Source organism: Dermacentor variabilis, chromosome 5 (assembly GCF_050947875.1).
Source record: "Dermacentor variabilis isolate Ectoservices chromosome 5, ASM5094787v1, whole genome shotgun sequence".
Taxonomy (NCBI): Eukaryota; Metazoa; Arthropoda; class Arachnida; order Ixodida; family Ixodidae; genus Dermacentor; species Dermacentor variabilis.
The window spans coordinates 160,593,412-160,737,590 of NC_134572.1; the positions used below are offsets into that span (position 1 = coordinate 160,593,412).

The 144,179-nt window shown below is 47.6% G+C and overlaps 2 protein-coding genes and 1 non-coding gene across 3 annotated transcripts; all 3 read left to right on the forward strand.

The window, feature by feature from the left end:
- The first annotated feature begins 4,674 nt into the window (after positions 1-4,674).
- On the forward strand, positions 4,675-64,731 carry LOC142583286 (protein maelstrom homolog). Its single transcript, XM_075693694.1, has 14 exons — positions 4,675-4,913; positions 5,262-5,372; positions 5,881-5,974; positions 6,129-6,272; positions 6,364-6,405; positions 13,427-13,615; positions 16,640-16,778; positions 22,073-22,135; positions 24,394-24,511; positions 26,970-27,113; positions 37,303-37,348; positions 39,848-39,997; positions 58,490-58,732; positions 64,524-64,731. Exons 1-13 carry the CDS (start codon positions 4,791-4,793, stop codon positions 58,705-58,707), a joined length of 1,581 nt encoding a protein of 526 aa, XP_075549809.1. The 5' UTR covers positions 4,675-4,790; the 3' UTR covers positions 58,708-58,732; positions 64,524-64,731.
- An 18,957-nt stretch (positions 64,732-83,688) lies between these two features.
- LOC142583686 (protein unc-13 homolog 4B-like) lies at positions 83,689-86,339 on the forward strand. Its single transcript, XM_075694173.1, has one exon. The coding sequence runs from the start codon at positions 83,689-83,691 to the stop codon at positions 86,305-86,307; it is 2,619 nt and encodes an 872-aa protein (XP_075550288.1). The 3' UTR covers positions 86,308-86,339.
- Positions 86,340-102,908: 16,569 nt separating this feature from the next.
- On the forward strand, positions 102,909-102,981 carry TRNAS-UGA (transfer RNA serine (anticodon UGA)). Its single transcript has one exon. It is a non-coding gene; the product is annotated as a tRNA-Ser (tRNA).
- The last annotated feature ends 41,198 nt before the right edge of the window (positions 102,982-144,179 follow it).

Sequence of the window (144,179 nt, forward strand, 5' to 3'; positions counted from 1 at the left end):
GGAGCCGTGGTGTACCACTCCGCAACAGAGACTGCGCTAAAGATTCTCGACCCAATTCACAACCTCGGTATACGACTGGCAATAGGCGCCTTTAGAACGAGCCCTGTTGAAAGTCTCTATGTTGAATCCAACGAATCGTCTTTACATCTACGCAGAACATTCCTAAGTTTGTCACACTACACTAAGGTAAAATCAGACACCGAACATCCATGCCATTCCATCGTTAGCGACCTCTGTGCTGCCAGACTTTACCGTAACCTTATTAGAACTCCTTTGAGCCTGCGCTTGGAAGCAATGGCAGAAAAAACAGACATACACTTCCCAGAAAATATTCTAATGCCTCCCACTCGCCTTCCACCGCCTTGGGAATGGCAGACCATGGAGTGCGATATCTCTTCTGTTGCAATAACGAAACGTGCACCTGAGGCACACATACTATCACACTTCCTCGAACTCCAAGCGAAGTACTGCTGTGCCGAGTTTTATACAAATGCTTCCAAGTCATCTGCTGGTGTCGCGTATGCAGCTCTTGGGCCATTCTTTTGCACCTCCGGGGCTCTAAATCCCAACACAAGTATTTTCACAGCTGAAGCGTACGCGATACTCTCAGCTGTAAAACATATCAGCCAAAGAAATCTCAGTAAGGCCATCATTTTCACGGATTCATTAAGCGTAATAAGGGCCTTAATGAGTTTTCGAAAACACAAGAACCCTGTTTTTAATGAACTATACACACAACTATGCCTAGCCTTAATGTACAACCAAAACATCGTCCTATGTTGGGTACCTGGCCATAGGGGCATAAAAGGTAATCTAGCTGCTGACGAAAGAGCAACGTCAGTCGCCTTTAATGAAACGGATGTGAATAGACCCAAAGCAGCAACAGAACTTAAGCCCTTCTTACGCCATAAACTAAGGAAGTACTGGCAGGATCAATGGGATAATGCAGTATTGAATAAGCTACACGTTATCAAACCAAAATTAGGTGTAATATGGGACTATTCGCACGCACCCGAATGAATTCCGATTTTTCGGGTGCGCATGCCATGTCCGCCGCCCTCGCGTATTCCACGACTGCGTCTATGGCCTTTTGAAGGGTTTCTTGCTTGTCCCCGTAGGATCCCTGGTGAGCCCAGAACGTGATATCATCGGCATATATCGCACAACCGAGATTCGGGTGTTTATCTAGCTCCAGGGGTAGCTTTCTCATCCCTACATTGAATAGCAGTGGAGAGAGTATAGCTCCCTGAGGGGTACCTCTGTCGGGACAGTTGAAGGTGTCGGACCTCGTGGAGCCTAATCCGATTGTGGCCGTGCGGTGGCTGAGGAACGAGTGCACGTAGTTATAAATTCGCGTTCCGCAGTTCACCGCTTCCAGTCCCTCCAGAATAGCGTGGTGGGAGATGCTGTCGAAGGCCTTTTTGATGTCCAATGCCAGTACAAATTTATCTTCCGACCCTCTGTTCGGGTGCAGGACCTCGTGCTTTAGTAGTAGAAAAACGTCCTGCGCTGACACGTGGGGTCGGAAACCGAACATGTTGGAGGGGAACATGTTGTTTAGCTCTATGTGGTTCGAGAGCCGGACCTGCACAACCTTTTCAAAGAGTTTCCCCGCGCACGACGTTAGGGAGATGGGTCGAAGGTTGATGTTACGAGGCTTACCTGGTTTTGGAATAAGAATAATTCTTGCTTCCTTCCATTCTTTTGGAAGGACGCCGTCCTCTGTCCAGACCGTGTCACTAAAGAATTTGGTCAAGCTCTTTAGCGTGTCGTCACTTAGATTGCGAATCATTGCGTTCATGACCTGATCTACCCCTTGGGTCGTGTTTTTCTTGAAGGAGTGTGCCGCTGCGTAAACCTCTTCAAAGGTTATGGGGGTGTCCAGTTCCGGTTGGTCCTGACCTTCGTAAACGGGTTTGGTGAATTGCCCGGTCGGTACAGTTCCTACGTATATCTCTTTAATTTTGTCTATCATGTCAGCTTCCAGACCTTCAAACTCGTTTTCAAGCAGCTTGATTGTGCGATTCGCGACTGTTTTTGTTCCTCCCGGGTCAATCATACTTCGAAGAATGCGCCATGTTTTCTTTGTAGTCAACGTGCCCCGAAGCGAGTCGCTGAACTGACGCCAATTGCTGTCGCTTAACTTTTGTGCGTATGCGTTAGCTTCCTGCGCTAGCTGAGCTATCCGTATCCTGAGTTTACGATTAAGCTTCTGCCTTTTCCACCTTTTTGTGAGGCCTCTCCGGGCTTCCCAGAGATGCAAGAGGTGACGATCCACGGCTGGAGCCTCCGTTGTGGTTTCAATTGTTTTTGTGACCCTAGAGTGAATAACTCGGATCTGCTCGGCCCATTCTCCTACGTCTGTTATGCTGCCGATTGTTTTCTGTTTTTCACAAAATTTGGTCCAGTTGGATAGCCTTGCCTTGCCAATAGCTCTTCGAATCCTGGCTGCATTAACCGATATGCTTAAGATATAGTGATCGCTTCCTAGGTTTTCACCTAGGTTCGTCCATCGCGTCTCACTTTCGTTGTTGGTGAACGTGAGGTCGGGGGAAGTGTCCTGGGACACGCTGTTCCCAATTCGCGTTGGGAGATCCGGTTGAGTTAGCTGGAAAAGTCTGTAGCGCTCTACAACGTCTGCTAACAATATGCCCTTGGGATTGACTCTACTGTAGCCCCAGTTTGAGTGTTGTGCGTTAAAGTCGCCTAACAATATTAATTTGTCCCTACCTTGAGCGAGTCGCACCGCGGTGGCCACCACGTTTTCAAAATCCGCCTGTTTTTCTCTGGGAGAACTATAAACATTGACAATAATTGTTTTAGGTTTGCCCCTTTTCTGCGGCCAAATCGTGATTATCTGGTGCTGAATAGGTTCCCGAAAAAAATAATTTACGCTAATCGCGACATCCTTCTTGGCAAAGGTGGCTACTTGAGGGTAGTCAGGGTGAGCATAAAGCTCGTACCCTTTGAGTTTTTTATTTTGTTTCCCTATTTCCTGAATACAGATAACGTCGGGAGGGGTTGGCGCCGATTCTATGTAGTGCGTGAAATTTGCCAATTTAGTGCGTAGCGTGCAACAATTCCATTGCCAGATTTCATTGTGTCCGGTCTTTGTGTTGTTTGCCATATTATCCATGGATATTACTGTCGCTATCAGTGTGCTCTATAGCTTTCGGTGTCCTGGTAGGAGCTCCCGGACTTTGACTGACCCTGTTTCGGGGGACGGCTGCGGCTTTTGTTTGCACATCCTCTACCATTCGTTTGAGTTTGTGTAGCTCTGCGAACATTAGTTGCATGTTTTGTGCTAACTGTTCCAGCGTTAACGAATGAGGAGAGGAAAGTTTAGCCGCTTTGCTACGGACATCGACCCACGCTGCCTTGAGTGCAATGAAGAGTGTTGCTCGTTAGCACACATGCTCTGGCAATGTTCTGCATTACAAAACGCATGTTTTAATAAATAAGAAGACTGGGAAGAGGCCCTTAAAAGCGGCGATCCCCAGGATCAACTAAGGGCTGTGCAGCTGTGCAAAGGGCCCGCGAACGAGCAGAGGACCATGGTCTTCGGCCCCAACGTGGGAGTGGCCCGCAACTACGACCTATTAGCTCCTTAGGACCTCAATAAAGTTTGTTGACTGACTGACTGATTGGAGGAAAGTAGTTCCTTTCAAAACATATACAGTCAGGTTCTGAAGAGCTTTGACACCTTTTCATAAAAGCCCATCCTCTACAGCAAGATTAGCTGTTGCAGCAAGCAGGTGGTAATCATAATTTTTGCCAAATATTTGAGCTTCAAGCACGAGTGTGTAATGCTAGACCACTCTCTCCATTTTTGCTGAAGCTATGACTCTAAAAGAAATGATAGTACTGCTACTTTAACATATATTGGCCTTCCGTCATGTCGTGGTGCAACCAGCCTGGGGTGCACCCGAAAGGAAGATTGTGAATTTATGCACGATCCCTGTTGTGCTACAGGGATCGAAATGTCATAGTGTCAAAAAGTCCCATATACACTTTTTCCACATTATAAACATAGATTTTCTTTCCATCTTTTCCGGATGCATGACATATTGACCTGACCCGTATGAATAAAGTTACTCAGCAAATTTTTGAGCGATAGTGGTCTCTTTGTGAATGAAGCCTCGTACCGAGGCGGCCATGCTACAATGAACAAGCCGTATACCGCACTTTCTCCATATTCAGTGCGCTTCTGCTTTATTCTTGGGCAATAAAATATCAAAATCCGTGCATATAACGCCCACTTGACCGGGGATGCCAGCACGACGACACAAGGCGACGACCGAGTACGTTCTGATCGGAACCATTGAGCATGTTTAAATAAGTTGCAGTAGCTTTCAGCCCAAAACGGACGAGGCAAGCTCAGCGATACAGGTATAAGTGTTTTTTTTTAAACATCCAAACATGCAAATGGCAGAGAATGGGCTGAACCCATGGGCTGAACCATTTGGCTGTACAGCTCCTGAGCTCCAATAGGTGATGGATGCGTCTGGATGAATAAGACCCTATGCGGGGAGATGCACGAAGGAAGAAAGGAACGCCTCCTTTCTACATGCGCAAACAAAATGAAGAACATACTAATTTCCTCTTTATGGCGAGGAGACAACTGCGGTCACCGCGGCCGGCACAAGGGCCAGGGCAGCTTCTAGTTTCTGGCATCATCATCATCACCACGCCGAAATGACAATCGCAATTGCCGCTATCATTTGGCGAGTTTTCAAGCGTGCTGTGGTGTGTACTGTGGCTCGCGGTTCACGCGCAGGTGACACCACGCGATGGCTCCAAAAAAGAAAGGACCGTTCTTCTTCCTCATGCGAGAGCTTCAGAACGAGCGCAAGGAACGCAACCTGCCGTGCTCTCTGGACGCCGTCCGAGAAGAAGCAGGAGAGAAGTGGAAGGTATGCCGGCACCCGAGGTCCCATCGTTTAGTCGCTAATTTACAGTTTCGTTCGGTTATTTCGACCTTATTCGTTATTCGAAGGTCTGGAGAGCAGTTTTAACCCGCACAACGGCGCTGCGGTAACGTCATGTCGTTTGCGCGGGCACCCGCCGCGTTCTTGTGTGTCTCGGCCGGTGTCTGCCGGTTTCGATACGTGAACGCAGCAGTCATGCGTTGCCGCACTTTCTGCTACCCGCGCGGATGAAGTTGGATGCTGTGAAGCGTCGTACTGCATTGCCATTCATTGTTGTCGTTCTGTTTTACGAGTTCAAAAGAAAAAAAAAGAAAAACTGGCGTTACTTTGCAGACGCTCTCAGAAGAGCAAAAAGCCGTGTACGAAGCCATGGCGAACGACTTCAAAGAGCGCGGAAAAGGAGGATTACACAATAAATTCACTTCAGATGGTCGCAGCATCGCCGTGAGTAAACATCAATACAGTGCTTGTTGTTCTGTTACAGTGTTGTGCTTTACGCAAGGAGTTTGTTAACGCGTTGGACACAGTCACCTGAGCTAAGTATTTTTTTTAAATAATCATTGGAACCTTTGTTCGCGAACCCGGGGTTCGGGGCTTTTCTTGTTCCTGTCTGAATTTCTCTTTTATTTTCTTCGGCGTCGCGCTAGTGATTTCAGCGTGCAAATACATTTGTGCGAGACTTAACGTAAGCGGTTGTTGACGAAATGAAGTATATGAGGGTAGCCACATGGACTTGTTGGTCTGGCATGTACTTTGCAACAGCGCAGACATAACAGGGATGTAGAATGGCACATCAGACGAACACATAGCGCTATGTTTGTCTAATGTGCCATTCTATGTCCCTGTCGTTATGCCTGCATCATAACCAGGTAGAAGGTGCTGACGAAAACTATGCTCGCTCGTTCTGGCGCCTTTGTCATTTGAGTTCACAAAGCATGTGCACCGTTTTCAGAGTGTATTGAAAGAAGAAGATGAGAGAATACAGCTCCGTCGGGACATGATAAGTAGTATTCATCGTTACGTTGACGATATTGGCACAGTTGACGGTACGCATACTTTTGACATTAGTCGTAGTCACTGTGAATGCAGTGTCAAGTAACAGCATGCTCGTCGTCGTTGTGTTGTTTCACCTGATTGTGATATCTCAACTCACCCCCCCCCCCCCCCTATGACATTCCTCATTTTTTTTTTCACATCTAGAGATCAAAAGGTGGCCATTTTATATATTGTCCTTCAATATACTCTGCGAGGCGAATGGCATCTACTACCCACTAGAGATTGGACTTATAGAGTACTCAATTGAACAAGGTTTTATAAGAGCCTACCACAAATTCATTGACCCAGGTATGAGCTTGCTTCTTTTAATATTTTTTTTTTAATTGGAAGCTTTGTGCATTGTAGCTTCTGATATTAATTTCCAGTAACTTGTTCTCAGGTCCAATACCTCTTGGATTTGCAAGTGCTGCAAAAGACCACAGTAAGTTGCGCTATTGTTTACGTTAGCTTTGAGCAGTGACTTGTTCCCTAGCAATGTGTATATTGGTTATACTAGGACTCAAGCTTGCGATTTACTTAGTCTGGTTTGTACAGTCACCATCTGTATGAAAAATGGAATGTGCAATCACATGGCCAATAGCCTGGTTGGCCACATGTTGTGTGGTGCTGCGGCAAGATGGGAAAACAAAATAAGAAGGGCACCGTTCCTTTTTCTGCTTGCATACCCGTCATGAGCATTTCTTTGAAATGCTCATGAAGGGTACGCACTCCTGCCTATTGTGCCATGCCTGCGAACGTGAACAGTTCTATGTGAATTTGATGTGGACTTGCTGCATCTGACGTAGCTTCGGAAGCATTGGAAGTTAAACCGCGAGTCTGATGGGCAGCGTGATTGCCCTAACAGATTCTTCCATTATTCTCCACTCACAAGCAATATCAACACAGAAAGTGGGAAGGGCTTTCAGACTGACTCCAACCAAATAACTGAATTTTATTAGCCCGATGTTTTGGAGCCCATTCGCCTCCTTCCTCAGGGAGTAGTTCTTCGGGGGGTGGCGGTCTGCAGCTTTTAAAGGTTCTTTTGTAAAGAAAGGGAGGGGAGAACAGAAGGTCGCAGACGGGAAGGTGGGGAGAAACAAAAGGGGAGGGGAGGATTGACGGCTGCCGTGGCGCTGGGGGGGCGGTGGATGAGCTGACCGGCGCTGGGGAAGCTTGGCCCTCGAGAGTGCTGCTGATGGGAGGTGAGGGGGTGGGGGAGGTTACAGGGCCGTGCCGACGTTTTTGTGTTGGTGAACCGAGCGGGAGTCTACCTGGCTGGGCATCCTTTTCTTCTTTTCGTCATGTTGCCAAGGCCATGGACATACACCGAGGGTAGGTTGCCCTTCAAGCGGTTTAAGTTACCCCCCGAAGCCACCCCCCGAAAAACAACCCCCACAAGAAGGAGCTGAATGGGCTCCGAAACGTCGGGCTAATGCATTTCAGTTATTTGGTTGGAGCCAGTCTGAAAGCCCTAATCAATTTCCCTACCAGACAGGCAATTCTGTTGAAATGTTTAGCTTGAAGAAAGAGGGAAGCGTGCTAGAAGAGGTGCAGACTAACAGGAATGACTCGCTGGCTCCTTTTGTTTTTCGCATGTCACCACAGCACTGTGTGACATGCAGCTGGCTGGGCTAGTTCCTATGCGCTTACACGCTCATTCATAGGGATAACAATATTACTTCATAAAGTTGCCCCGCAGGTACCTTGACTTTCGTCAAGCTCGTAATCTAATGCTTATCTCACCAGAAAAAAAAAAGGCAGTATTTCGTGGAAATAACTTATTTCACAATTAAGGCATTCTTGTTATACTTAAAGGTACACTAAAGCAAAAAATAATTGAACTTTTACACGATAAAAAAAAGGCCACTGGTATAACAAAAAAACTGAAGGCCAATGGTGACATTGCCTTGTAGTTCCCCACACCTGGCAATTGCAATGTCACTGATTTTGACGGTGCCTGTTTGGACTTTTTTATTTGGTAACTAGGGGCTACGTTGTGTTCTAAAGAAAGCCAAAGGCAACTTGACAAGTTTCAAGAACATTTACCCAGCCACAATGGTCCAAATATGAAATAACACTTAGAAATTTGTGATGTCACAGTGACGTACTGGTGCTAGGTTTTTGGTGGAGAATAAAAGGTGTAGGTTTGGCTTTCTTATTATGTTCTAGTAACAAATTAAGTAAAAGCTTAAGAGCATAAGAAAACACACATACATGTGCTTACATACAAACACCGAAGAAAGGACACTGCTTTTCACTTGTGAAAGGGTTGGTGTGAAAAGCAGGGTTCTGTCCTGGGTTCCTGTGTGTGTGTGTATGAAAGTGTATTTTCTTGCATTCTTATGCCAAGATGTGTTGCCAACTAGCCCAGCTACAAGTTATCCTAGTAACCACTGTTTACTGTGAAATTAAATTAGAACAGGCTTTTGGAAGAATACTTCAGTCTGAAATGATCTATTACTTTGAGTACGACTCTTTATGCAGTCATAGTGGAGCAATGCTACAAAAACAAGGATGAGGGAGGAACATAAGGATGAAGGCCGACTGCCAACAATAGATGGATGGAAACAACTTTATTTTGAATCTGGCAAATTTGACGACCCGGGCTCAGGTCTCCCATGAGGGGACTTCGAGGCCTTGCCTCGTCACCGCCTCTCGGGCTTGCTGGACAGCCCACTCTTGTGTCTTGAGGTTGGAGCTGCGCAGAGCGGCGGCCCACTTCAACACAAGAGCCTCCGGAGCTACTGCCATTGTAGCTGATGTAACCCGACACTCCCACAACATGTGTGACAGCGTCGCTCTAGTTTCCTGACATAATTTGCAAAGAGTAGTCGGGTATTGCGCGGGGAAAATGTGCTGCAATCGCACCGTACTGGGGAATGTTTGTGTTTGCAATTGTCGCCAGATGACTGTCTGGCGACGCTTCAGCATGGGGTGAGGTGGGGGCAGCAACCGCCTGCCTAGCTGGTAGTGCTTGGTGATGTCATTGTACCTGACCAGGCGTTCTCGCGTGTTTTGAGCCAGGAGTTCCGAACTCGAAGAGGTGGTCTCTGATTCTGCGCGGCGGGTCAGTTCTCGCGCAGAGGGGTGTGCTACCTCGTTCAAGTTAATGAGGCCCTCATCGGTGGGGGTGGCGACGTGCGCTGGAAACCATATGATCGCGGTGTTATCGAAGTGCTGTCGACCAGCTTTCCTTAGAATCTGGAGAGCTTCGGAGGAAATGCGCCCCCGCGCGTAGTTGCGAACTGCGGATTGTGAGTCGCTAACCTCTCAGAGGGGGTCGGTAAGCGCAAGCACAATCACTACCTCTTCTGCTGTTTTGGGGTATTCCGTTGCGACACTACACGCGTGCGTAAGCCGGGAGCTAACGTCTACGACTACCACCGTGAACCGGTGTTCTCGTGTGTATTCTGCGGCGTCTACAAAGTGTGTAGTCCTCTTTCCACCCAAGGAGCGCAGCAGGGCCTTGGCACGGGCCTGGCGTCGGCCCCGATTAAATTCGGGGTGCATGTTTCGAGGTATAGGGGCGACAATCAGCATGTCGCTGAGGTCAGGTGGAATGACCTGTTTCTGACAGTGTTGGACGTGGTAGTTGAAGCAGAGTTTCTGCAGGATGTACCGGCCCGTGGCTGTCAGAGACATATGTTCGAGTTAAGAGGTTCTTTGCTCATCCATGATTTCCTCAAGCGTGTTGTATACCCCCAGCTGTAGCAGACGAGCAGTGCTTGTGGACTCCGGTAGGCCAAGGGCGATCTTGTAAATCTTGCGTATAAGGGTGTTGATTTTCTCCCTTTCAGTGACATTCCAGTTGTGGAAGGCAGCCACATAAGTGATGTGACTGATTGCGAAAGAGTGTATGAGGCGCATGACACTGTCCTCCTTCATGCCCGTGTGCTTGTTTGTAATGCGTTTGATCAGGCGGGTAGCCGCTGTAACCTTGCCTTCGATTTTGCGAATAGCTTCTATATTTGACCAGTTGGCTGTTATATGCATGCCTAGGATGCATATCTTCGGGACTCTGGGAATGCAGGAGCTGTCTTGTGTATAGAGGATTATGTCGTCACATTGGCGTGATTAGCCTGTAGGCTTGGGCTGGCGGCGCAGGTGGTAGACGAGCAGCTCCGATTTCAGTGGAAATAGTCGGGAGACCTGTGTCTTGGAGGTAGGTTTCGACTGCAGAGACCGCTGCTTGTAAGGTGCATTCTATCTGACCGTAACTGCCCTTGTTGACCCACAGGGTGATGTCATCTGCATACAAGGTGTGATGGAGGCCATCGATCTCGTCGAGGTAGGCCGGGAGACCCAGCATCACTAGGTTGAAAAGGAGCGGGGATATGACCGATCCATGAGGAGTGCCGGTGCTTCCTAGTGTATGTTTGTCGGATGTCCTGCTGCCGACCGCGAGGGTGACTGTGTGGCGCGACAGGAAGTCTCTGACGTAGTTGTAGCTTCGCTCACCCAAGTTGAGCTTGTTTATGCGGCTCAGGATTGCTGCATGTGCTACATTGTCAAATGCCTTTCCAGATCTAGGCCGAGGATGGCCCGGTTGCCACTAGTTGGGTCACTGATAATCTGGTGGTAGAGCTGGAGCATGACGTCTTGAGTGGAGAGGTGTGACCGGAAGCCCACCATAGAGGGTGGGTAGGCTCCAGTGTCCTCGAGGTGGTGGTTGATGCGGGAGAGGAACGCGGGCTCCATCACCTTGCCAACGCAGGATGTGAGGGAAATGGGCCGCAAGTGATCGAGGCTGGACGGCTTGCCTGGCTTCGGTATCAGGACTGCTTTAGAGTGTTTCCACGCCCCTGGGATGCGACCCGCTCGGCAGCATTTGTTGATGTATGCCGTAAGAGCGGTTATCGAGGCATCATAGAGGTTTCTTAGAGTCTTGTTTGTAACCTTGTTGGGACCAGATGCTGATTTGCCATTAAGGTCGTGGAGAGCTGCGCGGATCTCTGACTCGTGAAATTCTTCGAGTGTCACATTTGTCTCTCCAGTGTAATCTCCGTGTTGAACATCGGGCCGTTGAGGGAAGTACTTGGCTAGCAGGCGTGTCACGAGCTGGTGATCACTCGTGGTAGCCTGTTCCTTGTGCAAAAGGCATTGCAGGTTTGCTTGCTGAGCAGACTTGCTCTGCGTTTCCCCCAAGAGGTAACGAAGGAGACGCCACGTGCTGCCATTGTGGAGCTGCCTATCGACTGCGTTGCAGATGTCATACCACTGTTGGCGGCTTAAGGTCCGGCAATGTTCTTCTAGCTGGCAATTGATATGTGCGATCTTCTTACGAAGCTTTCGGTTGTGCCTTTGCTTTTTCCATCTTGCGTTTAGTGACGTCTTGGCTTCCCAGAGGTGGGCTAGTCGGCTGTCGATCTTGTCAACCTGGACTTCGGGTGCGAGCATCTGTGTCGCCTTGTTCATGTCGTCGTTGAGCGTCTCCATCCATGCCTCGATGTCATCGATGTACTCCTCACCTCTCTGTTCAACTCGGTGCTTTCGGAATTTGTCCCAGTCCGTCCATTTGAATAGCTTAGGAAAAGGGGGTGTACCCGCCTGAGGAATTCGTGTTTCTATGATCATGTGTTCACTACCGAGATCTTCAAAGGTATTGCACCAAATTGCTTAAGGGATGTTACGGACCGCCGTCAGGTCTGGTGTCGTGTCCCATGCCGTAGAGGTGCCCATGCGGGTCGGCGCCGTGGCATCGGTAATAAGAGTTAATTTGGCATCATGTAGGTCCTGCCACAGGCGTCGACCTTTGGCGGTAGTGTAGCCATAGCCCCAGGCCTCGTTCGGGGCGTTAAAATCTCCCCCCACCAGAAACGGGTTTGCGCCCGCCAAGGCAAGCGCCCCTCGGAACAGAGAGAGGAAACGAGCCCGTGAGTGAGCCGGATTACTATATACGTTGAGGAGAAATACACTGTGGTTGCGTGTTCTATTGGGAAGGAGCTCTACAAACATGTTTTCCGCATGTGTGCCGCTTACGCTGTGTTGCACTACTATCCCTTTCCGAATTAAAATTGCAAGTCCGCGATCAACAGGAATCGGCGAGGCATGCGCAGTGTAACCTGGAAGCTTTGGTACGGTACCTACTGTTTCTTGTATCATTATGATGTGGGGTTTGGGTTGTGCATGTCGGACGTATTGTTGCAGCAGTGGTTGCTTCTTAGTGAAGCCCCGAAAGTTCCACTGCCACACCACGAGCTCGTTAGTGAGGCTGGCCATCGTGGTGCTGTACTTGTGCGTTACCTGAAATAGGGCTAGGGTGAATGACTGTAGGGCCCATGGTGGGCATCATTTCCATGCCTGGGCGAAGGCCTATGTGAGTCTCGATTTTGTCTATATGGGTTTCAACCCTGTCCGGGTTTGAATTTCTGAAGGCAGCTTCCTCATTTCTTCTTGTTCTTTCCACCAGTCATTTATCATGACATGTGCTTTGCGTCAATCACTTACTGCTGATTCGAGGTTCTCGAGCTGTTGAGACTTGGAACTGGCCGCCGCGCGTTTCTTTGTGGGCCGCGCCGCACTGTCGTTACCGTTCATGACGGGAGTCGGGACTAAAGCAGGTTTAGGTATAGATGTCTGCGCCATCGACTGTTTAATCTCTCGAATTTCTTGGGTTAATTGTAGCATGACCGTGCTTAACTGCGTTTTCGCGCTGCATTTCTTCTAATGCCACATCCCTGGGGTCCCTCTTATTATTGGGTTCTGAGGCAGTAGCTCCCTGAGCCTTGCGTCTCAGCGAGCCCTTAACCGCATCTGCCCAGCTCACCTTGTCAGGTAGGTCCGAATCTTGCTGGCCGGCTTGCTTCGGACGCCGAGAGCTCGAACGGCCACGGCTCGGCCCGGGGGTTTTGCTGCGCGCCCGGCTACGAAACCTGCTCTGCCGGCGGGATGGAGGCCCCGCAGCCGAGCGAGAGCGGTCCCGGTCTCGAGAGCGGGAGCGGGAGGCAGGTGGGAAATGTTCGTCGTAGTTCTGTTGCTGTAGCTCGAGGGTGGCCTCCGCCGCTGCCCTCTGTCGGTCTCCGCGTCGTTTCTTAACAAGATAGGGGGTCTTGAATCGAGCCTTGCAGGTCTTGTCCGCAGTGGGATGCCAACAAAAGCTTTATGGTGCGCAAATATGCAGTCAGTGCTCATCCTTTTGTTGTTCTTTCGTCCCGTGTTTTTCTAGCGCTGTTTCACTAGGAAGGTATCATACCAACTAGCTCACTCGCAGACCTTATTAATTTCTTTGTACAGGTTCGTCATGGTAGAAATGGCAGAAAAGAAAGACTACACGATGTGGCAGGTGCCCTCACGACAGGTCTCGTGTGTCGTCTTATTTTGTGCCATTTCTGCCAAGAGGGATCTAGCGCTTCTCTTTAGGGACCATTGAATTGACAAAGACTATAGGCTGCTAGTGAAGTTGTTCGCTAGATTTCTGCTAATTATTGCCTGACGATACATTTCTTTTTCTCTTTTGTGATTAGGCGAAAGCACGCATGGCATCCCCATCACAGGTTTTGAAGAAGGCACGACTGACTACAGGGGCGTTGTCCGTGGCCTGATGGCGTATCTTCGGCTTCCCGTTGAGGATGCGATCCTTCCACCACTCTTCTGCATGCAAGACCACATCCCACAGGCCTCTGGCTGCATGCGGTGGCTCGAAGAACATGCAAGTGAGTTGTTTGTAGTTCGCCTGCTCATTATCATAAAAACACACGCATAGCTTGGACCCGCACATATTCCAAGGCATAAATTGGGGATAGCAAAAATGAAAAAAAAAAAAATTTTTGCTTCTGCATATAGTCAGAGTAAAACAGTTACTGAAAGCACTTATTGTCATCACATTTCTCTCTTCAGTCCTTGTCGTCTGTTGCTTTTCATTCCGAGAGTCCCTTGTCGGAGATATCCTCCCATAAAAGCGTGTCTTTAGTGTCATCAAGTGTGTTTAATATCGTACATTTCTAGAATGCGAGACGAATGAGCTCCTCGGGAATGCAGGCCCAAGCATCAGCAACTGGCCACGTGCAGTCAAGCGGACTTTATCTCGAAAGCGATCTGCTCTGGGGGCGCATTCTAGGTGGTCCGACGGCTCTTAGTTTTGCGTGTGCTGTGTTCTCGCTGCTCAGTTTGCGTCGACGCGACAGACAGCAGGAAGGTGGCTTCGCTCGCTGCTGCTGCCACACTTCCTCACACCGGCATTTTGACAGCGAGTGTCCACGGTCATCGAGTATGATGTGCTCAGGCCTGTTTGTGCGTGCTGACACGATGCTTGTTAATTTAGTAAGTGAGCCAATGTTTACTTAGTTTTATGGCCGACAAAACTACTATCCTTTCTTCGTATGGATGTCTACTAATTTGCTATTGCAATTGATGCTTCACCTTTCAGGCGAAACTGCAGCTTTTTCTCTTGCCATCTAGAATATCAGCTACCTCCAATTGCCCTCTAATCCACATTGCTGTCTCCCTGCCTCCTAACATTGCCCTTAATATTTTTCGTTCCATCGCCCCTTGCAAGATCCTTAGCTACTACTTGTGAAGCTCCTTAGGTAACCTCCAAGATCCTGCTGCATGTGCTAATACTCGTAGAATGCAATGATTGTACATTCTGCTTTTCGAGAATAGCGGTAAGCTGCCGGTCATGGACCTGGTAATGCCTACTGTATGTGCACCAATTTATTTTTATTGTTTCATAAATTTTATGCTCAAATCAGTGTCCCCTGTGACTAATTGGCCACGATTAACGTTCCCTTACACTGTTCTCGAATTCTCATTGTCGTTCCAGGCTGTTGGACATTACCTATGTTTCCTGCATATTAATCTTCAGTCCTACTTATATGCTTTGTTTTCCAAAATCCTCAGTAATTTGTTGCCAGTCACCTCCATCACTGATGAACAGGACAGTGTCATCTCCAAACCAAAGGTCGTTGAGATATTTGCCTTTGTACCTCCCTCCTCTTGTTCTTCTCAGGCTAATGGCTTGAATACTTCTTCAAAGCACACAGTGAATAACATTAGAGCGATTGCACCTCCTTGTCAGACACCTTTCTTGATCAATATTTTGCCACTTTTCCTGTGAAGAATAAGGTAGCTGTGGAATCTTTATAGGTATTTACCACATTGCTTGCCTGTACTTCTTATACTTCCTGACTCCGCACTTTCTCCATGACTGCTTGTACCTCTACTGAACCAACACACTTCAGTAATCTGTGTAAGCCGTAGGCAGTAGAACTTCATTGACCTGCGATCGTACGATGTGTTTTTCAGCCGCCAGATCCCGTGCGAGCAAGAAAAGGCGTGAGGCACGCATGATTGAGAGCAGTAGGTGCCAGTCACGGCAGCTTCTCTGCAGTGCTCATCCTCCCATGTCACATGAAAATGCCGGCATGCACACAGTTGCTTCAAGTCGCGTGCACGGCCATCACCGTCAACCCTATATTGTGATAAGCATGTTTATCCACTGTTTCACAGCATGTGGCATAGAGCCGTTGGAAGCGCACTGCACACTTTTAACAACAGATTAAATGCACTTCTGTTCCCAGCTGCAGAAGCTGTCAAGTGAGCGTCATGTTTTGCTCTGGTGGCATCATATTCTGGCTCGATGTCGTTTTGGTTTCTCCCGTGGCTCTCTTGAAACACAATGCAATACGAAGACAACAAAGTGCGTCTCAGGCTGCCACAACTGGCACGATGCTTTGCGTTACGTTGATGTAACTACAGTTCGCTGTGCCAGATTTCTTAGTGACCTTGGGTTGTACGTTTACCTAGTTAGTATGTCTTTTTTTTTCTCTTCATTTTGCAAAAATTACGAACGAGATTATACTGTATATAGTTGGTTGTACTCTTTCAATCTCTCAATTACCCGAATGATGACGTGGTGTGGTCCATTGTTAAATACTCCTTTTAGAAGCCAGTCTGTTTATTGGGTTGGATGTAGTGTTGCCGTGGTTGTATTGGAAATCATTTTTGTTAATACTTTGTGCAATACCGAAAGCAAGCCACTGGGTTTATAATTCAATTCATTAACATCTCCCCTTTTATGTATTAGTATGGTGGTGGCATTCTTCCAACCATCTGGTACACTTGAAGTTCTGGGCCATTGCAATAAAGGGTTTCCAGCTTTCTGAGTATGGTATCACCTGCACCTTTGATCCTACCATCTTTGTTACTACCAAATATGTGGGCACTGTCATAAATATATGGCAGGATGCTTACTTTTAGTAAAGCACTCTAATGTGATGGGCAGAGGCATGCAAGTGGCAACCGTATTCCATCTCGCCAGGAGGCACTGTAGTGAATCACAGGTGCTCAAAGTTAATGTCTAAGCCTTCTCTACGGTGTCTCACACTGCTGATGTGTTGCTCTGGAATGTTAAGCTCGATCAGTTAGTCAATCAATCAGTCAGTCAGTCAATTTTCTTGCCTTGTGCATGCTATGTCACAAAGTCATCATCTAAAACTATCATCCCACAAGTCCCCTTTTCTTGTTTGATGTTGCACGGGCTGATATGACAATGGCAAGCCTTTTCCTCTGCGATCGATAATAACTCCTTGCACAGATTTTAATCATGCTACAATGACTTAATTCCGTGCTTTTGTATTTTGCTAAATAAGTGTTGTTGAAACACTGACAGTTGTGAGTAGATTCATACTAGTTTCAGTTGGTGCTGTAAATGGCACTGTTTATTTGTCTTTACAAAGGTTTCACCATGGACTTTCCAATCTGGGACATCCTGCCGCTTCTGCGCAAGCTGCGAAATGTGGTTGGAGAGGAGATCTCACATGCCGAAGCTGAGAACATCCTCAATTCAGCCTTGTTCGACTACGAGCTGAAGTCTCTGTAAGTATCCTCCCTCCTCACATTGTATTGCACATTGCCATTGATCCTCTTCAAAATTAACTCTGTAAAGTGGGACCTTTTTTGTTTCGGTCTTATTCGCGGCGACCAACATGGCGATCTGCTGCGTTTGCCACCAGCACGTCTGTTCCATGTGTGGCTGCAGCTTAAAGCACAACGCTGTCTCATCAGCGTTAAAAGTATTCCTTGGCGAGTAGCTGTCATGGAGGGTGCAGTAGCTTGCAGGGTGCTACTTTTGCATGTTGTGCATGTGTCCACGTCCTTCGCCTTGCTATATAATGTGTGGAAGACAGTCTGTGTTGTTACCTAAAATAGTGGAGCCAGCCCTCGGAGGTGATGATGTATTGGGTGTCTGAGCGCTGGGCAAAAGCGACTGCCTTTGTCATGATTAAGGGGCGCCTCAGAGTGATGTTTTGACTACTAATTTCTTTCACCCATATACTTTGTTTACTTGCATTATGATCGCACTCGCGTAATGATCGCACCCCTGAATTTTGTACATTGCAACATATTGCAATCGCAACCATTCAAGCACGTAACTTCCGAGAGTTCAATCACACCCTTAATCAAAGAAGGTGAAACTTAGTGATGATGTCATCATCGTTAGAAAATGCGAAAAAGTTACCGTATTTACTTGCATAAGGATCACACTCGCGTAGCGATCGCACCCCTGAATTTTGTTGTCAAAATTAGTTTTTTTTTTCTTTCCCACGTAATGATTGCATCCTGAACTTGCCACAGCGATGTGTCCTGTGCCAAGTCTAGCTAAGGATGATCGCGCTTACCATCTGTCGAATGTTACGCGAATGACTCAAGAATACCATGTGGTCTGCACGCACCAAACAGATTCTTAAGTAGATGTCTGATTTCATTCCTTTTATCATTTCCTGCACTTCCATGAAAAAAAAAAAAGCTGTAACCAAGCTTGCCTTGTCTTTGTTATTATTAGGCTTTATAATGGTTGTGGTCAACAACAACAAAAAGGCTCGTTTCGATTGCTCTCATCTGCACTCGTGGGCACACAACAAATCGCGAGTGGCAACGATAGTAGCCACGTTTACACTGATACGTTAGAAGTGTACCCTATTCATATGCTGACGCTTGTAACACAGCCAAGATATTTGCCCACCCTTAGCAGAAATGTGCCGTATTGGAATAGTAGCGAAGACAAATGCCGTCGTTTCGCTAGCATGCTCGCCATGTGTTTCTATGTCACTGGCAGCTAAGCGTGCCCATCTCTGTTTTTGTCCCCTCAAAGTGGACATGGCTTCATTATTACCGCAAACTTGCCGATATTAACGATATTATTCATTACTGATACGGAACAAACTATATCAATGCACATAATGTACTCACGAAAAGAACAAAAAATTTGTTCGCCTTGCTCCGCCGGCCGCCTTTTTTTTTTGTTTTGGTGTCCCACACTGTTACAGCGGCAGTGTTGTCCTCCTGTTGTCATCCCGCAGCAAATGTGGGATGAAAAAAAGAAAAAAAATTCTTTTCACAGAAAATTTAACCCACGTGATGACCGACCCTTGAATTTGCGTTGAATTTTTTGACAGAAAAGTGGGATAATTATGCAAGTAAATATGGTAATCACAGTGCTCTGAGGTTGTGGGCAGTACTTGGCTGTGCGTAGCCTTTTTTTGGCTGCTGGGAATCTCTTCAGCTTCCTAAACATCTTCGAGGACCTTCATGGTGTGGATGTACGTAGAAAGCGGGCTCCGCAGCATGCCATACTTTGCGATCTTGAAGTTGCTGGCCATCTTTTCGTCGACTTCTTTCAGAATTTCAGCTTTCTCCTTGACAGTCTTGGGGCAGCGCCTGCCTCGCGAAGACATCCTGCAGCTTTGATGCAAGCTAAGAGAATTGGCATGCGGAAACTTTACCTACCAACACCAGCAGCACAGAGTTTCAGTGCACAAAAGAATCAGTTCGTGCAGGTCTCAGCTGCTCTATTGCCGATGTTGATGCCCATTGTGCTTTCTTCTTTAGATTGGGTTGCCATGCGGTGAGTGCAGCTAGCCAAATGCCCCAATGAGAATAATGCTTCTACAATAATAAAGCTTGTAGTGAAGGTTTAAAACGACAACTCTTGGCGGCACGAGGTTTCGAATTATCAGTGGAGGTGCCAATTATTTAACGAAATAACGAGTTCTATTACCCATAAACTCCTAGGAACTGTGTACCGGACCGCAGCGACTAGTTGAAATTTCAAATTAACGAGTGCTGAATTAACGAGCTGCCACTGTACTAACACACCTGCTAACCCTCCCGATTCGCCTGCAAGACTCCAGATCTTTTACTGAACTTTCCAATTGTACGATCACTGTCTTATATCTCCCGAAAAGTGGTCTCTGTTCGTGCAATAATTGTGAAACTGGCACCGCTGAATCTACAGCCGCATCGTAATCAGCAGCATCACCAACAGTCGCACCAGCACCATCGGTATCATCGACTAAGCAGCCGACTACGGTGCCTAGTAAGCCGACCAAAGCCAGAGCCAATGTAGCTGTTGCATTTCGTGCCTGAATTCCTCCATGGTGCATTGTTACTGCTGTTTGTGTGTATGATTAGTGTTGGCTAGGCCGTGTGTGCGGTGCACCATGCAAAGTTAGAAACCTCGTGTGCTTGATGCCATGGAGCTATCTAAGCCCAAGAAAAGGTGTTTGCAGAAGTTTTTGCGATCTTACACTTCTGAATTTCCGTGCTTTATGACATCAAGAAAAGAACATTTTGCATTTTGTACAACGCGTGGATGCAACGTCAGCGTGCCTCAGGGTGGCAAAAGTGACTTCAAACTGCATGTTTCTACGGCGAAGAACCAAAGCTATGTTCGCACCTCTGAGCAGCAAGACAACATAGTGAACTTTCTCCGGAACAACTGTGACGACAGTGTCATACGTGGGGAGTGTTTGTTTATGAGATTCCTCTCCGAACACAACCTACCCCTTATTATCACCGAACATGTTGGGCCTCTTCTACAGAAAATGTTTCGAAAATGCGACAAGGCGAAGCGTTATGGATGTGGACGCAACTCCGAAACGCAACTCTGAAGGATGCGAAGGTGGCCAACCTGAAATTTATTTCACAGGCATCGCTCTCGAGTCTTCGTTTCTTTATTCAGAGTTTCCCTCAGCTGCTGCCCTGAGAGTCCAATGAATCTGCTGAAGACGCTTTAGCTGCTCTTGAAGCTGAGTTTGCCACTCTACAGGCATTCAGTCTTCCAGAGGGCATTCTGAATGAAGAAAGGTGGGATGTGCAGTGGTCTATAGTCGGAAAAATGAAAAACACTGATGGAAAACATGTTTCACCGAGTTGCTAATGTGATGCTGGATTTAATCGTGATACCACATAGCTGCACAGTGTGTGAGACTATTTGTAGCATGCGCGAAAAACTAGGACTGCATTCCGCTCATTGATGTGCAACACAACCCTCCAACACCTGCTGCTAGTGAAGGGTCGTCAGTCTGGGCCATGTTTTGAGTAAAGCTACTCCGACAAATTTTGGAAGTAAGCAAAGTCTGCTACTGAAAGGTCCCTGCGAAAGGACTCAACGAACATTGCCTGAAAGTTTGAACGAAACACCCCCCACCCCCCCGGTCCCACCGGAAGTTGAAACATTCAGTGCACTCCCCCCCCCCCCCCTCCCCCGTTGGCGCGAATAAAAAGTCTCCCTATTTTTGATCTCGCCAGGTTGGCAGCCATGCTGTAGCCATGTCAGTACAGGGGCGGATCTAGGAAGGAGAGGTGAGGGGGCAGGGACAGTTTACGGGTTGATTTCTGCTCGCATGCCGCAAACCGCCTTCACGAGGGTGAATGAAAATTGCTCAGTGTGGACGCTGTGAGCCCAGAAATCGTACACTTATGAATCCTGCATGCTTCAACTACCACATGGATCTCTGGCACAGACTACTGGAGTACACATGTGGCGTGTGAGGGCTTTGTTTAATCTGAAATGCACTGTGAAATTCCTTCTCCAAATTATGGAAGTGAATGGGGAGAAATGGGATGGGGTTAGATTCTTTCTAAGCACTCACGGAGCCCTAAGGTGCTGTTTGTGGAACCCAGTTTGATAACCCAAGGTCTGGATAGTTGTGTCGTCACAGGTGATGATGACACAGATGATGAAAAGTACCTGTGGTGTGTGCAATCGAGTAAAGTCTAGGATGCAGCATCAACATTCCACCACAGCACATGGTGTTAAATCTTCGTCTCTGTGTTTAGGCCATTGGGCCCAATACTGTCAGCGCTGAAGTACTGTGTCTGTGGGGAGACCTTGGGCGGGGGGGGGGGGGTATTCTGCAAGTGTGTCGACCTAGTGGACATGTCCATTTTGTCTGCTGCTGAAGTTCTGATTGGCTGGCCTGGGGTACAGGTCAGAAGGAGACAGGTGCCCCCAGACAATCAGCACTTCATCAGCAGACGAAATGTGCAGGCGCCGACAAAAGTGGTAGACTCACGCAGTGGGAGCTGGAGAAACGGCAAACTGCATCGCAACACCATCTATCTACAGGCAGCATCTGGGATCGAGACAGCCAATGGGTGCCCTTTATTATCTGCAGGCATGTCGCTTGACTCGTGTCAATGTAGATGGCGGCGCGATGCAGTATGCCGCTGCTCCGGCTCCCGCTGTGTGGAGTATACCACTTTTGTCGGGGCCTGTACATGTCCACTAGCTGGACACAAAATGCCCCTCACGGTCTCCCCTCTGTATTCACTAGGGGCTTTGGGCAGACATAAAAATTATGTATGCTACTCACCCCTGCCCGTATAGGGCTGTGTTCATGTCATATTGCAAATTTTGAAGTTCGTAGTTTGGTAGGTACAGCCGAACCTAGATATATGGAACCCACATATAACAAATGATTGTCTATAGCGAACAGCAATAAAATCCTCTTGAAATTTTCATATAATTTTTTTTTATATATTGAATTACCTATATATTGAACCTTCTTGTGATCCACTTCAGATTCGATATATCCATGTTCCTCTATATATATTAAACAAAGATTGAGGCAACTGACTTGTTTACCTATGTGGGAAGTGTGATGAAATCAGTAGGTCGACTTGGGAAATGTTTGAATCAATGAGTACAGATTGGGCGTCATCGATTATCTGACCCTGACAGTCCTGGCTTTCCCGAAACGGTGCTTTCAGGCAACGAGTGCTACGTACACTGTGTCTAGCAGTCTTGGCGCAACAAGTTGAATAGGTCCCTTGATGCATGGTACGTGCTCCTTGTGATTTCTTCTTCCTTTCTTTTCATCACCCAGCTGCCCTTACCACCTGGACATCGACAACAAGAACTGTGCCTTGGGAGAGTGTAGAAGGCTTGGGTAAGTCCAGCCGAGTGTCTAACCATACAGTCACAAGTGCATGCCTGGTGCTGTTGAATTAATAGCTGCGCAAGATTGAGTTCCGTGACATAAAAGTGTGCATAATTTTTGTGTTGATTCCATGCTACGTATTGACTTGCACAGCAAGCCGCCAGTGGAACATCCAAGTCCGCAGATGGCCCTTTGTTTTCCTGTCAGGTGCATCTCGCTTGTGATTCTTTCACATGGACCTGATCAATATTCCTTTTTCCACTGATGTTACCATGTATGCTTACAAGAAATATTCGATATAATAAAGGTACCCTCTTTACTAGGAAATAGGCTGAACACAATTACATGTCGACCCCTACATGTTGAGCTTGCCGAGAAACAAAATTTATAATCTGAATATAGGTTGACCCATATCAGAAAGACAAGCTTTGAACCTAACATACATGACTACAACTCGAATAAAGAAGGTTAACTGAGGGGCCTGATTTTTATTAGTCATATCATAAGAAGCCAACACTGACACCAAGGACAACATAGGGGAAATTACTTGGGCTTAATAAATGAAATAAAGAAACGATAAATTAATGGATATGAAAGTGGATGAAAAAGCAACTTGCCGCAGGTGGGGAACGATCCCACAACTTTCGCATTTCGCGTGCGATGCTCTACCAATTGAGCTACCGCGGTGCCATTTCCCCATCCACTTTCTTGGGTATTTATGCTTCCTAGTAGAACCCTGGGAATGTTAGCCAGCGCCACCACTCAGAGACCTTGGCAGTGGATGTTGAACATCCTTTCTGCCGCAGGCGTCATGAGAACGTGATCTTAAGAGTAAGGATCAACGGTGAATATCTCGACAACCTTTGTTTTGCAGATGAAATTGTCCTGTTCAGCAACACTGGGGATTAAGTGCAACAAATGATTGAGAACCTTAACTCAAAAAGTGCAAGAGTGGGGTTGAAGATGAATATGTGGAAGACAAAGGTAATGTTCAATTGCCTGGCAAGGAAACAAGAATTCACGATTGCCAGTCAGCCTCTAGGGTCTGTGAAGGAGTATGTTGGCATACTTCCAGCTTTCTGGTATACTTGAACTCGAGAGGCATTGCGTATATAGGGCCGCAAGCTTATCAAGCATAATGTCTCTGCCATCTTTCATTAAATCCACTGCTATTCCATCTTCTCCTGCCGCTATTCCCGGGGACATGTCTTGCAAGGCCCTTCCAACTCCATTGCTGGTTATGGCAATGTGCTTTTGCGAGGCTTTTATTGGGTTCCAAAATTGTGTTGCAGTGGGCCTTTGATTCTTTCCAAGTATGGTGGTTATTAGCACAAACAACCACCATTTCATTAACATTTTTTTCCCTCCCCTATGGTCTCGTTGCTCTAAATTCTAGGCTCTGTAGTCATCCTGCAGGTGAAATCTCAATGTAATAAATCTCAAGGTACCAACTGCCGTGGTGGCTTAGTGGCTATGGTGTTGTGATGCTAAGGACGAGTTTGTGGGGTCACCGTGGCGGCCACGTTTCCAGGGAGGTGAACTGCAGCAACGCCTGTGTGTCATGCATTGGGTGCACGTTAAAGAACTCCAGGTCATCAAAATTAATCTGAAGTCTCTCAATATGGCATGCGTCATAATCAGATCCTCATTCTTGCACGGGATTAGTGGTGACTGCAGTGTTTCGAGGCCTCATTGCAAAAGCGGTTTACAAGTTCATTGTTGTGAGGTGCCCAGAAAAAAGGATTAAATTTGTTTGGTGTTCTGAAATTCATAGTATTGAAACATTTTTACATTAAGGTAATGGGCTTCTGTTGGGGGATTTTTCGAACCATTGTTATTCTGGAAAAGTTGTTTATGAAATTCGTAGTTATGAGATTTCACTGTAGTCACTCTGTGTAACTTTTCTTTGCTAGGTTCATGAGAGCCATGGATCTCCTTAGCACCTGGACACTTCAGTGGTCTGGACATGCCAAAGAATGATTACGAAGGGCTTTACAAATCTGTTTGAGGAAAGATAAAGAACTGCTCAACAGAGTTCTATTGGGGGGAACGTGGATCATCCCACTATGACAGTCAGGCTAGTTGTTCGCTCTTCGAAAACTACTTGAAAAGTATTTAATGTGCAATTTGCTTCTTGTACTATTGATTAATATTTGATTTAGCCTCTAAAATGAGTACTCACACACCCTTTTAATGAATACTCGCACATCCTTGGAGGAACAGCTACGTTCGCACCATCAACATTGATCCCTCTTGTGGTTTTGCAGGTACAAAATGTCGAATGCCCTGCTCAACGCATACCGGATCGAGCGCTGCATCGACTACCAGCATCTCCCACCGAGGTTCGACCCATCGCTCAACTTCGAAGTCTCCCAGATGAACCTGGTGGGTGACTTCACTGATTGTTGAGCTGGTGGTATAGAAGCTGATGATGAATACATTGAGTTGCATACTAGCAATGTTCAACAAGAATATGAATGCGACAAAGCCAAGAAAAGCATTGGAGGACATTGACTGTTCTTTTAATTGAAATGTAAGCATTTGTATTGCAATTTTTCGAAGTGGAAATGTAAACTGCTTTTAATTTACATGTAAGAACAGGGAAATCAGGTGGTTTCTTAATTTTCATTTATACATTTCTGTGGGACTGCGTCCAAATTTCAACATAAACTGCTTTTTAATAAAAGTGTACAAAAAAAATAAGTTTTTAATTGAAATGTATGCACTTCAATTAAGTTATATCATAAAAATGCACAGGTAGTACCCCTATGCTTTGCTTGGCTTTATTGAAGTCTGTTGACTTCAAAGGTGGCTAGTAACAGAAAATCGGGGCCTCCTCATTTCTTCTTGTTCTTTTTGTTCGTATGAACTGTGTTGTTGTTTTACATTTTCTGCTAGATCTAGAGCACTCTTGCCTTGTGTAGCAGCAAACATCCATATTCAGCAAGGAGTGAATTTTGAATGCTGTTTTTCTTAGTAGACTAAAATCTTTAGCAGATCACAGTGCATGTCGGATAATGTTTCCTTGCATAAATCTACATAATTTATGCCAACACCTTTGGGAAGGCATTGCTAGTTTTCGTTAAATGTTTAACTTTTTTGGCATTTTAAAGGAGTACTGACATGATGTTTATTTTTTTACTTTCAATCTTTTTTTATGCTTCACGAAGGTGCTCAACCCATAACGTTCCCAGACTTGTAAACATTCTTTGTACATTTTTAAGGAAATAAGGATCGATGTGCACTGAGCACAATTAGAAGCACTCACGTTATGGATGAATTGTTAAGGTTCCACAGGATTCCAGTAGTAACGCACAATGCGTATGGATATCTAGAGCTGGAAACGATACTCGAGTGAAAATCTGTTTGACCATACCCTCTGAAGTCTTCTGTTGGTGAAAGAATGTCAGCGAGATGATTGCTTCGAATAAGTTTAGTGCTGAAAAGTTCCTGTAGCAGGCAAAAATGAGCAACAGCAATGCAAGTTATGAGGTCAGTGTGATCTCCAAACAGTATGTTGCCTGTCAATGTCTGCTGTCCCACGTGTGGATTAACGGTGGATTAACATTAATAAAGCACATATGTATCCCTCAAAAGACGTCTGTGAAAGCTTGGGCAATGTTAAACAAGTGCCATACCACTTCCGCCCCTTTCCTGGTGTCCTCTCTGGATGATTTGATTGGCAGATATGTACAGTAGAACCTCATTGATGTGATCCCATTTTGTACGATTTTGCGGCGGCAAAAATTCTGGACCGAGAACACAAAAACATACCAATACAGTTACGCTTCTTGTTTGCCGGGTAATACATTCCGGGAAAACACGATATTTCTGTGCCAACGTGCTGAAAGGTTGCAGGATATGGTTTCCAGCCGCTGAATCCCTCGGAAGCAAGAAAAGCTGCGAGGCACGCACAATCCGGAGCAGTAGGTGAACGCAACAGCAGCTTCCTCGCAGTACTCGCCAGCCCGTGCCCCTTGAAAATGCCGCTACGCGTTCGGTTTCCTGTTCCGGTACTATCAAATATCCTTAATGGTCCTTGCACATCGCCACTTGCAGCTATCTATCGCTGCCAACGCATTGTGATAAGCATCTTCACCTATAACTGTCTCACTGTGAGTGTGACGTAGTAGGAAGCATATACACACGTTTAATAGGCGATGACCCAAACGCGCTCGGTTTGCTCGGGCCCTGCGACCTCAACACGCGTCAGCATCTTGTGCCACAACAATTCTCGCCGAGTGGGCACGTAAGAACTTCCCGTCAAAAGGCTCCACCCAAAGAAGCTTCTGACCTAGGCTCACTTCGAGGAGTGCGAATGTAAGCTTGCCAAAGCCACAGAAAGAGTGTGCGTCTTGAGCAGCTTGGACCCTGCGAGATCGGGGAGTGTTGGCGTCTCATGCTGCAACAATTCGCGCACCGCTTTGCATTACGTATATGTCAACTACAGTTGAGTGTGCCAAATTTTTTTAGTGACCTCGGATCGTTCGTTTTCCCAGTTAGTAAATGTTTTTTCTTGCTTTTTATTCCTAAATGTATGAATGAAGTTCTGCTGTATTAGTCATTGAGATATTCCTTAGCAAATTTTCAGTGGACTGTGGTTTAGCAGATTATAAGCACTTTATTTGGAGCGTAGCAAAGTAAATGAGCAGGTGATTAGTAGGTTAAATCAAGTTCATTGTCGTCGTAAAAGGCAAAAGGTTTGAAAGAAGAAAGAAAAATGGAGAGAGTGTGGTCATTTCGTTTGACATACCCATTTGCTCATGTGGTTTGGTCAAGGGGTTGACTCGAGTATTTTGTTAATACTGTGGGACCGTTCTGCCCCTATGCTCTCTCGACTCAGAGGCCAGCTCGCATGGGCGTGTCGCGGCGGCCCCCTGGGGCCAGCGGAGACCATGGCTCATCGTATTACCAGCGGTCAAGCGCTCCGGCACCACCCTTGCCAAGGGAGGCAAGGCGGGTCGAGGACTACTACGCCGAACAAAGGGTATAAAGGCTCTTCCGTAGTTTTGCGGAAACTGTGCTATTGCTACGTGCAGGGACACTGCAGACAGGGTGTCGAACCCAACTGGGACTGAATAGAAAAATTGGAGCTAAACCATTATTTTCAGCCAAACAGAGACCCAGCTACAGTGGCTAGGCGTGCGGTTGGCGCTTTGCTGGTTCCTGGTGACAAGCGTGGCATCGCAGTCGGAGGCCCGTAGCAAGCGGCACGTGTTGTTGTGCTGCTGTGGCTATATTACAGTACAGATGCACCGTATTTATCACTGTATTTAAAACTGAAAACTGTCTTCGTGGTGATGCTGCAGACAGTTAAAGATTACTGAATGCAGCGGAGCGCTGTCACTTGTGAAGAGAACGTGCTTGCCTCGTCCTTTGCTTTCCGGTTCGAGAGGCAAAAATATAGAGCTCTTAACGCAGCTTTTGTTCTGTAAACATGGTAAAATGGAGTCTACGAAGAGCAGCACAAATTCTGCACATGACGAAATAGCCCTTCATCAGTTCTTGTAAAGGGAGAGCTGGAGTTGAAATTTGTTCGAATCGGTATATAGGTGCTGTGTGCGAATGTAATTTGCGCAGGGGATACAGTGCAGTCCACTTATAACGATGCCACATATAACGATATATCGGTTATAACGATGCGTCGACATGAGAGTGTCATCTTATGCATTAGGTCTATGGGGAAAAAAAAACATTTATAACGATAGGTTATTCACCGCATATCGACTATAATGATCAAAATTTTGCCGTCTGGACGGCGTTTTCCGTGCCAAATAATCGTAACATTTGCGTTGCTTAGTTCCCTGAAACGAACGATGTCGAGACGAGGCGATGTTTACCTCCGTAAGTTCGTGTTTGCCGCCATTACCGCGCAGCGCGTCCCGCCCCGCCTGCGCACCGGAGGATAGCTGAGTATGCGCAGCGCGCCACAAGATGGCGCTAGCTGCTTCATGTGCATCGGCCACAGTCGCTCCGAAAGAGAAAGAAAATAAAAGTGACAAGCAAAGCGGCGCGGTGGCGCCAGTCCCGCGTCTCTCTCTCGCAATAGCAGGCTGATACCACTGAAGCAGCGTGTGCAACCAACGGTTAAACCCAGTTCGAAGATGGCGCCGACAAAGCGCAAAGCTGTGTCGCTTGACACGAAGATGGATATTTTGCAGGACTCTCGATGCAGCTTCGAGGTGAGCGCCCTTGTGAAGAAGTATGAGCTTGCCCAGTTAACGATATCAACCATCTTGAAAACGGGGAGCACCGCGATAGTGAAGGCAGGAGCTATCAGCGGCCATGCCGATCAGCGGAAAAGGGTTAGAGACCCTTTGTATGCCGATGTTGAAGAGGTGCTTTACCAGTGGTTCATCAACAATTGCTTCAAAAAGTCGGGCTTTGTGCGCAAGGACGAACTTCCGCAACCCACTGAGACCAACACCCGAGACCAACACGGTGGAAGCCGCTGACATAACCGAGCTCTGGGAACTCGTTCCTACTGGTGACACAGGTGATGCGTCGAAAAAAGAGTTTTTGACTGCAGACAGTGCTGCCTCATTCTGCGATGAGGTCACCGACGAGGTGATCACCGAAGATGTGCTCTCTCGACAGACGGCAAAGTTGTGCGACGGTGGCGACGGCAGCAGCGACAGTGACAACGAGCTTGACAGTTGCTCCTTGACCCTGACCTCGATGTCCACGCAAAGTGCACTGTCATCGATCGACCCCTTAATTGATTTTATGCATGCTAAAGGATTGCCGCCAGTGTTCGCGCAGCAGCTGGAATCCATGCACACCGTGGTTGTGAAGCTGAAGCTGCCGCAAAAGCAAGTGCAGATTTCGGACTATTTCGGCGCGCCTAACCCTTGACACGGTCATTGGCGCTAGAAATAAAGTTTGTTTTTCACGGCCTACTTTCTACATTTATTCTTTAGAGCAAGTAGTGAATTCGAAGCTGCCAAGGTATGTTCCGTGTTTTTTTTTTAAATTGCAGTCCAGATATAGCGATCATCGGTTATAACGATCATATTTTTCGTCTTTCTCGATATATTATGAGTGGACTGCACTGTATTCGTATTCCGCGAAATGCGTAATGAAAATGACTTGATTTGAAGTAATGTAAAATACAATTGAATAAATATTGATGTTCGCAGAACTAAACTCCCTGGCTTTGCTTTTTTGCCTGTATGGTGCTGTTATAAATGAGATGTGTGGTAGTTTTGTGTTGAGCTGTACAAGTTTGCAAATAAGTCAACAACCTTTTTTACCAATAGAAATGTGCTTTTTTTCTAAAAGGAAATATGTTTCTTTGTTTGGTGATTTATGAATAACCGTATCATCTATGATGAGGGTAGCAGCTTGTAGCATATGCAAAATAATAGTTCGGACTCTTGATGGCTGTTTACGTATATATAAATGTAATAGGTAGGGGTGTGCGAATGTTCGAGAAGTTTGAATATTATAGAATATATTTTTAATCTTCGTATTTGGTTCGGAAAATATATATTCGAATCAAATCGAATATATCGCTGGCTGTGCGGGAGCAGACACTGTTGTTAGCATTTTTTTTCTATCTAATCTAAGAATACTGGGGCAATTTCATGCTGCTAGCAAAACTTTTCCTGTAAAGTACACTTGGCCACTAAGCGTCTGAAGTCTGCGGGAAAGCGAGTCTCTCACTACTAAGGGGCACAAGTTTGTGGAAAGCGAGGGTACGTTTTTCTTTTTTTGCAGCGCTGTCCCCAATTCTGAGCTTACTGCTTGACAGCAAGTGCGATGAGTGACAATGGGCACAGAGTCAAATGCCTCCAATTTTATGGGCATTTTATGCGGTATAATAAGGCACAGTCTGGAGAGGACTGCTACTGCGAATTACTAAAATTTCCAAGCTAACATGAGCCAAATACACAATGCTTTAGTATATAATGGGTTAGTGGTCTAGATGTTTAACTTTGACAATGTAATTGCAATGTTTCAAAATAATAAATTAACCCAACTTGCTGATATATGCACGTGCATATCATTATGCACTATTTGATTCAATATTCGAAGCCAACTATTCGTATTCGATTCGTATTAGAAAATTGTGATATTAGCACACTGCTAAAAATGGGCTAATTCTGAGGTCACACGTGTAATGAGCAACGCCAAGCATTTGGACCACCTATAGCCTGAACGGAAACGTAACACTGCATCACAGCACTCTGAATACATGTAGCATAGTGTAGGGTGCTTTTTCTTTTCTGGAGTTCACAGGTTAGCCAAGTTCTTGCTCATCACAGTGAAGTGCAGGGGAGCCATTAGCTTGACAATGCTGTTCATATGTTCGATTTTGTGCTGCTCACAAGTGACCAGTCCAGAACGCTTGGACTGGAAAAAGGAAGAAAAATCTGCCAGCTACATTGTATGCTGCAGTCGTTTCCTTGTGAACTGTGGACGCTGCACTTGAAGGTTAATTTTATTCTGCTAGGTGACTGTTGATATCTGTCGTTGCACTCACAAAACGTCTCCAAGCTTCTCGCACAAAATTAATTGGTTGACTGCCTTTGAACGGGTTCACTTCCTTGCTTGTGTACAATACTCGTTCTTCACTTGTTCAACATGCGTCATTTTCATTAGCATCTTATCAATTGCTTGAAGCGTGTGCAAGCTTGGCTCACTGTCTCTTCAGGAAATGCTTTGGCGACCAGCATCCCATCGAAGTCGTGCTCCTTCTTTGTGTGGGAGTTTTCTTCTGCTGCAGTGTTGATCACCATCGAAGGAACAGTGCCATTCATTAGGCGCCGATGCATCCTTGGAATCTGCATTGAAATGCTACTCTAAGTGGCGCTCACACACGGGTAATACAGTTGTAAGGTTCTGCTGGCATGCGAAGCGCAAGCTCGTGTTTCTCGGCAAGTTCTGGTTCTCTTGGCATCAAAGTCGGTGATGTTTTAGCCCGTGACTCTCATGTTTCTCAGCAAGTTCTGGTCCTCTTGGCATCAAAGTCTGTGATGTTTTAGCCCGCAACTCGCATGTTAGTAGCCGAACTTGCGATTCGATGCAAAGTACGTGATGCCCCTCCGGCTAGTTCTCTTCTGTGCTGGAACACTTTCACTGCTGCAAAGCTTCGTACTCATAAACATCACCCAAAGTATTTGCTTTGCTCCCCTAGCTGCTGTGCCGTTGCGCTGCTAAACACGAGGTCACGGAATCGAATCCCGGCTGCCGTGGCCACATTTCGAGGGCAGGCAAAATGCAATGCCCATGTCCTGTTTATTGGGCGCACGTTAAAGATCCCCTGGTGGTCAAAATTAATTCAGAGTTTCCCGCTACGGCGTGCCTCACAATCAAACTGCAGTTTTGTCACATAAAACCCCAGAAATAAATTGCTTAAGCGAAGTAAATTACAGGAACTCTGAGAACTATCGGGACTGCGAGGGCGGTGCACCAGGCCGTCAGCATGTTAACAGACAATATAAATGACTGCTTTTGAAAATTACTCATTGCAGTAGGATAGCATAGGATAGCTCTAATTTACAGAGTAATTCAGCGGCCAGACCGAGTGCTTCCATCTTCTTCTTGTTGATGGTGACTCACGTCTTGCAGGGTTGGCACCCCTATTCTAGGGCACCACTGAGTGTGGCTGCTCATCAGGCATGGTGTGCCAGCCCCCGTTGGAGGCATGGGTTGTCGCTGGAGAGCACACTCTCCCACTGCTCTGCACTCAGATTTTCTATATTGTGGAATGATTTGTTTTTGCTGCATTCCCACGTGATATGATAAAGGGTGGGCTTTGTGCCACACCATGGGCATATGTCCGTGTATTGGTTTGATAACATTTTGCTTAGTATATGTAGATTTGGGAAGGTACCTGTTTGCAGCTTCCGCCAGCAAACTGCCTCTTGTTGATTAAGCATGTTATGGGGTGGGGATTGACTGTAATTCCTCTATGATAATTTAGCATTTCGGAGTACGTCGGAATCACCGTCATGAAGTCCTTGGGGTCTCCATTTAGGTCCGCTCAGTTAGTATGCTCGTGAGCGGTCCTATCGGCCGTCTCGTTGCCCTCAATTTCAGTGTCTCCCAGTATCCAGAAAATGTTGTGTCTAACTCGTCTTTCGTGTTGGCCAGCATGGAGGAAGATTTGGAGCGCCTTTTGGCCAATTCTGCCAATGATGTAGTTACGGCATGCTTCCTTAGAATCTGTTAATGTTAAGGGATTTGTTTGCACGGTAACCCTCCGCGGCCGCTAGAGCAACAGCCATTTCTTCTCCCTCAGTTACCGTACAGTCTCGTGCCGACGTGCAAGTGATCTTATAGTCCGAGCCAATTACTGTCGCGACAAGTTTTTGCTCTGTTCCTCGTTTCCGAGGATACACCACGGCGTCTGTTTATACCGTGTTCGTCTCGGCTGCTAGATATTTCTCTACATATTTTGCCCTAGCATTACGCCTGGCTGCGTGTAGGTTTGGGTCCATGTTTCTTGGCAAGGACCCTACCCTGATGGTGCTGCGGTACTCATATGGTAGGTTTGCCGTTCTCTGTTCTTCCCTTTCTATTTCTTGATGTCCCAGCCTTTTTAGAAGCTTCCTGCCCGTGGTAGTCTGCTGGAGTCTGAGTATCTGTGACCCTAATTGTGCTACTTTGAGCTCCTTGAACGTATTATGGAGTCCGAGGGTTAACAGCTTCTCTGTCGAGGTGTTGGCCGGCAGATGAAGAGCTGTTTTGTAGGCTTTCCTTACGATGGCGTCGGCCTGGTCCCTCTCGCCTTTGTTTGTGTTGTAATAGGGGAGGGAGTGCGTGATTTGGCAGATTACGAGGCTCCTAACCAGCTTGACCGTGTCTCCCTCCCGCATGCCGCTTCTTTTTTGTGGTACACGAGTGATCATGCACGCCACCTGTGTTGTCGCTTGCTTGAGTAGGTTTATAGTGTGTGTGCAGCATTGGTTACTTTGCACCCACATTCCCAGAATTCTGACGCCTTCTTTTTCTGGTAATTTCTGTCCTTCAAGGGTGAGTGACGTTGAGTTCCTCTTCTGAGCGCCTTCCTCGTCTGACTCTCAGGAGCTCGGACTTCTCCGTCAAGCAGGCGAGGCCTCTTTCCCTGACGCATTCTTCCACACATGTTGCTGCGGTTTGTAGACGTTCTTCTTTTTGGATGAGCGAGCCTTGGTTGGTCCAGACGGTGATATCGTCGGCATAGATGGCATGTCGTATGCCTTCGATCCTTTTTAGCTTCTGGGCTAATCCAATCATTGCGATGTTGAAGAGGATCGGTGAGATTACGGATCCCTGTGAGGTTCCTTTGTTCGGTGTGTGGAACTTGTTGGTCCGTAGGTCTCCTAATCCCACCGTGGCTGTTCTGTTTGATAGGAACGCTGTCATGTAGCTGTGGATTCTTTGTCCACTGTTGAGGTCGTCCAGTCCCTTGAGGATGGCCGCGTGGCTAACGTTGTAAAATGCTCCTTTGACATCTAGTGCCATTATTATGTTTTCTCCGTTGTAGGAAATGTTGTTTAGTACCTCCTCCTTGATTTGTAATAGGCAGTCTTGAGTTGATAGTTTGGTGCGGAATCCAAACATGCTGTGGGGGCACAGATCTTCATCTTCCATATGTGGTTGTAGCCTCCTTGTCACGATTCGCTCGTAGAACTTGCCAAGGCATGAAGTGAGTGATATCAGTCGTAGGTTTTCAACTTGTAGCTTCTTCCCTGGCTTGGGAATCATTACCACTTCCGCATGTTTCCATTCTTCTGGCAATGTCCCCACTTCCCGATGTGTATTGAGGAAGTCTGTCAACTGTGTGACCGCTTCATCACTTAGGTTGCGGATTAGTGTGTTTTTAATTTTGTCTGCGCCTGCCGCCATGTTCCGGGTCGATGCCTTGATTGCTGCGAAGACTACCTCCCTGGTGATGGGTCTGTCCAGGTTAGGGTTCTCTTCGCTGCGGTATCTCTCCATATGCGCCTCGGGTTTATCTTGCCCGTAGCACTTCATGCGGACTTTCTCTAGGAATTCTTCATCTGTTCCTTCGAATTGGTAAACCAATCTTTGGATGGCTTTGTTGCTTTTCGACTTGGTTTTGGTTGGGTCCATCAGAGCCTTGAGGATACGCCAGTTCTTTGCGGTGCTAAGGGTTCCATCTAGCGAGTCGCTAAACCATTGCCAGCTCTGCCTTGCCAGTTGGGCCACATATTCCTCTGCCTCCTTGGTAACCTCTGCAATCTTTCTCTTTAGCTTCCTGTTTAGTCGATGCTTCTTCCACCTTTTGGGCAGCCCGCGTCTTGCCTCCCGTAGCCTGACGAGCTGCAAGTCCACCTCCGGTGTTCGCTCTGTTCTTTCCACCTCTTGGGTGCATTGCTGTTGTATGTCCTTTAGTTGCTTGCACCTATGTTCTATGGAGGTTATCCCCCTCTCCATTTGCTTGCATTCCTTGCGGAAGGCGTTCCAATCTGTTATTCTGGCTGCTCCTATCTTGCGCTTGATGTTTTCTGCTGACATTTGCGTTCTTATTATGTAATCGTCGCTACCCAGATTCTCCAGCAGGTTCTCCCGCATGGCTTGCGTCGCTCCTCTGACGTACGTCAGGTCTGGGCATGTATCGGGGCTAGCACTGTTGCCTAGGCGCGTCGTTTGATTTTTATCCGTTAGAAGGGTGCAATTTGTGGTATCTGCTGCATCGCTAACTTGCACTCCCTTCTTGTTGTCTTTTTGGTACCCCCAGCTCTGCCCGCGGGCATTGAAGTCGCCCACGATGAGCAGGGTGTTGGATTTAACTAGTTTGCTAGCCCCTATGAAAAGTTTTTGAAAGTCCCCATCCCTTTGTCGTGGTGGACTATATAGATTTATAATAAACATTCTTTTCTCCTTCCTCTTTTTCTTTGGAATTATCTCTGTCACGATGTGTTCTATCCGTGTGCCCGGGATTTCATAGTGTGCTATGGCGACTAGTTTTTTTGCTAATTAAGGTGCGTCCTTTTTCCTGGCACGTGTATCCCTTGAGCGTCAGCACGGTGATCGTCTCCTGCAGCGTGAGTATATCAGGAGAGTTTTGCTGTGAATTTATGAAATGGTGCAGCAGGCCTTGTTTGTTACGATAGCCTCTGCAGTTCCACTGCCAGATATCTAACGTGTTGTGTCTAGCTATGATGGTTTGTCTGATTGGTGCTGTACTTTGGTTTTCGGTACCGAATCTTTTTTCATGGTAGAGTTTGTCTCTGGCCTCATTTGTTATCTTTTGCGTGTTTTGATGTAATTGCGAAAAGTTTGATCTTGCATCGGAACTTTCTGTTGCCGTAAGTTAATTTGTCCTGCATTTTTTTGCATAAAGAACTGCATTTGTTTTTAGGGTGTTTCCTTTTCTGGTTGCTGTGGCTGCTGCTCCATTACTGGCGGGGTCTGCTGTCACGGCGGGCTACCTGTCCTCTGCTCTCGCATCTCCCTGATTAATTCTTTAATGTGTTCCTCGAGTTGCTCTGATCTTTTCATGTGCTGCTCTAATTCGCGCCTCAGAGTCTTATTTTCTTCCCTTAGTAGTTTGAGTTCATTGCTTTTGTCATTTTTGTTATCATAGTGCGGAAGCAGCGACTTGGGAGGGCCTGCTCCCCGGCTCACCTTGACTCCGCCCTTCTTCTGATGTTGTGGCTGCTGTTGTTGCTGCCCCTTGGCAGCAGGTGGCCCCAGTGGTGGGAAGAAGCTGTCCCTAGACTGGCCAATTATTTTATATATAACAGGCATGCAATAACAACAGACTCAGTCGCAGACAATGTGCACTTTTACTCGTTTAATGTTTTACTGTTTAATGTTTTACTCGTTTAATGCTCTTCTTGATGAGTGCATCGATCTTGTTCTCCTCCGACCGCGACCAATTTAGCACAGAAGCCACGTAGTTGATATGGCTCGCGTGCATGATATTGAGCTGCGATTGTCGGCTCACCCTCGCAAGTCAGTCGTCGGCCCGTGTTGACATGGCAAAGGTACATTTTATATGCCCGATTTTGACAAAAGTTGCGTCTAATTTCGTCTGCTGTAGCCGATAGTCCGTTGTAGCGTGGTCCGCTAAAATTGAACTTCATTGCATTAATAAAATAGGTAGAACAAACTAAGGCTGAAGTAACGGTCTGTTATATCCGAAAATCTGTTGTACACGGGCCCGTTGTAATGAACGTAGACTGGATCTGTTGTTCTGATGCAGCTATCCAAAGCCAAATTCTAGGTTTGCAATTAGCAGAATAAATGGTACGAGGCTATCAGATTTAATTCATTTCAGTAAAAAATTAAAAATAATGTTTTGAAACCCTTACTTAATCTGAATCTGCACTGAATAATTAAAATCCTGATTGTTTTTACCAGCTTTTGTGAATTTTTAACCTGTGCCTAAATGGTGAAGCTTGGAGGGACAGTAAAGAAAAGAAAAAATAGGATGAATTTGTGATGTTATACTAATGTACCAAAGCTGAAATCTCTGCATGAAATTGTAAAAGCGTGCCTATTTTCCAGACTTTAAGTTGCATCTTTTCTTTCCCCAAACATTTTCATTGGTGTATCTTATGCAACAGTGTGCCGTGTATTTATATAAAACCATGCATGTTGGCACGACCAAATTGAGCACTTATTTTCCGAGCAAGCCCAATGCAGAGGCAGTGGCTGCAACGAGCCTAAAACGTCTTGTAAAAGTTATTCAGGTGCCGACAATGGTGACCCAGCGGCATAGTTGAACTTCTTGACTGTATCAGAGGCTGAAGCCTACAAGTGAAATGCACGGTTTATTTATTTATTTTTTTTTTTAGCTCTAAGGGAAGGGAGTTGGTTGAAGATGATTTTTCTGCTAGGGTTCGCAGCTCGTAAAAAATTCATTTACGGATATTTAGTGCGCTAAGCGGGTACGTGCGGGATTTTGTGAATGAGTGTATGAGCATTCACAATCACATTTCGTCTTGCTTTAAGTAACACTTATTTCTACAAAAATCTTCTAAACAAAGGCATCACTAATAGTCTAGAACATATGTGAACTTCGACCATTTTCTCATATAATTATCAACTTCTTGCTGCAAAGTCAATGAAAATGTTTTGGAAAAATAAACTACAAGTTTAACTTGATCTGGTGTTTGGCTTCAGTGTCCCTCTGTAACGCCTAAGGCAGGCCGACTGGCTTTGCCTTCTTTCACGGAGGTTGTCTTCACAGCTTGGTTATCTTTGCCTTTACTCAGGGCCCAAGAGTGATTCCATCTCCACAGCCTGGTCCTTTCAAGGCCGGTGAGTTTTCGCTTTGATGAAAGGTGTGCTTGCAGCAGCAAGCCCATAGCTAAATGCATGTTGGGACAGGGTGCTGGGAGGCCAAACTTGCGAATTTTTTTTTTTTTAAAGCAGAGGTTTCAGTTCTCATTCAACTATGTAGAGAGAAAACAATTGTTAAAGGACGTTGGTATGTTGTGTGCATCCCGAAGGTATAATGACAGTACAAGAGCACATTTTCTTTTTGTATGATGACTGGAATGCTCAAATCTACAAACTGAATTAATGGCACGAATGTATCCATGCTGTGATCTTGTGCTTATGCAGCAAAAAGAATGCACGAATGATGGCAACAACAAGTGGAGGTAACAACAATTGTAGTACTCCCACTTCTAATTTGACAGCAGACCTGCATACAAGAGTAATTTACATTTATAGGTAATGCAGCCCTATTACAGGCGGCTTCTGTTAGTTCGACTCCATTTAATTCGATTTCTCGCATGGTTCAATCCAAGCCGAAGGTTCTGGCCGGCACCCTTGCATTTCTATGGGCCCAAACTTTCTTTATCTCGATCCTAAACTTGACCTTGCCGGATAATTCAAACCTGACGAGTCGACACAAGCGCCTGACCCCAATAGCAACCTCTTTTAGTCACAGCATCTGTCTTGGCGAAGTTTAGGAAACAGTGTTGTATGAACACCTGTAATAAAAAGTCTCCAGTCGAAAACGCCTATTTTTCGGCCTGACCTAGGAAGGTTTTCGAGCAATAGCCGTAGCTCACTATGCCTAATTCTGGTATTTAATTTTAATTTTAATTGTGCTATAAATTTGAAAGGGGTCATTGCTTGTCGCAAAATATAAAGTTAAGACAAAAAAGAAGACAGTGAAGCGCCACTTCACTTGTGCTTCACTGTCTTCGTTTTTCTGTTCCTTTTCACGAAGTCTATTTTGCGCCATAATCAAGTATACCTAGGAAATCCAAGCACGAACTTGCTCAAGAAGTTCTTTTAAAATGAAGACATCAGTTTATTCTACCACCACTGTTTTGTGCGAAAGACAAACTGTAGCCGATGTCTGCGTCATCAGTGGCCAATTCATCTGGGCCATTCAGTCACAGGGCATCCTGGTCATGAGAATGAAATTTACAAAAGAATAAGAATAGGTTAGAGCACATACTGCGAACATTACCACGTGTTTACCGACAGCTTACCACTGTCTACGATCATTGCATTCTACTGGTACTATCATATGATATGGAGGTTAACAAAGAGGCTTGAGAAGTTGTATAAGGACTGTGTAATGAATGATTGGACGAATTATGTTAAGCATAACCTCAAGACACAGGAAGACGGCAGTGTGGATTTGAGCCCAATATAGATTAGCCAGTGTTCTAGTTGACGCCTGCTGTAGTGGTTGAGCAGGCTATATGTGTAGGGCAGACAGCCAGTGGACCATTGGAGTTACACAATGGGTTCCGAGTCAAGTGCAATTGAGGATGGTAGAGAACTAGGTGGTGTGATAAAATTAGGAAATTTGCAGGCATGTAGGAAAATCGAATAATTCCTACTTGTTCTCTGTCCTCAGCAGGTGTGTGCATTAGTTAATTTTCACCAGAATCGTTCATTTCGGATGTATTTGGCCATAGACTGGCTAATTCGGACAACTCTGCGAGCGCGGAGCACCGCAGCTGTGTGATGCAGTAGCGCAGAAATGGCGCCATCGTCCTACAGAAACAAAGCGGCAGAGTTTGCAGAACCCTTTTCATCAGCGGAAACGGTACAGGAACAACAGCGGCAGAATGCAGTGTGCCTATTTGGCCATGACCTTTAACCTTTGCTTACAGTCATACATGACACCGTGTCAGCCGCGTGCTTTCTGAGCTGCATAGTTACCATCCATGATTGTGTTGATAGCGACCACGGTCTCATCCGCAGTGGTTACGGCAAGTAGCAGTTTCCTTTCGACTCAATGCAATGCGTGCACAATGTCACAAGCACGGCAGTAGCCGTCGAGGATGTTGAGCTATTCTGCCGTGGGGTACATGCTGGCATCAAACCAGCTGGCTGCATTGCCGTGCACAAACGGTTTGTTATCTCACTGGTGAAAAAATTGGGATGTGCATGCGGTAATGAAGAGGTGGGTCAGGCGCTGCAGCTGCACTGTGAAGGAAGTCTCAAGGCCTTCGCCTCTACAAGCGCCATTCAGTCCTGAGATGGCAATTGCAGCTTCCACGCTGCTTTTGCGCAAACTAAAGCAGGATTTGCTGGTTTATTGAGCAAATAAGATCATGTTGATGTAGTAAGCATTTGTTTACTGTTTTCTTGATGCATTCAATTATTCGACTTCGCTAATTTGACCAAATGGTCAAATGATAGTCCCATGAAATTCGAATTAATGAGGAAGTAACGAGTAAGTGCAGATGGAGGCCTTCATCCTGCAGTGGACATAAAGTAGGCTGGTGATGATGAGTGTGCATATGGACGGACAGGCTAAACTGAGTTTGCTGTCGAAATGTGCAGGTGGGGCGTGTGCATCCGTAGATTCCTTGGTGGATGAGTTCCCATCCTTAGGAGACTCCATGCTGGGTCGCAAGCCCCCTGGCTACTTCGGGTATTCCAGCAGCACGACGTCTTACTCGGAGTTGAGTGACACGGCCAGCGTCACATCGGGTGAGTGGTGGGACAGCATCTTTAGTGACGTGAAACAAGAGCTCGGCACTATAAAACCACCGAGGAAGGAAGTACTAAGAGCTTTATTAAAAAAAATTTCCAATGCATAATGGAAAGCAAGACAGTTCGAATGTTGGACAAGTGTACCTTCTGTCCTGTAGCTTTATATTGTATTGTTGTACTCCCTATTTTCCAGCCGAGCACTGGAAATTTCTTAAGTTAAAATTCCAACTAGCTGAACTTTTTGTCCAGTTTGCTCCCATTAATTCAACCTGCATTAATTCAACCTTTCAATCAAACTCAGCTTCAAGTCCTTGGCTAAAAACCATGCACTGTTGTGTAAAGAAAACTCGTAAAGTTTGAACTTGATAGCATGTTACTTTGGGTAATTCCATCCCCACTGGCACTTCATCATGTGCCACAGTGCTTACTGAAAGCTTGAAATCAAAAGAAATTCAGCAGACATTCGTACTGCTTCCTTCAGCATGAAGCTGTTTGTTGCCTACAAGCAAAATCGACACAACATACAGGCAACAAACAAAAATATTTTGATGCGAAAGTGTCAAATGGCCCATTGAGTGAACAAGCCTCGTGTCTCATCTGTAGCAGCAAAATGCCACCAAAGCTCCCATTGCCACTGGGTGCAATGCCACGGCACAAGCGCGCCTTGACGGAGCAGAGCTGGTGAAATGGAACACCTTCTGCCTCGTTGGCGAACCAGGTGTTGAGTTAGTGGATAGTGCTGCGCCGTCTTGGTGCCAAACCATCGAGCTGCGCCAAAACATTTGCTTCGAATGAAGTTGGCAAATTTGGTGGGATTTGGTGGTGTTCAGTGACAACCACACAGCCTTGAGTTATCTAAAGCTAAAACCAAGCTAAAGCAATCTGTTTGAGCGTCGGCATCTTTGGAGTGTGGGTCTGTTTGGTGGCGCATTGAAACATGGCTGCAGGGAAAGGAAAACCCTTTGTACTATCAATGCATTATGAATGTTTTACGGAAGTCTTGCGTGTTTGATAATACAGTTGATCCCGGGTATATCGAACCCAGGTATATCAAATTATTGCCTATATCGAACAGTTGAAAAATCCCCTTGGGAAACCCATGTAAAAGTATAGTGCTATTGTTCGCGTATATAGAACTCCCGTGCACCGCCATATCAATGCATCAAACTCCGCGCTGAGCTGCGCCCTGCAAGTGCACTTCTCCCACCATACCTCACCCCTGCAAGTGCGCTTCTCGTCATGAAGCTCTCGTGATGCTCCTGCGATCTCACGCGCGCTGCCCCGCACTCTGAGAAAGGGGCGTGTGGGTAAAAGACACGTGACGAGGAGCACTTGGAGTGCGATTGGGTGTGAAAGGGAAGTGGGAGGGAGAAACCACGCTGACCACACGCGCCTGTTTCCTGTGTTTTGGTTGGCTGACACCGCTGGCGCAGTGAGACGAACGAGGTCAGTGCAGCTTGGGCTTGTGGTAGTGCGGAGACCCAGAGCAGTGCGTCTTTCGATTCGCTTTGTTCCTTTTATTCACGAGGCCAGCGTGAAGGCTCGAGACTCGTGTGGTGCAGTGCGTTTTTCTTTCCGCTTTTGGCACGTGTTGCGGAGCCATGGCCGCGAAAAAACGCAAGAATTTTGATTTTTCAACAAAGGCGGACATCATTCGACGGGTGGAGGCTGGCGAGAAAAAGCCGTCGGTTGCCGCGGCGTTCGGAATTCCTCGCAACATCCTGAGTACAATCCTTAACCCTTTCGGCCCTGGTGTCCTAAATATAGGACACATAGCAAAACACGCGACATGAGGCTAGAAACCAACCAAAACTACCGAAACAAGAACCGAAACAGAACTTGGGACATCGCTGTTGACATGGGCATCAATGCCGATGTTGTTGTGGCCTTTGCAACGACTGGAGACGACGACGAAAATGGCGGACGGCGCGTGCGACGGCAGTGAAGGTAAGCGAGATTTTGCGATTGGTTTACTCAACGACTAATTTGCATGCTGCCCCTGAGAATTATATACGTTCTTTTTAAGACCTTCGAGATGCTAAAATCATAGAGCAGCTTCTACATTGGGCTGTATGTCGGTCACAAGAGGCCACGAATGTCGTGTCCTATATAAAGGACACCAGGGCTCAAGGGTTAGCGATCAGCGGGAGGTTTCACTGCGGGGCGTTCGGTGTTTACTTTTACGGGAGCAATAATTTCGCGTTGTTTTTTATGTAGGTGCGACAATACCTACTGCGTTGTTCTACTCGGCAAGGAGATTGCCTCGCTCAAGAAGGCCACGTCTCGAAGATCCGGATATTATCTTTGCTGCACTGGGCAACGGCGATATATCGGACATCGACGATGACGAAGAAGAGGTAGACGAAGCAGGTGAGCTAGACGATGCAGTGGACGGCGACTGGGACAACCAGCAGGAGCTATCTGACTCGTCGGACGAGGAAGAGCCGGATAAAGAGAGCGCTCGAGAGTACGGCTCCTGGTGCAGGAAACCATTTGAAAAGCCAGCTGCTGAATTCAAGCCGGTAGCTGACGAGTACGAAAGCTATCGCGATCCTCTTCTCACGCCTTACGAGTATTTTTCAAAGTATGTGCCCAAAAGCGTGTTTATTGAGTTAGCCGACAAGACCAACACATACTCAGTTTTCCAAGATGGAAAATCAGTGCTGACAAATGAAGAAGAAATCAGAAAACTTATTGCACTTCATTTGACAATGGGTGTTCTGCGCTATCCGCGGCTGCGCATGTATTGGAAGCCTTCAATGAAAACAGAACTTTTGGCATCTGTAAACATGTGCAGGAATCGCTTTGAAAAGCTCAGGAACTGTCTTCATATTGTAGATGTAAATGGAGATCACAACAATAATGACCGCTTGTGGAAAGTGAGGCCACTTCTGAATTCATTTCAAGAAAGATGCCATAATCTTCCTTTGGAGGAGCGCCTATGCATTGATGAACAGATCATTCCGTTCAAAGGGAAGCTTGATATCAAGCAATACATAAAAGGCAAGCCAAACCCCTGGGGCGTCAAAGTGTTCATGTTGTGTGGTGCGTCGGGAATAATTTATGATTTTCTCGTTTACCAAGGCTCCACAACAGAACTTAGCTCAGAAATCAAGAAAACGTTCGGAGTAACAGGCGCCTTTGTTCTCCATTTAGCATCCAGGATACCTGATGGCATCGGGCACAAGTTGTTTTTTGATAACTATTTCACCTCCCTGCCTGTGCTCCGTGTGCTGCTTGAGAAAACAATTTATGCTGCTGGCACTATTCGCCAGAACAGAACTGAAAAATGCCCTTTGAAGACGGAAAAACAACTGAAAAAAGAAGGAAGAGGGTCATCAGACTACCTCGTGAGCAGCGACGGAAAAATTGTGATCACACGATGGATGGACAATCGAGCAGTAAACCTGGCATCGAATTTTGTTGGCGTTGATGATCTAGGCGATGTGACAAGGTGGAGCAAAGCAGACGGGGCTTTCATAAATGTGAAACGCCCAGCAGTTGTGCAGCAGTACAACGAAAGCATGGGGGGACTAGACAAGACGGATTTTTTGGTGTCCCTCTACAGGACCTCAATTCGATCGAAGAAATGGACACTGCGTGTAATAACGCACTTTTTCAATTTGTGCGTCACAAACTCGTGGTTCGAATACAGGCGCCATGCCGAGCACCAAAAAATCAAGATGAAGGATCAAATGAATTTACTAGAGTTCACTCTGAATGTAATAGAGAGCTTGGCAAAAGCTTGCTCTGCCGGGTTGCCACGGAAGCGCGGACGGCCATTTTCCTCTCCACTTCAGCCGCTGAAGAGGCCGAACTTGATTGAAGTGAGGCCAATCCAAGACATTCGGTACGACCAAACTGGTCACTGGCCTTCAGTAGAGGAAGAGCAGCAGCGATGCAAGCTTGAAGGATGTAAAGGCAAGCCCAAGGTGAAGTGCCAAAAGTGCAATGTGCACCTTTGCTTATCTGCAGCAAAGAACTGCTTTCGAGCCTTCCATACGCAATAGCCTAAGCCTTTGCTAGAAAAAGCTCCAAACAACTGTTTCTGTCTGAAAATAAACTTCAGATTGCAACTTTGTGTTTTGATTTCTGACAACCTCCAAGCCCTGATGTCCTATATATAGGACATAATCCAATCTCGAACACCAATGAGTCCAAAAGGTAATATTTGATTGTAACATGCTTTTTGTTGGGTAATTAGAGTACTTAAGGCAAAAAAAAAATTTCCCGCGCCATAAAAATAACTCAGGGCTGAAAGGGTTAAGGAAAAAGCCGATGTTAAGCTGAAGGTAGTGCAGTCCAGTCGCCCTGGAGCATGTCGTGTGCGCGTCCCAACCTTCAGTCAGCGCTGACGACGGCGTGCAAGCTGTAGTGGATCGCGCTGGTGCGGAGATTGTGGCTGACATCATGGGTGACGAAGACGCACACTTGAGCAGCGGCGAAGGTTCTGACGAAGAGAACCAACCACCATGCACTGCAGCTAAACTTGCATCAGCTTTCAGCATCATTTGCCGCTGTTGTGGCACAATGGAAGGAGCTGGCCTTTCTCATTTGGACACTGTCAGCAAGCTTGAGGTCAGCTTAATGAACTTGATGGTGCAGAAGAAAGAGCAAGCAAAGGTTGCAGATTATTTTCTTCCGAAATAAAGTGCTCTGGTCATCGTGCTGTGTTTTTGTTTTTTTACACACCTTGGAGGCACAGATCGGTAAGTTCCTGTTTGTCACGACATCGGAAAACTGCCTTGAGATGTGTGCAGTTGTTAGAGAAGCTTTTGACATGCATATTTTATATTTCGAATTATCGATATATCGAACTATATTTCGCGATCCCCTTCGAGTTCGATATATCCGGGATCGACTGTATACGGACCAGCTAAAGATGATTTGAACTGGCGCTCTTTTTTAGGGCGGTTGGGAAGGAAAGCTCCACTCTTAGCTGAATGAGTAAGTTGTACAGTCTATCAGTGTATGTTTTAGGGCTCATTGGGCTCAATTGTTGTTGGTAAACCTGCATTGATTAGTGGTGAACACCATGCGTGTAACGATAACGTGTATTTCACTTGTGCACGACGTCCCGTTACCGGAACGGTAGTGCAGTAGTGCTGTTTGCTTTCGTGAAACTTCTTGACCAGAAATATCCAATGGCAACTGTAATCATCACTCAGATTTTGGCTTCGGGTCCTCTACAGTCCGCACAAGCTTGCCACACAGACTCGGACTTCTGCGGTTGCAAAATGCAAACCAAGGATGTAAAGTTAGGTTTTAGTTTACTGCTACGGCTGGATGGAGTTCGTAAAGGGTCGGACATACGTGAATGACAGAAATTGCGTTGGTGGTAACGATATTCACGACACAACTTGCTCAGGTCGAGCCAGAAAATTTTAAGAAATCATTGTTTGGCATTCAGAATATATCAGTCGCATTTTCACATTTACTTTATAGGGCAGCCCTAATAATTGAGCTTGTGGAAAATATTAGTTGTCGACGTTGGTCAGAAAGCCATTGAACACATTTTTTTCCCCTTCATTCCTTTCATAGTGTTTGTGAACAAACTACGTAGCATGTATGCTACTACTTCACGTGTTGATCCCAGTGCCACAGGTGGTTCTGATGATTCGAGATAGCTGGCTGGGCGCCTTTGTACACGTGTACAGCCAATATCTGGAATTTCAGTGCTGTTCACAAATATATGCAGTGTTCGCAATTGCGATGACCTTTCCTGTGCCGCCAATACAACATCAGCCGACATTATTGTCCTAACGGAAACATGGCTGAATGATTCTGTTAGAAGCATGGAAATCCTCCCTACCCAAAAGCAGTACTGCATATTTCGCTGTGATAGCACAGTTGCACATGGTGGCGGTGTTCTGGTCGCTGTCTCTGATCATCTTGATAGCCTTCACATTGATATTCCTACGACACTAGAGTTTTTATGTGTGCAGATCACGACTGAATACCAAAAACTTCTATTGTGTGCATGCTACCGTTCGCCCTCTACTGTGATTGGTTTCTCCAGCAACCTTTATGACGCGCTAAGCGCTGTGTGCACCAAATTTCCGAATCTTGTAGTTTTTTTATTTGGTGATATTAATTTCCCTAGTATTGGCTGGTCTAGCGTTTCGTATACCACTATAAACTCTTCGTCAGAATCCTCTAATTTTGTAAATCTTTGTTCCGACTTTTGTTTAACTCGGGTAATAACGTAGCCTACGAGGGTCACATCCTCAACATCCAATGTGCAGTGGAATCTCGATGATACAAATCTCACGGGGCCACGAAAAATATTCGTATTAGCCGAAATTCGTATCATCCGAACAATTAAAACTAGCTAAATTAAAGAGTCAGAGGTGAACTCACTCAGGCACACGTACGTAAAAAGCATTTATTTCTTGAAGAAAAAGTCTCTAACGTCCTTCTGCTTTGTCAGGTCACTTAGCAGACTTTGTCCAAATCCATAAAAACGCGTGCACATGTCGCTGTTTTCATCCGCGGCCATAGCACGCCTCAGAACTTCGAGCGCTTGCAGCGTTTCAGCCGCCGGTGGTGGTCCTTTGCCGTCGCCCACGTCTAACACAAAGAACGCGGCCCAAAGCACAGCAGCTACTCGGTCCGATGGCACGCGGAAAAAGAGGAAAAGCACAGAAGCAACAAAAGCGCCACCGCTTCAAACTCTTCGCGCCCAGTCGTGGCCTCCGCGCTGTCCAGCGCCGTGTCCGCGCCTCCGAACCAAAAGAGAAAGGGAGAAATCGCGTGACTGCGCGCTGTTCTCTTTCGCGGCCGTCAGTGGGGTTCATGCTCGCAGTCGCGTCCGTCCGTGCGCTGGAATCGTGCCGACTGTGGCCTCTCCTCCGCGCAGCGGCGCAACCTCGTCCCTTCCTTAGCAACCGGCATGCCGGTCGGGGGCGCAGCTTCGCATAGCAACCGTGACGTCACACAGTAGCGGTAGAACAAGTGTGCGCGATTCGGCGGTGGCAGCTGCACTGCCGCTCCTTCGCCAGACGTCTTGTTGCAGTCGAGTGGATGTGACGCACGGCTCCGAAGCGGCCCAGGGTTTGCGCGCCAAGCAGTTCGGGGAAGCGGCAGCGTACGCCGGATTTCCCCAACACCAAACGCCAGAAGAACAAGGAGCGAATGCGCATGCGACGACTGAACATGTCACCAGATGCGAAAGCAAGGGAGGCAGAACGGAAACGCCAACAGCGACTGATTAGATCGCCGGGTATCAAAGGCAGGGAAGCAGAAAGAAAGCGGCAGCAGCGACAGGCGATATCGCCGAACACCAAAGCGAGTGAATTAGTGCGCAGACGGCAGCAGCGACTGGCCATTTCACCGAACAGCAAAGCCACGGAAGCCGAGCGCAGACGGCAGCAGCGCCTAGCGGCAGAAGCGACAGGCGATATCGCCGAACACCAAAGCGAGTGAATTAGTGCGCAGACGGCAGCAGCGACTGGCCATTTCACCGAACAGCAAAGCCACGGAAGCCGAGCGCAGACGGCAGCAGCGCCTGGCTTTCGCCAAGCACACTTTAGAATTTCCAAAGTGTCTTCGGTAATTTTCGTATCAACCGATGCGGGTTGAAAATTTATTTGTAACAACCGTTCTCTAGCACATTGCAAAGTAATGGGGCTCGGCAGGGACCACAGAAAAATTTGTATTATCCAGAAATTTGTATTAGCCGTGATCGTATCATCGAGATTTCACTGTATTAGACTTGTTGCTAAGAACGGTCCCTGATGCTGTATTCAATATTACCCATTTATCAGGTACAGTATAAGCGATCATTCTTTATTATGTGTCATGTTGAACTTCCCTGCTCGAACGTCGCATAACAATATAAAAGTAATATATGATTATGCTAAAGGAAATTACACTGCAATCAATAAAACACTTGAAGACTTCCTTGACGAATTTCTGGCAAACTTCAACGAAAGATCCATAAATACCAATTGGCAACTTTTCAAAAATAAGCTTTGCGAATTGGTCGACTTGTATGTTCCTCGAAAAAAGCTTTGAACTAATTGCGACTATCCATGGCACAACCACTGATTAAAATGTCTGGCAAACAAAAAAAGGAGGCTTTTACACAAAGCCAAGTCATCTGGAAAGCGTGAGCACTGGTCAGCACTCCGAAAAACTGTTAACAGTTACAAGAAGTCTTTAAAGGAATCGAAGCACTACTACTTTGATGTGATGTTGCCAATGCTTCTAACGAGCAATCTAAAAAAAATTTTGTAGTAGTGTCAATAAACGAGAGTAGTCACCTATATCCCTCGTTTACCCTCAGTCAAACCCTATTTCAAGCACTGACGTCACTGAGATCCTTAACGAGACCTTTAGTGCAGCTTTTTCAAGTACCGTAACTGACATTACTGATGTTGGAGACTATGCATGTAACATAAGCTTTCCAATGGACCCTGTCAGGTTTAGTTATGACGGAATTATCAACATAATTAACAATTTGAAAATCTCTTCTTGCGGGCCTGATAATATTAACACCAAAGTCCTGAAGAATACTAAAGTGTACTCTGCAATTTTTTTACTGAAGATATGTGAGCAATCTCTTGAAACAGGAGATATACCGCACAAATGTAAACTCACTAAAGTGATTCTACTCCATAAATCTGGCAACAGGCATTCACCCTTCAATTATCATCCCATATCATTAACTTCCATTTCCTGTAAAATCATGGAGCATATAATATTTTCTAAATTATCTGGTTTTCTTGAATAATTTTCGTTTTTCACACCTGCACAACATGGTTTCAGGAAACATTTTTCCTGTGAAACACAGTTATCTTTCAGCAATGAAATTTATTCCATTCTTGATCAAGGTTCAGAGGTCGACGTCGTCATCTTAGATTTTTGCAGGGCTCTTGATAAAGTGTCCCATAGTCTGCTGTTGTCCCGTAGTCTGCTCATCTTCATATCAACCCGAATGTTCTAGCATGGATTCATTGTTTTTTATCTAATCGCTTGCAGTTTGTCCACGTTAACGGTCATTAGTCATCTTCAATGCCGGTTACGTCTGGGGTACCACAAGGATCGGTACTCAGACCCTTGTTATTCCTTGTGTACATTAATGATCTGCCTAACAATATAAGATCTTCTATCAAGTCTCCGCAGATGATCGCACACTATACCGTGAAATTAAAAACACTAATGACGTCGACTTATTGCAAGCAGATCTTAACTGCGTTACTGACTGGTGTACGAAATGGAAAATGGTTTTAAGTGCATCAAAATGCAAATCCATGTGCTTTTCACGTCAAGGCATCTCGCCACTGGCCTCTTACAGCATCAACAATGCTTCGTTAGCCCTGGTTACCTCGTGTAAATACCGTATTTACCCGAATGTAACGCGACCCCAATTGTAACGCGAGGGTCGACTTTGTGAACGCGCAAGATCAAAGACGCAAAAACGCGAATTTAACACGAGGAACCGAAACTATAGAACACGAATGTAACGCAGGAAACAAACTATGGGAAAAGTCAAGAGCAGCTTTATTGAAGTACCTGCAAACTATGCCTTATCTTCATCCTCGCCACTGATGTCGCCATCGCTGTCGTCATCACAGCTGGACTCCTCTTTGTGACTAGTTGTTTCCCACAACAGATCGTCCTCACTTCCGTCGAGGGCATTTGAAATAGAACATTTCTTAAATGCGCGGTGGACTGTTTCATGAGGCAGCCCGTACCAAGCAGCTGAAACCCACTGGGCAACAGTAGATGCACTCTGGCGTTTGTCTCCCTGCAGGTGTTGAGGTAGATCCACATTCAATCCAGTCCCAATACAGCTGTCGCAAGCGATCCTTGAACGGCTTGTTCAAGCAAACATCCAAGGGCTGAAGAATGGACGTCATTCCATCCGGTATAACAACCAAATGCGTTCGGTCACGCTGAAGCTTTTCTTTCACACCGGGTGTGAGGTGACCTCGAAAAGAATCCAGCACCAATATTGATTCTGGATGCAGCAATGCACCTGGCCTTCGGTCCCAAACGCTGGAAATCCAATCTATGACGAGTCCCGAGTCCATCCAGCCTTTTTCGTGGCAGCGTACGACAACATTGTTCGGAAATTTTTCTTTCGGTATAGTCTTCCGGCGAAAAATTATGAAGGGAGGGAGCTTGCGACCATCAGCCAAACATGCGAGCATAACTGTTATCCGATTCTTCTCGTTTCCAGTGCTTCTAATCCGAACTTCGTGTTCACCAGACTTGTGCACTGTCCTAACCATTGGCATATCAAGGTACACAGGGGTTTGGTCGGCATTCCCGATGTGTCCAAGTGGCATGTTGGTAGAGCGGCGGAGATCAATGACATACCGCTGAAATGCGAGAAGTTTCGATTCGAAGTCCTCGGGTAGTTTCTGACATATCGAGGTAGTGCGTTGAAGGGAAAAACTGGCCCTTCGCATGAACTTCTGTATCCAGCTGCGCGATGCCTTGAATTGGTTTGGCGCCAAACCCGCGTCTCGCGCAAGTTCACGTGCTTTGCACTGAAGCATTTCAATGCTCACACCAAGAAGCCGGGAGCGTTGTTCACCAACAAAGTCCGCAAGACGACGCTCCAAATCCGGGAAGCGGCCTTTCTTGGGTCCACGGAAACCTTTTCTTTGACTGTTGCAATTGAACAACTCCTGGCGATGCTTCCTCCATCCCCTTATCGTCGATTCGTTGATGTCCAGGCTTCTTGCGGCCGCTGAGTTACCGACTTTTTCGGCGAGTAGAATAGCGTTGCGCTTGAAGCCAGCAGTATACTGAGCGCAAGAGCACGCCATTTTGGATGTAGGCACATTAAGCAAGCAGGAACACACCAACGCGTCGAAGCACAGACCATGCGGCTATGCACTGCCTGAGGAGTCGGTGGCGTAGGTTACGGGGTACTATCGTGGAAACAAGTGCCCAGGACGCGCCGCCAGTGGCCCAAACGGACTGCTACGTCACTAGAATAAAAAAAAGGCGCGTCCATTTCGCGCTCCACTCGTTCGACACTCACGAGCGCGTTAGGTGACTCGTTGCTGGCGCGCTCTCGTTGGTGTCGTCTGCTCTGCCTTTTTCGCGTTTGCACCACGTTTGCACCGCATTCGCGACTCGCCCTGACCGTGGTTCGCGTATTGGTTCACCGCTGAATTTGGAGCGCGCGACTTTGAAGGAGCAGGTGAATCGACACGCACGTAAATGCGGCACATTAAGCGAGCTTAATAATGAATGTTTGGTGCCTTTCTTAACATTTTTATACCTAGTATTCGAATGTAACGCGGGGGGTGACTTTTCACTTCTGTTTATGGTAAAAAAACTCGCGTTGCATTCGGGTAAATACGGTACCTCGGTGTACATCTGACATCAAATTCATCCTGGAACCAGCATATCACCTACATTACTGGAAACGCGAACCACATGCTCGGTTATGTAAAAAGAAACTTTTCTAATGCACCCATTTCAGTCAGACTCCTTCTTCATAAAACACTGGTTCGTTCAAAGCATGACTACACCGCGTCGATATGGGACCTTCAAGCTAAGTCACTTACCGTATTTACTCGCATAATGATCGCACTTTTTGGTCAGAAAAAACTGACGCAAATTCAGGGGTGCGATCATTACGGGGGTTAAATTTCCCGCGAAAAAATTTTTTTTTCGTCCCGCGTTTGCTGCGGGATGCGGGTGCGGGACACCAAAACAAAAATGGCGGCCGGCGGAGCAAGCTGAATGCGCCGAACGCGATTTTTTTTCTTCTCGTGAGTACATTACGTGCATCGAAACAGTTTCTTCCGTATCAGTAATGAATAATATCGTTAATATCGGCAAGTTTGCGGCAATAACATAGCCATGTCCACTTTGAGGGGGCAGAAACAGATGGGCGCGCTTAGCTGCCAGTGACATAGAAACACATGGGCGGGCATGCTGCGAAAACTGCGGCATCTGTCTTCACTATTATCCTAATACCGCACGTCTGCGCTAAGAGTGGGTGAATATCTTAGGTGTGTTACAAACATTGGCGTATGAATAAGGTACACTTTTGACGTATCAGTGTAAACGTGGCTACTATCATTGCTGCTCGCGATTTGTTGTATGCCCATGAGTGCAGATGAGAAGAATCGAAAGGCACCTTTTTTTGTTGTTGTTGACGACAAAATTCAGGGGTGCGATCATTACGCGAGTGCGATCATTATGCGAGTAAATACGGTATATCTGTGTTGGAAGCTGTTCAGAACCATGCCGCTCGTTTTATCCTCCACAACTATGACGGCACATCAAGTGTCACGCTAATGAAAAACACTTTGTCACTACCATTACTTTCACTGCGCATAAAAATTTCACGACTCCGTCTTTCTTTTAAGATCTGCAATCTGAATCCTGTTTTGAGAAACACTTTGCTCCTTCCACCCACCTATGTTTCATCGCGCATTGATCGTCCACGCAAAGTGGGCATTCCACGTTGTCGCACTACCGCTCGCTTAAATTCTTTCATTCCAACTACATCATCAGAGTGGACTCACTTGCCAGCAGATGTGGCACTCGCTGACGATCTCGAGCATTTTAAGGAAAAGTGTCTGCATTTCTTGTTGATGACATGTGTGCCCTTCGTTTCGTGGTCCCTCATGAACTCTTGTGTTGCTGAATTCTAGTTTGCCTTGTTAGTTTTTGTTTTCTTTTCTCGTTTTTTTTAGCTTTCCATGGATGTGCACAATTGCTGAAATCTGTAAAACTGAGTGCAGTGAGCTATATGTCATGCTGTGAACCATGAATGTATTTCCATTTCTTATTATCTGTGTTATTGTATGTCTTGTTCCACTCCTATCAATAATGCCCGCAGGGCCATGAGGGTATTTGAAATAAATAAATAAATAAATGTTGTTTTTTGCTCTCATGAAGTTATGTGGAATACTGGCAAATGTGCAATGACCAACAAAATAACTTCGCATTTATTCTGTGGTACTCTGCTATGCCAACTGAACGTTGCCAAAAATTAAAAAAGTAACCGAGGGTATTATGGTAACGGCATTCACTGAACATTTATGGGTGTTGTTCATGGTTGTCACAGTCAGTATTTCTTGTTCGTTGTGCACATATACATATTCTTACCTAATCGACAAAATGTCAATGAAAAATTTGCGGAGGACGTTGAAACATGAGCGATCAGTGGGTTCAAAGCAACCTAGGATTCTCATTAATATATGCTTGTCCAGTAAGTGAGGTAACTATTGTTAGCTAATTAACCTTAATATTAGTTGTTGGTGCACAATAAAAAAATCTCTTGATTAGCAATAACAAAAGCCTATCAACATACAGTGGGTGCTGTTTGCATTAATCCCTTTGTTATCTTCTTCTTTCTTGGCCACATTTAGTCGGCACGTCCGGTATGTAACTTAATAGTGATTTCCGAGGGACGTATGTAGGTTTTCTTTCTTGGGTGCGTGACATTTTTTTCCTCTACTGAACTTTCCTCCACCTTGCGGGCTTCCGCAGAACTGATTTGCCGTACCCTAGTAGTGTTCTGCAAAGTCAAATAGAATGCATCTTGTCTTGCTTTTTCTGTGTTTCATTCATGCATGCCTACCCGCCATGGTTGCTCAGTGGCTATGGTGTTAGGCTGCTGAGCACGAGGTCGCGGGATCGAATCCCGGCCACGGCGGCCGCATTTCGATGGGGGCGAAATGCGAAAACACCCGTGTACTTAGATTTAGGTGCACGTTAAAGAACCCCAGGTGGTCAAAATTTCCGGAGTCCCCCACTACGGCGTGCCTCATAATCAGAAAGTGGTTTTGGCACGTAAAACCCCATATATTATTATTATTATTCATGCATGCCTTACCTAGCATGCCCCAAAATGCGTATCTTCTGCTCCAAAATGAGCAATTCCTGCTGCAAACCTGCTCCAACGTGTCACATTTGCTGCTCTCCAAGCTGCTCCAAAACTCCCTCGGTCGCTTTCATCCCTGGCACAGAGCATTGGTATGACCACCACATCTCCCTCACTCTCGGAAGTCTGTGTTATCCGCACGTTCCTTGCTTGTCAAGCTCTCACCTGTGTGCTAACTGCACCTCGGTAAGGCGAAATCGTAATGAGCCAAGTATCTCAATGCACTCGCCTGCCCGCGAGGAGTTCATAACTCGAAGGACCGCTCAGCAGCATTCAGTTGGGCAATAATGCTTTCGCATTCACAACTCATAAGAACTGCTTAGGTGTCCTTAGATTTTCATGTTGAGTTTCAGTATTGAGTACTAAGTTACTGGAGAAATGTCTTTCGCCAACACTTCCTGCAACGGCCATGTTACGATGGCGGCAGGCAAACATAGTGAGTTTTTTCGAACTCCCCAAGTGCTGCGAAAATATCAGAAAAATCGGGCAGTCTTAAATAAGAAAAAAAAACGAATGTATCCCTTTTACTGGCCTAAGGGCTTTCTAAAACGCCACAGGCACATCCAAAATAGCCCTAAAGGCATACCAGAACACTTATTGGGGGCATCGGTGCTCGTGCTGTGATAGGAGATGGCGGATACACACGTGTATAACTGAGGAATACATACCGTGACTGTTACAATTGCCCCCTTCCCACTCATGGTATGCTTCACCGCAGTACTTTGCATATGCTTCACCATTTAACACTTCTGTATTGAGGTGAAGCTGACTTTCGGAAATCAGCATTATGCAACGCGCCATGCTTTCGTGCTTCGAAGCCATTGGCGAGGATTACAAAGGCGGAGTCGACATTGCTAACAGTGGCGAATTGTTTAAATGAAAAACACGGCACCAAACAGCAGGAAGCTGGGTAGTGGCCTAGCATTGCCGCAGGGGTGGCTACAGCTGCCAGCAGATCTGCGTACGAGAGCGCCGGTTCGAGGTGGCGAGATAATCAAAATGGTAGCGGTGGTGGCTTCGATTAATGCTGTTTTGGACCTGTGGTCATGGAAAAAAGTCATTGGTTGAAATTGTTTTCATACTTTCTGCCAATCCCAGCATAGTGCAGGATGTAGAAGTATTATGTAGGGTAAAGTGCAGTGATCATAGGTTAGTGAGGTCTAGAATTACCTCAATTTGAGAGAGAAAGAGTAAAATTGGTCAAGAAAAAATGGGCCAACCTAGACACAGTAAGGGTAAAAGCAGACCTATTCAGGCTAGTGCTTGCAAACAAATATTCAGCCTTAGAACAGAGAGATGAAGATGACATAGAGGTAATGAATGAAACCATAACTAGGCTGGCTTCAGAAGCAGCAATTCAAGTAGGAGGTAAGGTACTAGGGCAATCTGTAGGTAAGCTCTCCTAGGTAACAAAGGCCTTAGTAAAGAAACAACAAAGAATGAATGTACCCAACTCAAGAGATCAGGTAGAATTTGCGGAACTGTCAAAACTGATCAACAAGGAGAAAGTAAAGGATATTTGAAATTATAACGTGAGGCTGAGAAGCAGTAAAAAATGGATGCAGCATGAAATCAGTGCGAAGGAAACTTGGCAGAGGACAAACCAAGATGTATGCACTGAAAAATAAGCAGGGTAATATCATCAGCAATTTCGAAGCTATAGCAAAAGCAGCAGAAGAATTCTATACTGACCTGTACTGTACCAAGAGCAGCCATGTTACCTCTATTCGAAGTAGTGATGAACATGTCACAGAGGCTCCTTCTATAACTAGCGATGAGGTCAGAAGGGCATTGCAAGACATGAAACAAGGAAAAGCGGCAGGGAAGATGAAGATGAAATAACAGCCAATCTAATTAGTGATGGAGGAGACATAATGCTTGAAAAACTGGTGGCCCTTTATATGAACTGTCTATCGACTACAAGGGTCCCAGACAACTGGAAGAATGCCAACATTATATTAATCCATAAAAAGGGGGACATTAAAGAATTGAAAAATAATTTCATTAGCTTACTCCCAGTATTATATAAAATATTCACCAAAATAATCTACAATAGAATAAGAACAACACTGGACTTCAGTCAACCAAGGGAACAGGCTGGCTTCAGGAAGGCATACTCTACAATGGATCGCGTCCATGTCATTAATCATGTATTAAGAAATCCGCAGAGTACAATCAGCCTCTCTGTATGGCTCTCTGTACGGCTTTCATAGATTACGAAAAGGCATTTGATTCAGTCGAGATACCAGCAGTCATAGAGGCATTACATAATCAAGGAGTACAGGATGCTTATGTAAATATCTTGGAAAATATCTACAGAGATTCCACAGCTACCTTAATTCTCCACAAGAAAAGTAGTAAGATAGTTATAAAGAAAGGGGTCAGACAAGGAGACACAATCTCTCCTATGCTATTCACTGCGTGCTTAAACTGGGAAGACTTAGGAGTGAGGAGCAATGGTGAAAATCTTAGCAACCTTCCATTTGCAGATGACGTTGTCCTGTTCAGCAACGCTGGGGATGAACTACAACAAATGATTGAGGTCCTTAGCAGAGAGAGTGTAAAAGTGGGGTTGAATAATATGCAGAAAATCATTAGTTGGGGAAGGGAACAAGAATTCAGGATTGCCAGTCAGCCTCCAGAGTCTGTGAAGGATTACGTATACAGTCGCCGACCTCACGGGGACTGTGGAAATGTCCGAATAAACAGGAGTCCGAAAAAGCAGATTAAGAAAAAAAAAAGAAATCCTTTATTTCCACGCACTTATTCGGACTCGGCAGTATGCTTGAAGAAATCGTGAATGCGCCGTTGCACGCTGTTCCGTTTACGCGCAATCAGATAAGCCTGGATCTCAGAGAGGGTCGTACGGTCACTATAGGTGGCTGAAAGTAGTCACTGCTTCTGCACGCTCCACGTGCGACGGCAGCATAGCACATGGTGCGTCATCTTCCGACTCGGAGTCATAGTCCGGCGGTGCAGCCTGATGAATGATCTCACCGTCATCGAGTTCTGAGCATGTCAGTACAGCAGTGTGAGCACCTGTGAAACTGTCAAATGAGACGGTGTCTGGAACCACTGCACAGGCCTCGGCAGAACACTTCTGGCGTCAGTGGGGTGCACATCAGAAGGTGACAAATCCTAGGCCTCCCGGCACCCGCTTGCCGGCATTCCCCAGCGCAATCTGCGCGGGCACTATCGGTGCCATTAGACACTTGACACGATGTTTCCGTATACCATGTTGCATCAGTGCAACCTCGACACAGCACGCAAAGCAAACATCATCACGCCATCATGCCGATACCAGTCACACAACCGAATAATGTGACCTACTCGCAGCGTCGTGCACAAAGAAACAAACAAATCAACTGCTGGATTGTCTTGACATGGCTTACTAAGCTAAGACCGGAACTGCTGTTGCCACGAACCACGCAGAAATGATGATGATGAGTGGGGATTTGCAGTAGGGCCACTTCGTGGGGCAGCAAGGAGGCTTTGTTCAAAACAAAAATGGCATTCAGCAAGTCGAACCAGGCACCAGTCAGAGTCGGTGCATGGTGCTTTCGATCCAGTTGGCTCAAGGAGTGTTCGAAAAATCAGACGACAGGTTGCAAGGTGTCCAAGCTTTCAGCAGTTGTTATACATAATGGTCTATGGAGAGAATGGGCGGTGCAGTGAAGCAGACGGAATAATCGAGCATGTCCGAATTTTTGGAGTCCAAGAAATCAGTCAGCGACTGTAGTTAGGTCAATTACACACAGGGGACCCTGATCATGAGGAGGAAATTTACAGAATAAAAATGGGTTGGAGTGCATAGGGCAGACATTGCCAGATCCTGACTGGAATCTTACCGTTATAATTGAAAAGGAATGTGTAAAATCAGTGCATTCTACCAGTGCTAACACACATATGGCAGAAACTTGGGAGACTGAGAAGCTTGAAAAAAGTTAAGGACCATGCAAAGAGCGATGGAATGAAGAATGTTAGGCATAATGTTAGCACAGGAAGAGAGCGGTGTGGATCAGAGAGCAAATGGGGATAGCCAATATTCTAATTGACAATAGGAGAAAAAGATGGAGCTGGGCAGGTCATGTAATCCGTAGGTTAGATAACCGGTGGACCATTAGGGTTACAGAGTGGGTGCTATTGAGAAGGGATGTGTAGTCGAGGTTGGCAGAAGACTAAGTGGGGTGATGATATTAAGACATTGGTTGGCGCAGGACAGGGGTAATTGGAGATCGCAGGGAGAGGCTTTCGTCCTGCACTGAACATAAAATAGGCTGCTGGTGCTGCTTATGATGATGATACATTGACTCTATGGAGTATGGGGAGGTGTCGCGAAGGCGTCTGAATTATTGGGCATGTCCAAAAAATTTGGGTGTTCGGAAAATCGGTCATAGACTACAATAATGCTCAGTGCTTGTGTTTGTCTCTCTCAATTCCTGTCCTCATTTCTTGTCTTTCACATAATGGAACCTAACCAACTAGCCCAGCTATCAGTCATAATGCTCATATATTGAGCATCTTAATGTTGGGTATTTTACCAGGCGAACATCTCCGTAGCTAATTAAAATGTATCTCGTAATGCTATGAATAAGTGATTGAGTGAACTAATGAAATCTTTGCAGAGTGCAGTGTGTCAAGTGGTGCCAAACCAAAGGTAGGAGCAGCTCCATCGCGGCTAGCAGCCCAGTTTTCAGACACCTCGTCAGTCCTGCAAGGCATCGGTCGGGGGTTGCCACTGCCTGGTGTAAGTGGCATACAGAGCCCGGGGAGTGGCTCCACTTTCCGAATGCCAAGGCAGCCCCGCACTGAGCCAGCTTACATCAAGATCCGAAAGCCATAGTCTCCTGATGACTCTGTTGGCAAAGGTAGGTTGGTTCTGTGTGGGCTGAGTAATAAATGGGGCTGGTTGGTTTGAGTTTTAAGCACTCTGAATTGGAGAGGCAGTCACAGGGCACAGGTATAGAAAGACAAAGCATGATCAGTGACTTCCTAGTTGTGCTTTGTTATTCTGTAGCCGTGTCTCTGTTGCTGTTCGTGCTGTGCTCATTGATTTATCCCTTCAGTAAGGTTTTGCAGGCTTTTCTTTTAGTTTCTACCATCTTCACTACGGTGCCCATGCAACCCTTCCTAGGGCTTATTCACAAAAGTGACTTGCAAAGATCGCCTAAACAAGTTGGTCGTGTATGGTTTCTTTGGTCGAAAAGCGACCATTTAGCCACGCTATTATAGTCGCAAAAGTGCTCAATTAGCAGTGCAGGGTGCAGGAAATCTGTATATGCTGACGCTCTTGTTTCCTGGAGATGTTGGTACAGGCAGATAAGAATGGGGCAAAATGCAAGACGTTTTGGTGTAACGCTGGGCAGGTCACACAAGCTGGTTAGAACATAGGTTTCTGTGAGCCGCTTCTTGGCGCCAGTGACAGTTTGGCATGCAGCCTCTGTCAATTGCCGATGTGAATGTGTCCTCGGGATGTTGAACCTCCGTAAACTATAATTACACCATTTCTTGCAACACTTCTGCGCTACATTACATCTACATTAATGACTTACCCATGAACATATCTTCCAGCATCCAGATGATGTCATTGTTTACTGGGTTTACGATCTTAATGACCATTTCACCCGTAAAAACATCCGTAACATTCTCATTCCCCGTTTAAATGACTAATGACCATGAACTCAACTAAAAACGAAGTAGTTGCATTGATTCACAGGTAAACTACACCTAACTTCGCTTACTGTATAAATAATGCAGTATTACTTAAATACCAGTCTAACAACCTTCCTCCTTGAAACGGCTCATAACTGCTGTTTGATCTAAAGCATCCAAAATAGTGATATCATATTTACTCACATAATGAAGGCAAACTTTTTTCTAAATATGGTAGAACCTCGTTGATATGTTCCCGTTACGTATGTTTTCCCAGCACCAATATTTGCAATTGAGAACACAAAAATGATCCAGTAGTGTTATGCTCAGTTTTACCGGTTCGTTCGTTCCTGGAAAATAAAATTTTTCGGCACCAATGTTGAGTATGTCACCAAACTGCAATTGTATGCGACGTTTTCCAGCTGCTAGATCCCGTGCGAACACCAAAAGGCGCGAGGCGCGCACAATCGAGAGCGGTATATAGCCGCCCGTCTCATGTGAAAACGACGCGCACAGCTTATTCTGGCAGCAAGAAATCTCCGCCCGGGTCATTGCAAACTGCATTCACAGCTATCGTCGTCAATCCTATTGCGATAAGCATCTTTACTTATCTGTCTTACACTGCATGGTGTGTAGTGCCATTGGTAGCGTACTGCCCGATTTTAGTAGCCAATAATTCAAATGCGCTGCCATTCCCTGCTGCACGGGGCACGATGTGGGCACCAAGTCTCGCTTCAGCGGCATCCGGTGGCATCCACCAGCTCGATTTCACTTCGGTTTCCAGTCGCTCTCTTAAAACACCACGGAATAGAAAAACAACAAAATGCGTCTCAGGCTGCCGCAGCACCACCAGCTCGACATGCGTCGACGTCTCATGCCGCAAAAATACACGCTGTGCTTCACAGTACTTAGATGTCAGCGATAGTTGTCTTTCAAGAAAATTTCCTTAGTTACTTCGGATCTTACGTTCTCCCGGCTAGTACGCTTTTCTCGCGGGTTTTCCCAAAACATATGAATGAGATTCTATTGTACTTACACAAAATTAGAAACTACATTCATAATACAGGTTAAAATTTTCACCGATATTTTTTTCTGCAGCCACTTGAAGTAGGAAACACACTACAATCAGGCGTCCTATACAGCGCCTGACACACCAGAACAGAACACCAGCTGGATCTGAGGCATTTTGCTGGTCCGTAGTGTCAGATTAGATGCCTGGCATGCAACAAAAGCAAGAGACACTGTACAATTTGGTGACCGATAATAGTGTCTGACGTGGCAGAACTGCAGTCGCATCTGAGTTGTTTTGCTGTGATGTAGCACCAGATCAGACACGTGGCGTCTCAATAAACTGGGCAAGCGACCGACAACCACACCGTCTTTTGGCCGCAGTCAATGACAGTGCGGCTGGCTTGTGATGTTCTGCGATGTTCCCTCTACGGAGGCAGCACAACAGGAGGGTTTCTCACCACTCTGAGTGTTGTTCACTTTGGTTGAGGCGTTCACCTTCATTGTTGTTCACGGCGTCACAAAACATGGCTACAATTTGCTTCTGACACGAAATAGTTACTAATTGAATAAAATGATCTTGAAAACTTACCTTTTCTGCAAGGCAACGCCTCTTACTAAGCCACTGGCGAGATTGGGAGCCGCGATGTGCGGGTATTTCGCGGGTGGACAGTGCACACCGATTGAGCGAGGCTGCTCGTTTGGCTTGCACTTTTGCTCTTCACATCTGCGATCTCGAGTAAACAGATTGTATTTAATTATGCCTGATATAAGTGCGTAATTGTTAATTGTGTTGGCAAGAATAAGGATTCTTTGACGAACTTGGGCTGGATCGCAAGTGCCGTTGGCGGAGCTGTTCCAGTCTGTGCGAGTGACAAACCCTTCACAACATCAGTGGAGTCGGTGGACGACACGCTGTTGTGAAGGGTTCGTTGCTCATGCAGATGGGATTTTCTTACAATGTTCATGTAAAGTGAAGCAGCGTTGGGCAAGGTTGTTTGTTTTGTCACCATCTGTTTTTCAATGTGGTTAGTAAAGTCTTGCTTTTCGTCTTCGATTTATAGTTACGGCCTTGCTTCAGGAATGTCAGTGGATAATGACTTGTCACCCCTACAGCATGGTTGAGTAGAGTCGCATTGTTGGTGGGACCTGCGGAAAACAAGAAGTCGTGCAGCTGCTTTCCTCTTGTCATTGTTGCTATCTGTCCTCATTTACATTTTTTTATGCTAAGATTGTATGGCTTACATTCTCTACTGCTTCATTCACCAGTGTAGGCCTTTGGGCCACTCTCACATCCTGAGAAGTGCTGGGAAGCATGTAGTCAGGTACATAGCCAGGGAATGACTCAGTCTCTGCACCGACGTGTGAAGAACCGCTCTGCATCACATATATGTGCTGCATATCTGCCAACTTTCTTCAATTTTGAGTGAATTTTACCAAGTTAATCACAATATGTTGCACCAAGTTTAACGAAAAATAAAATTCTGTTTGCAAAAATGTCTTGAACTTCCTTTGGTACAGGATTTCAAGGAATGTATGCAAAAAATAAATTGTGATCGTACCTGTGCTTGCCCTCCTGTAGCAGTGCAGATGCCATGTAGTACCAGAGGTGTACCTGCTGTGAGTACCGTATTTGCACGATTCTACCGCACCACCGCTTGTAACGTGCACTTATATTACTGGCTAAATAACAACAAAAATAACTTGGTGCCTATTCTACTGTGCACATCAAGTAACGAAACTTGAGTTGACGCGTACTGTGTTGAAACGATTTGATGGAACATAATATAGACATAGACACGCACACTGGTGAATCTTAGTGGCTAGTCGCTATTGGAGCCTGATGACACCTCCTTTTTGCTGTCTACTGACCGCAGAAAGTCATTTCTAGTTCCATTTAATGCATTAGAAATGCCACACTTCTTGAAGGCTAGCGTAACCACCATCTGCGGGAGGGCATTCCACGCAACATGAAGCCACCTTGCGACGTCTCCAAGTGTTGCCTTCTTCAGACGACCCATTCGGTGACAGTGTGGCTAGCTACCTTGCATTGAACTTTCTTTTAGTAAGAATCTGTCGTTTTTTATTTTCAGTGGAATTAGTTACGATTGTAATGCATATGCAAATTTGAACGCACCTTTTATTAAGACGGTGCATTAGAATTGTGCAAATATGGTAAGTTTACATTAAGAAACATTCCTGGTTTTGGCACAATCGGCAGCAGCAAGTTCGCTGCAGTCATTTGTCTGAAAACAATGTTGCCGGTCTCAGCTGCTCCAAGTTTCCTGCTGCTTGTGCGCTGTGTCTAAAAGTAAATCATCGTTAATAAAGTGGGTATGCATCCCACAAAATGATGGCGAGCTCACAGCAAGTGAAACAGAACTTGGGAGACCGTTACGCTTCACTTTTTAGAGACGAATGTGATAGGATTAACGGGTTACTTTCCTTTGGTTACAGGAGCTGCCCTGAGAAATTTGGCGTCAATGCAAACATTGTTTGACTTCTTAACGAATTTTATCAATTCTTTACTTCCATCGGGAGTTTTTGCTCATGTCCAATGCACGCTCAATGCACAAATGCTGCCACCACTGTATTTTCTACGTAATGGGACCCTTCAAGCTATCGCTTAAAATTCTGTCGGAACCCATCTCACAATGAATGTTTGTGTTAATGGGATTAGCATTAAAGCAATGTAGCATTGCTACATTGTATTGTGCATACTATACATTGCACAATGTATTGGCCACTGCTGAAATTCGCTATGTATGAGGGGTGTATGCAGCCAAGTGGAGTCCTGTTGCTCTTTGAGCTCCTGCTGCTGCTGCTTGTGGCAGTGACCAGTTTGGCCAATGTGCACTTAGTACAGCTGAGCATAATCTTGCAGACGACATCTGGGGCACAGCAGATGAATGCGATGATGTGTATTGCTAATCGCATTAGCGGCGACTGTCATTTTCTTCCACTTTGGACTCCCACTGCTGCTTGCATGCATAAGCAGCAGTCCCCTAGATGCCAAACTACACATATGCTTGCCACATCGGCCTTGCATTTGGTGCGCCTCGCGAGGAATAGTGGTTTGCACCTGCAAGATCTATAAGTGGGTGTGGCAGTCTGTGTCCACTTGGTTCACTGATAGACGTTTTGACAGGCATCATCTCGGGCTTTGTTATTGATAGTGCTTCAAAATGCTGAAATATTGGTAAACACAATTTCTTTATTTTTTAGAACCGTTAGATCAGCGCATAAAAAGCAAGGAAAAAGCATATTCTTGCTTGACACAAATCTGTCTTGCCAAGTATTGATTGTGCTACGCCGTTGCTCAGTAACTTGTTGTGTGGAAACACGAGGCAGGCAGAGCCCGATAAAAGAGTAGTAATGTCAACGTTTACCAGGATATATGGGTTCGGCCAGAATTTTTATGAATTCTAAAGTTTGCAGGTAGGGCACTCTCATAACTTCAATATCAAATAATAAGCAGCAGAACAGCAAGTGACCGAAGCAATGAATCTTTAGTGTTCCCTCTTTCGGTGGACATTCACTCATTAGCGGCTTCAGCCACTAACATGTCAGTGAGTGCTGACACTTGCTTTGGATGCTACCAGTACGTCTTTTAATGCACACCTCGATGCAGCAATCACACAGCTGCAAAATATCAGGTGAATGTGTTCATGTGACAATCTCACTGCATTTGCTGAGTGCACCACAGGTTCACTGCGAGCCCGTTGACAGACTCGCTTCTTCCCAGCAGTGCTGGTCCATGGGGATCTTGCGTTGCAAGATAGGACACCACTGAGTTGAATTTATTGAGGTGGACATACGGAATGGAGCTGACACTCTTAAAGTGCCACTAGTTTCAGCAGTGGGCTCGGTGTTCACTGCTACAAATTTGATTTCCGGAATTATTACAGAAAAGCGCTCATCTTGTACTGTGGAAGTAAATAAGTAAAACCAAATGAGGTGAAGTGGTGGTTTCAATATTATGCTTGTCCTATTTTCCAGGAATGGGAAGAGGCGCCTTCTGAATGTTCCAAAGATCCCGTCAATGTGCCTTACGTCGAGAAAACTGTGATGCAGCTGGTGACACTGGGACAAAGGGTGTCTTCAACATTTCCTTTTAAAAATTCTAGGGTACCTGTTTGTTTTTGTTCATGTCAGAAGTCTTGACCTGTTTCGTTGTGTGAAGTAAATGTACCAGTTTTATGCTTCACGTCTTCGTTTGTGCTGTTACATCTGGTTTCAAACACCCTAGTTTTACTGGTTCACTGGCCAGCTGGCAGATAACACACGGGTTCCCAGTTGTGTTCTGTTGGGCTGCCATCACCTATGAAAATAAGGTCATTGCAGCTGAAGCTGCAATGACCATATTTTCATAGGTGATGGCAGTGCTGCTGTACAGGTGTTACATGTGCAGCAGCACTCGAAGACAACGGTAGGGCCCTTATGCAGGAAGACGGTAGGGACCTTGCGCAGGTGGGGGCCTCGCACAGGAACTGTAGAAAATACTTTGGCTATTGCCTGTGTGCAGCATCCTCATGTATTCATGCAGTTTCGAAACAGCGCAGATTAGTATGCATCATTCAGATGCTTCCGTGTAACAGTACAGATTATTATCGTAGAGCTTGGTGAGTATTACCATGTGGCTTGGAGCTGTTAACTCTTCTAATATTCTCTTCAGGTATAGTTTTGTATATTAAAAACACTGCAAATGTCTGCTCTAACCAAGATTGCATTAGTTGGTATGGATATAGGTAGTATAATGTAGAGAAGGCAAGGGGCAGTGTGTCTGCCGCTTCTAGTCTGTTTTTCACTGCCGATAGACTTCTTATTGTCAGCATCCGTGCAGCTTCACAGAAAGCTGGACGGGGCTTATGCCACCGTAGTGAAGGATAGACTTGAGCATAAGTTCCAATTGTGAACAATTTTGAAACTACTACAATGTGTTGTTTTGTTTTCACGTTCACTTGTACTTAAAAAGAGCCTTAATTAAGGCTGGAAAATGTTCAGATTTGAACTACTGCATGTTTAGAAACAGGATACCGAGTGATTACACATTGCACTACATTGTAATTAAATGTAACAGGCTTTCTGGTGACACCCCTATCTCGTTTCAGTGTATGCCTATGGTACTGAGCACAAGCACTGGACTCTCATAGAAATAGTCCATGGGCTGCGAGAACTCTGCTACAGGCTTTGCCAAGCCTGCTGTGGTGTTAACATAGCATGTTCAACACATAACATGGCCTTGCAAATGCTCGCTTGGTGTCCTGGAACAGGATAGGTGGAATAACTTAGTATATTCCTGCGCTTCAATTTCAAATGCATCGTTTAATAAACAGTGAAGGTGGTGATGGGGAGAAGTGTTGACTGTAGGCTCTTCAGCTTCGTTGAGCCTTACGTCATGCAAGATTCCATCAGAGCAAACTACATAAAAAGGGGAAGCAAACCAAGGAGCTAGACAGGGTAAATTGCTGAATAGGCCTTCGTACTGTAGTGGACATAAATAGGCTGATGATGGCTAGTAGGGCACACTGGGCGTGCTGTTGCCCCCCCCCCCACCTGGCATTTCTGTGTAGGAGGATGCCACTTGCACAGCCCCCCCTCTCCCTTGCCCTGAGCAACAACAACAACAAAAAAAAACCCCGACTACACCACTGGATGATGAAACGCAGCACGGCCGCTGTGGAAGCTCGAGAGACTTTTTGCAGTGGCTGCGTCCACCTTTAGAAATAGTTCGACGAATCCACATTTTTCACATTCCTGTGCTGCCCTCTGCACACGCCGTTGGAAATGTTTTGGAAGGTGTTTTTTTTTCTAGATCGTCAGGGGCTATTACTGATCAAATTTTCTAAACGTGGAGAGACTATCAATCGTTTCCGATATTGTGAAACGTTGGATTGGCTGAGTGTCGCAATCAAGAACAAACGACGTGGAAATTTGAAGAATGGGTTCATCTTGCTCCACGACAATGCCCATCCCCATGTTGCTGATGTGGTTAACACAAAACTGGCAAAGTTCAAGTGGGAAGTGCTGCAACATCTGCCATACAGCCCAGACCTGTTGCCTTGCGACTTCCACATTTTGATGCCGTTGAAAAAACAGTTCGAGGGAACCAAATTCCTGTCGGATGATGACGTGAAAGAGTCAGTTACAGACTTTTTGAAGCAGCAACGCAAGGAGTTCTACGAGACTGAAATCACGTTAATTGTTAGTGGGACAAACGCCTAAATAGTCATGGAGATTACTTTTAAATAAAGTACACTGTTTGTCGCATTGATTAACTGTTATTTGACTCGCCTTGGTATATTTTGCAGAACTCCTGCTTTTTATTTGTGCTCTCTGTCGCGACTATGGTTTCGGTGCAATTACGATACACGACTGGTAACAGCTGCTCCTCTGCAATCTAAAAGCTTGAAGAATACATTGTCTATCTCTAGTAAAATATTACATCACATTTTCGCAATATTCATCAACAGGACATCTTCTACTTGATTGGAAAGTTGGAAAAGTAATTCCAGTGTTTAAAAGCGGTAACTGAAATATGGCGGAGAGCTTCTGCCCTATCTCGTTCACTTGCATATGTTTAAAATTCTTGAAGATATTATTGCATCAAATATTTACAACCACCTCAAGTTTAATAACTTCTTTAATAATCAGCATGGGTTCTGAAAATCTTTTTCGTGTGATACGCAGTTACTGGAATCCACCATTGACTTGAACTTTAACATCGATAATAACCTTCAAACTGATTGCATCTTTCATCACTACTCAAAAGCGTTTGATTGCATTGCTCACTGCCGCCTCAATGTTAAGCTATCTTCCCTTAGACTAGAGTCACCAACACTATCTTGGCTTTGTAACTTTCTATCTTTTCGCAAGCAGTTCACAGTCGTCAATAATTTTGCTTCTTTTTCTAATGTCACATCCGGTGTTCCGCAGGGCAGTGCACTAGGCCCTTTGCTTTATTTAATTTATTTAAGCAGCACATATAGCTATGTCTTCTTTTGTTGAAAGCACGGAGTATTGCAAATAAAATTGCAGAACTTGAATCTATATCACTTTCTCATAATCCACACATAGTTATTATTACAGAGGTGTGGTTAAATAGTTTAGTTTCTAATGACTGTATTGTTCCTCCAGGGTATAAAATGTTTAGATGGGATAGGGGCTCAAGAGGTGGGGGCGTAGCTGTATTTGTGAAATCATCAGTTAGGGCCAAAAGAATAGACTGTAGTCTTTCAGAAGTAGTGCGGTGCAAAATCTCATTAAATGGCGTTGCATTCATAGTGGGAGGCATATACAGGGCCCCTGCTACCACGCCTGAGTTCCTGGACGAATTGGACGCTTTTTTGTTCTCATTTGAATAATAGTACAAGGCTATATTGACTGGAGATAATAATTTACCCCACATAAACTGGAAAACTCTCTCTCCCGGACACACTGAAATTTCCAGTGCTGAAAAACTACTGAAAATTATGAATTATCATAATTTACGGCAAAGTGCTGAAGAAAACACACGAGAAACCTTATATTTTGTCATTGTTACACCTTGTGTTCCTAGCTTGCAAAATAGCTGCTAATAGTGTGTCAGTCGAACCAGGAATATCAGACCACAACATGATATCCGTCGATATACCCATCGATATACCCAGTTGCCAGCGATCACCTGCTTTTAAACTTAATAGTAGATAACTTAAGAGGAACAGTATAGGCTTCGGCTGGTTGGTAATACATAGTCACACTGGAAGCGTAGCGTGGGAAAGACGATCAACAAAGATTAGACTGGACAAGCGCTTGTCCTGTCGAGTCTTTGTCGATTGTCTTTCCCGCGCTATGCTTCCAGTGTAATTAAAAGGAAGCTTTGGCTCGGGTGCTCCTATATAAATACATGTAAAAGGAGAATTCGTTTTTCTCAGCAACCACTGCACCAAATGTGACGAGGTTTGTTGCATTTAAAATAAAAACTGAAAATGTAGTGACGGTTGGTTTCGAATTTTTTTATTTAGGTTGTCATTCTTTTATTCAACAAATTGGAAAAATAGTAAATTTTCAGAAAACAAAACTATGAAGTTTACAACTACGTCACTCAGCAATCAAAAAGGATATCACAATTCTGTGAATTGCATCTAATAGTACATCTAAAGTGGACAAAATTGATATGTTATACATGAATCAAAGAATTAGTAATATGAAAATGCAGCTTTTGTGGAACCTTTGTACACAAGGTAACAAATTCACGTAAGATATAAATTGACATATCAAATTTGTCCGCTTTCAATGGTCTAATGGGTGCCGTTTACAGAACCGCGAAATCTGCTTTTATGCAGCTATTAACTTGCTTCTATTTTTTTCATACGTTTGAATTTCTGAAAATCTGTTCAATAAAATTCAGGCCCCAAATCGAAATTCCGCTTCCGACAGTCACTAGAATTTAACTTTCTTTCTCAAATGCAACAAATTTCATTAAGATCGGTCCAGGGCGTATCTTAGAAAAACGTTTTTACTTTTTACTTGTCAGAACTACTTCACTTTGGCCTAGTTGGTATTTACTGTTGGCATGTATTTGAATAGGCCACGTCGGAGTTGGGCCCGAGCTAAACCTTCCTCGTCAATCATTTAATGAATTTGAACTTGCGTCATCTAGTGAACCTGTAGAAAAATTGTGGCAATGTTTCAAGGGAATCGTCAAGCATTCCTTAGATAAATTTATTCCTGCCCGCATGAAAAAAACGAAGCAGCATAGCCCATGAATAACTCTGGAAATAACACACCTAAAACGCAGAATAAAACGATTACGCAAAAATAAACAAAACCCAGCCCAGCTGTCCAATTCGCATGCTCAACTGAAATTAACGTTACGGGAATCTAAGATAAGTACTTTAACATAACGCTTCCTGGGTTCCTGAAGTCTTCGCCCAAAAGTTTTGGATGCACTTAAGGGATAAAGAAGAAGAGAGAGGCCAGATAAAAAGTGGATCTCAAATGATCACGGAAAAGACGCAAATAGCAGACTGCTTCAGCGTATTCTTCCAGTCAGTATTTACGAAGACGAGAACAGAGCAAGAAAACAATGAGCGCAGTGAATTGGGCGCCTGCGCAATGCACCCATTAGAAATCACTCAGGCAGGCATATTTCAGCAACTGCTTACGCTTGATACCAAGAAAGCAAGTGGGCCAGATGGGATACCAAGTGAATTTTTACGGCGATATGCTGAATGGGTATCATTTTACCTAACCATAATCTTCAAAAAATCCTTGGAAACCAGTTCACTCCCTCAAGATTGGCGCAGCGGTGTTGTGATGCCGGTTTTTAAATCCGCTAGTCGAGGTCAAGTTGGCAACTATCGTTCCATATCACTTACTTCTCTGACTTGTAAGTTTATAGAGCATGCAGTAGCAAAGCATATCGTTCTTTTCCTTGAAGCCAATAACCTCTTTCTTTTCGTCACAACATGGATTTTGAAGCGGATTGTCCACTGTTTCGCAACTCATTGAGGCGGTTCACAATTTTTATCTAGCTTTGGATGCCTCGTAGATTTCGCAAAGACCTTTAATAAAGTACTGCATTGTAAATTGCTTTTTAAAATTCAGAACGCAGGTATTGCTCCAGACATTGCGAACTGAATTGCAGCCTGTTTAAGTGGTCGTGTACTTACAATCCGTCCACATTGAAAACATCATGTCTCATCCACTAGAAGTCTTGCCTTTTGTTCCAGAAGGGTCAGTATTGGGGCCGCTATTGCTCCTGATTTACATCAATGATATTTCCGGTGTTCTGGAAACACCTGTTCAAATAAAAGTTTTTGCCTGCGATTGTTTGCTTTATTCGACAGTGGCAGATAAAACCAACCAAAGGAAAATAAATCGATGCCTCCAAGGTTTACATGACTGGTGCATAAAATGGGGAATGGAAAGAAATTATTCGAAATCGACGTTTGCTCATATAACGAGAAAGAAAACCGCGCCTTCCTTTGACTATAAAATTGGGGACAACTCTTTGTTTAATGTACGTAGCTTTACGTACTTGGGAGTGATCATTCATCATGACTTGTGCTGGCGCCTCCAAGTGGAGGAGGTCTGCTCTAGGGCTTACAGGAAACTGTTCTTTTTGAGCGAAAAGTTGCAGCATGCACCAACATATTTGAAGCTAATTGCGTACAAAACATTTGTTCGCCCGGTTTTGTAGTATGCCTCCCCAGTTTGGAGCCCTCACCAACTGTACTTGCGAGATAAACTCGAAAAAATTCAGAGAACCGCTGTGCGTTTTGTTTGTTTGCGTTATTGGAGAGCTGATTGTGTAACACACATGTTGAAATGTTGAGACTTGGAACTGTTAGAAACACGACGAGAAAAGCAACGAATGAAATTGTTTTTCCAGATAACCAGAAATCAAATAAGAATAAACAAAGAAACATACATTCGCCCCCCCCCCCTCTAAAACACTGCGCGTTTAAACCACAGTGCTAGTGTAGAGCCTTATAAAACAAGCCTTGATAGTTTACAATACTCGTTCTTCATGTATTAATATATGGAATGGCCTTCCGGTCTGCACTATGAGCAAAAAATGTTAACGAATTTTATGCTCAACTAGAATTGCATTACAGGCAATGGGATAATTAAGAATTGATCATGTTTACTGTTATTCCGTGTATATTGTGTATAGTTGTTCATCCTCCCTGTAGTTTGTGTTTGACAATGCTGTATAACGTTGTACTGTCGGTGCTGAAATTTATGTTTATTTTGACAATTCCTCTCCTATAATGGCCTTCAAGTGAGGGCTACAGTATTCCTAAATAAATAAAAATATTCAAGGGAACGCCGCGGGGTCGTTCAGCATACCTCTGTTTCGGCAGGTAGGGTAAAGAGTGACTCAGCATTGACCTCAGCTCCAGAGGACATGAAAGCTCTTTCGGAGCTCGTTGAGACTTGCCCAAGCGGTACGAACAGCGTGTACGATGCTTAATTGCTCTAAAAGCGCGGCTTTAAGTGCATTCCAAAGTGTCAAAACTTTCCACTTGTGAAATAAATCCGGAGCGGTGTGTTTTGATCTTCGTTCTTTGCATGACAAACATTGAAGCGGCGGCCTGTCATTCAGGTTTGTGAATCAACAAAATTGCTCGGTGCAGTCAATGTGGGATTTTTTATTATTGCGGTAGCAATTATGTGGACACCCCAGACGTATTTATGCCGTCGCGTTGCCTTAGGTTCCGTATAGAGTCCAAGGGCGATAAGATCGTCAGCGCGCACCGTGTGCTGTACATGCGAGTGAAACTGCGCGAGGGTGAGCCGACTATTGGCGGCTCAATCTCGCCCACGCAAGCGATGGAAGTGGCGAGGAAGCGCGCCGTCTTCCGTCGCGTGCAACTAGTGTGTGCCGTTGTGCTCGTGTGGGTCCCGGCTCACTCGCAATTGGAAGGCAACGCACTCGCCGACCACTATGCCCGAGAACTGTCAATCCGCGCCGAGGACGAGCCAGAGCTAGCGCACCCCGTGACAAGTTACAAGGTAATCACCAAAATGTACAGGAGCGGCAGATGTAGGCTTCCCCGTCCGCATCCGCAACTCAGCTGAATGCAGCAAACGATCGTGCGACGCACGCAAGCGGGGTCGCTAGCGCATCCCGTGCTCTTGCACAATATGTTCCCAACAGAGCGTGACACTTCATGCCCGTTTTGCAGGCGATCAAAAGGCACTCTAACACACATCCTTGCAGAGTGCACTAAGCTCAAGAACCCCCCACCATCCACAGCCCCAACCCCCCCGAACCATGGGAGACCTTGTTGTCCAGCCCCGACCTACCGACCCAGCTCGCGCTGGCGGCTAGGGGCCAAGAACTGCTGGACGTATATGGGACCTGAGAAGAAGGTTCCACCCCATCTGGTGCCAGCGCGCACCAACCTTTACTAAGGGCTCAGTATAAAAGTTGATTCTCTCTCTCTTGTGCTCATATTGTCACGTGGTAGTGAAGGTGAAGAAAGCAAAACGGTGGATGGCGGAACTAACGTTTTATTGGGCGAACTTGTGCCCACAAAAGCAACTTACACTCAAAGGACAGCAATAGCGGCGAACACGATTGGCGGTCGTCGAAATCTGATCAGCGGGTCAAGCGCGTGGGCTTTTATACATCAGTCGTCGAATGTTCCAGAGTAATCGCTGGGACCCGCGTGTTTTCCACAAAGTTCTACACTATTCGCGTCGCGCATACATGCAATCAGATTACACAACCTTCGGGAACAGCGGATGGAACCATCGATAACATTCCAGAAACATCCGATACAAGGAGGCGGGCCCTGCGCTGTGTGATAACATTTGTTAGGCGGTGAAACGTGGTCGCCCGATAAACAAGTAAACGTGTCAATATGCTCGTCTGGCCGTGCTACGTGGTGCGGACCGGCTTAGGCTTTCACCAGCTTGACTGACGGATAGTAGTAGTAGCCACACCCAACTTGCGCATTTTGAAAAGCTATCAGTTAGTCAAGCAAGATGTCTAACCAGGCGACGCCAATAGTTATCGCGCGCTGGGAAGCATGCGTGCGGTCTGACCTTAAGTTTCGCGTGGTTCGAGGCTAGTTGAACATTCAAAACTACTCGGGGCCCAGTGGCTACGACATCGAAAAGCAGGCGCGGGCGGTCGCGGCCGAGCGTGAGCAGACGATGGCTTCTTCCACAAGTACGTAATTATCTAAAATCGAAAGCAGATTTTAACTTACTTGAGCATGTTTAATAAATTTGGTCAATAGATATACACAGTAACAGTAGAAAAAAGCGCACTGATTCAAACACCCTTCTTGATTGACGTCAGCTACCGGTGAATAGCAGCCGCGTTTGGGAATCCGGTATATTGCGAAATAAAGCGTCCAGAAATGAGTGTGGAGGCTTCTGTTGAAAAGAGAGCATTTGAGCGAAAGGTGACTTGGCGCCAGTGGCGCAGCTAGGTCGTCTGGCACCCGGGGCCCATAGGTCTTCTGGCACATCCCTCCCCCCCCCCCCCCACCACCCACTGGCCCCTGGTACCCGGGCCCCACGGCCGCCCGCCCCCACCCCCCGTTGCTACGCCACTGCTTAGCGCTACGCTTGAGAGCTTCAAGGGGCGCGCACGGCTCCAAAACTCGGCTGAGATGTTCACAGCTGCGTATGCTATCTGGGGACTGCTTTTTCGCCAAGTCTGAGGGGCGGTTCACGACCCTTTTAAAGAGCAGATGTGGGTCTGAAAATCTCATTTATTTGTTTAGATTTTGCTTTCAGAATTATGCGTCAGCGTTAATTATTTCTGTTTTCGTGTCTAAAAATGAAAGCGCTTCTCTATCCAGCATACTGCTAAAATGATTCCAATGATGGCATATGGTAGCTGCGGGAGCCTTAATTTAGAGCAAAAACTGTACTGCGCCATGTCTCTCAAGGTCGCATCGCGTCTCAATGACCTTGAGCTACCGGAGCCGGCCTGGGAAGATCCCCCGCTTCGATGGATGGATGGATGGATGGATGTTATGAGCGTCCCCTTCGGAACGGTGCGGTGGGTTGCGCCACCAAGCGCTTGCTATTACACTGCCTGATGTCCTACCTAGGTTAAACAATAAATAAATAAAAAACACTATGAACTCCCACAACCAAATATTCTGATCCCCTATTGCGAACTGTGCTTCTGTACGTCTCCGTTTTTTGTCGTTTCTCTACTTTTCTTCCACCAATCCTCCAATCGCCACTTATTAATCCCTATTGCGGACATGTTTACTTTTCCGCTGTTCTCGCTGAACCCAAGGGCTTCAAGGAGGCCAGTGGTGCCTAAATCGACCGCTGGGTAGACGTCTTCACATTCTAATAAAACATGCTCTATAGTTTCTCTAGCTTTACCGCAGCAAGCACATGCTTCGTCTTCCTTACACCTCGCTTTACAGGTTCGTTTTCTAAGGCATCCCGATCTCGCGTCGAAAAGTAATGAGTTTCCGTTTGAGTTATGACAAATGGTTTCTTTCCTGATTTCGTTCCTTCCTCTTAAGTAGTTGCTCATGGCAGGTTTCCTTTAAATTGCCGCCACCATGAGATTATTTCAGCCTCTCTGACTTTCTGCTTGACGTTCTTTGTTGCTATGTTGCCCACCCTACAGGCCGCAATTTTCTGGTAAGCTTCCTAGTACCTAATTTTCCTCTGCTGTGAATAAATGTTTTTCCTGTACAGATACCACAACACTCTCCCAGCCCATTTACTTGCTTCCATATTCCTCAGTCGTTCATACTCAATTTTATTGAGAGCTTCCCTCACTTCAAAACTAGTCCAGCCCATATCACCCTGCGCAGCTTCATTTGTAGTCTTCCCGTGAGCGTCCAATGCGAGGCGACCACTGACCTTTGGTTCCCATAAAGTCCTGATTGTACCCCTGATTTAAAGCAAACAACCGCATTTCTAAAAGTAAGTCCTGGAACCATTCCACATTTCCACATACCTCAGAGCACCTCGTACTTATTGTATCCCCATGGCGCTCTCTGCTTCATTATGACTGCCATTTCTCTGCCCCTTCACTGTTATTGTTTTTTCCTGTGTTTCCGTATATCTGTTGCCTTCATTTATCCATATACCAAGGCATTTATATTCTGTTACCCGAAGTATTTCCTGGCCCTGTATCGCCACTGCCTGTTCACTGTTTTCATTGAATACCATAACACCTGATTTCCTAACACTAAATTTCAAACCTAAATTGTTGCCTTCCTGTCCACAGATATTAGCCAGACGTTGCAAATCACTTTGCTTGTTAGCTAGCAACACAATGTCGTCCGCATAAAATAAACCTGGGAGTTGCTGCTCTACTACTGTACCCACCTGTTTGTATGAGAGATTAAACCCGATGTTATTTCCTCTAGCGCCCTCTCCATCCTCACTATGTACATCATAACCAGCAATGAGGATAAAGGGCACCCCTGCCTCAGTCTCTTGTTGATATGAACTTAATCCTCGCTCCTGATCTCTTCCCTTTCAACGCAAACGGTATTTTCTAGGTAAATCTCTGTCGAAAGCTGTAGACAATCGTTGCCTAAGCCTTCCCCTTCCAGAATATCCCACAAAATGTTGCGGTCTACGTTGTCGAAGGCTCCTGTAATGTCTAAAAAGGCCACATATAACGGTCTGCTTTCTATTTTTGATATTTCAATACACTGAGTAAGAACAAATAAGTTATCATCTAAATGCCTACCTATTCTGAAGCCATTCTGAAGTTCTCCCAAAATGCCATTATTCTCTGCCCATGCTTGAAGCTTTAATTTGATTGCCTGCATTGCTAGCCTATAGATTACCGATGTAATGGTCAACGGTCTATACGAGTGAATTCTTTCTCCCCTTACTTCAATAAATTAAATTCATTCTACTTTGTCGCCAACTGTCCGGTATTCGTCTATCTTTTAAAGTTTTTTCCACTGCTTTCACTAGAGCTTCCTCCCTTTTTGCTCCTAGTTCATTAATCAGCCTAACGGCATGCTCGTCCAGCCCTGTGGCTATGCGTTTAGGAATTTTCTCTTCGGCTTTCTTCCAGTAGAAATTTGTCAGCACCAGTTCCTTTTCCCACCTGGGTCTCTTTCATGCTCTTTTTTTCTTTAAATACAACCTTGGCATTTCCTTGGAAAGATTCCGCTGTTACTTTTCGGATGTAATTTATTGCCGCTTCTCCTTCCAGTCTGTTTTCATCTTCGTCTAGGATATGTTGTTGTATCGTTGTTGACTTCCTGCCTAATAACTTTATGTGTTTCCAAAATATTCTAGGTGCCGCCTTCTTTTTCTCACGTATTTCTGACAACTAACGTTCACTTTCACCTTTTAATTTTGCTTGCACCAGTATTTGAACCATACACTTTTTCTCCCGGTATATATCCCATTTACTGGCTACTTCATCCTGCGGCAACAGCGCCTTCGTTGCCTTCCTATGCTCTTGGGATGCATTCTGCCGTTCGGAGATCGCTTCTCGTATCTCCTTGTTCCACCAGATTTTCGGTTTCTTTTTTCCTTTCCAACGAACATGTTGTTTCTCTTTCCGTATTTCTGTCGTTATTCCACTTAGAAACTCACTTTATTCCAATTATTTATTTGGCCATTTGTCAAGTTCTTCTTCGACTCTATGACCATATTTGTTATTTGTTCAGCGTTCAAATTTAGACTGGCCATTTTGCACTCCTTGCTCTCTTCCCCAACTACATATCCTATTTTTAAAATGGTGCGTTTATGGTCACTCCCTATGCTGCTATACCCTTCCTCATCAATGACCATTTCTCTCAACTTATCATTAATTCCTTCTGTCATCAGACAGTAATCAATGGTTGATTGCCGGTTTCCCACTCCCCACGTGATTTGCCCTTCACACTTAGGCCCTGTATTCACGATAACGAGGTTGTGTTGCTCGCAAAGTTCTAGCATTGACTTCCCGTTATTGTCGGTATAGCCATCTAAATCCTGTATTTCAGCATCATTTCAGCACCATTCCCGAAACCTTTAATATCAGAGCTTATACATTCCACTAACTCTTTATGCTTCTCCGTGCAATTATTTCCAGTCCACAAATACGTAACGCCCAGCCAAGTTTTTTTCGCACTCATTGTACCTGATAATCAAAGTTGCTCTTGACATTTTGAATTTACTCTTTTCCATTTGGCTCCCTGATGGATGAGCATTCCGACTCCCCCTCCCTTTTTTTCCGACTTAGTTCTGTGGCACCCTTCCTAAAGATAATTATCAATAACTGGCGGCTGTTCTAAGTGTATAAGGTACGTTTCTGTAACCGCATACACCCCTATTTGTTCTCTATGTAACTGCTCCTCAATCTCTGCCCAGGTTTCCTTTCTTCTGCCGCCCTGCATGTTTATGCAGCCTATTGCATGGCGAGCTCTCTTTCTTGCTTTCCTCCTTTTTCTGTTATCGACGGCGATGCTCTTCTGAGGTTCCCCTAGGGGACCTTCTTCATTACTACCTACTCTGGCCTCCTGAGCGCCCGTGGGCCCCCTAAAAAAGCAACAACGCGACCCTCAAGTCGCCAGCCCACGTCTCGTGCCAACCTGTAATTGAAGTGGATCTCGTCTCGTTTAAAACCCCACACCTTCTCACTTCCTTGTTTACTTCGACAACCTCGAAGCCTTTCTCTCGGCTCATTTTCCATAACGCCTCATTAGCAGCCACTACGGCGCTTTGTGCGTGACTGTCACGTACAGGCACCTCCTGCACCGTGCACACCACGATCTGCACCTGAGGGAATACCTCGTGCAAGTCGTCCACCCCTTCGCCAAGCGTTGGGCTAGTCCTGTCCCTTTCCTGTTTAGGACGTAATTTAACCCACCTGCTACTATGACAAGGTTGCGCACGTAGGCATTTTCCGCGAGCTTTTCTTTTGCTCGCTCCATGACAGAACCCAGTGTCCGCCCTGGAAATGCCCCTACCGCCACTCTTTTATCCCCTTTCACTCTCTCCACAATTGCTTCTGAGCACGCAGCCAGGTTTGAGTCGCCGGCGATAATCACCCTTTAACTCTCTCCTACTTCTCATTGCTGCTCTCTGTCCTTTTCCGCGTGATTCGGACTCAACAAGGGGCATTGTCCGCTGTGCCCCTGCTTTTTCCGCGTGGCGGCCTCAAGGTAGGTGCCGCTCTTTCCAGCTAACCCTTCACCATGTTGCACGCATTCCACGTACTTTGCTAGCACTCACTCTCCTGTCACGTCGGGGGACTGGGTTCCATTGTCACGCACATTATGGTTCACAATGACGGCCCTGTTCAGCTTTTCCTCGGCTACTTCAAGTCTTTTTTCAACTACCTTCCGTGCATCACACTCCCGGTTTAGCTCACTTTTGAGCTGTTCCACCTGCTTGACAAGATCTTCATGGAAGGCCACATTTTCTGCAGCCTAGTATCGATATCACAGTGTGTGCCAGTTGACTCGATTCCCTCTCCATTCTCATCTCATTCTCTCCATTCACGCTCTAACACGCTCTCAACCACGCTGCCAAGCCCTCACTTTCCTACCAAAACACGCACAGTAAAACTACTAATAGCTATTAGTCTCAGCTATTAGTCAACTATTAGTAGTTTATTAGTAGTCAACTCAACCATTAGTCGTCTCGACTATTACCAATAGCTATTAGTTTCTCTAATAACTCAACGTTACATCCGGCTGCACGTGTTGAAGGACATGGCGCGAAAGGGTGCTCTAACCATCCTGCAAAACCAAATGTACACGAAACACACCCGCGCACACGAAATACGAGAGACAAAAAAATGAAAAAAAGAAAACCACCCAATTACAATTTAAAGGAAAAAAAACCGGCAAAATAAAAACAGAAGCAAGCTCAAAGCATGCACAAAAACTTATTATTTCGTCGCCGCCACGGAGCCCCGAAAAGCACGTCCATTCGCCACAAAATCTCAAGCCAACAGCCGATAGAATGTAAGAACGCCGCCCCCTACCGCTCTGTAGTGTTTGGTCGTCCTCGTCTCTATTTCTCTCGTACCGCTCGAGATGGCAGAGGTAATTGGCGTCATCTATGAGGAGGGCGGACAAGAAAATCCGTTTCCCTTGCATGGCCTCGTAGATCGTCGCGCGCCCGCGTGCAGATCCAGGTGGCCGAGCCCTCCCCCCACAATGCCTCACCCCTTTGCCCTCTCTCATCACTCCCATAAACTCCCTCACCTTCGACTGTCTCCACGCGCGCCCGGCGGCCCGCCGCCAGATTAGCCAACACCCCCAAGTTCTCTAGAGGGTGTTGGCTTAGCCCGCTGCATGACGTTTCATGTTTCGTTATCTGCTGTTATCGCGGGGAGCGTTCGCTGCTGTGCTTTGACCGGCGTAGGTAGTTTCGTGATCCTCGACAGTTTTGTGCTTGTGCTCCGCGATATTTCACCCTTTTCGCGACTCGTACCGCTCGTGCATCGTGCAGTGATGCACGAATACCTCAATAACAAGCCCTGCAAGGTTGTTCAGGGTGCTCAAGGACAACAGGTGAGCGCGCAGACCCAAGGACATCAGAAGCCACATGTACTACACAAACACAGCCCTGACCATGTATGTGCTCGATGAGCCTCCGGAAGTCGTTGCGCCTTGATTGTGCTACACTTCTCTCTTACCGGTAGATAAACCTGACAAATAGATGTTCCTCCTCATTGACAACTGTCTATGACTGTTTTTCTGTGCTTTTCTGTGCCATGTCTCATTCTGCAACTTAAGTAGCTTGCTTGGCTTTCCATTCTGCCCTCCGTGCTTTTTTCTGTTTGTAACGTTCTACAAATGTGCTAACATCTGAAAAAATACTGTTCGTGTTTGTGCATTATCTCAGTAATCGCCGATGGGAAAACCGCGCGTCCAACCTTTATGTGTAGGCATGATACGCTTTTTTTCCTTCTGGAAAGCATGAGCATTGCAACTGTCTTGCATGCAGATTTTTGCAGTTCGTGTTCATAATGCGAAGGAGTGCCCAGTAGGTACGACTTAGTGCCTTAAGTGACGTAATTTTACTGCTAACCATTGCATTCGGGGTGAAAGAAAAGTCGTGTTGTTGGCTTATTTTACCTGCTCTTTGATTGAGGAAGAGGCCTTTCTGCGAATGTTTTCTATGTGCTGCTGCAAAAGCCGACTACCTTCTGTTCCCACTTGCCACCGTTACTCAAGTTGTGGCCAAGTGCAAAATAATGTGATAATGTGTGTTTCAGTTTTTAGTACAGTGTTATTTTTGTTCTGCCATGTCTTTTTCATTTTGTTCAGTAGTAATGAATATGTCACGCATTTCATATACTTTCCTGCAGGTTTATAAGTAAGCTCGTTCTTTTGTTATGGCTCTCAATCAAACAATGTTAGCATTTTATTCTATCTTTAGGTACTTTGCGTGTCATTGCTTTTGCCATTAACAATGAGTTTTCCCTTTTTATAGTTGTCATGACTATGTCATACGTGTCGTCCAGTTTTGTGCAATATATTTGTGCATATATCAGAAGCTCGTCTACATTTCGGTCTTGAGGGCGCTATATAAAAATCTTGTTTTTTTATGTGTGTGTGCATGAAACGGCCTTCGCGTTTTCTAGCGTTTTTTGTTATTTCACTGTCTGTGATCTTTTGTGTTTAGAACTCATGTTTATGTCATGCACCTTTCACTTTTGTTTATTTTTTGAGCGTGTATCACACCACGTTACAAGAAAATTTTTGTTTCCGGAAACGAAGTCAGTAAAGCGAGACCAAAGATCTGTTGTGTTGGAAATGGAATTTTTTTTATGTCCCGGCACATGCTGGTCTAAGCACGGGCAAGACTGCGTGCGTGCCATCGCATAGCCCAAGGAGCACCACGAGCCAGCTCGCAAGCAATGCCAATGCGTGACGTAGCGCGCGCACTGCTTGCGAGCTGGCTCCTGGTGCGCCGTAGCACGCGCGCGATAAAAAAAAAAAAGAACGCGCAGCGTACAGGTAAAAACAAAAGTAAGCGGCGCGCGCGGCATGAAAGAAAGCCGAGCGGGTCGGAAAAAAAAAGGAAACGCTAGAGACAGGAGGCGTGGCGCGGATGCTGTTCCTGTTGCCATGACAGCGTAAACAATCGTCAGAACTTCAGTTTGGCCTAGTTGGTGTTTACTGCATATCATATTGACAGCAAATAAAGACGGGGACAACGGAACAGAACACATAAACGACACGGGCGGTACGCATAAACGACACACCGCCCGTGTCGTTTATGTGTTCTCTTCCGCTGTCCCCGTCTTTATTCGAGGTCAATGTGATATGCAGTAAACAATCATGTGCGCCGCCATTTTGCTAGAGCATCGCCCTCCTGTTAGGGCCGTAACTGAAGGGGACCTTGGTGCTAGCGTCGAAAGAACGTCTGATCGAAAACAGCCAATGGCAGCCAAGCGGACATTCACCCCTAGGACCGGAGCGCGAGTCCGGCACGTGTGACGTCACGCCACGTGATCCGCTGCGGTGAGGCGTCGCAGCTACGCTCACTCTGAGCCTCTCCGCTGCGGTACCACGTGACTGGGCGAGGTTTAAAGGGCCAAATGTAGTCCGACGTACCGTGAGCGAGCGCAGACGTTGCGTCATGCTGGCGAGAAGAACACAGTCTATGATTAGACCGTTGGTTCGACGGACTGGCGCAGCCAACGTAACCGGACCCGGCCAATGCGTTCCAACGCACCCGGCGTCGAGAGACGCTCGCCCGCGCGCCGATTACGTTGGACTATATGCGCGCCTTTTAACGGCTGCTTCGCCGGCGCTTGGTCGTTCAGTCCCGCCATGGATGGCGCGCCGGCTGGACCGTCTGTGCGTGCGACAGGCTGAACCCAATCATCCAGTAAATATACCTAGACGGCAGGCTCCGAAATTTCAAGCAAAGGTAAAGTTGCCTGCTGAAACACCGCTACAGAGGGAGGCCAGGGTTATCACGTTATAGAGAAGCTTACCAAGCGCGGAAGCCTGCCAAGATCGAAGCTTCTGCAAAAGTCGCGTCGTTCAGCAAGACGTACGACAACAGGGAGATGTAGACGAAGCCGTGGATACAAGTAACGGCACCCAAAACGAACGTTTGACGAACCGCACTTTTCGGCTGCCGGCAAGCTCGACTGCGACGGCCAGGTTTCACCGCCATTTCGCGGCAGCCCGTTCGGCAGCGTGTGTAACGTGTGTGAAGGACTGGGGCCTAACTATGATGAAACACTGTATGCATAGTCTTTGCAAAACCAAGCCAAACAGACCATTCGCCGGTGATGACTAGGTTTACAAGCGTTAAACCTCAGCCATTCATGCTCGCCTGACGAGGGTCACAAATACCACCGCAAGTTGTGCTAAGTTGGTGAGTTTCTTTGGTGCAAGAATTAACAAGCGAACACTAGCCATACAATAGTTCTATACACATATAAATACTTGTATATACGTACCCGCCGTGGTTGCTTAATGGCTATATGGTGTTGTGCGGCAAAGCAAGAGGTAGCGGGATCAAATTCCGGCCACGTCCGCCGCATTTCGCTGGGGGTGAAATGCGAAAACACCCGTACACTTAGATTTAGGCTATGTTCCTATTTGGGAAGCGGCAAGCCGGCGGAAAGGCCAAAGGACATCTCCAAGGTGTTCACATTTGCTTCGACGCTTCCCCTTCGCAACAATATTCTCATATGCCTGGCACGAAGCCTTAACCTAGCACAAGAGACCATACTTTCCCAACTTTCAGAGACCATAGATTAACAACCAGTTAAGGTATAGAAAAGGTCACAATATATTCGAAAATGCAAGATTGAGCTCAATAAAATGCATGAATTCTCATTATTATCATTATTAACGAAAGTGGGCCTCTGGGACGTATTTCCTCTTAAATAAATACTAGAAGCGTGCGAATGTCGAAAAATTTCACTAAATATGAACTAGTCTCTGCTATTCGTTCTAGAATTTACTATAGAAGATGTTGAATTATGGAACATGTTTAATGAAATGTTATTCCGAATGACTCTGCGGCAGGATATCGGCGGAACCCTTACGTGTTCAGAAATGTGAATAATAATTTTTACTTGGTCAGTGACAGTTACATGTCGTTTTTGTAAAACATGCTACCTGACTGACCGAGGTTCCGTCGCGCTTCTGGCCATGTTGACACTCGGCTGCTTAGTTACTATTACTATTCATTTGTAAGGGTAACTGGTGAACAAGTCACTAGTAAGCGCAGGCGCTTTCAAGTACTTCGTCTTCTGTCCGAAGAAATAGTGAGCGACAGACACAAACTCGATCAAGCACTCACTTTACCGCAGTCACGCACACGTCTTACAGCACGTCTTCTATCATACGCCCAAATAACAATGTGTAAGAACTGTGCCACGATATTATGCCGCTCACGTTTCAGTTATTTCGGTAATAAATTTGTACCCACGACTGTGTCTCCGTATATCTTCTTGAATGCTACGCATACAAGAAGCATTTAACCACTTGATTCATGGCCGATCCCGCACTGTGGATATATGCACCGCAATCATTCAGAACAAGATGAAGAACGAATTAAAATATGCTCGGGGATTTAGCAGTGTTTCGTTTTAGATTCTACTATTTACTTTCCTAATTCATGAGATTATCGGCCAATCACCCACAGTGGGTATCATGCCACCAACACCCCCCCCCCCTACCCCGCCCCACCTACTCCCACTCACAGAGGAAACCAAACCACAAAGAGAACGAAGAAGTTGCATATGGTTCCAAGCGGCTCATCCAGCCCTGCCGAAATCTACGAGGGGATCCCCGACCCCGCGCAGGAACTCGAGAGGCTCTTCGATCCCATATCGCAGCGAGACTTCTTGAGGCTGTGCGTCCAGTGCCTGCACATGGCCGAGAGGGGCGTCGGCAAGCCGACAAAGCCCTACGGCGCCGTCAACGAACAGCTGCGCAGCTACGTGAACACCACGTTCGCCGAAGTCATGCAGGTGTCGGGCGAGGATAAGATTGCGCGCCTCGCCTCCAAACTGCCGGAAGTCGACGTGCACCTGCTCGTCACCGTCGTTCAGGCCGAAGGTCTCGTGGCCAGAGACGTGAGCGGGAAGTCCGACCCGTACTGCGCTCTGCGCGTCGGTGGCTCGGACGCGCAGCTGACCAGCGTCAAGAACAGGACAGTTTGCCCCATGTGGGATGAGAGATTCCGCATCCGTGTGTCGGACCCGGGTTCGGACGCCTTTCAGCTCGCCGTTTGGGACAAGGACCCACGGACACTGTGCGGCGTGTTCCGGGAGCTCCGGGACGTGCGTTCGTGCTTCTCGTGCCTGCACTTCCTGAGGGAGATGTTCGAGACCGTGTGCTCTTTCGACGGCGCCGACGACTTCATGGGCGCGGCGTCGATTTTCGTCAACGAGGTCCCCTGCACAGGCTGCGAACAGTGGCTCCGCCTCGCGGATGCGGGAGGCCGGGGAGCGTACGGCCGCGTTTACGTGAGGCTCGGCTTTGAGTGCAAGACCGCGAAGCGGTTCGACCGCCAGACGGTGCTGCGATATCACTACTACCTGTGCCTTATTTTCTTGTTGCAACACGCGTCAACGGCGGCCGAAGGTTTGCCTCTTACCTGGGTCCAGTGGGAACAGTGCATCACGGAAGAGGGCCTCACCTTACTTTTTCGCCACTCGCAGTACCACAACCTCTCTAGCCTTGAGCAGCAGCTGTGCCAGATAATGGCACTGGCGAACGTCTTCAGGTCTAAAAAGGTGAGACTCAACTTTGCTGCGCTGTATCAGCTGTTGGCGCAAATCAGGACATCGATCAAAGAGACGCAGGAACAGCTCATCGTCAATTCTTTGGAAGTGGTAGTCAAGGCTCTGACGGATCCCTGTCTGGAACGCTTGGCTAGGCTACATGAAAACTTTACTTTTGCCAAGAAGTATCATCGTATTGATTTGCTGGGGCTCCTCTTTTGCTGCGTTACGATTGAAGCGCTCGTGGAGACCGAAGTCACGGACCCTGCTGGCGTAGAAATACGGAAGGATGCTTTAGCGTGGTATCAAGGCTTGCTGACACAGGAAGATTTACGCGACGAGGATTCACTCACGAATATTGTCACGCGAATACTTTCCACCATAGAGGCCTATCACCAAGAGGCCGATCGTATCTTTAAGTCTGCCTGGAACGAAACATATACACAGATCGTGTTCAAGGAACTGGATGCCTTCATTTGCCAAGCGTTCGAGACAAGAGTGAGGAATTTCAGCACCTCACTTGAGGATAAGCCAGCTGACGATGTCTCCCGCTCGAAGGCAGTAGAGGAGAGCTTGCGGCTTTTTTACGCCTTCCAACGATTCCGCAAGGAGGTTTCCAGTGCACTGGTATCAAGTAGTTATCCCATGCGAATGGACGAGCTCCAAGACTGGTTCGGCTTCGACCTGGTATTACGTTGGTTCGATCTAGCGAGAATTCCCGTATCGGGCTGGATATCTGATCTCGTGGACAAGGACGACATGTCACCTCTCGCCCGCGACGTCAAGTACGGATCGGCCGTTCGAGACACAATCGACATTCTGCACAGCCGTTATGTTGAACTCTGGCGAAAACTCGACCTTCGAGATTTTCGCTGCGTCCGCGCCTTCAGCATGGCAATGGCGGAAGAGTGCTCGCATTTCGTGCGCGTCCTTTCGAGCCGTGTCGAGTCTGCCGGCTACTTTGACGTCATCGGCGAGTTTGAAGTGTCTTCTCAGCTCTGCGTGGCCGTAAGCAGCTTCGCGCGCATCGCGTCCTTCTTGCAAGAAACCATCACGGAAGTGGACTTCGTGTGCCTGAACGACTGCGATGACATCGCCGAAAGAGCCGGCGAAGCTCGCTTCCCGCTGGAACGAGCTCTAGACACGTCCCTGATTGCCATGGCACGAGTCTGTTCCGAAGCGGTTGACAAACTCGGACCGGAGCTCCGGAAGAGGATGTCGTGGGTCTGCGATGCGAGCTCGAGGCACTTGCAAGACCGCGCGCTTCACGACCTCGTGCAGTACGTCGATGCCTGCATAGGAGCTCTTCACGACCACCTGGACGACATTGCGTTTCGAAAGATGCTCCGGCTCCTGTGGAGGTCCAGCGTCAGCTCGATCAGGGAACACGCCTCACTTATTCAGGATAATTACTTGTATCGTTTCACAACTGCGTCTCTGAGCTTCGTGGGTTTACACAGGGCACTTTTTCAGCTGAAGGACGTGTTCCACGCCGGAGGCGCAGGTTTGTCTTTGGCAGAACTGAACGTCAAGCCTTATGCTGACCTCGACGAAAAGTTGAACGAACTAGTCCGGGCGCTAGAAGAGCACAACGCTGATTTATGTAAAAATGGTGGAGCTGTTATAGTGTGAGAAATCTGTCTTTATAGCTACGATTATCACGCCGGAAAGTAGACTTAATTTATTCCGTGTGTTTCCTTAGGTTCGCGTACGAGTGCAATAAACACTTTAACGACTGATAAAGATACATGATAATGGTGCAGAGCACCATTTTCGCAGTGCACCGAAAGCGTGGTGCAGACAAGACAGGTTACCAGAAAGATTAAAATTTGAAGCGATCAAAAGTTGTCCAACAAGAAGGCCAGCGCTTCGACAAGACGATTTCACTTTGTCGGCGCAGCAACTGCTCCGCTCGGCAGCGTTCATGTGTATAGGTCACTATCCTCCGGCACCCATTGTGGGAGGAGAACAAGTGAGTGTGTAGAGAGGGAAGTCACAATAAAGTTATATAGGTGTTGCCCTGGCAAGAGAAAGAGGGGAGGAGAGGGGAGTCCTCTAGTCGAAACCTTGGCTGTAGCCTGACACTGTTGATCAATGCAGTCAAGGAACTGAATACAAAAGCAGCGATTACGATCCTCGTTTTACTGGGACAGCAGTTGAAAACTGCAAACTGAGCGTCCCCTGTCCGCCATTTTCTTCCGTTAGGCTGACGACGAACTTTGTCGTTATCAATGTTATTGTGTCATCATCACGCCGCCTCCTCACTTACCATCGCCATGGGTCACCGTAACATAGGTCGATGGAAAGAAAACTTTATAGACTACAGCCACCAAAAAGTAAATTCGTATTGTTTATCTTTACGTTCATGTTGAAAAATGGGGAAGTAGGCGTCTCAAGGGGCTGCTATCCCGAAATGCCGAATAAAGTCGTCAGCAAAGAATAAAAAAGGCAGCTAAGAAAAAAGGAAGCACAAATACCTACTAGTTCTTGGCCGGTGGGTAACTGTCAAATAGAAAGGGTGAAAGCAACGAGAGCAAACGTGAATCCTTGTGGGTTTACATAGCGCAACGTCTTTAATTAAGAGGGGACTGTCGCGTAATCGCGCCATAAGATTGGTTGATGTGCAGGGTAAACTCCACTACCGTAACAGTTCCCACCAAGCAGCAGTAACGCCGCCCCAAACTCTGAGCTTACTCCAGTTCACATCCATTTAAATGCCAAAGGCATCCTTGCTCATCAGCGCGGAGACCGCAAGATATACCCGCCGCCTCACCCACAACTCAGCGGGGAAGAGGCCGCCGATTGGCGCAAAATACAGACTGGGGTATTCCCCATCTAAAATTCCTAAACTCCATGTATCCCACTCACTATAGGGCCGACTGCCCTTGGTGCGGTAACATACTCACCCTAATACATGTAACCTGGGTGTCCACTAAGCGCCCTCATAGGCCAAATAGTAATGACACACACAGCTCGCCTGTTCCGACTTGGCAGGACAAAAGCCCTTAATTAACCAGGTCAGGCAAGATGCTAGTGGGGCCCTGGACTGGGGGGGCTCCGATTATCCCTCCTAAAAAATCTCTTCTTGTCCAATAAAGCATCTCTCTCTCTCTCTCTCTCTCTCTATATATATATATATATATATATATATATATATAGCCAACATGAACACTCCCGTTCACCGTCACGGTCGTCGGATCGGAGTACTTGGACCCGAATGTCGCTGGCAGTACAACTACGACCGCAATCAAGGGCAGTGGAAGGGGCAACGCCGATTCATTTATTGTGAAATGTGCACGTGCACGTTGTACAGCAGCAGTGCGTACTGTGCTGCTCTCATCAACTTCAGCATGCCGCCTCGCTCCCTCTACGCACCCTGTGTCTGTTGCTCCCCGATACACTTTCAACAGCGTTGTATAGCAGACTAAAGTAACTTCACTCAGACCGACCTCTTCACATTTCTGCTATTAAAGGTCCCCCCCCCCCCTCTTTATTTCGAGCTGTTGAACCTGTGATCGCCAAGGACATTTCATGATAACATTCTTCAAAATGTTGAAGATTGGCTGGCTTATTAGTTCGAATGCGTTGGTGCGTTTAACCAGTGGGACAACGAAGCCATACTCAGGAAAGTCTGCTTTAACCTCGAGGATGGCGCCTGCACGTAGTTCGAAAACTGAGAAGACTCATCCTGTCATCATGGTGTATGTTCGAGTGCCGTCTCTTGGAGACGTACTCCAACCAACATCCACCGGAACAAGTGGAGCGTTCCCTCTAGTGGTGAGTTCCCAAGTCGAACGATAACATCACGATGCATTGCCTAGAAGACATGACGCGTGTCTTTAGGAGAAATGTTTCGGACTGGGCTAGTTGTTAATTCATTATAAAAACAGCGCATCAGCTGACGGAGGGCAGAAAGAAGGAATCAACGCAGACATTCTACGTCGACGTGGCATTGTAAGAGCCCACGCTAGAGTGTCGGAAGTTTTAAATAGGTGCGTCATCTAACGAGAGCAACAAAAAAGATGCCATTTGGTGGTTTTGGGCACAATCTACCGACGACTGTTGCAGAGTTGCTGACCGAAGCCGCTGCTGTAGAGAAGACATTTCAGCAGTGATAATGTACTGGCCCCCTCCGAACAAAACATCGTGGTCTACGTTGCTGTTGGGTATGCTCGCTATCTTAGCCAATGCACCCCACATCAGCAGTGCGAGAGGTAATGAGCGAATATGAAGTCCGCAGCAGAAGCAGCCGAGCGTGGAGAGAAAAGTGTATAAAATGGGATCACATAGCGCATTCAGCGAATCGTGTTGAGGTGCATAAAAACGGAGTCTGCACCAAAAAATGGGAGCACTCGGCTACAGGGAAGTTAAGAGGCAGTCAGCAGCAGAAGCAGCCAAGCGTGAAGAAAAAGGTGAAATGAACGAAATGGGTCAGTTGCATTTTATTTACAGTAATGGCAGAGTGGTCGGCCTGAACTGGTGTCCTCTAGCCTGCTACTCAGCAGTGAAGAAGTGGGAAGCACGGCAAGCGAAAATTATTGTGAGAATTGATAAGGAAAAGATAAGGATTGCATGAGAACGTACACCACCCAGCACACACACACACACACACACACACACACACACACACACACACACACACACACACACACACACACACACACACACACACACACACACACACACACACACACACACACACACACACACACACGCATATATATATATATATATATATATATATGTATATATATATATATATATATATATATATATATATATATATATATATATATATATATATATATATATATATATCATAAAATGAAACGTGCGATCGGAGTTTGAGTGAGTGAGTGAAGAAACTTTATTGCAGGTCGAGCGAGGACGCGGACTCGTCACGCACCCGGCTAATCCCACGTCGGGACCGGCAGGTCTAGCCGACTGACCTGGTAGCGGGCACGCCGGACAGCCAGGATTTGCTTGTCTAGAGCGGGGCTACGCAGAAGCGAGTCCCACTCCTCCTTGATGAACTTGGGGTATGTCGACCTGCACTCCCAGAGCATGTGTGCTAAAGTGGAGGTCTGCCCGTAGGACGGGCAGGCGTCGTCGCGATATACGTCGAGGTAAGCCTCGTGGAGAACGGACAGACACGGATATGTGCTGGCCTGTAGGAGTCTAAGCGAAACGGTTTGCGCCCTATTCAACTTGGGGTGAGGGGGGGGGAAAGACCCTTGTAGAGATGTAGAAGAAATTAATAACCTCGTTGTTAATAGCGGAGCGTCCCTGTGGCCGTATGGAGGAGGGGAGTCGGTGCTTCTTACAGAGGAAGCGCGGTCGGTGAGGTCACGCGTAGCCTCGTGAGCAGACTCATTGAGGTCCGGAGGAGCATCCTCGACCGGTCCTACGTGAGCGGGAAACCGGTGAATCGAATGATGCGTGAGGGAATATGGACTCGAGCCGCTAAGACGACGAGCAGCTTGCTTGGCGATGAAACCCTTCTGAAAAGCCCTAACTACCGTTTTGGAATCGCTATATATCTCGGACCCACGACCGTCTAGCAGGGCGAGGGCGATGGTGGCTCGCTCGGTGACTCCGGGGTCTGAAGTGCGAATTGAGGTGCTTTTGGAAATCTTGCCGCCGGAGTCGACCACAACGACGCCAAATGTCATCCCATCACTGTACTCAGCGGCATCGACGAAGCTTGCTTAATGTTTTGTTGCTTGATCTGTTTGAGGATCGTTGCTGCTCTGGCCTTGCGTCTGTCCTCGTTGTGGACGGAATGGACGTTCCGGGGCACAGAGGCCACTTTGAATTTGTCTCGAATGCACCAAGGGTTAGGAGTACTGACCATTGGGAATCCCGCAGGGCGGTAACCCAGCTTTTCGAGGATGCGTTTACCTGCATCTGTGGTGGTCAGGCGAGTGAGTTGCGCGCGTTCTTGGGCTTCGGCAATCTCCTCGGTGCTGTTATGTACCCCCTGCTTGACGAGATCCCCGGTCTTGGTCCTGATGGGCGGCCCGAGAGCCTTCTTGGCTACTTTGCAGATGAGAGCGTTGAGCTTGTCTTGCTCCGCTTTGAGCCAGTTTGAATGAAGTTTGAATGAATAGGTGACCGTAGCTGGACTGGTTCGCGTGCGGCGGTGCAACTGCTTTCGTCGAGCGATAGCTTTGCATTCCTCATCTTGTAAATAAACGCAATCTATCGCCACAGTTGTGTTGGAAGGTGCGGGATATGCCAGCTACTACCTAGTTCAGGACAACATTCATTTGGGTTAGATGGTGCATACTTGAATTAGGAAGGAACAGCGCCAACTAAGACGATCACGAGAGGGAGCACTACCTAGTGCTACCTGAGGGACAGCGTCTGCCAATGATGGAAGCACAATCGTACGAGCTTCGCTGCAGCCGCCGAGTCGCGGCCATGGCGCCACTACCTCAAGAAATGAGCTCAGACGGAGGCACCCAGTGATTGTCCGCGAGGCCATCTCTTTATCACTACAGGGAGCCGCGGAGCTTCACAGGAAAACCCGGTGACGACGTGGATGAGCACCTCATCCACTATCAGCAGGTAAGCAGATCCAACGGTTGGAATGCCGCTAACTAGTTGTATAACGTGGTGTTGTTCCTTGATGTCAGTGCATTGGTATGGTTTGAGCAGACGTTCTCACAGAGGGCTCAAATCAACGGGGAGGCTTGCAGGACGTACATTGGAGACAGACTGAAGTTGTGCAAGTCGGTGTATGCCCACATGGCGGAAGAAGACAAGGGGGGCCATATTCTTAAAGATATTGTCGAGGATGTTTATCACTTCCTCATCGGCAACGAGAGTCTAGAATCAGTGGCTGGCGGGTTTAATCACTTTCAAACATTCGAGGCCCTGAAAAAAAAAAACGTCGCATCAGTTCGAAGTTTGGACGTTTGGCTAACGTCACGACAGTCGCGACCGTCGACGTATGCCACAATTCACTACCTGCCGACCTCTCCTCCACCATTCGTCTAATTGTACGCAAGAAACTACGTCGGCATGCTTCTGTTCCTCTGCAAGCTAGAGACACGCACTGTGGTATATCGTCCACAACTACCAATGCTGCAAGTTTCGACGAGCGCAGCTACTCCAACCGCGGGCCTCGATTGAGAGCCCCACTGCTAATGGCCTTTGAGGCCACCCAGCTTCGTTCTCCTCTTCATTCACACTCCACTCGCACGTTTCACACACACCGTTTGTTTTCTGGCAATATTTTAGGCGCACTCCACTGTGCTGCACTTTCCGTAGTATTATAGGTAGTGCTGCTTGCGGAAACAGTAATCTGAAGCATGGAAGCGTATCTTGTACAGGTAGAACGTGTGACACAGCCTGGTGCTATGGACACCCTACCTGCTTAATTCGATTTGAGCAACATGAATGCGCACGAGGATCACCTCCATCACAACATTGGAGGACTCCAAGCTTAGTATGTATAGCATTTTCTTATGAGTCCCATCGACGTCGAGATTTCTGCAGGGCCATACTCGGTAAGGATGCCAAGTAACTTAGGTGTCCTCACGTATGCTGAGAGACACTATTTGAGGAGTGACATTGTATACGCTATGCTCATGAATACAGCCAACCTGAGACAGACAGACAGACAGACAGACAGACAGACAGACAGACAGACAGACAGACAGACAGACAGACAGACAGACAGACAGACAGACAGACAGACAGACAGACAGACAGACAGACAGACAGACAGACAGACAGACAGACAGACAGACAGACAGACAGACAGACAGACAGACAGACAGACAGACAGACAGACAGACAGACAGACAGACAGACAGACAGACAGACAGACAGACAGACAGACAGACAGACAGACAGACAGACAGACAGACAGACAGACAGACAGACAGACAGACAGACAGACAGACAGACAGACAGACAGACAGTTGCACGCAATAGAAACATCTTTATTACAAGATCTAAGGAATGTTTCCAAAGAGTATTGGAAAGTGAACACTGCACACTAGTTACAAGCACTCATGTAATAGAAGCTCTATGTAATATGAACTGCCTTTAGCATAAAGATAGACCCAACTTTTAGTGCGCGTCAGTGGTACTTTGTCAGCATGCAAGACCAGCGTCACGCAAATGGTGGGCCTGATCGTATACAGGCTGTCCTTGGACAAGATGGAACCTGGCAAGTGTATGGCCTCCATGGCACATGACGAAGCCGAGATTGGGACCGAGAATCAGGCTAGGAACTATAATAGGCCGTCAAGGTGTAGGAGGACACCAGGCCAGTGCAGTGCCCATAGATAACATTTCAGGTTCAGGCTTTATTAGCAACCTGGTGCTGTTAACAGTGTGTAGCTGAAGAAATATCCGCTTAAGCCAAAGTTTTGCAAACTTTTGTAGTACGTGACTCCTTTTATTAGTAACAACCTAGCAGGAGCACCCAGCTTTACAAGCCTCCTGAAAATGTACTTTTTTACATGATGCAGATACATTTACATCGTTATTTATTCAAAATACATTAAACACAGCAGAGAGAGCTGCCAGAAATGCTTGTTAATATTTTTAACAAGCATTTCGTAGGTATCAAATTCGTAGGTATGTGTGGCTGAAGCCACATCGCATGCCTGATTATGCGCACAACCTGTGTCTGACCTTTGATTCGATTAATAGAAAAGTCGAGAAATCACTTTCACACAGTTAAATGTTGCTGAACTGTCGTTCCATGAACTCCTCTTTGCGTGAAAGGTTGAGTTCCAAAGATTGCTCTTGTAAGTGACCAGCAAAACCTTCCACAGTACAACGGAAAGGATTGCTGGCAAGCTTCAGGTGTGCATTCTCATTTGCATCAATATCTTGAAGATAGTGTCTGAACGGTTCTTCAAGACTTTACGAAGGCTCCTTCATGTCATGTTGCAGCTCCCCTGCAAGTGTTTTTTACCGAATACCTCGTTAGGTCTTTGGATGGTAATTACATTTCCCCTCTCAAATTTCCTCTCCCAAAGAGCGAACAGCAGGTAGAGAGAAGATTAGAGGGAAGAGGACGGTAAGAAAGGATGCAGGTCTAAAGACTTCTGTCAAACATTGGAACAAAGCCCGCAACAGTTATACGTGAACGCTACGTATGTGGGTACAATGTGCGAAGAAGCTGTGACAACGCGCGTCCTCGCAAAGCCCGAAGCTGACGGAATGGCGTCGAAACACCGCTGCAACATCCAACTGCTAAATTGAAAGAGAGGAGGGTGGTGAAGCGTCCAATGATTAAAACGAAATAGGGGAACTGTTGCTTGCATCTTCGTTCAAAAGCAGAGACTGAACGAAATCATGCGAAACTTAAAGTTGCAGATCTGCGGAAAGCGAACGCCATGCTACAGCATACATCTCGCCATGGTCTTGCTTTTATGTTACGTATGGGGACCACAATTTTTTTTCTTCTTAAGCGAAGCTTCTATTGGGGGGGGGGGGGGAGTAGCGTACTTTACTCGGGGAGTTGCATGGCTTGTAGCTCGTGCTCAGTTTCTCGCTTGGTAGAGTCCTAAAAAAATCGATTCGCCCCTATAGCCAGCATTCCTCTGGCTCCAAATGAATGTTTAAGTTTTGCGGTTCAAAAGGAAATCCGTTCAGCAGTACATCATTAATTTTGAACCACATCTGCCGAGCTCAAATTTTACAGGTTCGATAAAACAAAGCTGGCTGGGGTCGGCAGGCCGTGTTCGGTGAAGTTAGCTTTTTGGTGACAGAAGTTATCGATTGCTGTTTGTCTTGTCGCTTCGCGGTCCAACTTGTGGACAAACATTACACTCTGCATAATAAAATAAGATTTCGAGTGTGACATATATCTACACACTTACGTTACTTTTAAAGAATCTGGCGGAGAGGCAGCATGGGCACCGCGGCTGAAAATTCATCTGTGAGCCATTTGGGCGTCATGACCAGCCGTTTGAGAAACACTGACTTAAGCCGAGAACAAAGTCACCTGCTGCATTAAAACCTCACCTGGCATTGTTTTCCTGTGTTTCTTCAATACCTTGATGTTTTCATCGGTATTTCTTCTATGGCGGGGTATATATGCTGCTGGTGCTTCTTTTTTCCCCCTGATATGCCTGGCTAGCAGGTGACATCACTGCTTCTTTTATTCGTTCTTTCATTATTCGTTTTACTTCAAGTAAGAACTGGTCAGCATCCTCACTTTCAGAGTTTTATAAAAGTGAAATATTCATCATCACACACAGCTCTTGCATACTCACACTTAACCACTTTGTCGGATTCATTAAATAAATAAATTTAGCGTATTCTCTACACTAAGTATACCAAATCAAGCACAATGAATTTACACGTTTCAAATTTCCCACCTCGCACTAAGCAGGAGGACCCATATCGCGGGAACAATACCTACACATTCTAAATTACTCTATCTTTTCTCTTTGTCGAGTAATTACGACATGGTACTCTTTATTTTGTGACGTGCACACTTCCTTTATGCAACTCGTTGCTTGGTGCCTAACATTGATGAAACGCGGAAAATCGCTTATAATGTCACCCCTTACATTAAGGACGTTTTGAAATAATAATAATAATATTTGGGGTTTTACGTGCCAAAACCACTTTCTGATTATGAGGCACGCCGTAGTGGAGGACTCCGGAAATTTTGACCACTTGGGGTTCTTTAACGTGCACCTAAATCTAAGCACACGGGTGTTTTCGCATTTCGCCCCCATCGAAATGCGGCCGCCGTGGCCGGGATTCGATCCCGCGACCTCGTGCTCAGCAGCCCAACACCATAGCCACTGAGCAACCACGGCGGGTACGTTTTGAAACGTCACATATCTTAAACATATATTGCCTCAGAAGTGACACACCTTTGCTATGTCGCGTAATCAGGGTCACGATCATATTAGATTATTGTTGCAGTTGATCGTTGAACGCAGTAAACTTGTGCCAGGCAAAGTTTTTACTCCCTTGAAAGGGGGTGATTATTTCACAATACGGGCGAAATGACATCGCCTTATGTAGCTTTTTGTCCTGCTATATTTTTATTTGTTGAAATGCTTCGGCATGCAAAACATGTGCACGTATCCTTGAATTGTGGACACAAAGCTTAAGTAGGCAGCTCTCGATCTATTAGATTTACTAAACAAGCACTTTCTACTTTCTTTTCACATGTACACTTTATTTTATTCAAGAATGTTCCATGCTTTTCTGAAATTGATTTCATTGGATCGGCCTCATCGAATCGAAAACTTCTTTCCATACTCTATCCCAATATATCCTCAGTGATGACGAATCCGGAAATGGGTCGCATTTGTTCCTCCCTGGCTTGGAAACAGCAATAAAAGCGATCAACGGGGGACACAGAACCAATTCAGTACGAAATACACATTGATATTGCAACAATGAATAGTCCAGGGCACCAAAACACCTGAAAACGAACAGAGCAGAAGTCTTACAAGCACTCATATAATAAATGCTAATAATGGATACGTGCAGTCCTGCTGGTACGGTAAGTCCTGACTGTTGGTATTTGTGAGCACTGCCTTTTTGACAGTAGCAGGGTAGACGCAGTTGGACTGTGGTCGTCGCCAGAGCCAGATCAATAGAAAGAAGAGGCGAATTCTTGCACGGGTGAGCCTTGGCTAGCCTCCATGACACACGAAATTGTGTGACTAGAAGCGGGAAGAAGGCCAGAGACTGCGATTAAATATCGCCATACACTAGCAAAAAGCTGAGTCGATACATTTCTTCAACGGGCCATGACATGTAAGCCATGCATTGCTGTCATCTCCGAGGGGCGCTATCATCACCTCAAGAAAATTTACCGATATATTAGCAAGAAATCAGTAAGAGAAATCTTTTGTATTTGTTACTTGTGTAAATGAATGTCAATAAAATAAAAAAGAAAGAAAGAAAGAGAGAGAGAGAAAGAAAGGGAGTAAGAATCATACTGGTAGAACAAGAGCAGGATATAGAATTGGAAAAAGTGTATTGATAATACAGCAAGAGGCTGTAATAAAATTCACAGAAAGAGCGATGAAGGTGTCAATTATTGCGTTGAGCAGCTTGTAAAGAGTTAAAAATATACGAGTTGTAAAAAATGCAGGAGTCGCCTACCTACAAAAAAGACCGAAAATGAAACATTAGGTACGACAGGCGATAATGAATCTGCTGGAAAAATAGGATACGATGTTACTAACTGGCAAAAATAACGATGCCACGGACTATAAACTTCATGATTCTGACCACTTGATTATTTAAGCATTTTAATTGGTTCAGGTGAGTGGATTATACTTGATGTAGGTATCGAAAAACGTGCGCCGCAAGATGTACACGGGTTTTTATGGGAATAGGAATTAAGAATGGTATTGTATTCAGTACTCTATTACTTGAGAGTGACCATCTAAGTGCCTTAAATATATTGTAGTGGGTAATATGCAAGTGGCACTGTAGTTGTAGTGGGTAATATGCATGTGGCACTGTGCGGACTGCCACCGCTGCGGCGCGAGACACGAGCGCGGGTTGTTGATGCGAAGCGCTAGGACTCGTGATCTAGAGCTACCTGCGATCCCTCGAACGAGCTACAATAAACCCCATTTCATTTGGTGGAGGTGCGGGGTAACCTCGAAAACTGGAACTCCGAAGCCGGACGCTACCGACTGCTGCGACCATGCCTGACGAAACCACCCAGGAATATGCACCACAGCCTCCGACGGTCATCGTTTCCGGTGCATTGCGCCAGCGTGATCCTGCCATCTTTAGCGGCACCGATGATCATGACGTGGAGGATTGGTTGTCATCTTACGAAAGGGTGAGCCAGCATAACAAGTGGGACGACGTCACGAAGTTGCACAATGTGCTGTTTTACTTAACCGGCGTCGCGAACCTCTGGTTCCGAAACCACGAACACGATTTCACAACGTGGAGCAGATTCAAGACAAGTTTCACAGAAGTGTTCGGGCGCCCCGCTGTGCGCAAGCTTCGCGCAGAACAACGCTTACGGGGGCGCGCGCAACATCACGGTGAAACGTTCACAAGTTACATCGAAGATGTCATTGACCTGTGTAAGCGCGTGAATCCGTCAATGGCGGAACAGGACAAGATAAAACACATTATGAAAGGCATTGATGAGGACGCATTTCAAATGTTGCTAGCGAAGGATCCGCGTACCGTGGCCGAAGTTATCAACTTGTGCCAAAGTTTTGACGAGCTACGGAAACAACGCATCTTAGCTCGGCGCACACCGGCTACGGAAGATTCGTTAGCAGCATTGGTTATTGGCGACAACCACACAACTTTGCTGACGCAAATAAAAGAATTTGTGCGCGAGGAGGTCGCGCGACAGCTCTCGATTTTGCCGAACACGGAGAAGCCTTCTCAATATTTGGCTCCAGCGATCCGACAGGTAATTCAAGAGCAAGTGACCGAAGCTCTTCCACCTCCGTGTCAGCCGGCTCTCGTGGCCGCGCCTCTGACGTATGCTGAAGCCGCTGCACGGGCGCCTCGTCTGCCGGGATTCTCGCCTCCGCCTTCAACGCCTCCCCAGCCGGTGTTCTCTCATCCGCCCTCGCCTCGCCAGCAGGTCGCTCCCTTTTTCAGCGCACAGCAGCAAGGCACAAATCCTTGGCGCACTCCTGACAACCGCCCAATATGCTATGCCTGCGGTACACCGGGACATGTAGCGCGCTTCTGCCGCCGGCGCTTGCCGGCCTTCGTGGGCACCGCGCGACCACTTAGCTCCGGCTTCCGACCATACCGTATGCCTCAGCGACCACCACCGGAAGTCTACGCTGCTGATGACATACCAGCGCCGCAGTCACAGCTCTACAATACTCGTCGCTCGCCTTCCCCTCGTCGGCGCTCACTCTCACCCATGCGTCGTAGGCCCAGTGCCAGTACTACTGAGGCGGAAAACTGATTTCCGCAGTTCCTGAGTCACGAACTGCGTCATCGTCGGAACATCAAAGTCCTCGTTTTCCCCCCGCTAACGTTATTGAAGTGTCTGTTGATGGCATCAAATGTCTTGCGCTCGTCGATACAGGTGCTGCTGTATCTGTGATTAGTGAGAAACTGTGCCGTGCATTACGGAAAGTGACCATGATGCCTTCGGTATTATTGCTTAGAACAGCCAGTGCACAACAAGTTCAGCCTGTCGCTATGTGCACTGCCAGGGTGTTGATTCGAGACATTTTGTATTCGATTGATTTCTTTGTGCTAACTTGTTGCTCCCACGATGTGATTCTCGGTTGGGATTTTCTGTCGCGCCATCACGCCGTCATTGACTGTGCACGTGCTGAGGTTCAGTTCTCCGTTCTGTGCGATTTGCCGTCTCACGACTTTCAAGTTCATGATGTTACCAGGATCTGTGTAGCTTCAGATACTGACCTTCCCCCTCACAGCGCGGTATTTGTCCCTCTTTCATGCGCATCGCTTGCCGAAGCGACGGTCATGTTTTCACCCGCTGCCGTCTTCATTCGCCGCCTACCTATATTGTTGCCTTTCGCCCTCCTCACAATTCACCATGGGGCTGCAGCAATACTGATTTCTAACCCAAATTCGTACACTTTGGCTTTGCACTGTGGCGAGACTATTGGTACCATCCAGACTGTGGACGCTGACGTTATTGTGCATTTCCCTGTTCCCGACGACGTGGATACTGCCAACGTAACAGCACTGGCACCCCATGTGCCATCTAACCGAGTACCACCGGATGTTTTTTGTCGCTCTATTGCCGATGACCTCGAGCCGACACAACGTGAGCGGCTTATTACTCTTTTAAATGATTTTCACGCCTCTTTTGACTGCAACCAAGCATCATTAGGCCGCACCAGTACCGTCTCTCACCACATTGATACGGGACACCACGCACCATTACGCCAGCGTCCGTACCGCGTGTCATCCACCGAGCGTCGTGTCATCGCCGAGCAAGTTGACGACATGCTTGAACGTGGTGTTATCAAGCCATCCTGCAGTCCTTGGTCATCTCCTGTAGTACTCATTAAGAAAAAAGATGGCTCGATTCGTTTCTGTGTGGACTATCGTCGCCTCAACAAGATTACACGAAAAGATGTCTATCCTCTACCGCGCATAGATGACGCCCTGGATTGTCTTCATGGTGCCGAATTCTTTTCTTCTTTGGACTTGCGATCGGGCTATTGGCAAGTGCCAGTGGCTGAATCCGACCGCTCGAAGACAGCTTTTATTACGCCTGATGGCCTGTATGAGTTTACAGTAATGCCATTCGGCCTCTGCAATGCACCCGCGACATTCGAAAGGATGATGGACAATCTTCTACGAGGCCTCAAATGGAAGACGTGTTTGTGTTATTTAGACGACGTGGTAGTTTTCTCCCCTGATTTCACCACTCACCTCTCTCGTCTACGCGAAGTCCTTACTTGCCTTACCACCGCCGGCCTTCAACTTAACTTGAAAAAGTGCCGCTTCGGAGCCCGCCAGCTGACCATACTTGGCCATGTCGTGTCCAAAGACGGCGTCCTTCCCGACCCTGACAAACTTCGTGCTGTCGCAGAATTTCCGCGGCCGACTACAGTGAAAGAGCTCCGCAGTTTCGTCGGTCTTTGCTCTTATTTTCGCCGCTTTGTGCGCAATTTTGCCTGCATCATCGCTCCCCTGACGAAGCTCCTGGCTGGCTCTGGTGACCTTCGCGACTGGACTCCGGCATGTGACCAAGCCTTCACCACTTTGCGCCGTCGGCTTACCTCACCGCCTGTTCTACGCCACTACGACCCGAGTGCACCGACTGAAGTTCATACCGACGCCAGCGGCGTTGGTCTTGGGGCCGTCCTTGCACAACGGAAGCCTGGCTTTCCAGAATATGTGGTTGCATATGCGAGTCGTGCTCTCACGAAGGCAGAATCCTTTTTTCTGTCACGGAAAAAGAATGTTTAGCTATAGTTTGGGCCTTAAACAAATTTCGCCCTTACTTGTATGGCCGTCCGTTCGACGTTGTGACAGACCACTACGCGCTCTGCTGGCTTGCGTCACTGAAAGACCCGTCGGGGCGTCTTGGACGTTGGGCTCTTCGGCTCCAAGAATTTGACATTCGCGTCATTTATCGATCCGGGCGCCAACATTCTGATGCAGATGCGCTCTCCCGTGCGCCCATGCGATCCGACGAACGGCCACCTTCACCCATAGAGTGCCCGGTTGCTACGCTTGCCGTTAGTGACATGCCGTCTGAACAGAGAAAAGATCCGTGGATTGTGTCTCTTATTGACATTCTTAGCAGTTCTTCAACGTCTACATGCCCTCGAGCCATTCGTCGCCAAGCCACCCACTTCGTGCTACGGGACGCCATCTTGTACCGCCGAAACTATCAGCCCGACGGTCGCAAATGGCTGCTAGTCATCCCTCGCCATTTGCGTTCCGACGTATGCACGTATTTCCATGCAGACCCACAACAAGCTCATGCTGGCGTCCTGAAAACCTACGAGCGGCTCCGCCAGCGGTACTGCTGGCGCGGCATGTATTCTTATGTCCGCAAATACATTCGGTCATGTGCAGCCTGTCAGCGACGCAAGACATCTTCTCATACGACAGGCCCTCTGCAACCTTTACCTTGTCCTGCACGTCCTTTTGATCGGGTTGGCATCGACCTTTATGGGCCTCTTCCATGCAGTGCTACCGGCAATCGTTGGATAATTGCCGCAGTAGACCACCTGACAAGATATGCTGAAACTGCTGCACTTGCTTCGGCTGCTGCTCGCGACGTCGCCGCATTCATCTTACGGCATTTCGTCTTACGGCACGGCGCACCGCGAGAACTGCTCAGTGACCGAGGCCGTGTCTTCTTGTCCGAAGTTATTAATGAGCTCCTCGCCGCGTGCCGCACTATTCACCGCACCACTACGGCGTATCACCCACAAACTAACGGTCTAACGGAACGATTCAACCGCACCCTTGGGGACATGCTCACCATGTATGTTGCGTCGGATCATTCCAATTGGGACGATGTCCTCCCTTTTGTGACGTACGCATACAATACCGCCGTTCAGGCTACCACAGGCTTCTCACCATTTTTCCTTCTTTATGGCCGTGAACCATCCACTACCCTCGACACCGTACTACCATATCACCCGGATGCCTCTGAATTCACCCCTCTTTCCGAAGTTGCTCGCCATGCTGAAGAGTGCCGCCAACTTGCTCGCTCGTTCACGTCGGATACCCAAGGAATCCACAAAGATCGCCACGACAACGATCAGCCCACACAGTCCTTCGCCGTGGACTCTCACGTCTGGCTTCGGCTGCCCTTCCAAGCTCCAGGCCTTAGCCCAAAGCTTGCTCCAAAATATCAAGGTCCGTACCGGATCGTCGCGTGTACTTCGCCTGTGAATTATGTGGTCGAACCGGTGACGCCATCTCCGGACAAACGCCGCCGTGGCCGCGAGACTGTTCACGTCAGCCGCCTGAAGCCGTACCACGACCCCCTTATCGTATCATCGCCTTAGGTCGCCAGGATGGCTCCTCTTCGCCCCGGGGGAAGTTGTAGTGGGTAATATGCAAGTGGCACTGTAGTTGTAGTGGGTAATATGCATGTGGCACTGTGCGGACTGCCACCGCTGCGGCGCGAGACACGAGCGCGGGTTGTTGATGCGAAGCGCTAGGACTCGTGATCTAGAGCTACCTGCGATCCCTCGAACGAGCTACAATAAACCCCATTTCATATATATATATATATATATATATATATATATATATATATATATATATATATATATATATATATCATGAGAAGCCAACAAACACTGACACCAAGCACAACATAGAGGAAATTACTTGTGCTTAATAAATGTAATGAAGAAACGATAAATTAATGGAAATTAAAGTGGATGAAAAAACAATTGCCGCAGGTGGGAACCGAACCCACAATCTTCGCATTTCGCGTGCGATGCTCTACCAATTGAGCTACCGCGGCGCTGTATTTCCATCCACTTTTTGGGGTATTTATGTGTACTAGTAGAACCCTGGGAGTGTTAGCCAACGCCATCACTCACAGACCTTGGCGGCGGAGGTGGAACGTCCTTGTTGCCGCAGGCGTCACGAGAACGTGATCTTTTTGGGTGAAGGCAACTGGTCAATAAACCCACATATGCTACCTGAAGGCGCCTGCGGCAACAAGGACGTTCCACGTCGGCCGCCAAGGTCTGTGAGTGATGGCGCTGACTAACACTCCCAGGGTTCCACTAGTACACATAAATACCCAAGAAAGTGGCTGGAAAAACAGTGCCACGGTAGCTCAATTGGTAGAGCATCGCACGTGAAATGCGAAGGTTGTGGGTTCGGTTCCCACCTGCGGCACGTTGTTCATTAATAATTTTCATTAATTTATCGTTTCTTCATTACATTTATTAAGCACGAGTGATTTCCCCTATTTTGTCCTCAGTGTCAGTGTTTCTTGGCTTCTCATTATATGACTAATAATCATCGGGCCCCTCGGTTACCCCCCTTTCTTCTCGTTTATATATACATATACATATATATATATATATATATATATATATATATATATATATATATATAAAGTACCTTATATACGTGGGAAAGGGACCGAGGAGGTCTAATCCAACACGAAAGAACGGTTCCACAGGGACGGTGATCGGCTGGAGATGACCGGAAGGTAGCACCTGAGGTGTTTTCCGACGCTGGCAGGGATCACAGGCAGCAACATAGCGTCGGGCGGAGCGAGCGAGACCAGGCCAATAGAAGCGGCGGTGGACGCGGTCGTACGTGCGGGTTACCCCATGATGTCCTGCAGTGGGTGCGTCATACATCTCAAAGAGCACAGTCTGTCGTAGATGTTTTGGCACGACAAGAAGAAGATGAGATCCGTCAGGGAGGAAGTTCCTTCGGTACAGAATGCCGCCCTGAAGGACATATCGGCGAACGGATGCGTCGGTAGGTGTAACGCGCAGAGGCTCGATGAGTGCTCGCAGCGATAGGTCCCGGTACTGCTCAGGCGATGTTAGCGAAGGCATACACAGAGAAAACGCCGTTGGCGATACTACTATCGGCGTCGTCAGGCTCGTCTACCGGGTAGCGAGACAGGCAGTCAGCGTCCTTGTGTAGTCGGCCAGATTTGTAGGTGACAGTATACGAATCTTCTTGGAGGCGTAAGGCCCAGCGACCAAGTCTTCCTGCAGGATCTTTCAGTGAACATAACCAGCAAAGCGTGTGATGATCTGTGACAACGGAAAATGGTCGGCCATATAAATATGGGCGGAACTTCGCAACCGCCCAAACTAGGGCCAGACACTCATGCTCAGTGATGGAATAGTTGCGCTGCGAGGGTGAGAGGAGCCTGCTGGCGTAAGCGATAACACGGTCGTTGCCACGCTGGCGTTGTGTCAATACTGCGCCGATTCCGTGACCACTGGCATCTGTACGGACTTCGGTAGGCACAGAAGGATCGAAATGGGCCAGAACGGGAGGCGTTGTGAGAAGGTCGATTAGATGCGAGAAGGCAGAGGCCTCGTTATCGCCCACTGGAAAGGGGCGTCTTTTTTCAAAAGCTCGGTTAGTGGTCGTGCTATGGCCGCAAAATTTTTCACGAAACGGCGGAAGTACGAACAAAGGCCGATGAAGCTGCGCACATCCTTGACACACTTCGGAACAGGGAAGTGCGTAACAGCATGAATCTTGCCTGGGTCCGGTTGCACTCCGTTCGCGTCAACGAGATGCTCAAGGACGGTAATCTGGCGACGGCCGGAGTGGTACTTCGATGCGTTGAGTTGCAGACCGGCTCGACGAAAAACGTCCAGGACTGCTGAGAGGCGCTCGAGGTGCGTAGCGAATGGTGGGGAGAATACTATAACATCGCCCAAGTAGCACAGGCACGTCGACCATTTGAAACCGTGAAGAAGGGATCCATCATGCGTTCAAAAGTGGCACGAGCGCTACATAGAGCGAACGGCATCACTTTGAATTTATACAGACCGTCTGCTGTTACAAAACCAGTCTTCTCGCGGTCGAGATTGCCCACAGCAATCTGCCAGTAGCCGGAACAAAGGCCAATAGAGGAGAAGTAGCGAGCACCGTGGTGGCAGTCATGGGCGTCATCAATCCGAGAGGGGATACACGGCCTTTTTGGTAACCCAGTTAAGGTGCCGATAATCCACGCAAAAGCGCCATAAGCCATCCTTCTTTTTTACCAGTACAACAGGTGACGCCCATGGACTACATGACGGTTCAATAATGTTCTTGGCAAGCATTTTGCGAACTTCTGCGTGAATAACTTGACGCTCAGCCGGTGACACTCGATACAAGAGGCGATGAATAGGAGGGGCATCGCCGGTATTAATGCGATGGTTAACAGCTGTAGTTTGGACCAAAGGACGATCGTTAAAGTAAAAAATATCGTGGTAGGAAAACAGAACGCGGTAGAGCTCCGAGCGTGCTCGGACGGCATGTCGGGCGCAATCATTTTCTGTAAGTCGGTGATGGTACAAGTTGCCGACTGCGATGGTAGAGGAGGATCCGCTGAATTGTCGTCTACTGCAGACGCAATAGATGCTACTGAGTGATCCTCGAATGAGCAAAGCTGGGCCAGAGACATCCCGCGTGGCAGCACTTGTCTCGTCAAGCCAAAATTGACCACTGGCAGGCAGACGCAATTCGCCGTGATAGATAAAACTGTATGAGGTACTGTGATCCCGTATGTAAGTAGGACGTCTTGCATAGGAGCCGCGATGTAGTGACCGTCGGGGACTGGTGGGGATGACACGAAGTCAACGTAAGTCAGTGCCGAAGGTGGCAAGCGAACGAAGTCGACGGAACTGAGACGACTGGGGTGTGGTTCAGCGGGATCCAGAACAGGCAGGTCAAGGCGGAGAGTGCTGGCTGAACAATCGATGAGAGCAGAATGTGCGGAGAGGGAGTCTAAGCCGAGGATGATGTCGTTAGGAGAACTGGCGATGACTGTAAATAGCAGGATACTGGAGCGATCGGCGAAGGATGCGCGGGCGGCACACATACCAATTACAGGGGCTGTTCCGCCATCGGCGACACGGCCAACAGGCGTCGTGGCAGGCGTGATTATTTTCTTCAGGCGGTTGCGAAGGTCAGCGCTCATTACCGACAAATGCGCCCCAGTTTCTATAAGAGCAGATACAGAAACACCGTCGACTTGCACGTCAAGGAGGTTCAGGTGAGTGGGCAACGTCAGTAGAGGATTTGGCGGCGTAGGGAGCAATGCAGCGTCACCTCGAGGCGCTGAATCGTCTAGTTTTCCGGCTGGGAGCGGCGTCCGAAGGGAGTTGGCGAAAAAGAGCGACGGGGCTGGGGAGAGCGAGACTGTCGTCGTTGGGGCGAAGGCGAACGAGAATAGGGGCGGTGCGGCGCAGGAGAATCAGTGGTGGCATTATCGGAGCGTGCGACATAAAGACGAGAAAGGCCACCTGATGGGCGAGAGTAGTCAGTATAAGCATACCGGGTCGGGGAACTCCAGCGACTGCGACAGAGCCGAGATTTGTGCCCGATTCGACGGCAGTGAAAACAAATGGGCTTGTCGTCTGCAGTGCGCTATTCAGATGGGTTGCGGAAACGTGGTGGGTAATAAGATGCCGGACGGGGCGGAATCGATGAAGCCGGGTGGTTATCAGGGTGATGGGCCGAGCAGATGGTGGGAAGACCCATGCTTGCGAATTCCTGGCGGACGACTGCCTGGATCAGGGAAACCGTGACTGCAGGTGTGTTGAAGGGGCTGGAGTCGAAGGCAGCCGGATAGGCGGCCTCGATCTCACGCCGGACGATCCGGGTAATATCGCCAGTGTTCGTGGGACGAGGAGCGTCGGCACAGGAAGATGTCGCCGGGGTGTTGGGCAGACGCGCAAACTGCTGGTCAATACGTCGGCTTTTAGCGAGTTCCAGGCGGCAGTACTCTTTCATAACTGCATCCACCGTCGCCACGTTGTTGAAAGCAAGCAAGATCAAGTTGAAGGCGTCATCGGCAATGCCTTTGAGGATATGGGAGACCTTGTCGGACTCAGTCATGCGTGTGTCAACTTAGCGGCACAGAGCCAAGACGTCCTGAATGTATGTTGCGTAGGGCTGCATATTTACGTTTACAGCATATTTACAGATGTTACGTCTGCACACGACCGGAAAGCGCCTTCTGCGCGGCAAGTTGGTGACCGTAGGGGTTGCCGAACAAGTCTCGAAGCTTCTGCTTAAGCGAATCCCAACTGGTGAGCTCATCTTCGTGCGTCCGAAACCAAACTCGAGGTGTGCCACCGAGGTAAAATAATACGTTGGCGAGCATGATAGTAGGGTCCCACCGGTTATTGCGGCTGACGTGTTCGTACAGGCTGATCCAGTCATCGACGTCTTCCGCATTTTGCTCGAGAATACGCCAGGATCACGGGGAGGGGGGAGAGTGATTGTAGGTCGTCGAAGTGGCAGCAGGGGTCGGAGCCGGTGGAGTCGAGTTGTCGTCGCCGGGAGCCATGGAGGAAGGGTCGACGAACCGTCCACTGCGAAGGTCCGTGACGAGGTACAGGGAACGTCCACCTCCACCAGATATGTTACGTAGGAAGACGCAGACAAAAAGATATATACAAGTATATTTACAAGAGAATACGCCGCACTTGGCCAAGAGGCAACAGCCCGCCCTAGCATCTAATCGTCGTCGTCGTCTTCTCAGTGCTCGCCTCTTCGTCATTGTAAACACTGTTCCGTAGCAATATATTTAACAGATTTTATACAAACGAGTTCCGGTTTCGTTTTGATGGAGATGTGCCATGACGCCATGACGCAGAAGGTGGTCACGAGGGAGAAGAACGTGTCGACGTAATTTCCCACGCTATGGCTGGTTGGAAGATCAGCTGTGCTGTTGGGAAACAAAATCTATTACTGTAAACTGCAGCTCACAGTGGTTAACTAGTGTTCTTCGGTTTAAATGTTTCGGACTTTAACACAAGAAATGTCGAAGGCTTTATGTCAATACTTCAGTAGGAGAAACGCTGACAATTAAGCCTAATGATTTCGTTTGTGTTGCGAATCATTTGTCGAAAGCATTGTGAGAGTCAAAGTCAAGCATCAAAATAGGGTGATAATTTGCCTGCACGTGCCTCTACATATCTACTTTGCCTGAATAGACAACTGTCGTGATTAGGCAATGGATATTACAGAAAAGAATGTGGACTGAGTGCGAGTGAATTGGATGCAGTCGAAAAAAAGCCAAAAATCAGCTCATCTAATTTTTCGAACGAATGCCCCACAGTCGCAGGGCTGCGAAACCATTGTATCGTTTGTAGACCTCAGAACGCCAAAAACACGCTCATGTTATACAGTCATGACGTGGCACTAACTGCTCTCCCTCGGCTGCGCCGTCACGTGCTCAATGATGCACGCGCTATGCCACACCTTTAGTCAGCCAGAACCATGGAGCCGTCGTGGCGTCGGGGACGCGTCGTCAGTTAGCACCCCGGAGGCCCGGATTCGATTTCCACTCAGGCCGTAGTTCATTGAATTTTCTTATCAAAGCAAATAATTTACCTGGTTCGCGGAAACGTCGTTAAGAAATTCGACGTCAGTTCGAATATCTTCTCACGTTTTTTTAGGCTTTGCGCCAACGGCTGTTTTTCGTACCATCTTTCGGTCACTTCGAATACAACTTATTTTTGCTCAGTGGGGCATATAATGCTTTCACATTGAATTTTTTTTATGCGTAAGCATGAAATGGGCCCGTGGAGCAAAAAAAAAAAAAAAGAAATGTAGAACGGCGCCTGTTGTGTGAACAAGCGAAATATGGCGCGTAAATTCGAATTGGCTGTGACGCAACGTCGCTAGTTACGCCTGGACCGAGTAGAGCGGGCGGTAGGGAACACCTGCTGGCCCCAATAGTGCGCCAAGCAGAGAAACGAGTTCACCGCGGAAATAGCTTCAGAACGGAAGGATGGCGATGAGCCAGACGCTGTACACGACAGTGCGTGCAAATTGCGAACGTTTATGAGGAACGGGTAACGAAGTAGCGTAAAAAAGATGCCAGAAGGAACAGAAAGCAGTCCATCACTGAGCTAAACTGCCAGGGATTTCTTTCTCTGAGGACAACGAGGTTTAACGCAAGTCATGCATATGAGAACAACCTGAAGGAGACACAACGCTAGTTTTCACTCGACGAGAATGTTTACGAAAGACGTCACGACGAAGTGAGAACTTTTGGCATTGCAATCAGCATGCCTTCAAAAATAATTTGATGAACGTCATAGTAGTTAATACTGACAGCCATAGCTAATAACGATCTGGTCTCACATGATATCGAGGTTTCCCGATATGAGCGCGTTTGCAAGAGTTCTTTTGTTTCTGCTAAAAAAAAACATTTTACAGAGACGTTTTAAAAACGAAGCGCTTGTAAGGCGAATCCTGTGGGCCCTGATTGGGATCTAAATTTTCTGTTATCCCGGTTTTCGCATCCGACGTATATTACTTGATTTCTGAGCTGGATTTGCCGAGAAAGTCTCAAACGATCTTTCCCAGAATAAAGGTGGTATTCTTTAGTGGATGCTGAGAGAGCAAATTCTGTTCGAGGCGTAGACATTGTATATCGCTGCCTTTCTGCCTTCTTCGCTTCAGTGTCTACTAAGTTCACACAACAACGCCAGCGTGTTCAACGCACTCGTGACGTCATTCGACGTGGTTCCCCGAACAGCACCTTTATCAATGAATAAACAGTCCACCAAAGAAAGATCTACGGGACGTGTGGGGCACATATTTAGAAATTTCAAAGCGCCTCGGCCCAGATTTAGCGCAAGTACGTTTGTCTTGACACTCGGTTTCGCATTTCCCTCAAGGTAATTACAAAAGCTCGTTTTTGGAAGCGTCCACATAGTCGCAACCAAAAGAAACTCATGGAGCAAGAAAAGGATTTCTGCATTCCAAGAGCCTTTCTACGTTACCACTGCCACTTAATCGTGCCTAGAAACGTGCGACTGTAGAGTGGCAAAGCATTGCTTACCCTTTTCGCCGGAAGAGATATCTTGCGGTGCGCCAGAAGTGCAGAGAAAACCCGAGAGCAAATGAAAAAGTATCCCAGTCTGTACAGCCATTTGTGAAATGAACAGCTTCCTGTAGTTGTAAAAACCAGGGAAGTTTTTATGCACTGTTTATGAAGAAATGTAGGTGGTTTCAAGAGAACCACTTTCGTATTTGCTTAAAAACTTCTGTAATTTTTGGTTCCTGAACTCTTTGGTAGGCGCACTAAAAGGTTGTATCGTTTGGAGGCTTTAGAAGTGCATTTCTCGTCAGGTATTCTTAATCAGAAATGAAATCTCCAACCTGAAGAACATTTCTTGTGGGCAAAAATTGTAATGTGTAATTGCTACTTTTTAGGCAGAAAAGTTCCATCAAGGATAACATATCCCTTCGTTGCCTGTTTATAACTCCTGATATCTGCCGGAAGTAATCGGACGCAATCTATTTACAAGCACTATTTGCTTGTATATATTGTCGTGTTAATTCAACAATCGCTGTAGTACCATTATATTTCACGGTTTTCGTAATATTATTCCAGTTCTCAGAAAAGAGAAGCTGCATAGGAAGACTCAAAGGCTGCATATTTTGGTTATAAAGCGCTATGATGTGTTATTAAGACTAATATGGATAACCTATTATTGGCTAGTAGGGGCATTTTAAATTCATGTGGCTCATTTAAAAAAATTATGAAATCACTTTGGCCTTGGCAACATTTTTAAGACCATTTTCATTGCGCACTCATGATGAAAAATGGACTTGTGCTTTTCCTGTCTTTTTACTGCAATGCAAGAAAGAAATTTTGCTCAAAGGAGTCTTAATGTATTGTTGTGGTATCTTAAACAGATTGACTGGCCAGAATGTGTTGTGAAGTATTGTTGGAAATGATATGACCATTATTTACAGTGATAGAATCCAGCATGCTCTTCGCAATTTAAGTAGGAATTATAATTTCAAATTTGTAGAGAAAGCTTCAAAAACCAGTAAGTGGCAGCACTCTGACCGGTAGGCTTTCCATTGCATTAAAAAATGGGTGCCATGAAAAGCGGTTGTGAATCTCTTTATATATAGACGAAGCAAATAACAAAGCACAGCGGAAACAGATGACGAAGTAAAGAATCGCTGCAGTCTTTGCGTCTCGTTGAAGAATACGCAATTAAAGGCAATATTCTGACAATAATCTAACAATATTCTCAAACCAGGCTACTTTATCCGTAACTCTTATACTGCAACGAGTACCCGCAGTAACGTTACAACTAAACGTGAGAGCATTGTGTCCAACGGTCGAATACAAAAACTAATCAGACTATCAAACTGGGTTTTCTTGGATGAAATATCAAAGTTCTCAATGGTGGCGCAACAAATTTTCTACATCTGTTAGGTACATTGAGAAAAAATAAATATGTAGTTACTTCTGATAATCCTACACTAATTCAAATTTACTTCCGCCATGGGCTATGAATGAAATCGTACAAGCCATGAAGGTTAACTGAGGTATCTCAATCAGGGCATTAGTTACTTACATTTTATCAAGCGTTTGCTGAGGGACAAAAAATCTTAGTGCCCTTCCACTCTGTGAAGAAGGATAACCAGCGAAGGTGTGTATGTAGGCCCCTTAATGACGAACTGCACCTCCGCCGCGTGTAGGCCCGGCATTGCACAATATTAGAGATCGGCCGCGTACGAGGAGTGCTTAACGCCTGCTTCACCTCTGTCGTGGTTCGCCCCCGGCATTGCACTATGTCCGGGATCGGTCGCGTACGATGAGTGCTTAACGCCTGCTTCACCTCCGTCGCGGGTCGCCCCCGCATTGCACTGTCTTCGGGATCGGCCGCGTACGAAGAGTGCTTAACGCCTGCTTCACCTCCGTAGCGGGTCGCCCCCGCATTGCACTGTCTTCGGGATCGGCCGCGTACGAGGAGTGCTTAACGCCTTCCTCACCTCCACCGCGGGTCGCCCCCGCATTGCACTGTCTTCGGGATCGGCCGCGTACGAAGAGTGCTTAACGCCTGCTTCACCTCCGTAGCGGGTCGCCCCCGCATTGCACTGTCTTCGGGATCGGCCGCGTACGAAGAGTGCTTAACGCCTGCTTCACCTCCGTAGCGGGTCGCCCCCGCATTGCACTGTCTTCGGGATCGGCCGCGTACGAGGAGTGCTTAACGCCTTCCTCACCTCCACCGCGGGTCGCCCCCGCATTGCACTGTCTTCGGGATCCGCCGCGTACGAAGAGTGCTCAACGCCTGCTTCACCTCCGCCACGGGTCGGCCCGGCATTGCACTATTTTAGGTATCGGCCGCGTACGATGAGTGCTTAACGCCTGCTTCACCTTCGTCGCGGGTCGCCCCCGCATTGCAGTGTCTTCGGGATCGGCCGCGTACGAAGAGTGCTCAACGCCTGCTTCATCTCCGCCGCGTGGCGGCCCGGCATTCCACAATCTTAGGGTTCGGCCGCGTACGAGGAGTGCTTAACGCCTGCTTCACCTCCGTCGCGGGTCGCCCCTGCATTGCACTGTCTTCGGGATCGGCCGCGTACGAGGAGTGCTCAACGCCTGCCTCACTACCGCCGCGGGCCGGCCCGGCATTGCACTATGTTCGGGATCGGCCGCGTACAAGGAGTGTTTAACGCCTGCTTCACCTCCGTTGCGGGTCGCCCCCGCATTGCACTATCTTCGCGATCGGCCGCGTACGAAGAGTGATTAACGCCTGCTTCACCTCCGTCGCGGGTCGGCCCGGCATTGCACTATGTTCGAGATCGGCCGCGTACGAGGAATGCTTAACGCTTGCTTCACCTCCGTCGCGGGTCGCCCCCGCATTGCACTGCCTTCAGGATCGGCCGCGTGCGAGGAGTGCTCAACGCCTGCCTCACCACCGCCGCGGGCCGGCCCGGCATTGCACTATGTTCGGGATCGGCCGCATACAAGGAGTACTTAACGCCCGCTTCACCTCCGTTGCGGGTCGCCCCCGCATTGCACTATCTTCGCGATCGGCCGCGTACGAAGTGTGCTTAACGCCTGCTTCACCTCCGTCGCGGGTCGGCCCGGCATTGCACTAACTTCGGTATCGGCCGCGTACGAGGAGTGCTTAACGCCTGCTTCACCTCCGCCGCAGGTCGGCCCGGCATTGCACTATATTCGGGATCGGCCGCGTACGATGAGTGCTTAACGCCTGCTTCACCTCCGTCGCGGGTCGCCCCCGCATTGCAGTGTCTTCGGGATCGGCCGCGTACGAAGAGTGCTCAACGCCTGCTTCATCTCCGCCGCGTGGCGGCGCGGCATTCCACAATCTTAGGGTTCGGCCGCGTACGAGGAGTGCTTAACGCCTGCTTCACCTCCGTCGCGGGTCGCCCCCGCATTGCACTAACTTCGGGATCGGCCGCGTACGAGGAGTGCTTAACGCCTGCTTCACCTCCGCCGCAGGTCGGCCCGGCATTGCACTGTATTCGGGATCGGCCGCGTACGATGAGTGCTTAACGCCTGCTTCACCTCTGCCACGGGTCGGCCCGGTATTGCACTATGTTCGGGATCGGCCGCGTACGATGAGTGCTTAACGCCTGCTTCACCTCCGTCGCGGGTCGCCCCTGCATTGCACTGTCTTCGAGATCGGCCGCGTATGAGGAGTGCTCAACGTCTGCCTCACTACCGCCGCGGGCCGGCCCGGCATTGCACTATGTTCGGGATCGGCCGCGTACAAGGAGTGTTTAACGCCTGCTTCACCTCCGTTGCGGGTCGCCCCCGCATTGCACTGTCTTCGGTATCGGCCGCGTACGAAGAGTGCTCAACGCCTTCTTCACCTCTGCCACGGGTCGGCCCGGCATTGCACTATGTTCGGGATCGGCCGCGTACAAGGAGTGTTTAACGCCTGCTTCACCTCCGTTGCGGGTCGCCCCCGCATTGCACTATCTTCGCGATCGGCCGCGTACGTAGAGTGGTTAACGCCTGCTTCACCTCCGTCGCGGGTCGGCCCGGCATTGCACTAACTTCGGGATCGGCCGCGTACGAGGAGTGCTTAACGCCTGCTTCACCTCCGCCGCAGGTCGGCCCCGGATTGCACTATATTCGGGATCGGCCGCGTACGAGGAGTGCTTAACGCCTGCTTCACCTCCGTCGCGGGTCGCCCCCGCATTGCACTAACTTCGGGATCGGCCGCGTACGAGGAGTGCTTAACGCCTGCTTCACCTCCGCCGCAGGTAGGCCCGGCATTGCACTGTATTCGGGATCGGCCGCGTACGATGAGTGCTTAACGCCTGCTTCACCTCTGCCACGGGTCGGCCCGGCATTGCACTATGTTCGGGATCGGCCGCGTACGATGAGTGCTTAACGCCTGCTTCACCTCCGTCGCGGGTCGCCCCTGCATTGCACTGTCTTCGAGATCGGCCGCGTATGAGGAGTGCTCAACGTCTGCCTCACTACCGCCGCGGGCCAGCCCGGCATTGCACTATGTTCGGGATCGGCCGCGTACAAGGAGTGTTTAACGCCTGCTTCACCTCCGTTGCGGGTCGCCCCCGCATTGCACTATCTTCGCGATCGGCGGCGTACGAAGAGTGCTTAACGCCTGCTTCACCTCCGTCGCGGTTCGGCCCGGCATTGCACTATGTTCGGTATCGGCCGCGTACGAGGAATGCTTAACGCTTGCTTCACCTCCGTCGCGGGTCGCCCCCGCATTGCACTGTCTTCGGGATCGGCCGCGTACGAGGAGTGCTCAACGCCTGCCTCACTACCGCCGCGGGCCGGCCCGCCATTGCACTATGTTCGGGATCGGCCGCGTACAAGGAGTGCTGAACGCCTGCTTCACCTCCGTTGCGGGTCGCCCCCGCATAGCACCATCTTCGCGATCGGCCGCGTACGAAGAGTGCTTAACGCCTGCTTCACCTCCATCGCGGGTCGGCCCGGCATTGCACTATTTTAGGGATCGGCCGCGTACGATGAGTGCTTAACGCCTGCTTCACCTCCGTCGCGGGTCGCTCCCGCATTGCAGTGTCTTCGGGATCGGGCGCGTACAAAGAGTGCTCAACGCCTGCTTCATCTCCGCCGCGTGGCGGCCCGGCATTCCACAATCTTAGGGTTCGGCCGCATACGAGGAGTGCTTAACGCCTGCTTCACCTCCGTCGCGGGTCGCCCCCGCATTGCACTATGTTCGGGATCGGTCGCGTACGATGAGTGCTTAACGCCTGCTTCACCTCCGTCGCGGGTCGCCCCCGCATTGCACTGTCTTAGGGATCGGCCGCGTACGAAGAATGCTTAACGCTTGCTTCACCTCCGTCGCGGGTCGCCCCCGCATTGCACTGTCTTCGGGATCGGCCGCGTACGAGGAGTGCTCAACGCCTGCCTCACTACCGCCGCGGGCTGGCCCGGCATTGCATTATGTTCGGGATCGGCCGCGTACAAGGAGTGTTTAACGCCTGCTTCATCTCCGTTGCGGGTCGCCCCCGCATTGCACTATCTTCGCGAGCGGCCGCGTACGAAGAGTGCTTAACGCCTGCTTCACCTCCGCCGCAGGTCGGCCCGGCATTGCACTATATTCGGGATCGGCCGCGTACGATGAGTGCTTAACGCCTGCTTCACCTCTGCCACGGGTCGGCCCGGCATTGCACTAACTTCGGGATCGGCCGGGTACGAGGAGTGCTTAACGCCTGCTTCACCTCCGCCGCAGGTCGGCCCCGGATTGCACTATATTCGGGATCGGCCGCGTACGAGGAGTGCTTAACGCCTGCTTCACCTCCGTCGCGGGTCGCCCCCGCATTGCACTAACTTCGGGATCGGCCGCGTACGAGGAGTGCTTAACGCCTGCTTCACCTCCGCCGCAGGTCGGCCCGGCATTGCACTATATTCGGGATCGGCCGCGTACGATGAGTGCTTAACGCCTGCTTCACCTCTGCCACGGGTCGGCCCGGCATTGCACTATGTTCGGTATCGGCCGCGTACAAGGAATGCTTAACGCTTGCTTCACCTCCGTCGCGGGTCGCCCCCGCATTGCACTGTCTTCGGGATCGGCCGCGTACGAAGAGTGCTCAACGCCTGCTTCACCTCTGCCACGGGTCGGCCCGGCATTGCACTATGTTCGGGATCGGCCGCGTACGATGAGTGCTTAACGCCTGCTTCACCTCCGTCGCGGGTCGCCCCCGCATTGCACTATCTTCGGTATCGTCCGCGTACTAGGAGTGCTTAAAGGGAAGCTGAAAGGCTTTCCAGAAAAAAAATGAGTGAAGAGCTGTACGTCATGGTTTCCAACCCACCGAATTCGAATATCGCGTCGATATTCCGAGCGAAAGAAAGCGCAAACAAATTTCATTTCGACGAAAAGTGCAGCAGCAGACTCGGGGCAGTTCGCGCGCCTCGTTTCCGCCTGTGAATGATCAGGCGCTTCGTGACGTCAACAATGGTGTTCGTCTGGACCGACCGCTGCGGCTGCGCATGAAGCCCGTTGCAAGGTAGTTTGGTGCTGTTTTTCTGAGACGTTAATGGAAAATTTCGAGAGCTTGCGTTACTCTGAGGAGTTCGGCCTTAAGTACAAACCGCATGATAGCGATCTTGCGCACGACGGCGACGGGCAACGACTTCCAGCGACAAAACTGGCTGTCGCTTGAAGAGATCGCTCGGCGTTGTCGCTCGATCACTCGTTTCTAGAAATTTAGAACGCGTCGCTCGTTGGCCGCAAGTGCTATGAGCGACTAGCCAATAGCTCGAGGACGGCACTGGATGTACATAACTCAAAAACTACTGATTGTCGCACGCAACGAGCAAACTATTCAATTTTACACGTGCAAGAATAAGAACCTAGTGCAACACTTTCAGAAATATGTTATGCTCCTTTTAACAGTAAAATACATCAACTTAATTTAATAAAGCACGCGTCACGCTAGTTTCGGCGCGTATATGCTGCCCTCATACCGGGAAGTCGTCGCTCAAAGCTGTCGCTTGCGTGGAGTTCGGCTTCGGTACACTGTGAAATAATTTACATCCTAAGAAGTGAAAAAGAGTGTAAATGTGTCTAGAACTCACACCCTTCGTGTTATCTATATAACGGACTCCCTAAGGGTGTGAGTTATCGACACATTTACACTCTTTTTCACTTTTTCGGGTGTAAATTATTTTACAGTGTAGGCGACGAGTGAACGCGACAGCCATGTCCATCGCCTCGCTTGTCGCTTTCGCGTGCAAGATCGCTTGAATGGTTTTGTACTTTACTCGCCACATGTACGAGCTCATTGCGAAGAGCCAGCCCCTCCAAGAAGCAAAAAATGCTGGTGCAAGCAGTGCTTTCGACACGAACGAAGCCGAAGTGTTAGCGTGTTCTCGTGTTGGAAATGTTCTTTGGTGAGTATGTTTTTTGCTAAGCTGCACTCAGCGATCCAGTGAGTTCGTTTCCGGGGAAACAACTGTAGTGTTATGTTTCTGCATGCCTGCTCGCAGAACGTAAGCGGTGATGCGATCTTCGGCATTTGTGCGCTGCCCCAAAGCTGCCGGCAATCTACAGAGACTGTTTAAAAGCGGGAAAAGTTTACCAGCTCTTGTAGCACGTGTAGTGTAGAGCCTTCATCAGCGCGTCATCCTCACGCTACTCGTAACCGGCGAATTCCGTCGGCTACGTGAGATGATCGGTTTCTCTAGGTGTGCGAGGGTAGGAGGACCGCAGCGTCGTGGCGTGAGCTGGCTTTCCAACACATGCAAATTTTACACGTGCACTGAGTTGTGGCAGCTGCATGCAGGCTGTTTAACAACACACGTGCGATTAGAAAATTCGCGGCGCTTGGCGACGAAACCTGCGTCAAGGGTGGGAGATAAACATGCAGCTTCAGTTCAGCGTGCTAATGCGAAGGAGAACCCAAAGCACGCATTATTGACAAACCTTGGTAGCAATCGTCTTCACGGAAATGGTTGGAGCCCAGCACTGTTGTTATTGAGAGCTTGAAATTCTTTCGCTTCACAGGAGCCTCCCACTTAGCTGAAAGCTTCTTGTTTTGCGGGAAGTAATGTAAGACAACATCATCGCGGCCGCTGGCTTTTGTGCAACTGTTGGCTGCACAGAACACCGACATTGTCGGCCCACCATTTCAATTGCTGGTGCGCACGTTAACTACCACTCTACATAGACACAAATAAAGGAATGCAGGGTCGAGCGAAGCAGCTTATGACGGCACGCACGCAGAAACAAGCACGGTCAGGCGCGGTCGCGGCGACTGCGAAGGAACGGAACACCAGTGCTGACGTCACTACGCCGTGGTTTCCGGTCTCCGCTCGCATCGTCAGCATCAGCAGCAGCGCGCGGCATTCGACGGGGGGCGAAGCGACAGGGCGATATTAAGCGACGATTACGTCGCTCCTAAGCGAAAAATCCCACCCAAAATTTTATCTGCATAGATTATAAGGTTCCCGCATCTAAATATGAGCGTCTTATTGAATTCGACAGATTCCTCAGCTTCCGTTTAACGCCTGCCTCAACCGCGCCCCGGGTCGGCCCGGCATTGCACTGTCTTCGGGGTCGGCCGCGTACGAGGAGTGCTTAACGCCTGATTAACCTCCGCCGTCGGTCGACCTTGCATTGCACTATTTCCGGGATCGGCCCACGTACGTTGAGTGCTTAACGCCTGCTTCACCTCCGCCGCGGTTCGCCCCCGGCATTGGACTATCTTAGAGATCGGCCGCGTACGAGGAGTGCTTAACGCCTGCTTCATCTTCGCCGCGGGTCGGCCCGGCATCGCACTATATTAGTGATCGGCCGCATACGAGGAGTGCTTAACACCTGATTCACCTCCGCCGCGGGTCGGCCCGCCATTGCACTTCGTGATTTGCCGCGTATGTGGAGGGCTTAACGCCTGCTTTACCTCCGCCGCATGTCGACCTTGTATTGCACTATCCCCGGGATTGAACCACCTACGTTGCGTGCTTAACGCCTGCTTCACCTCCGTCGCGGGTCGTCGCGGCACACCACTATATTAGAGATCGGCCGCGTACGAGGAGTGCTTAACGCCTGCTTCACCTCCGCCGCGAGTCGGCCCGGCATTGCACTATCTTTGGTATCGGCCGCGTACGAGGAATGCTTAACCTCTGCTTCACCTCCGCCCCGGGTCGTCGCGGTACACCACTATATTAGAGATCGGCCGCGTACGAGGAGTGCTTAACACCTGATTCACCTCCGCCGCGGTCGGCCCGCCATTGCACTAGCTTCGGGATCGGCTGCGTACGAGGAGTGCTTAACGCCTGCTTCACCTCCGCCGCGGGTAGGCCCAGCATGGCACTGTGTTCGGGATCGGCCGCGTACGAGGAGTGCTTAAAGGGAAGCTGAAAGGTTTTCCAGAAAAAAAATGAGTGAAGAGCTGTACATCATGGTTTCCAACCCACCGAATTCGAATATCGCGTCGATATTCCGAGCGAAAGAAAGCGCAAACAGATTTCATTTCGACGATAAGTGCAGCAGCAGACTCGGGGCAGTTCGCGCGCCTCGTTTCCGCCTGTGAATGATCGGGCGCTTCGTGACGTCAACAATGGTGTTCGTCCGGACCGACCGCTGCGGCTGCGCATGAAGCCCGTTGCAAGGTAGTTCGGTGCTGTTTTTCTGAGGCGTTAATGGAAAATTTCGAGAGCTTGCGTTACTCTGAGGAGTTCGGCCTTAAGTACAAACCGCATGATAGCGATCTTGCGCACGACGGCGACGGGCAACGACTTCCAGCGACAAAACGGGCCGTCGCTTGAAGAGATCGCTCGGCGTTGTCACTCGATCACTCGTTTCTAGAAATCTAGAACGCGTCGCTCGTTGCCCGGAAGTGCTATGAGCGACTAGCCAATAGCGCGAAGCCGGAACTGGATGTACATAACTCAAGAACTACTGATTGTCGCACGCCACGAGCAAACTATTCAATTTTACACGTGCAAGAATAAGAACCTAGTGCAACACCTTCAGAAATATTTTATGCTCCTTTTAACAGTAAAATACATCAACTTAATTTAATAAAGCACGCGTCACGATAGATTCGGCGCGTATATGCTGCCCTCATACCGTGTTACGTTTCGCCTACGACGCGCGGTATAGCCGGCGCGGATGCAACGGACGCCGGGGCTTCATTCAAAGCGGCGGACATTTTGGCCCGTTCAGCGCTGCCGTAACGCTTCCTGCCAAGCGCGTCCAGGCATGTTTCAATGCCACGTGTCTTCGTGTGTGTGTGCGAGTGTGTGTGCATGTTGGTGCCCACGCTTGTCAAAGCGCGGCAGCCGGGGAGAGGAGCTCCCCAACTGTGAAGCGAGGAGGGCTGAACGGCGCGGGCCCGGCGGATGCGTCACTTCTTGTCTCAACGTGTCTCTCAGCGTGTCCGTGCCCCGCGGTCATGGCGCTTCTCGCAGGCCGTTCCTTCTTGCCCTCGACTCCGAGAGTATAAAAGCAGCTGCCCCGGACGCCGAGAGAGGCTCCGATTTCTTCCGTCGAGTAACGTGGTCTCCCGTCTCTCCACTTCGGTCGACCTGACCGGCCGCTCTTTTGCGATGCTAGAATAAACAAGTTGTTCTGTTAGCAGTCGACTCATGCTTTGCCAGGACCTTCGGATGCTTCCAGTTGTGCCCCAGGCCGCCAGGCCAACGCTACCCTTGGGGCTTGCAACCAAGATGCAACAACCGGGAACTCGTCGTTCAAAGCTGTCGCTTGCGTGGAGTTCGGCTTCGGTACACTGTAAAATAATTTACATCCTAAAAAGTGAAAAAGGGCGTAAATGTGTCTAGAACTCACACCCTCAGGGTGTTAGCTATGTAACGGACTCCCTAAGGGTGTGAGTTATAGACACATTTACACTCTTTTTCAATTTTTGGGTGTAAATTATTTTACAGTTTAGGCGACGAGTGAACGCGACAGCCATGTCCATCGCCTCGCTTGTCGCTTTCGCGTGCAAGATCGCTTGTATGGGTTTGTACTTTACTCCCCACATGTACGAGCTGATTGCGAAGAGCCGGCCCCTCCAAGAAGCAAAAAATGCTGGTGCAAGAAGTGCTTTCGACACGAACGAAGCCGAAGTGTTAGCGTGTTCTCGTGTTGGAAATGTTCTTTGGTGAGTATGTTTTTTGCTAAGCTGCACTCAGCGATCCAGTGAGTTCGTTTCCGGGGAAACAACTGTAGTGTTATGTTTCTGCATGCCTGCTCGCAGAACGTAAGCGGTGATGCGAACTTCGGCATTTGTGCGCTGCCCCAAAGCTGCCGGCAATCTACAGAGACTGTTTAAAAGCGGGAAAAGTTTACCGGCTCTTGTAGCACGTGTAGTGTAGAACCTTCATCAGCGCGTCATCCTCACGCTACTCGCAACCGGCGAATTCCGTCGGCTACGTGAGATGATCGGTTTCTCTAGGTGCGCGAGAGTAGGAGGACCGCAGCGTCGTGGCGTGAGCTGGCTTTCCAACACATGCAAATTTTACACGTGCACTGAGTTGTGGCAGCTGAATGCAGGCTGTTTAACAACACACGTGCGATTAGAAAATTCGCGGCGCTTGGCGGCGAAACCTGCGTCAAGGGTGGGCGATAAACATGCACCTTCAGTTCAGCGTGCTAATGCGAAGGAGAACCCAAAGCACGCATTATTGATAAACCTTGGTAGCAATCGTCTTCACGGAAGTGGTTAGAGCACAGCACTGTTGTGATTGAGCGCTTGAAATTCTTTCGCTTCCCAGCAGCCTCCCACTTAGCTGAAAGCTTCTTGTCTTGCGGGAAGTAATGTAAGACAACATCATCGCGGCCGCTGGCTTTCGTGCAACTGTATGTAGGCTGCACAGAACGCCGGCATTGTCGGCCCACCATTTCGATTGATGGTGCGCACGTTAACTACCACTCTGCATAGACACAAATAAAGGAATGCAGGGTCGAGCGAAGCAGCTTATGACGGCACGCACGCAGAAACAAGCACGTTCAGGCACGGTCGCGGAGACTGCGAAGGAACGGAACACCAGTGCTGACGTCACTACGCCGTGGTTTCCGGTCTCCGCTCGCATCGTCAGCATCAGCAGCAGCGCGCGGCATTCGACGGGGGGCGGAGCGACAGCGCGATTTTAATTGACGATTACGTCGCTCCTAAGCGAAAAATCCCACCCAAAATTTTATCTGCATAGATTATAAGGTTCCCGCATCTAAATATGAGCGTCTTATTGAATTCGACTGATTCTTCAGCTTCCCTTTAACGCCTGCCTCACCTCCGCCGCGGGTCGGCCCGGCATTGCACTATCTTCGGGATCGGCCGCGTACGAGGAGTGCTTAACGCCGGCTTCACCTCCGCCGCGGGTCGGGCCGTTATTTCACTAGCTGCGGGATCGGCCCACGTATATGGGGAGTTTTTGTTTTGCTTATGACACGAAAAATTCCTTGGACGGTAGTAGTATACAGCTTCGCTGTAGAAGTCTGATTAACGTGACGATGATAAAGGTGACCCACACAAGTCTCAGCAACTCAAAAGACTGTGTGTTTGTGCATAGAATTGTGACCAGATATTCCAGCTAAAATTTTGATCATTCATTGTTGCTCGCTCGTTGCCCAGTCATAAAATGGAAATGCATTAACCCTTTACTGCACAATTTTTTGTTTCCTCAAGATATTATTCATGGAGTTGTAGGGAAGCATAATAGTATCTGTACTCCCATGGAAACTTACTTTAGCAAATGTCTGTGGTTTCAGTTTGCAGAAAAAGGGTATGTTGCATATTTGCAACAATGTGCAAATAAAGAAGAAGTTGAAAGTAAAAGATAGATTTAGTGCGATTCATACTCAGATGCTTATTTGCACGAGACAATCATTGGTGCGCCTATGATTTAGTGTGGAACAAAAAGAAGCACTTGTACATGCTTGTGCAGCACAGGTGGTTCCCACACTTCGTGCAGTATGTCATGCAGATTCCCGTCCAGCCAGGAAACAATGCAGTGTTTTCGGGTTATTGTCAAAATGTAGAACATCGAAGCACAGACGTAAAGCTGTGCCCGTGACGACGTGACACGGCAATGTGCGGAGGCACAGCGTACTTTTGAAAAGAAAAAAGGAAATTCGACCAGAGAACATCTTGTCCACATATTGAATCGAAACGGACTTACACTCGTGGCTGTCGTGAGTAATTGAATAGTCACTGCCTTCACTATCAGGAGGAATTGCTGGGCCATACCAGTGTTTCGGAGCCATTTCACTATTCCGAAGAAAATAAACCATGTACACGTTGTTGCATTTGTGCAACATAGCAACGTTCTGTCGCCAGGAACAAACTATTCCGAAATTACAATGTTTTTTTGAACCTACAGAGTCAAAAGGATGTTGTTGCGTTTCGCCTGCGACACGTGGTTTTGCCGGCGCGACTGCGGCGGGGCGGCAGACATTTTGGCCCGATCGTCGTCGCCGCAACGCTCATCGCCAGGTGTTTCCAGGCGCGACTGCGGCGATGCGACCGCAAAGGATCACCCTCTCATTCCAGTCATTGTGCCCGAACCAGGCGATGCGAAAGCAGGGATCATCATCTCATTACAGTCATTGTGCCCGACCGGCAGCGCTACAACAGGGTGCTACGAGATCGTGCTCGACATGGTGCTACGGCAGCGCTACGACAGGGTGCTACGAGATCGTGCTCGACATGGTGCTACGGCAGCGCTACGACAGTGTGCGTCACCATTAGCCCATTGTACATTCACGTGCTCGTCTTTTGAGGGGTTCCTTCTTGCCCTCAACTGCGAGAGTACAAAAACAGCTGCCCCCGGACGCCAAAAGGAGGGCTCCGATTTCTTCTGTTGAGTGAAGTGCTCTCCCGTCTCTCTACTTCGGTCAACCTGACCGCCAACTCTTTGCGATGTTAAAATAAACAAGTTGTTTCGTTGTTACCAGTCGACTCATGCTTTGCCGGGACCTTCGGATGCTTCCAGTTGTACCCCAGGCCGCCAGGCCAACGCTACCCTTGGGGCTTGCGACCCAGGTACAACCACGGGCGTCAGCGCCGAGTTCCTCCCAACAGATCGTACCAGCGGTGCGATCAAAACATCTGGTTGGCAGCGGTGAGATCACCTCCGACTTCAAACAACTGTCTGCCAGCGGTGAGATCGCGACAACGGAGGCCAGCAGCGAAGAGATGCAGTTGACTGTATGCTGAGCAGCTCAACGACGATCCGGGAGCAGTGCAACGAGCCCTGTGTGACGACTGGTTGCCTGCAGCGGAACGACTGCGCGGAATTCCTGCCTGCGAGGTTTGGTGAGTGCGGGACTTTCTTCTTCTGAGCTTTGCCAGGCTTTTGTTAGTGTTAGAAACAGAGCTGGTAATTGTGGTTGTCGTTGCTGCCGGGTTAGTTGCGGCAAGACAATAGTAAGCAGTAGAGAAAGCAGCATTCAGAGCAGCCATGGATTTGAAGTCGTTGCGCAAACCGAAATTGTTGGAGCTTGCAAGAGAGTTGGGTCTGGATGTCTCGGACAAACTCAGAAAACCAGAACTGCTAAAGGCTATTCTTGAGTTAGAGGCTGAGGATGACGAGCTGTCGGAATGCCTTGAGACTATTGAGGAGAGGTCAAAAAGACAGGAGCGCGAACTTAAAGAGCAAAAAGAGAAACAGGAGCGCGAACTTAAAGAGCAAAAAGAGAAACAGGAGCGCGAACTTAAAGAGCAGAAAGAAAAAGAAGAGCGCGAACACGCTTTGGAAATGAAGCGTCTCGAGGTAGAGATGGAACGCGCTCGTAATGGAAGTCAGGCACACGGTGCAGGAGAACGAGTATTGTTCAAAATGACTGACCTGATGCGGCCGTTTAAGCTTGGAGAGGACATTGGTTTGTTCCTGGTTAACTTTGAGCGAACGTGCGAGAAGCAGGGGTTCTCTCGGGAAACGTGGCCACAGCGCTTGCTCACTTTGTTACCCGGCGAGGCGGCCGACGTAGTCGCTCGCTTGGATAGAGAGGAAGCAGAGGATTTCGACAAAGTAAAATCGAGTCTGCTAAAAAAGTACCGGCTGTCTGCGGAGGCGTTCCGTCGGAAGTTTCGGGAAAATGAGAAAGGCAGAAGTGAGTCATATACAGAGTTTGCGTATAGGCTTATGTCGAACATGCAGGAGTGGCTCAAAGAAGAGAAAGCGTTTGGTGACCACGATAAAGTTCTGCAGTGTTTCGGGCTAGAACAGTTTTATAGTCGGTTACCGGAGAACGTGCGATACTGGGTCTTGGATAGGCCAGACGTTTGTACGGTGGCTAAAGCCGCTGAGCTAGCCGAGGAGTTTGTGACGCGTCGGGCTCGCGGAGCTAAGGACGGTCAAAAGGGTGAATTTGGCTCGAAGTTTGAGAGGTCGAAGTTCACACCCATGAGATTAAAGGGGGACACGCGTAGTGAGGATGCGAGCGAAAGCAGTCCGACCAAACGTAAAGAGACGGCGGCAGCCAAACGCAGAAAGCGGTTCGAGATGAGGCGAGCGCGCTTGTGTTATACGTGCCAGAAGCCGGGTCACTTTTCGGCGCAGTGTCCGGAAACAACACCAAAAGTTGTGTTTTTTTCAATAGGCAGCACTGACGAGAACATGAAGCTTCTCGAGCCTTACATGCGAGACCTCCTCGTGAACGGGAAAGAGTGCCGAGTGCTTCGCGATTCCGCAGCTACGATGGATGTAGTTCACCCGTCTTACGTAGAACCCCATATGTTCACGGGCGAGTGCGCATGGATCAAGCAAGCCGTGGAAGCTCATAGCGTGTGTCTGCCGGTAGCAAAAGTGCTTATTGAAGGACCTTTCGGAGCGCTTGAGACGGAGGCGGCAGTGTCATCTATGCTGCCACCCCAGTACCCGTACCTATTTTCAAACAGGTCCGATCACCTCCTGCGCGAGAAGGGGCTTTTGTTTGGTGAAGCTAGTGTTCAGGCCTTAACCAGATCGAAGGTTCGGGAGCTCGCTGCAAAGGCGGTAGTTGCGGGGCCGACGTTATCAAACAACGAAAAAGGGTCAGAGGCGCAGCAAGCTGATATTCAGAGCACGCCCGAACTGAATAAACTTGAGTCTGTAACGTTAAAGGCGCCAGATACTGGAGAGGAAACGCCCGACACGGGAAAGTTAGAAGAGCTATCTACTGATTTGCTCATCGCGCCTACGTCAGACGGACTTGATAGGTTGCTAAAAGTCAGCCGGTCGGCTTTGATAGCCGAGCAAAAGAAGGATGGTAGCCTAGAAAACATACGCTGCAATGTCAAAGAAGGTATCGCCAGGAAAACTGCGCGTTTTGTGGAACGAGGTGGAGTCCTGTACCGGAAGTATCTAGACCGCCGAGGAGTGGAGTTCGATCAGCTGATCGTGCCTCAATGCTATCGTCAGGATCTGTTGCGCTTGTCACACGGGGGTTCGTGGTCCGGACACCTAGGAGTTAAGAAAACTAAGGACCGTCTCTTGCAAGAGTACTATTGGCCAGGGTGTTTTCGGGACGCAAACCATTTCGTGAGGACATGTGACACTTGTCAGCGGGTGGGCAAACCAGGGGACAAATCAAGGGCGCCGTTGAAATTGGTACCTATCATTACGGAGCCTTTTAGACGGCTCGTTATTGATACAGTGGGACCTCTGCCGGTAACAGCCACGGGGTACAGACACATTTTGACTGTGATCTGCCCAGCGACAAAGTTCCCTGAAGCAGTGCCGCTTAAAGAACTCAGCTCAGTTGAGATAGTCAATGCACTACTGTCCATATTTGCGCGAGTTGGTTTTCCTGCGGAAATCCAATCAGATCAGGGCACAGTGTTTACTAGCGCTTTGACGACAACTTTTCTCGAAAGGTGTGGGGTAAAGCTGCTACACAGCTCAGTGTACCACCCACAGTCGAATTCCGTTGAGAAGCTCCACTCCGTCATGAAGCGCGTGTTGAGAGCGTTGTGTTTTGAACATCGAACTGACTGGGAGCTGTGTCTGCCTGGGGTGATGTTTGCTTTAAGGACCGCGCCGCATGCGGCTACGGGGTTTTCGCCAGCTGAACTGGTGTACGGTCGCTCGCTTCGATCTCCGCTTCGCATGCTTCGAGAATCATGGGAAGGTAGGGGCGACGACCCAGTCGTGGTGGAGTACGTACTTAAGCTCCTCGAACGCTTAAGAAGGGCACAGGAGTTGTCAGGTGAAGCAATGACAAAGGCCCAGCAGAGGGCCAAGGTTTATTATGATCGGACAGCCAGGGCCCGTCGTTTTGAGGTGGGCGATGAGGTCATGATATTGCGCACATCGCTAAACAACAAACTAGACGTGCAGTGGGAGGGCCCAGCACGAATTGTTCAGAAACTGTCGGACGTTAACTACGTGGTAAGTCTGCCAGGAAAGCGGAAAGCACAGCAAGTTTACCACTGTAATCTGCTTAAACCTTATAGACAAAGGGAAGCAGTGGTGTGCATGATGGTAAACGTTCCTGAAGAGCTTCCGGTCGAGCTTCCGGGACTAGGCTCAGTGACGAACAGGGAAGACACCGGTCAAGTCATTAGTGACCTTATCAGTAAAGCACCGCTGTCGCCTGAGCAGAAAACCGAACTACACCAGCTATTACAAGAGTTTCAAGGTCTGTTCTCTGAGAGGCCTGGTAGGACTTCTGTACTTACTCATGATATAGAACTTACCTCCCCAGAGCCAGTACGATCCAAGGCGTATCGGGTGTCACCCCGCCAGAGCGATATTATGGAGGCTGAGGTAAAGAAAATGCTACAGCTCGGTGTTATTGAGGCAGGTGAGAGTGATTATACCTCCCCTTTGATTTTAGTTGAGGTACCGGGCAAGGAACCTCGTCCTTGCGTCGACTACCGCAGGCTTAATTCCATCACTAAGGATCAAATTTATCCGATCCCTAACATCGAGGAGCGCCTTGAGAAAGTTAGTAGCGCTCAGTTTATTTCCACCCTAGATCTTGTCAGGGGTTATTGGCAGGTTCCACTTACAGAAGAGGCTAGTAGGTATGCGGCGTTCATTTCACCAATGGGAACATTCCGTCCTAAAGTGTTGAGTTTTGGTTTGAAGAACGCGCCATACTGTTTTTCAAGCCTCATGGATAAAGTGTTGCGGGGACAGCAAGAATTCGCTTTACCGTATCTAGACGACGTAGCGATATTCTCCGCATCCTGGTCTGAGCATATGGCACACTTGCGGGCAGTGCTAACCCGCCTGCGCGAAGCGGGCTTGACAGTCAAGGCTCCTAAGTGCCAGTTAGCACAGGCCGAGGTTGTCTACCTCGGTCACGTGATTGGTCAGGGTCGTCGCCGCCCCTCTGAAATAAAAGTGGCCGCTGTGCGAGACTTTCCGCAACCGCGCACGAAGACCGATATTCGGTCGTTCTTAGGTGTCGCCGGCTACTATCAGAGGTACATCCCCAGGTACTCTGATATCGCGGCTCCCCTGACGGATGCTCTAAGAAAGACAGAGCCTCAAACAGTCGTCTGGGACGAGACAAAGGAAAGAGCTTTTAGCGCCCTAAAGAGTGCCCTAACAAGCCAGCCTGTGCTACGATCGCCAGACTATACAAAAGGGTTCATTGTTCAGTGCGATGCTAGTGAGCGAGGCATGGGCGTTGTACTGTGCCAACGGGAAAAGGGAGAAGTAGAACACCCCGTCCTGTATGCTAGTCGTAAGCTGACCAGTCGTGAGCAGGCGTATAGCGCCACCGAGAAAGAGTGTGCATGTCTCGTGTGGGCCGTTCAGAAATTGTCATGCTATCTAGCCGGCTCGAGGTTTATCATTGAGACGGATCACTGCCCTCTCCAATGGCTGCAGACCATCTCTCCCAAAAATGGCCGCCTCCTGCGCTGGAGCCTCGCTTTACAACAATATTCCTTTGAGGTGCGTTACAAAAAGGGGAGTCTCAACGGTAACGCCGATGGCTTAAGTCGAAGCCCCTAACGTAGGAATCAGCCTCAAAATTGTTTGTTACTGATGTTTTTCTTCCTGAGGCAGGATTTTTTTTTAACATATTGCTTTTGTTTAGTGTTTCAAAGTGATGATATGCTTTCTAGTGCAATTTTTCAATTTGTGGACGCGTTCTGAGTGATGCTAGACTACTGTAAGGAACTAGGCAGTGGTATAAAAAGGGGAAAGAGCCTGGCAGGGCTTAGTGAGGGTTGTGCCGTGCTTGCTGACTGAGCGGTTGAGTTTCAGCGTAGTTCTAACGCTTGCCGGGAACGAGAACAAAAATGTGAACTCTCCCGAAGTCACTTTGCAGTGTCCCGTGCGAACCTGAACGAGAGAACGAGGCCTTCTCTGTGCGCTGCGCTCAAGAAACGTCGAGGGACGCCCGACTTCGGTTATGAGCATCATCGAGCGACATCCCTCCGGACAGCGGATGCAGTCCCCTGTCCATCGGGATCTCCTTCCCCCGGCGGGGCGGTCTGTTGCGTTTCGCCTGCGACACGTGGTTTTGCCGGCGCGACTGCGGCGGGGCGGCAGACATTTTGGCCCGATCGTCGTCGCCGCAACGCTCATCGCCAGGTGTTTCCAGGCGCGACTGCGGCGATGCGACCGCAAAGGATCACCCTCTCATTCCAGTCATTGTGCCCGAACCAGGCGATGCGAAAGCAGGGATCATCATCTCATTACAGTCATTGTGCCCGACCGGCAGCGCTACAACAGGGTGCTACGAGATCGTGCTCGACATGGTGCTACGGCAGCGCTACGACAGGGTGCTACGAGATCGTGCTCGACATGGTGCTACGGCAGCGCTACGACAGTGTGCGTCACCATTAGCCCATTGTACATTCACGTGCTCGTCTTTTGAGGGGTTCCTTCTTGCCCTCAACTGCGAGAGTACAAAAACAGCTGCCCCCGGACGCCAAAAGGAGGGCTCCGATTTCTTCTGTTGAGTGAAGTGCTCTCCCGTCTCTCTACTTCGGTCAACCTGACCGCCAACTCTTTGCGATGTTAAAATAAACAAGTTGTTTCGTTGTTACCAGTCGACTCATGCTTTGCCGGGACCTTCGGATGCTTCCAGTTGTACCCCAGGCCGCCAGGCCAACGCTACCCTTGGGGCTTGCGACCCAGGTACAACCACGGGCGTCAGCGCCGAGTTCCTCCCAACCGATCGCGCCAGCGGTGCGATCCAAACAATGTGGAGCATAGCGTAACAATTTTTTTTGCGCTTTGTCTTGTGGAGAAATACATTTACAATTTGTAAAACTTACCTATATCACTGCTCGTGGGCGCGCGCAGCCTCCGCCACGTTTGTTTTGGTGGAAGATGCAAAGAATTAGCACAGATTGCAACACAAAGTGCCGCGTTTTACAGACCAATGTTGCGGATATGCAACAACGTGTACAGGAAGCTCCAAACTGACCTTGCTTCGGTTTTTAACGCCGTTCATCAGAATGTTGCGTAAATGCAACAAGGTGCAGTAAAGGGTTAAAAGGCTTAAAAAACACCCAAAAGAGAGACAAAAACAGTCATTCGTGCGTTAGCTGCACAAACGGTGCTAAATGTGCGCTCTATACTTAAGTCCATCAACGTGTCGTAAACGATACGAGATTAAACCTTTCCATTCCATTTAGCGAAAGCTGAAGGCGTTGTGGGTATCAGTATAGCTTATTGCTGATACAATGTAAGACATAATTTCTCACATTCACTAGTAAAGCAAGATGCGTGTCACAACTTGGAGTGCGTCTAATGTTTTGACGAATGCTTCCCATTTTTCCTGAGAAATCATTTACCTGAACAGAAATGAGCCACAAGCTACGAAGAGTGCCGCGAACCTGCTGGTACATGCTCTGTTGCAGTATACATTGCCATTGTTACGAATTAATGCGTACATTTTCTACGGTATTGATCGGTATGAAGGTGCGGAGAATATATGTTTGCCGCGCGGAGTCATTATTCAGCTGCTTCCATGCTCAATTTGGAGGGTAATCATCACGAGAAAGCTGTGTCTCGGTGCCAACTCTGATTTTAGTTTCCAAATACCTCTAAAAGACAGAAACGCTTTGATGTGACAACCGCTGTACCGATTTGAATTGTGGTGAAATTGAAATTGCAGTGATTCTAAGAAGCATAATTTAGATTTTTAGTCCGAATTTCTACTCCACATACTGGTAAACTGGCAAGTTGTGTGTATGAAAAAAAAATAGAACATAAAGTTTAACTGTGCATATAAAACAGATGTGACAGTTATGTAAACTTCCTCCGTTAGAGACTCTTATGCGGAGAAATCTGATATTAAGTTTACACCTTACGTGAAATTTCTATAATGTTTAGGATTGTTCATCAAAAGTCCTATTCACGAATGAGATATGCAATTTAGTGTGGTGTGGAAACATTCACGCAGGAACCTCTCTGTGCATTGTTTATGTGTAAGCATTGTGCCACTTGCTCACCTCCACACAGCCAGGTGTCATTATCAATGTTATGAGACTTGAGCCAAGCAGTATAAACATTTATAAACCTTAGCGGAGTAGATCGGACACTTAATTATCAACCTTTATCGGACTCGATCCGAGCCTTATCAACCTTTATCGGTTGGTATCAACGTTATCGCAATCGATACGATCCTTATCAGACCTTATTGGTCTTTATCGACCTTATTGGACATGATTCGACCCTTACAAACGCTTATCGGTCCTTATCAACCTTATCGGATTTCATCCAACCCCAAAGAACCCTTAACGGTGCTTTTTAACCTTATCAGAATTGCTCCGACCATGAAAGCTCTTATCGCTCTTTAGCAGCTTATCCACCCGCGTCGAAACAGTGTCAACCGTGAGGTGACATTTGCAACCCCTCATCACTGCTTATTATTCTTATCCCTGACAGCTTATCTGTTTGTATTGCGTAACGTGAAGCTCATCAGCCCTCAGAGATTGGTGGCATTTCGGTCTGTGAAGGAACGCCCTAACGGAAGGCGCAACCTTGCGAGCAACGAAACTCATTTTTGATGTGGCGTGTTTCGCATGAAATGTTCGCATAACTGTAACTTTCCTTATCTATAGAATGCTGCAATTCAGTTCTGCGTGTGGTCCTAAGGATGGATTTTATTCTACCATAAGCAAATCATAGAAGAAAGCTGTCATAGAACTGTTGTTTCACATTTGTTTTGTACCGCCGGTACAATTAACGTTCAAATGGTTCAGGTATATTCTCCTTCTTCAAGCATGGGTACTAAAATCGCAATACTCATTGGTAGGAAGAAGTTTGAAAAATCATGGCGAGGGCGGAATTTGTCGATATTCAGTCGTACTGAAGGGTGCAATGTCTTCTTATCTTCCCGTCTCATTTATGTGCTGCAAGTAAAACCCACGAATTCGCATTCAAGCACTGCATTGCGTATTTGCAGCATCTGCTTGGAGCGCGACTTCTCAATCGATGTGTCGCGATGATTTGTTCCTCCCCTTTGAACGTTGTGGACTAGGATTAGTCCATCTCTTCGCCAGGAAATTGTTTCTCGCCTCTATTTTTTTTGGAAACAGGGAACATCCGTTTTTGCGTGAAATGTTACAGCTACGATTAGTTCCTTATCTTGTTAATGTAGTGGCGTCATCAGATGCCAGAGATGTCCCGCAGGCTTCTTGGTGCTTTCTCAAGGAGATCGTTGACTCATTTTCCTTGTTGAAGGTTGGATTCAGCCTGGAGCATATTTTCACTGCTAGCGGAAAAGCGATTTCGGCTGCACTAGCGGATTCAATTTTCCCAGATCGCTTGTATTGTGCACCTTATTTAGTGCCTCGCCTTATCAGGATATACATATGCCGGTCCATAAAGTATGTTTGCCTCCTGGAGTGAAACTATTTTTTTCTAAATTGCAATCAGGAACGCTTCCTTTTAAAACTTGGTTAAACTCGAGCGGCTGCTTTGTGCCGTGGAGAACGAATTATCGACTCCTTCCACGTGCCGAGACCATAGATCAGTGTTTCATAGGTTGTAGAGATGCTATATATTTTGGGACATTCTACAAGGGATGCTTAAAAAGGATATTGACATCATGCCATACTCAATTAGGTTTCTATCGTTTAAAAGTACAAGCGGTGCTCCTAAATACCATGTTCATAGGCTTATACAGTCTCTGGAGATGTAGACTCTGTTATCGCCGGGCCGAAAGCCCGCTATCTGCATGTTCCTTTCATCGCGAAAGCACAGCTTACGTGAGAAGTGTGTGCGCCACACACAGGAATCTCCGCCTGACTAGCGGCACATGTTGAACGCGTGTATGTGGTTGCCCGAGTTGCGAGTGTGTAGCGATGTTCGCTTTGTAATGCATTTTCAGTTTCGTTTTCCACGAAATAAAGAAGTTGCTGTTATGCCGAGCTGTCAAGACGCTCGGCTTCTGAGCGTGGGCTCATACATTCGAAACTCGCCACTGCCAACGCTTTTCCTGTTAAATTACTTTGATGCATTAATGTCTTTATAGCAATTCGTCTTACGTGAAAGACACACGGACGGACGGTTTCCTCGTTGTGCAGGCGTAGAAGTGTTTACTCAAACAAATTGTGTCCAGTTTAGACATATTACTAGGTTTAGTTAACATGATTATGATATGGCTTTATTGCTTCGTTACAGAGTTGTAAACTTCATACTTTGTTTTTTTATCACTGTTTCGGCAATTAGGTGCTTCAAACTGCGTTTGCCTTGTCCGTGCCGTCCCGCCCATCCATTCTGTTACGCTATGATCGTTATGAACAACACAAAGTGATAATTTTTTAACACTGAGGTATCGCGAACAGCACACCTAGGCTTACAGCAAGTGGAGAAGAACGCCTGTTTTGTTTAACGAAAGATAGCTTGGCGATGGCTTCTGCTTGAAATGTTGAGGAGAACATGACCAGAGCAGGTGTGCTTCCGGGTTTCATGACCACTGTTATTGGCTCTGTAAAAGATAAAAATATGTATAGGAAGTTAAAATTTGTACCATGCCCTATCGTACTTTCTTGTTCTAGTCGTTCAAGAACTGCAACGCACTCTTCATCCTTGTCACGTGTGATTTCATCCCGTAAGGTTGTCGCAGTTCGAAGGGCGTTCCTGTTGAAAAAGGTTACCGTGAGGCGCTACTTAAGGCGCACGTCAGCATGCACGTCCGTCGCCTCCATAGTTTGTAAAAAAACATGACGTTACACAGATTTAAAGAACACCTGCCAACAGGATCAAAAGCAGGATCAGTAAGAAAGGCCTCTAGTCATCAGAGACTACAAGGTACATAAGCGCTTAATGACCCAAATTCGTTCTTTAAATTGCAGAAACGCTGTAGCAACGATACGTCTTGGATATATATTCGCCTTTTCATTAAAGATATACAAATAACTTCAGCTGTTTAGAGTGAAACATTACATCATAAGCCACGCTGACGCATTCTGTAATAGATGCTAAGATAATTAAAATCAAAATAGTTCTCAGTGACTTCCTAGGGGCAATGTTGAAGGTCCTTGTAAGAGGCCGTTGTTGTTTTCCAATGGCTTGACTTTGCTGTAGTCAGAGATGTCTCGGTCACGATCAACATCGATCGGCTAGCTGCACCGATGGTGTCAGTCGATGTCACAGAAAGCGGCGACTGGCATTGTCTTCTGAGTGCCACAAGCCTTTTAGTAAGGACAAGACAGTAATTTGCATAGATCTCCTGTCCAACGCGTGCATTTGTCTTGAATGCACACGGCTGTTGTGAAGCACTTTATGCTGTCCCGGCATAATCACCGTCGTTCTGTCTGTCGCGTTTCTGCCGTGGGTGGCACGCGTTGGCATGCACCTAAAAGTGGCTCTATAGTCGCCTGGTACGAAGTCCAATGTTGCCATGGTGCCAGTATGATGCACGCGTCCTGTCCGACTTGTATTGATCTGTTTCTTTTGAAGCCAAGCTTTCTTCTCTAACGGACCGGGTTTTCCCGCCTTTTAGCCGTTTTCCGAAAAATTATGGCCGATTCCGGATACACTCTGATGGTAAAATTGGCAGATACTAGAGAGGGTGTAAATAAAAGTGAGCCGATGTCGGAAAATTGGCCAGTTTCAGAGACTATGCTCAAAGCTGGTGTCTGCACCGTTGCATCAAAATGTTGAAGACCGCGAACAAAAAGCCTTTGTATGGTTTGACGTGGTCCGCAGCCCTTTTTAACAGGCTGCGACAGAGCATAAGGTGAGAGAGGGAGCAAGGACAGGAAAGGCAGGGAGGTCGACCAGACGAGTACCCGGTTTGCTACCCTACACCGGGGGTGGGGGAAAGGGGAATTAATACATATTCAAGAGTCAACTGAGTTTTAATAAGATTAGTGACAAACAAAACGCGCATATATAGAATGAGTACAAATGAAACATATTGCATATATAGCATGTATAAAATGAACGTATGTAATAATAAAATTGAAACGCAAAGAAAAAAGAGAACGCTAATTACTCATGCACGTTATACATACGTGAAATTAACAAATGTGTAGCGCGGTACATACTGCAACGCACAATTCGGCAAATAAACTCCAAACAAAAAATACAATTATCTTTTTATTTTTCCCATCTTGCGGAAACTAGGAAATAGAAAAAAAAAGCCCAATAACAAATTTTTAGACAATGTACATTTTGTTTAGGCAAGACATTAATCTAAAGCGCAACGTTTCGTAGGTGTAATTATTCCTTGACCATGCCACCTCTCAGAGTTCGCAACTGCGCGTATTTAGCTTCCTATGCCTGTGTTTTAAGTTCGAGACAGTATTTAACGTGGGATTGTTTCTCTTTATGTCTGTATTATACCGGGGAATTAGTGTTTGCTCATAACTATCAGTCATGGGAAGTAAATTCGCTTCTTTTAAAAGGGGGCGCGTGTGGCTGTCGTGGCGAACATCGAGAACACTCTGGACGGCATTTTTTGTATTCTATGCAGTGCGGCGATATTAGTAAGCGTAGTGGTTAGCCCAAACAAGATGGCAGTAGTTAATTTCACTGACAAGTAAGGACTTGATGCTGAGAAAGCTTGATGATTTCAGAGAAAAAGAATATTAACCTGCACAAAATTCCACTCACGCGGGATATTTCAGCAGCGAATAAATGCACATGTGTGTTCCACGGCATATGTTGATCGAATACAATCCCAAGGCATTCAAGAGTAGGGACAATTGGAATAATAGAATTATAGAGTTGTAATGGTAAGTCTGCAACGACACTATGATTTTTCAGTCTGAACAAAACAGCTGTCGTTTTCTTAGTATTTATAGCAAGTGACATTGCGGTAGACCAAGAGGAGAGTTTTATAAGTGCCTGATTTGCGATGCCACGGTGGAACTCGGTGCAGCAATCAGAAGAGTTGTGGCGTGCGCGTACAAAATAAATTTTACACGATTATCAATAGTAACTAAGCCATTAATATAAACAAAAAAGCAGAGGCTCCAGGATACTTCCTTGTGGCACTCCCGCGAGAACTGACCTTAAATTTGACATGTATCTGTCTATTATCACTCGTTGCATTCGGTGTTTACGATACGATCGTATTCAAGAAATACGCCACGAAAACCATAATGTTCGAGTTTGTTGAGTAGATTATTATGGTAGATACAATCTAACCCCTTCGAATAATCAACAAAGATACGCAGATTACATAAGTACTGTTCAAACGACTGCAGTATAATTACTTTTGAGTATGTGAGGAAGTTTCTGTGGACTGCCCTTTCACAAAACCAAACTGCATACTAATGATCAGGTTATGTTTGATTAGACATGTTGTCATGCGGGCATGTACTAGTTTCTCTATACCTTTAGAAAGAATGGGCAACATTGATATTGGTCGCTAGTTTCCTGACTCGTTTTTATCACCGACTTTCTGAAAAACTGTTACCTTCACAATATGATGTATTTTCGGGAACGTACAGCTCGAGAATATCAAGTTAAAAATGTGTACTAATGCAGGAACAATTAAGCCGAGGACATGCTGAATAGGCGTGATCTCAAATTTGTCGACATCACAATATCTGCTGTTCTTGATAGATATGAAAGTGGTGTATACCTCATTTTGCGCAGTCGGTACTAAAAACGCAGATAGATTAGTTCCGCAGTCAAGGCAATTGAAATAATTATAATCATCAGTACTGTTTACCAAGGTTGTGAAATAGTTATTAAAAGTATTCGCAAGCGATTCATCATATAAAGCTTTATCACCTAATATGATTTCTCTTGTAGTCGTGTTCCCATTTTCTCGCCCAAGAAATGCATAAATACATCTCTAGGCCACATTGGATTTCTTTGTAACGTCGTTATTGAACAAATTACGCAAATACTGTCTTTTCTCACTGCGCAAAGGGCTATTTGCAATGTTCCTTTGTGCCTAAATATCATGCAATGCTTTTTCAATTCAGATGATAGTAAACTTTTTGTATAGGCTGTTCTTGCCGTGAATTTCACTGATACATTTTTATATGTGCATGGTTTTTTTGCCTTTACGTACCGGTTTAACCAATTTCTAATTTAAAACATTTCACATAGGTATCCTTAAACCTAGCGTGAATATATTCATAAGCAGTTTGTGGGCCTCTGGTACGCATCAGCTCTGACCGATCGATTAGAGATATTGCTTTACGAAAGTTGTCCAAGCTGTGCGTATTGCTATCCCGAAGCATTTGTGGGACGCGTTGTTTGCATGTTGCGAATGAACACTGAGTCATGGAAAGAAATATTGGGAGGTGATCACTTATATGACCGCTCACAACACCAGATAAAATTTTGGAATGGTAGATGTCGGTTACAAAGACGTCAATGAATGTGAATGTATCGGTTGAAACAGGAGTCGGACTACGTATTACATTTTCAAAACCATTTGATTCGATTGTCTTGCTAAGTTCCTCTCGATGAGTAGAAATCTTTAAAAAATCAATGTTTTGATCTCCTGACAAATTAATTTGTCCATTAATTCACCCAGCTCAAGTACTTTTTTCTAGAAAGAGAGAGAGAGTTGGGCATGCTCGCTCCTGGTGGTCGATATAAGGTGCAGAAAATCATGTTATTTCACTAAACAGTAAGCACTTCATAATCCAGCGTAACAAGGTAAAAAGATGCAAGAATGTCGCAACAGAGTGTACTTTTTGCGATGAATATAACGCCACCTCCTCTTCCACATGACCGATTCATAAAAAATGTTGTTTAGCCGGGCGACTTAAGCCCTTCTGATTCGCATTGATACCACGTTTCTGTCACCATCAGTGTATCAGAAGCAAAGCAAAACGTCGCACTGAGTGGAAGAATTTTTTTGTCTTGATTTCGGGCAGACAGCGCATTAAGTGGATAAAAGATAGGCAGTCCTTATTTTTGTCATAGATCCTGCCAAATTTATGCGGGGCAACATGCGATGCGTGCATAACGCTTCCAGACGTGACGTCATAATTAGAAGTCATGAAACCTTGGCTAGTCAATTTTATCTAGGTCAGAGACTTATTTGGACATGCCTTATTTGTAAGGACTGTGTGTGCGAGAGATAGAGGTAGAGAAAGAGATAAGGAGAGAGAGAGGGAGAGAAACAACATTTATTCAGGGTTCAGTTATTGTGGCCGGAGCGCCTATTCCAGGGCCGCAATGGCCACAGCCACGTCATGAGACCGCTGGATAAGCTCCGGCAAGGCCAGAGGTTCGTCGTGGCGAAGACGGCCTCCCACTGCAGATAGGTTTGGGTGGGCGTATTTGGAGGATTGATGCCATTAGGTGGGTGATGGCCCTCCACTGTGACGTGTAAAGTCCTTGGCGGGTGCCGCAGCCTGGACATCTATTGGGGTAGGAGGCAGAGAAGAAGCATTGGGGAGTCAGCAGGTTCGGGAAGGAATTGGTTTGAAGGCGTCTCAAGGAAACAATTTCTTCACGGGTAAAGGATTTCGGAGATGGCTTGTATCTGAAACGGCTCCGTCTATAATAATCCAGAGTGTGTCTCTTACCCTGTGTGAAATGTTGTGCGTTGCGAGGTCTGGGTTAGCCGTCTCACTGCACGGGTCAGGTAAATACTCTGGCAGCCGTATGAGCGCGATCACTGCCCCCCAGTGAGGCGTGGCCAGATGTCCAGGTCAGCCTGATCCTGTGTTGTGCGGTGGCGACAGCAATTTGCGTCAACATTCAATGTGTGGCGTAGTGGAGGTTAGTGCTCCAAAGGTACGCCCTGCATGCGTCCTGCGAATCTGATTATTAGGTGTGCATTGAAACTATTGTTGTTTAGTATGTGCGATATGGCGGTTGCTATGGCCACATTTTCACCCTCATTGGTTCTGGCGTTAAGGACCGTGACTGATGATATGATGCTGTGTTCGTCGTCTATATCTAGAGCCACCTACCCTCTCTGGTCTGAGGCAGTGTTTGTGTAATAGACCGTACCCGAAAGGTGGGTCTCTATGAGCTTATGAAGGTGCTCGATGCGGGCCTTTCGTCTTACTTTGTGGTATTTGGGGTGCATGTTTCACGGGATCGGTGCTAGCTAGAGTAAAGGTAGAAGAGCGGCAGGCAGTTTGCGTTCAGTTCGGTGGGGATGGTAGGGCTGGGAGTACCCTAGCCGTCCTAGGAGGTGCCGGCCCGGGGGCGTGAGTCTGACTCGTTGCAGTTGACTAACACGTGGTGCCTAAAGTAGTTCACTCGAAGTGTTATGCACTCCGAGTGCCAGGAGCCGCTTAGTCGAGGCGTAGATAGGGATTCCTAGGGATATTTTTGTTGCCTTTCTTATGATGGTGTTGATTTTATTCTCTTTGGAATGGACGAGCTGGTGATACGTAACGTGGTATGTAATTCGGCTTACGATATTGCCTCAGTTACTCTAAGATAGCGTATCTTGAGGCTGGATAGGCGATTAGTGAAGCGTCGCATCATAGCCATTATTTGATATGCTTGTTGTTCTGGGGTGGAAACTGTGATTCGCCCCGCCGTCCGCTTGTACATAGAGTCCAAGCACTCGCACTCGTTGCACTGTGGGCATTCGGGTGCCGTTAAGCTTGATGTCTATGTTAGTTGGTGGCTTTATGGATCGGGGTCGGATTACCAAGAACTGAGAATTTTGGGGGGAGCAATCAAGGCCGCCACTACGCAGGTATGCTTGGACCACGTCTACAGCTCTTTGGAATTGGTCTTGAATCTCCCCATCTCAGTATTTGTTGGCCCAGAGGGTGATATCGTCCGCATACAGTGCAGGCTGGAGGTGCAGGATCGCTTCTAGTTTGGCGGGGAGTTTGGACAGTGCAACATTGAAGAGCACTGGTGACAGCACCAATCTCTGGGGTGTGCCTATTCCAGTAAGTTGGATCTCGGATCATTGGAAAGCGTCCATACCGATGTTTGCTGTCCTGTCTCTGAGAAACGCCCGCCCATACTTATAGACGCGCTCTCCGGAGTGAGAGAAGGGCAGATTGTAAAGAATTTGATCGTGCGAGATATTGTCAAAGGCCCCTTTGAGGTCGAGGGCTAGTAGGGCATTTGTCTGTACCTTGCTTGGTGTGCCGATTATTTCCTCTTTGATTTGTAAGAGGATGTCTTGTAAAGAAAGATGGGCGGGGAAACTGAATCGTGTGTGTGGAAAGAAGCCATGGGATTCGAGGAAGGGCTGTAGCCGACGAAGGACGATGTGCTCAAATGGTTTGCCGATGCATGAGATAAGCGAAATTGGTCTCAGGTTATCAATGGACAGAGGTTTCCCTGGTTTTGGTATTAGAGTGATTTTGGCGTGGCGCCACTCTCGAGGGAGGGTGCCTGCTTTCCAGTGTGTGTTGTATATGTTTGTGAGAGTTTGGATGTCCGTATCGCTTAAGTTTCGAAGGATTGAGTACTGAATTTGATCGTCTCCCGGTGCCGAATTTTTCTTAATATCCAGCAGTGTTGCCTTGACTTCTCGTGTGCTGATTTTGGCCTCGAGGGTGCTTGAGCGTTCGTTGTGCCGGGGGTAATCGCAGTATTTGGGGCGGGAGCCTTTCGTGATGCACCTGCTTTCCAGGTCACGTAGAAGTCTGTCCTTGTCGCCTCCATATTTGCGTAGGAGCTGTTGTAATTGTTTGTTGTATGTTTTGGTGTTCCTGGGGTGTATGAGTGCTCCGAGTATTGCTTATGTCCTCGCAGTGCCTAGGGTAACCGAGAGTTTGTCGCACAGCCATCGCCAATTATTTCGGGTCAACTGAGTCACATATACCTGCGCCTCCTTTCTAATTTTGGCAACGTGGAGTTTGAGCTTGCGGTTAAGCTTCCGTCTTTTCCACCTGTTGGTTAGACCTCTTCGTGCCTCCCAAAGGTGCAGAAGATGCGGATCAATGTCAGCGGTTGAGTGGGTCGTGGATATATGTTTGATGACTTTGTGAAGGTGTAATTGGATGTATTCAAGCCAGGCGTTGTAGTTTTCGGATTCGTGTACGTGGGTCCTGTTCTTGCAGAACAGAGTCCAATTAGTGTTCCTAATTGTACGTTCTGGCACCCTAATGCGAGATAGAGGCAGGGTTATGCTTATAATGTAGTGGTCATTTCCCAAGGCCTCACGCATATTTTCCTATGTCCATCTTGCTCCCACTCCTCTAAGGAAAGTGAAATCCGGGCTTGTGTCACAAGATACACTGCTGCCTTCGCGCATGGGCTGAATTGCATCTGTAAGGTAAAACGGGAGTTGAACGTTAGGTCCCACAGCCTGGTGCACTTCGGGATATCACTGAAGTATCCCGATGCCTTGTGCGGGCGTTAAAGTCGCCGCAAATGAGAAGCTGGGGGCCTAAGTTGCAAAATTCTGTAAAAACGTAACGGAAGTTGCGGCCACGTGTTTTAGGTGAGCTATATATACTTAGTACAAAAAGGCTTTTGTGCCTCGCGTCTCTAGGAAGAATTTCTATTATTTAGGTGTCAATGGTGTGGATAGTGGCTATAATCCCCTTAAATACCAGATCTCCCAATTGCGGATCCCCGCTCTTGAGCGTTAAGGGGGGGTGCAGTTCGGTTCATTGGAGAGGATAACGACCGGTCTCTGACGTACTGTGGCAACGTACTGCTGCAGGAACCCCCGTTTCTAAGATGTATTGCTTGAGTTCGGTCGCTATTTCCTAGAGCGCCATTCGGAGTACAGAATTTTGAAATTTCGCAAAGGCCTCGCGAATCATTTCGGAAGTCTCCCTTTAAATTTGTTCACATGTCCTTTAGGCCCTGTCGGAATTCTCGACGGAGATCGTTGGATATCGCGGTTAGATATTGCGGCGACTGCGCGGGTGGCTTCGTTTGTGTTTGGGATGAAGGTGGTGCTTTTTGTGGTGAGCGAGCAGGTTTGGATTGGGAATGGTTAAGAATATGCAGTGGGTGCCGTTAGTCCAACTCACCTCCATGGCGCCCGCTGGAGCTCTCGTGGTCTGCAATGTAGGGGCCGGCTTCTTGGCAGGCGGCGGTGTTAGCCCTCTTTCCGTGCTCTTGGATCGGTCGCGTTCCTTGGGTTTCAGTGGAGGTAGCGGCGGTGGAAACGGTCCTCTTTCCCTGCTTTCGGATCGGCCGCGTTCCTTTGGTTTCAATGGTGGCGGTGGTGGGACCGATTTGGACCGGGATCGGGATCGGCGGCGGGACCTCGATCTCGATCCGGCTCTGTGGGGCTTCAATGTCTGTTGTAGCTGGATGACCTGTTGCTTCTGCTCCTTTTGGAGGACTCTCCGGACCCGCGCCTTGTCGAGTGGTCTCTTGGCTCTCGCAGTACAGGCGACGTCGGTTGTGGAATGATCGCCCTTGCACGTGAAACATATGGGTTAGCATGTGTGGTCTTAAGGAGGGTTTCCAGTGGCACAGCTTGTGCAGCGCTTGGTTTAGGGCGTGGGGCATACGTAGGCTGAATGACCGACTTGTAGGAAGGTATTGATGGCGAGGCACATGGACCTGATATCAGTGTTCGGCTCTATAGTATCAGACATAATAGGGCACTCCCCGTCTGGTGAAGGTTATCAGCGCCGTATTAGTCTTTCCTATCATCCCGGCGTGGAGCATTTCGTAGCCGGGTGCATTCAGGCGGTTGAGAAGCTGGGTCGACGTAGTGCCCTTGTCGGGTCCAGTGATTATCCCTTTACACGAGTTACCCAGCGCTGCATCGTACGCCGTGACCGGATACTCACGTACGCCAAGGAATACCGAGGTGATGGTTCTCAGCTTCAAGGCTAGCGTCTCGTCGGGAGTGCTCACGATGGCTGTGTTTTGTTCAGAGCGGATTCTTAGGAAAAGTTTGGCGGCCTCGTTGCCGGGTGGCCCAGCCCCGACCCCGATCGCACGGGACGGAATGTTTTGGACACTCGCCGATGCGGAGGCCGTTGTTTGGGCGGATGACAATCTTAAATTCGTCAATGGGAAAAGGCGGTGGCCGTGAGTTCACTCCCCTGGGTGCTTTAGGAGTATTATTCACGGTGGCTTGGGATGCCTCTTCGCAAGTGGGCTCACTGGTGAGGTTGGTATTGTCTCGGCGTTGGCGGCATCGGGCAGTGATCCAAGAGCCGCTGGCCCGATTTTCCAGACATCCCTGAGAGTGAGAGTCAGCGTCCTGAGTGACTTCCATGTTGTTAGTGGCCATCATACAGAGTAAGGGGGATGGCTTTCAGCAGCCTCTAGCACAGTGGGCCGGCGGCGCTGCGTCCGTGATAGTACTCGACAGGCACTGCATAGAATTAGTTCGGTGTGTTGGCGGGCGACCCGAACTTCATCGATTAGCTGTGAGACGACTACCCACTCGATTCCGGTGAAATTACGCTCTAATTGTGCAGATTGATGTACTTCGCCGTTGGTTGTGATCGCAAGGTGGACAAAGCCAGGACGCCGGATGTATGGTGGCCCTAACCTGGAGCTCGTGCGAGATGCGTCCGATCGCTCGGGCCGCCGCGTCTCCTCCCAACGACTATGAGGACTCAATCTCCCTAGCAAAAATCTTGCCGTCCCACTTCCGAACGAAAGCGCCATTTATTCTCTTTTTTCCATGCGATCGTCATTCCCAAAAAGTGTTTTCAATCCAGGACACAAGTGTTCATTGACATACACAGCCCAAGACTGTGTGTAGCCAAGATCAGTGCCCAACAGTCGCTTCTTTCGAGCTTTGTTGAGGACTGTGTCGCGTTTTGACCAGCTGCGGAACTGCACCACGATGTTTGACTGCCCGGAGTCCTTCGTCGGAACTCTGTGACACGTCACATCATTTTCACTAATGGGTTCACTTGCAACTTCTCCGACTTTTTTGTTTATTTTTTATTTAGCAATACAGAATGGTAGATAGGTTTTTAGCCCTGTGAAGTTTGAATACCTTTGATTTCCAGATTCTTATTTCTGGAGCATTCGTCTAGCTGTACGATTTTGAGCTCAGCTTCCAGGTGAGTGTCTGCTGGTGCTCCCACGGCATTTAATGCGGCTTGGACGAGAGCGTGTCCTGCAAGCAGTGTAATAATAATAATAATATTTGGGGTTTTACGTGCCAAAACCACTTTCTGATTATGAGGCACGCCGTAGTGGAGGACTCCGGAAATTTTGACCACCTGGGGTTCTTTAACGTGCACCTAAATCTAAGCACACGGGTGTTTTCGCATTTCGCCCCCATCGAAATGCGGCCGCCGTGGCCGGGATTCGATCCCGCGACCTCGTGCTCAGCAGCCCAACACTATAGCCACTGAGCAACCACGGCGGGTGCAAGCAGTGTAATCGTGACAGTTCCATCGCGATACAGCTGCTAAGCTTTCGC

What these genes read in the sequence shown, in the direction of transcription:
- LOC142583286 (XM_075693694.1), top strand. Translation starts at nt 4,791, where the DNA reads ATGGCTCCAAAAAAGAAAGGACCGTTCTTCTTCCTCATGCGAGAGCTT. An exon ending in CCACAAATTCATTGACCCAG is followed by an intron (nt 6,273 to 6,363) that starts GTATGAGCTTGC and finishes ACTTGTTCTCAG; the next exon opens with GTCCAATACCTCTTGGATTT. An exon ending in GGAGAGTGTAGAAGGCTTGG is followed by an intron (nt 22,136 to 24,393) that starts GTAAGTCCAGCC and finishes GTGGTTTTGCAG; the next exon opens with GTACAAAATGTCGAATGCCC.
- LOC142583686 (XM_075694173.1), top strand. Translation starts at nt 83,689, where the DNA reads ATGGTTCCAAGCGGCTCATCCAGCCCTGCCGAAATCTACGAGGGGATC.